The following is a 127,999-nucleotide window of genomic DNA, read 5'->3' on the forward strand; positions in this document are numbered from 1 at the left end:
GGCAGCCGGCCTTAAATATGTAAGACCAAATAAGAGCAAAAAGTTTATAATTGGAAGACAGTCTATAATACGGCCATTATTCAGTCGATATTTTGTGTTGTTACAGATTTTCACAATTCATTTTAAGATATTTTGTGGCTATAGCTTTTGCTGATGTGACGGCAGTGGGACGTGTTGTCTTTAGATCGAGACTGATGTAAGTGGGCACGATCGGAAAACTCCGTATTTGTTTTCACACTTCAAACCGGGTGTCAGCTCTCATTCTTTAATCACACCAGCTACAGATCCGGATTGGGACAATACTCTGAAGAACTTAACACCATCGACGCTGATGTTCAATTTGTATGAATTGGAATTCTCCATCTCTACATTGACTTCAGTTTGGGTCTATTTAAAATTAGCAGTGGGTCTACTCCACTAATTAGCCTGGTGCGTTTACCCTGATCAACATGGACGTTTTTCACCTTGGGCTCACCGTATGTCGTTGGAGGCCATTTTACTACTTTAGCGAATAATCGATCACCGCTTTTTACTCGATGAGGCCAATAATTTTTAAATGGTTTTCCGTTCAAGGCAAGAGAACAATAATCTAGCAAACTGCTTCTTCTGTGTGCGAACACCCTTGGCTCATTTCAGAGGAGAATATTAATTTTTTTAAGTTTTAATAACATTCTTCACAGGGATTATCTGCAATCAGAGCTTTTTTAATTTGCTGGCGAAGCTATTATTATGTATATCAAATGTAATATAATCTGAAAAACAGCTAAAGCTGTGTAAATAGTGAGCACTCATAAAGGTTATTTGAGAAGGCTATGTAATTTTTTCTACTTTCTACTTATGTTTTACAAAAAAATCAGATATCTCCAATGTCAAATGATATTACTTCAGAGTTTAGATGTCTTCATTGTATGATAATGTCCAAGAGAACACTACCATTTAATTCTTTCTTTAATTCTTCATGACTTATTTTTGTTGAACTACCTCGAATTACAAGAAACAGTGTAGAACAAAAGATACAATAGTGCGTAATTCATAATCAGCCATTAGCATTTATATTTCTGGGGAACATTCTCATTTTAATTTAATCTGATTTCACCTACAAAGTAATAATCCCATTTGTTTGCAAAATTGCCACAATGATTATCTGTACTGGAGTGTGGACCTATAACATAACTCATGTTTAGACAAGTGCTGTATACATCAGGCATTGTACAGCAAGCATTCTCACGAACAAAGCTTGTCATTAAAATCCCATCACAGCGCCATTTGCGTGGTCCACTGAATCTATCTATGCTACCTCCATAGAATTCGTTCCTACCAATGGTGATTGACATTGAAGAATGTTCAGGTTAGAGTGATGGGGTGCAAGAGTTCGGAGAACTGGACGGTGGGGTGAGGTGGGTGTGGACAGTTGTTTGACCAATTAGCCTGAAGCTACTTCTCTCGCTATTTACGTTAGTCTTACAAAACATGTTTGGTGAAATATCACCCCGCAAAAACATGGAGAACTCATTAAAGTAAATATCATATTGCGTTATAAAAAAAATCCTGAAACAAGTTTGTAATCAAAGATTGATTGTCGGCATTAAAGTAATGGCTCGTGGCTGTTTTATGCGGAAAAACTGGAAGGGTATGTTTTCCTCATCGTCGAAGTCATTTAAGTTATTCAGCCTGTCGGTTTGTAGCACCTGGAGATGAAGCTTATGCCAGTACTGGATGAGATCAAACCACATATAATAATTGTCAAAGACGCTAAGAAAACTGAATGTAAACAGCTAATATAAGAAACTACAGTAACAGGTCCGTGAATGTAACATGGATAAGTACGATGGCTGTTCCAGATGTAAAATATAGGTAATAGTGACAGTATATACTAACCCTAAATTTCGTAAGGATGTAAATAGCCGCTCACCCACATTACAGGCCAGGCATCTATTTCTAGCACTACTGAGATGTTGATTATAGTCTGAAGAAATGAAACACTTGTTTGGACTGACCCTTCAGGTGAAGGAAAATATTTGATAAGCTCTGAGAAATTTTCACTTTGCCGTGGGGATGAGGGTGTCAGTTTTCTTTGTGGCTTGAAATAATCTCGCCGTGATGTACCGAAACTTACTATTATTTGTAGGTATTTACATTTTGGAATGGTTTGATCCGTTGTCCGAGCTCAAAGCTTATGAAAAGCATGGCTCGTTGTGATAAAATACTCGGTTTGTGTAAGTCATAATTTTCGGAAACTAATCTCTACAGAACAACATCCTGTGACGTCATTTCCGACATCAGCAAGTCAAAGACGCTGAACCAGAATGAATATAGAGCATCACATATCTTAGCCGGAGTTAGTCTGGTTACATCTTTTGAAACTCTTCCAGACATGATTACATTTGTATCTTGGCATAGATGTTTGGGGTTTAACGTCTGACGTAAGAATTCATATGACGACAAGGAGTCATTAGGTATGTGTACACGTAATATGCCTTCTTGTAGCAGGGCGAGTCCATGCCGCCAAATGCTGTCACGGCTGAAGACACCAGAGATGACACCCCACCCAGCCACATTATACCGACACCGGACCAACCAGTCATGTTTCCTTGCCCTAACCTCTCAGGGCAAGGCATACACATACTTTGCGCGTGAAAAAGTTCTACACTAAATATTGTTCAGCATGGAATTTGAATAAATCTGGAATCTATGTGTGTTCACACAAATAAACATGGAGAAAAATCGGCTATACTCCCGACATGATATCTGTGATCGTCTCTAAAAGCTCCAGTGGTGTATCTATGGAAACTTTTTTTACACCATTATGTTAAACCATCGCTTCCTAAACAGCATACAGATGACGCCGATAGCTGTGCACATAATAACAATAATTGCGTGTCCATGGCAACAGTGTTATAAATGAAAATAAAAGACAAACCGTTGCCCCGCTAAAGTACTAAGTGATTATTTTTTCATGCGACCCAGTTTTCTCGCGATCAGCCCAGCCTGTAAAATCCTTCCTGGCGTTAAAAGATACTTTTAAATCCGTTTTGTCTTCATTCTTCATGTCTTCAGAAATGAATGATAAAGGACAGTAACTGAAACTGTTTGGTGTGCGTTGATTATTACATTAAAGAATAAAATGGTCTGTAGCAGAAAGGAACTGTATCGTAGTCTGTGATGGAAAATTTGTAGAGCCAAAATAACACATAGGTAGAAATGCAACGACATACGCAACAACATGGATGTCTGTTACATACGTGAAGTCAGAAGAATGCAGTCGACCAAATATTGATGTTATTGGAGAATGAGAAAACAAGGTTGTAAGAGAAGTTGTTTCTGATTTATTACAGAGGATAGGATGCAAAGATAAAGCACCGTTTAGATGAAATGTGGTAAATCACATTTAGACACAAAAAGGCTACCTTACATGAAATGTTACGAAGAGCAAATAATCTGTCATCTACCTGTTGTAACGTTATTGTTGATTATATCTTCACGAGTTGAAGTACATCACATCAGGGCATTGTCATAAGGCAAGTACTCTTATTGGCCCTGTCTGCCTGGATACCTTCATTCTTCATCTCAGTATACACAGATGGACAATTAACACAGAATTAACCTTGTATGAACACTGTTAGAACCACCCATTTCAACAAACTGCACTATACACCTGAAGCAAATCTGCCAGGTATTGTTCTGGTTCAAGAACTTTATTCCCTTATTTCTAATTGTAAATTATTATAAATTACGATAAGCAGCCACCAATTTTAAATCTAAAAGACTGTATTCATACCATTACAGGCCTGTAAGCTTATATGTCGACTTTAAAAATTACAGGTCACAAAGCAATCATCCAAGAATTAGGAGTTAAGACAACTTAATGCAATGCATACAAATACAAATCTTGAAAATTCGTCTTTGTCAGTACATCAGTGCAGTAACGCAGATAACAAAAAGCACTTTTGACTTTTCTTCTGATAATTATTTAATGTTATCTGTCTCCCTCATAGTATGCTAATCCCACATGTGATTCACCCAATTACCATAAAGATAACAGATGTAAAATATTTTAAACAAAAAAAAAACTTAGAAATAAACGAAATCTGCCGTTTTACATTTCTGATCTTATCAGGCAAAACTGTGGTGATCGATAACATGTATAATTCATTTCCATTCAACTCTTGGAGAAATATGAGCTCAACAAGGCTATTGCTTATGGATGATGCATTTGTAGTTGTATCATTAAAATGTTATTGTATCAAAAGTGTGTGAAAATTAATAGTAATGAGATTGGCTGATCTTGATAATTTCCAACGCTAGGACCGATTCCCCTGCTATGTTGTGTTCGCGGATATCAATTTATCTACTGAAGACATCTTACACCTACGCACAGTGATTATTAGAGAATATGTCTCATAAATAGCAGAGCCGGGATAAGATGCTTAAAAATTAAAACCTTTGTCGGTACCTGAGCAGGTGTTAACTAATTGTTTGTTGCTGAGGATTTCCCGCCAATAGAACATACATATTGATCTCGATCTGTAGGAGACTATTTGTACGCTTTATGTGGGATAGTACGTCCGGCAGATACTCACCCAGGACGGTGCTTTACAACAAGTTCTTTAGTGTCCTGCAACGCTGCCTCTGTAAAATAAATAAACGAATGAAGACTTAAAATTGTCATAGGCATATCCGTGTTTGCCGACAGGCTTAAGAGTAAGGTCTTTAAAATGAAACCGATTCCGCAATCGGTGGTTTTGACCTAGGTGACATTTTTATAATCCAGTACATAGTTTTCCGCGAAAACCCCGTTTAAAGGGCTCTATTTGTGGCAATCGACTCTTGACTAACGTTACATCACATAATTTGAAAATTTCGACACGTCATCGGTTCGCGATAACGCGGCCTGGTGAAGAATCTTTCGCGTATTTTCGTTCAACTACAGTATACTCAAGAAGTTAAGAAACATCGCAGTGTGTGCAGGTGACTGCATGTGGGAAGAATTAGCATCGTGTTCAAATTGTCATAGGTTTGTTTTGACAACGGTTATTGTGTGTTCCCACTTTTAACTGCTCAAGGAAGCAAACATAAACATTTATGGTGAGTTTCAACTTTGACTGAAGTCATAATTGGATTTGCGGTAATCCTGTTTAGGTCCGTCCTGGAATAGATTTGTCTTGGCATAACACTCAGTTTTAGCTCCAAAGGGACCCAAAATAAGCACTTATGATGTCTTTCATATTTTGATTGAAGTCAAGATAGCCTTTGTGATGATCGCCTTGAAATCTGATTCCTTATACTGAAAATACTACAGAAAATGCAGCATCATGTGTTGCTTCCCACTTAGATTTGTTGTCCAGTAGATAAATAGAGGAAGGGTCACACACCTCTGGCCAATGTCCTTTTTACATCCAAGTTATTAAAGTGAACTAAGACGTTTACAAGTCAGAAACCTTTGGCATATGAGACGCAGGCTGAATATGACAGCTGGTTTGTTCCAGCAACGATGAATTCTCACTTAACCCCGTTCCCATTTGACGGACTCCCAGACAGAGCTAAGCTCAAAGCCTTAATCACTTGCTGAATTTAGGAGAACCTTAGCATTTTAGAGAAGGGAATCAACGCTGTAACAGATCACTGGCTTTCTGTTGACCACAGCCCGCGGAAATCCTCATATCGCTGGTCGCTGTTGAGATGACAGAAGAACCTGAACTCTGGGGGGCAGCACTGAGTTTCGGATTAATGAGCAATCTGTCCCATACAGGAGAACGGCTGTGGGACTGTGCTGATATGAATCACAAATAAGATCCAATAAATCCGCCGTTCATCTGTCGAACCACCTGAAGTTTATGTTGATTATACCAAGAAAACCCTCGCTTCAGTGTAATAGGAATTGTTACTGAATGAAAGTAGCCGTCAACAGAATACTTAGATCTTCTGTTCTGTATGAGGATCTGCACTATTTTGTTTAGGTCTTTTTTATTGTTTCCTGGTTTCGTCATATTATCGCTGCGGTATGGCTGCCATATTGCCGAAGAGGCGTGAACCCATATCATTAATTCCTTCAATCATACATTTAGCTAAATCTCTTTCCGAACAAATCTGCAAGTCATTAAATGTAGAAAGATGTTTTTCTGTCCCATGTCACTAAAGACACATCGGCCTACAAGGATTTTTTCAATAAATAAGTTTTGTATATCAGTTTCCCTTTACGACTTTCAAGTTTTATCGAGTTCACAAATATTTGATATGCTCCCATTTAGTAATTATCTGTACTCTATGTTCTCCTCGCTCCATTGCCAACTACTTACACTAAGACCTTTTCAACAAAAGGTGTTGTGTCTTTTCTCCTTTGCCAACTGCTCGCATAAGGGCCTTATGAACAAATGTGTCTCGTCTGTTTTCTTCTTTCTCAACAGCTCAGACAAGGACGTTATCAACAGATATATCCTGTTTCTTTTCTCCTTTTCTAAATGCTCGCACAAGGACCTTGTCAATAAATATACATGTCTGATGTATTTCTTCCGCGTTAGCAACTGCCCATACAGTTGTAGGAAAAGTTATGTCTACACATACCCGGTGTTAAAAGGAAAGAGATGCTGTTGTGAAGCCAAATGGTGGGATCCGGAAAGAGTTGAAAGAGTGCTTGAGATAAAAGCCTGCTGGTTTCAATGCGCTTTACAGGGCTTAATCCGATTATCCGCTCTACTTGGAGTAATTCTGGAGACGAAACGACCACCTCCTTCAAATGAAGATTTGGGGAAATGATGGCGAGGGTTGTCCAAATTTAAATAGAGCTAATTTAGCTCGTTGTTTCACTAGATACGTGTGTGTCAATATTTGTTGTCAGGTTGTGATTCTCAGTGCTGACCCCGTGTTTACGCGAGGTGTGCATCAGTCAACCTTTGTTCCCCTGCATACTAGAACTGACGATCGATAATTAGTTTACTCTGGTTTCTAATCCACGAGGCAGATCTGTCGACACACAGAAGATTGGATAGAATTGATCTTACATTAAACCTCATTCGTTTGCCACACTGGTCCACTTATACATGTGTGCCAGGACCAGCAATGACTCCGGCGCTTGCTGACAAGAATTTGTACCTTTTTCTTGTGTTTTATGTTATTATTGTGCTGCAGAAGAAGATATTTTATTTCAAATTTTAGTATTTTTTGTCAGTATTTAATCATGTGTGTATGGAACTTTGCTTTATACTATCAGCGTTATTTCATACTGTTAGTATATCTCAGTCTGGTGAAAATCTGTGTGTCACATATGGGAAAGCTCGTCTGTTACTAGCCAGAGGCCAGTGGTTTGCTCCAGGCTGATCGGTTTCCTCCAGCACTCCAAGAAACTGACCCTTGTATAAGTGAAATATTTTTCAGTAAGCTATTAATGCTAGTGCATCAAATTATTCGCCAGTTTAACCAGTCTTTAGCAAAGCGATCTCACTTGGCCGTTCATGTCACAATGAGCAAAGTTGACAACTCAGTCCATCTGTAGAATTGCTGCCCTAGTCTGCTACTCAGACAGCCATAATCAAAGAGATCCCACTGGTTAGTTTAGCCCTTCCTTCAAACGAAGGTGCTATGCACCTAAGACCGATATCTCATTTCAATTCAAGTCATGTATTCATATAAAATGATGTTTAAAAATAATGTTTGTTATTACACACACGTAATTGTGTCAGATTTTCACAATGCATTTTGTGGTATTTTATGGTTATAGCTATTACTGATGTGACGGGAGTAGGATGTGCTGTCTTCAGAGCGGTACTGATGTAAGTGCGGACAATAGGGAAAATGCCGATTTCTTTTTACACTTCAATCTGAGTGTCAGCTCTCATTCTTTAATTACAGCAGCTAGAAGTTCGAATTGTGAAAAAACCTCTAAACTTCAACAGTATGATGCGATGTTCAATTTGTATGTCGTGAGCGCCCGGACTGGAATTTTCTGCCTCTTCATTGACTTCAATTTGGGGCTACTTAAAATTACCATTGGGCCTACTCCACTAATTATCCTGGTGCGTTTACCCCTGTCAACGAAGAGTTTTTTTCCTCTGCGATTCACCGTACACCGTTACTGGCAATTTTAGGATCTTTTCGGTTAATCGATCACCGCCTTTTTTACTCCATGCGGTCAATAATTTCTAAATTGTTTCCCCGTCAAGACGAGAGAACATCAATCTCTTCCCATCCACCAAGCTACTTCTGTTGTGGACGGACACCTTAGGCTCATCTCGGAGGAGAACATCAAATTCAAAATTTAAACAAAAAAACTCCTGACTTGAATTATCTGCAATTGGAGCTTTTTTGATTTGCAGCCGAAGCCATTAGTGTGTATATTAAATATAATATACTCAGAAAAACAGCTAACATGGTTGAATTAGTTGGTAGGAATATACGTTATTTGAGGAGGCTATGTCATTTTGTCTACTTTTCTGTCATTTAATTCATGCTTCTGATTGGTTGTGTCGAACTACAACGAGGTACAAGACGCAATGTTAAACGAAAAGCACAATAGTTTATAATTCACAATCACTCATTTGCATTGACATTTCCGGACAACATTCTCATTTTAACATTATTTTATTTGACCTCATCTACAAATTCATAATCTCATTTGTTTGCAAAATTGTCACAATAATTATCTGCACTGAAGTGTGAACGTATAATATCCACTCTTAAACAAGTGTTGTATACATCAGGCATTGTACAGCAAGCACTCTCACGAACAAAGCTTGTCATTAAAACCATTGGGTGCACGAGTCGGGACAATGGGAGGGTGGGGTGTCATTGTTGGGTAGCTGTGGAGGGTTGCCAATTAGCCTGAAGCTACCTCTCTCGCTATTCACGTTAGTCTGAAAAACATGCATGTTGAAGAAATATCGCCTCGAAAAAAAAAAACAAAACAAAAAACAAAAAACACACACACACGCACACAGAAGCAACTGAGTAATATAAATACCTTTATAAAAAGAAAACATTTCTCAAACTTGTTTATTATCAGAGACAGACTGTGCGCAATAAACCTACAGCTCGTGAAAGTTTTATGCTGAAAAACTCTGGAAGGCTATGTTTTCCTTGTCGCCCAAGCATAGTGATTCAGTCTGTCTCACTAACGTCATGTAGTTTTTCTCTGCCAGTCACACATTCAATTTGTAGCTGGGGAGATGACGATTATGCTGGAACTGGATGGGAGGAAACCAGATAGTGTAACTGTCAATGATGCTGTTTTTTAACTGCGATATACATGTATACAGTTCTCTCAACGCAGGAAAATATGAAATTTTCCATATTTAACACATATCAGATTATTTAAACGGTGTCTGGTGTTACAAATTGATGATAAATTCCGCTCCAAAATAAATGTTTGATGAGCTGAAAACTGAATACAAAACTAACGTAAGTTAATACAGTAACATGTCCATGAATGTAACGTAAAATAGTAGAGTGTGTTGTGGCGTACCGAGGGTTTTCGAGATATAAAATATACCAACAAACTATACCATTTAGGTCTTATTCAAAATACAGAACAACATTACATCAAATGTATGTATGTTTCTATAAAGTTTATATAAAATTATTATTACAGATCATATTAATACAAGGTTAAAGCGTACCTTTTGTTTTTGTTGCATAATCACGACACTGCACTACACTTTAACGCGCTGTTAATCACTGTGTGATCGTATTAGGCGAATGACAGATGTATGAAACATCTTGTTCTGACAAAATACGTATTGGAGCGTTGTATTAGAAATAGCTTTGGAAGCAGTGGCAAGAAAAGGTTACCACACTCTACACGCAGTAGATACAGCCTATACGTTTAAGAATGTATATTAGTAATATACAAATGTGGAAGTGGTAATATATATATATATATATATATATATATATATATATATATATATATATATATATATATATATATATATATTTAAACCGGCAATTTAAACCGGTTTTGTTGGTGTTTAATGGCTTTCATTAGGTTCAGGGTGACTATACCCCCAAAATTGCTAGGTGCTTGATTTAAATTTGGCTCCGTCTCCGTATACGGCTGTGAAGTCTCGTTTGTGTACGTTGCTTTATATTAGGCGTATTATTAAATGATGAAGTATTATGCGCAGATCCTCATGAAGTTTTCATTAACAAAGATAACGTAGTTATATGCTAAAGTTATCATATACGTAGGACTATTGTATATTGATTTAGGGAGGGGGGGAGTGACCACATGGTAATAATTCGGGGAGATAACTGGTACACTACGCAGTAAAATGTGTACTTTATCTAAGAGTGACGCCCCTTCGTTCAACAAGTCAGGTCCATCAGCTACTCAGACCAACGTATAGAAGAGGTGACGGCGTTTTATCAAAAATTCTGCGGATGGGAATGATTGAATAAATGGTTATGGTTTACATCACATCGGCAATATTTCAACCATGTCGTGGCGAATGTGGAATCGAAGGTTGTAGTTCAGTTGTAGTAAAGCCCTCAAAAGTTTGCAAAATGCGAAATTTCCAGGTCAAAGCGCTTTCAGCACACATTCAACAAGTTTATCAAGTTTATGGAGATATATAAATTTTATATTTATTTGAGGACTTTCTTGAACACTCGATTTGAAAATAGTGATTGGTCAGTAACACACAAACAAGTTCTGTAAGAATGCTTCCGTGGTTTTAGCTCGTCGACTACAGCTGTGAAATAATTAATCAAAATCAAAAAGGATTCATAAAGTAAGGGTATTTATCGGGAAAAGAACACGATATGGTAAAATGTGTATTGTAAATTACAGTTAATTTTGTTTGAACATGAATTAGTGAAAGTTGAATATGTGCACTATTACGTTGTCTATTATGTTTGCCAGTTACTAGTTACTCCAGATGTGAATGTTTCCTGTATAGACGATTTTCATCAGTTATGAGATATTGTTCAATAATATAATGCATAGGCCTATTACAAGTGAAAGCGTCTAGAACATCATACATTAATGGGACTATTGTTATCCAGTCTGGGTGTTGTTACTACTGGGTGTTGTTAATTTTATGCAGAAATGTATATCTAAATATGTAAGCAAGTATTGTATTTTTTCTTCATTCGTAGATCAGTAAATCTAATGAACTGGAAAAAAGTACCAATCTTCATTAATACCAATTAATACCATGAATGAAACATGCATGCACCTTTCAAAAAAGGCAATAAAACTAGAAAAAAATTTTTGGTTAGATTGCTAGCACAGAACACTGACTCAAAAGTCAGCTGACGTCTTCTCCGATCGTATATGGGAAGGTCAGCCAGCAGTCTGTCCATGGTCTTGAGTTTCCATGGGCTTTATACGCTGTGTCCTCCCACCGTAATCATGGCCACCGTCGTATAAGTGAAATATTCTTGAGTACAGCGTAAAACAGCAGTCAGGTAAATAAATTACAATATGACGGTGAAGAGAAAGGACGACGGATTAAAAACCTTTGAAGTGAACATGAAGTCAGCCACAAAAGAAGTTTTCCAGCGGTGTTCTAAAATATGTTTTAAAAAAATCAGCAACGTTAGTTCATGAACAGAGTAAATAGTAAATGATAGGCACCCCCTTGCCCCTTTAACACTACCTTGCCACTTGTTTGGTGACACGATGTTGCCATGTTAGCCATCTAAGGTGACGTCACATTGGTAATAAGTAACAAGCGACCACCTCGGTGGCCTAATTGTTAGAGCGTCCGTCTCAAAGTCGGGAGACCCGATATCAAACCCAGGACGGGCTTTCCATAGATCTTACCATTAAAATGGTACTTGTTGCTGTTTGCTTGACGTTCAGAACTCAAAAGAAGACACACACAACTACTGACTCCTTGTCGTTATATGACTGAAAAATTGTTAAGTACGACGTAAAAACCCCAATTCTATTATACTTTGGATTTCCTACTACATGCAACGTTGAACGTCAACAGATCTAAAATCAGTTGTCAGGAGCGAACTTCGTGACGCACGCTTCGGAACACACCCGCGTCACGACTCGCGTCACAAAACTCCACCATGGAGGAAAACTTTACAAAGTAGGGCGTTATCACAGGTGTCCAGGTCACAAATCGATTAACGCAAACGTCAACAAACCTATGCTAATTGCTTCACCACTCTAACTTGTGTGTGTAGTGTCCTTTCCATGACGATCTCAAGCAGATGTTGACAGCGAATGAGACACGGAAGAGGTAGGTGCCATGAACCGTGCGTTTTTTAGTCATTTTCGTGTCAAATAAATATGTAAAAGTTTAAAGTAGGTATAATAGAATAGAAATAATGACTCTATCGAGTTATTGTTGATTTTAGACCGGTAAATCTAGAAGAGTTGATATTTTTATTTCTTAAGTAGACATACATAATTACATAATCTCAAAATTAAGTGTTTGTGATCGAGCAGAAAAATTGAAATAGAAAAAAAAGAGACCAAAAGGATAGAAACAGCAGCAGTCTCTAACAGTTTTGCAGTTGTCAGGAGCGAACTTCGTGAGTCATCTTTTGGCCTTCCTTTTCAGTCTTGCTTGGCTGATAGCTGGCTATAGACTTCAGAGAATGCCCGGAACAGAGCAGGGCTTTTTGGACATTTGGAACACATTTCCCTACCGTTGTTGGGAAAACATTTCCTAGTCATACCGAGTAAGGAAACGTTAAACAACGAAATTTTCTTATTCCGAGGCCATGGCTGTCCCAAGGCGGTTTGTTGCCCATTCGCCCTGACAAATTACTGCAACCTGCTGTCCAACACGTAAGCAATGTGACACATATACCTGTACGCATAAATGAATAACTGTCCAGTTGGGCCAAAATGCTTCAATTTCACACTGAAATAACCCCAAAATAGTAATTATTGTTCCCAAAAGAAACCCAAGAAACAGTCAACACCCGGTAAGAGATGAGACACCTCAGTCAAAATATCACAACATTTCAAGGCTAGTGATTGGTCTAATCCTAATCGGATTCTACAAAATTTCTACTCGGATTAAATTGTCAGCTTATGCCATATGTGTCCAATGCTGAATTCCATCTCCTCGGATTAAACGTGACTGGATTTTAAAAACATATTTCTGTGATACCTTTGGCTGACTTCCTTTTTTATGTATATATATTGGCAGACTTTATGTTCAAGTTAATTCGCCAATAATTACTGTGTTACGTTACCTATGTTACCACACAGTACGATTTTTCGACTCAGTTTGTCACATGGAAATAGGACAACTTCGCAGCCTATGGACGCAACTTATGGAATATAGCTTGTGCTATTTTCTTTCGAGCAGTTGAATTAGAAAAAAAGTACCCTTTATTGTGGGTGTAGCATGGTCTTCACGATCAACGCTTACCGTGGAACAAAGGTTAGACCCATAATTCAGTGTGTGCTCTGGAACTCTCAGGCCGTTTCATGTCATATCCGGAGTTAACTACCATCCGGAACAAAGCTATTCGCTTATTCTGATTGGCCAAAAATCATCAAGTCACGCAATCATTCCAGCTGGCTAGACTGTACGAATATCTGTGGACGTGTGAAAAAATATAACAATATAAATTTCTGGCCATTATGCACTCCCGAAATCTTTATCTCTGTGAAACCGGGCATGCTGTTCCAACTTTCCCAGGCCTTTTCCTTTGTCGCTGTGGGTTGTTTTCATCAAGATATAGGTATATCCCAAAAGGGTTCCAATGATGTCAATTACGTCACCTTTAGTAGCCTTTAATAGAGCTGAACTATGTCACAAGCCATAAACTCATTTTTAAGATTTAACTGATGATTGTACGTGTTAGTGCCTATATGGAAAAATAAATAAGGAGCTGGGATACGTACGAAATTACCTTGGCATGGTTGTATTTTTAAATACTTTTTCCCAGTGTCAAATGCCCGTCATAAACTCAATGAGAAAAGTAATATGCAAGTGTTGGGAAGAAACTATGAAGCACCAAACCGTTTAATTCTTGTGATGATCAAGATATACATTCTGTTCCAGAAATTTATTAAACGGCTAGACGTTGCAAAATAAAGTTGCGTACAGATATCTTTGTACACCTTGACACAAGCACCAGTTCATTATATTTTGTAGGTCATTTGAATCCAAGAAGTTTTTAAATGATCCTTTACCATTGCGAGATACAACACAAATTCTGAGTATTCTCACTTTGTCTACATTAAAGGGATGCATGTAAGTGGTGCTGGCGAAGTTTTGCGCTCTCAGAGTGCTGGTGGACAAAGCTTTCCCGATATCATGTTTTAATGTGATTAAATGCAATGACAATGCAGCATTGTGAGTAATTTTAGACCAGTGACCTCTAATAAATAGCAGTTACCATCACTACATTTTTTGTACTTAATTCTGCTTAAGCCATGCCATCAGGGGGTCTGTCATTTGATACTATTTATGTAATTAAATAAACACTCAGAATAAAAGTAAATTGACAAGAGGCCGTATTTCACCGGTTCCGTGTGACCATTGTCTACCTGTCACGCCGTCACGCCGTCATCGCGGCTTTGGTTTTACTCTGTGTGCTGTGCGTCGGTGAATTCCATTCCTTCATTAATTTAGACGATTGCATATAACACGCTACGGGGTGTCGGCCAGTATAATCCACAACCGCTGGTGATATTTATGCTAATAGCCTATTAGGATTGTTGATAATGTCATTATCTGTATATATTGCCTCCCCTGTCACAAACAGGTAATTTGGTTGTCAGAAGCAGGTGTGGAAATAGGAAATGATTATTATAATTATGACAAATACATTTGCATGAACATCGTAACCATTATAGATTCGCTCGAGTGTTTTTTCAATTTTCTTTTTCATTATTATTGAAGTCAACTATTTATTTTATCATCTACCGAGTAGTTATATCCAGGAACAATTGTACCGTTTTCCGTTTAAGCCGTAGATGGACTGGAAACAACTGGCTTTTTTGTCGACTAAGAGCGTCCGATCGGCTGCTGGTTTTAGTCGATCTTTGCGTGCTTGCAACCTCGGGGTTGAATATGTTCTACCTTTCTGTGACTCGAAGCACCCATGTGTATTGATTCCGTCGATCTACACGTGCTTGTGACCAGTTGGTGGTTGTTGGTCACGACTGCAATGTTGAGGGACACTTTTCGACATTTGTAAGATGATCTTTGTACAACTCAGAATGAGAAGTCTACTCCATAGTTTTACTTTTATTGTAACATTGGAAAGATATATGGAATTTAAATTTTTTATAATTTAGATTTAATTTGATTAATTGATGTTTGAGGGCGTGTTCCAGCATATTTGACATCTGCGATTGCGGTCGTTTTATGCGCACTAAATCATGTATTTATTTCTCGTCCCTAAATAAAATCATACAGGACTGACCCATATATAAACATGTTTCATTCATAAATCATTTTTATATTACGTTATTCTGTTATGCTCAAATGCCATATGCTCTGCACTTGTTGTGAAAGTGAGCCGTTATCAGCTATCCACAAGTGCAGGTTAAGTTTTTAATTAGCTCATTGACCATATGAAAATCTCAAGCAGATGTAATACACATTCGGGTTACTTTCATGAGTACTAACTGTAATGGAACAAGGTAAAATTTTAACACAGTTTACAAAATAGAAAGGTTCAAGTACCAGTCAAATGTGGTTTCAAATGACATTGCTGAATGACACTGTTTCTCTTTTTCAGATCCATTTATTCAGTATTAATATGAACAGGTGAATGGGATGAACAGAACCAAAATTTAAAAAAATAAGATGGTGCTTAAATGTTATTCTTCACCTAAAATACTTGGATGTAAAAGGATTTATGTCGGGAAAACCCTCGGGTAAAACTAAATAATAACTAAAACTGATTGTAGTTTCACATATTCCAATCAGTCTGCGCCAAGGGTTTTCAAACTTCTGTTTTTGTACAATATAATTAAGACGTACAAAAAAAAGAAGTTCACAACCTGACAATGTTTGTATCAGTTGTTCATCAACACCGCGATGCCTACATGTTATGATATACAGTCCGCTTTGGGGAATTATACACAGTCATCTGTAGATGGTACAAGGGCGTGTAATTGTTCAGCTCCCTTCTAAGTTTAGTTAAATAAATGGGCTAAAATTTCTATTTTTATAAAGTCATTTACATATTTCTAGTGTGAAAACTATTAATCCAAAATTTTTTATCTCTGATAGTTTTTGATTCACAGATCATGGAATTATTTTTCACTATATCCCAAAGATTTACACATACAACAACACAAAAACATAATCGTATTCTCAAAGCTATATCAAAATTTAAAACTTCTTATGATGTCACGTATTTGATCAAAGGCGAGCTTCTAAAATTATTAACGGTTTTTGATGCCCTTTTCAAAGCTTTTTGCTTTATCTAACTACAGTATTGATACACAGGTATATCAAAACTCAAGAAGATCCTCCATTTTACCCTTGGGAAGATGGTGTAAGGTTTTAACTCGAAATTCAATATCCACTGATATCCCGGAAAATGGGTGCATGGAAGAACCAGATTTTCATGCAGATACATCGAATAAAATTTACACCCAGCACTTGAAGCAACATAGATTAGAACTGCAAACTTATCCTCTGGACAATCATATGATGGAACAAGTAAGCCTTAAGCCCGTTCTTGATTTGTTTTATGTATTTATTTGAATGGTGTTTTGCCCCGTAATCAAGAATACCCCACTTATGCGACGGTGGCCAGGATTATGATGGGAGGAAACTGGGCAGAGTTTCAGGTGAAACCCACGACCTCCCACGGATTACCTTCCCACGTACGATCCCTTTCCTGAACCCTTATACAGACTTACGTTATCCACTCTAAAATCATGGAGAACACCAATCAGAGTAAAACTTCTAACGAACTTTCTGACTGAAAAGCATTGCGTGGAGCTCTCTCTGACTTACTGAAAACCTTACACATTTGAATATCATCCGGTGAACAAATTACGCCTTTCGCCGGCCTCCATAGCTCAACCGCTTCGGGCGGCGGTAGATCTAGAATCAATTCTGGGACGCAAGAAAGTAATAACCGTGGTTGTGACTGGATAACTCAACTCGGGAACTCTGTCGAGTCTATTATGTAAGTAATAACCACATAGATTTGAAACTAAACAGCCCAACTTTTGCCACACGCCTAAAGAAAAATCACCTGAAATGATACCCAAGCATGACGAAAATAACAATCAGAATGAGATTAAAAGACGCAGAATTTCTATTTATTTATTTATTTACTTGATTGGTGTTTTACGCCGTACTCAAGAATATTTCACTTATACGACGGCGGCCAGCATTATGGTGGGAGGCAACCGGGCACAGCCCTGGGGAAACCAACAGGGTGCTGACAGACCTTCCCACTTACGGCCGGAGAGGAAGCCAACATGAGCTGGATTTGAACTCACAGCGACCGCATTGCAGGATTTCCGGGATAGTGTCAAAACATGGATACCTTAAATTACGGAACAATGCACTCATCCTTGAAATTGCTTTTCATTTTCATCTGAATTTACATTGGTATGGCACTTGGATCCGTGTGACATTCGTACAGTGTATGGTAGACGTCGTTACTGCATATTTAGTAAGTTGATAAGTCACTGACAAACTTTTACACCTGTGACGAACAGATATACACACTATTTTGGCAGGAGACAGGTGGTCTTAGCCAATGTTAGACTGTACAAGCAGCCACACGGACATTGTTCACCCCTTAATGCTGCCAGCGAACATGTACCAGGAATCGCGAGAGCAGAGAAGTACATGTCCAGGGCGGGTATTAAACCCTCACATCGTGTTCCCTAGGGACTGGAGGGCAAGCATACACCTGAACTACTTGGTCATTGAGCGCCTCCGCATGATGCTATCACATGTTATAACATCAGGATAGGAAGTTTGTTAAAATCAATTGTAATTTGGTTATTTACTTCCTGCCCTATGCAGACGTTAAAATTCCCGGTTCCTTTCTCACATCCTACCCGGTATTCCAGCCGTAGTCTACCACAGCAGAGTATCGGCTGCAGCTGATTACGACAGTTAACAACGCGGTGTTGACGATTCCTCGCCAGTTGTTCTTCTCCGCAGTGTACGTCAATTATTCCTGTATTTGACAATCCAGCTGCGACCTCTCACGCCGGATGTAATTTCCTGGCCTTAGGTTCTATCGCATGTGCGATCGATGACTGGCGCAGAAACCTCATAATCCTATCGATGGCGTGATTGTTTTGGGACGTGGTTTTCTTTCTGGCTGTGGACAGCTTTAGACAGGTTGCCTAATTGGCTGATGTTGATTGTTTATTTTTTTTAAATATTATTTGTCTGGTGTTTTACCATCTGGGTATTTGGATTTAGCCTTCGTGATAAAATGAGATTAGCTCAGAGTGAATACGCGATATTGCGTACAATTGAATGTAATATTCCATTTATAATTCAGTAGCTTCCTGTCTGTCCATTCAACAGGCATTCCACCTTAGTTAATGAGACACATCCTATTTGACTTGCATTTTGCGTAAATATGGTTTAGTGTGCATATATATAGATATGTATTATTGATAGTAAACCATTGTATGAGTCCTATAAAACCAGTTTTTATGTATTTAAGCGTTCTGTCGGCAGTCTGCAACAAGGTTAATAAAAAAATACTACGAGGAGTATTATGATCCTTATCGTAGACTGGGGAATACATCTGATACACACAGATCAAATCCTTCAAGACGAAATAAAGATAAATGTATCTAATTATTACATACTGCAGCCATTGTCATAGAACGGTTACATAGTTTAGTCTGCAGTATATTAAGAAAGGTTCAGCCAAGCTTTTCGGCTTGCCTTACATTTTTACCACGATGATACAAACTTCATTCTTCATACAGTTTAGGCTTGAGTTGAGTGGAACTAAATAGAAACTCCATCAAAATCAAAGCATTTAACAGAGTGGATGTAAGCGCGAAAATGTGACAAAAACCGTGTTATATTGTTAGGGTGAAGCATTTAAGTGAGTGCAAGGGCAAATCAGGTAAAGTGACTCAGTTACCCTCACTTATGTAAGATTTTCAAAGTGATAAAGGTTAAAAGGTTTTTTAATAGAGTTAAAAAGCAGTAAAAGAAACAGCGCTGACTTGTGAGTGATTAGGGTACATCCCATAGACATCTTTCATGAATAACAACGATTATAGGTTCTCATCACGCCTAGGTCAAAGGTGAAATTTTAAAAATATTTATCGATATCGATAAATCATTGATTGATGTCGGTAAATGATTTATTGATAAAAAATTTTTTTGACCCATTGTTAATTAGGCACCTCATACAGGTATAAAGCACGTTAAGACAGACATTACTGAAACCACATCACTGTACCTGTTTCAAATTGACGTTTGAATGTCTACGCGCCATAATGATTCCTGTGTATGCCATTTGTGGTGAAACCAATCTCTTTATCCGCTTGGCTTTTATAAGACTTTTGAAGTTCTGCTTAAGCTATGGCGCTATGGGGCCTTGAAAATGTTTTTCAAAAACAGTTAGTAAATACGTAACTGGGGTAATTTGAAAAGAGGCTGTATTCCAACGGCTAAGTGTGACTTTTTGCCATCTATCACATGCTGTATGGTTTTAACAAAACCAGGGCCGGGTGCACTGTTAGAATTTCCGATTAACGTGCAGTGCTTACTGTATATGTTTTACACATATTGTGTCAGTGTTTACCTTTTACAGTACCATTCAACATCTATGTGATGAACTATGGTATTTTTTTGCTTTCAAACAGTGATCTTCTACATTGCGATAGTAACAGTCAGGAAACATGTACATGTTCAGGTACGGGTATATCCCACCCACCACCCAAATACCTAAACGTTTACATTAGGCCATATAAGACGCTTGTGTTTTTTAAATTACATGTATCAAATCACTATTTTCCTAAAGTATATAGGCTTATAGGCCTAATGCAGCATGCATGAATGAGGACTACAAATTTAGGCTGCATCAAGTGACATTGATAGTACGCAGATGATCTTCAACGCACATGATCTTACGCCCGAAGCCATAGCAACGGTACTAGGGGGCGACTACTTATTGACACCACGGACCCAAGAGCGGGTCAATGGAAGATGTTCATAATTTATTTCACTTCATTGTTATCTTTCATCTTCAACTATATTACAGTTTACTACTATAAAAACGCATGCTGTACAAGCTGCTACAGTCGACCACGAATAATTCCCCGTGAAATAACGTTTGTGTGTTTTTTTTGTTATTTACTCACACACTGACCAATCTCTCTCCCTCGCCGCAACTATCGACCCCACCCACTCTTCCAAACGATATGGTTGAAATATTGCCGAAGTGGTGTTAAATCATAAGCTGTCTTTCATTCATTTTATCATGTCTCACTGCGAACAAATAGACTGATCATCGAAGCAAGGGTAAAACAGTTTTTGACAGGTGTTGTTTATCATGTTTTGTCACGCATGCGTGATGAAAGCTATAATAATGAAGCCCATCTTGATTATCTTATCCTTTGACTTGGATCTGTCTGTCGAGATATATGCGAAGAGTACTTAGATGATTTATAGTTTTGTAAAAAGATTTGTAAAGTTTACAAATAAACTGTGTCGGTCAGCCCCACTAGTAAGATCATTGCACTCCTAGAATTTGATAATTAAAGAGTATTTTCTCTAAACCATGAATAAAATAGTTTAGCCTATTCATTAAAAGAATGAATTGTTATAGAGTTTTTTCAGCGATCTTTCTCCAATGAAATCACCAATTGGGAAAGGTAATTAATTTTGAGTACTTTTTAATTAGTGAATGCCATTTGTTGTATTGCAGAAAATGTCAGGGAAAATATGGATGATACTGTGAGATCGTCACGTTTCAAGGTATAGCATTATTCCATAATTTGCTATCATGTTATTTTGTATCCATCCTAAGCTGACCATCTCTCTTGTGTTATTCTCGGAAGGTGATTACGAAGGCGGGTGAGGTGGGAGTGGGGATAGAACGGGGAGGGGCTTGAGGAAGGGAAGGGATTTGTGGTACAATCGATCTGCTGGACCACTGATTATTACCACGATAACAGTTACTGTTATTTGATCAGCCGTTATACTGTTAACCCCACAGCCATAGTTTTCTGGATGTTTCTAGGGTATCTTATAACGGTCACCTGCTTGGATTAACTTAGTTTCTCTGTTATGGGAATGCATTACACCTGACTGCCATTTAAACGAGCTCTTAAAATTCCTGCGGTTGATCGCGAATAGAGCTTTTCTTTTCTCAATGTTTTCTGTCTAAAAATATCCTAATTTTATGATCACAACATCTTGTACCAAGCAACAGAACTCTTCATGTCTGTAACATCCGCTTCTACTCTTTGCTGTAGCTGTGATTATCACGGGAATATTCTGGAAGGAGGGCTCGGTCATCAAACAGAGGGCATTTTTGTCTTCTGGGCAAGGCCTTCGAAACTTCATTTCCTCTGTGGATAATTTCATTGGATTTCCCGAGGAAAGCTTGTCGATAATAGGAAAAGGTGCTGTAGAAAGATAGGCCCCTCTGTACCTGCGCCAGGTCTAGAGTGATAGCAGCTCTTCGTGGCGTTGTCTCCTCGATGGTATGCTACCGCCCTACGGCAGGGGGACCCCACAGCGTGCACAAAGCCCCAGACTACCGTTATCCAGAGAATCTGTGAAGAGAAGCAGCGTGCGTCAAAAGCAGTTCATTTCTACCAAGGGAATGACTTTGTTCAGTTAATCTCCGATAAAAAGCCGCCGACTTCTCGCCTGGCCATTGCTAAAGCAACACGTTCCTAAGAGTCGAAATGCCGCACATGCCGTTGTATCTGACTCGGTTTTCCCTTTATTTTTAAGGAAATGGACCCGTAAATCAAAACCTGTTGCGGGTGAGACGATGTTGATGGGACTGTGAATACCATGGGTTATTGAAGGATGTGCTTTACGTGGAAGGTTTACCTGCTCATTTGGACCGGCGAAGAATGGTAATCAATAAGAGCAAGTTATGTCATTTTCGAGCCGTGCTTGGCCAGTGACAGCCGGCGACTTGTAGAAGGCTGTCTGCTGAGAGCGGACCAGGTTGACGGCCGAGGCACTCTCCTCACGCGACACTTTTGTCGGTGGCAGGCTCGCTATGAGCACGCCTCTATTCAGTATAGTTGCCTCTCGCCACCACCGCCTACAAGAATACTGGATCGCACAGAATGGCGTGGCGACCAGTTTGGACAATTCAAATACCATGAACAAAGGACTTGGGGTAAGTTATAATGAAAAGAATTTTTTATATTCCTCTACTCCTGGATGATAACTGCTATTGGGATACGAATGGGAATAGTTCATTTCCTTCACTCAAACGTTCATTTCCCTCACCCGTGTCTAACTTTGCTATGTGTTCAAATGAGAGTGATAAATAATTTGTCATACGTAGATACATGTAGCAATGATATAAACGGCTAATGTAAACGTAGCTCTGGTGAGAACGCATGTATCATTTTTACACACCGTGGATATTGGTATTTTGTTGTAGTTCCCCGATTCTTGTGTATACGTAAGGATGTTAAGCAAACATAACCAAAAAATCTCTTGATTTATTAATTAGGAGTGTAGGAAGGGTGAGAGTGTTAACTTGGTTTTAAGTTAGTGGTACCTTTTTGCTGCATAATAATGTTTGAAGAACAATCGCTAAACGTATGCGTCATGGCTCTACACTGTATGCGTTGTCATGACAGTTACGTTTGATGTAAGTTACACCCTTATTGTTATACATTATACTGATTTGTTAATCAGTAGGATGGGAGTACTTCTAAGTATGTTCCATCAGGTTTGGTGTACTTTGTGTCCTTTATACATCTATTATACATCTATTTATGCATCTACGACACATCGTGGAGTGTAACAACAGAGTCCAAAAAAACAAAACCAGGCTCAACTTCAGTCTGCCAAGAAAGCAAACTGGTTTCTCAACAACCAGTTTGGAGATTCGTGTATGAATGAACGGAATCAAAGAATCATGCTAGTGTTATATACATTTCCTTGATTGATCTGTCTGAAATGACAACTAAGCAAATTTCCCAGTAAAATCTCAAACGATGGCTTCCACAAACACAAAGGTGACAGTCCCGTCATTTTGGCAGCACATCTTACTTTCCGCTCACCCAAAAGCTCTTAAAACGCAAATTTTACACTCATTCCAAGATACGCCTGTAAAATGCTGGCGCTTGGAAACTGCATATGTTCTTTATCGTCCATTGGGGGCATATAGTGCAGATAATCACGAGTCCCAAGGTCACACATCAACGCTCTCATCAGTTACGATCACAGATCCGCTACATTTCGGGTTTCATTTTTCATACGGCCTGCTCCCAAAGGTGCATTTTTAGATGCACCGGCAAAGTCGCTGTGCCTGTCTGTTTGCCGATTGGTTGGTTTGTTGGTAAAATTTTAACACCTTTTAACATGAATAATGCACTTAACGAGGAGCGTTAGTGGAAGATATTTCGTTTCTGATGAAAGTTACAACGATTGAACATTTTGTTTTATCTCGCTTCCTGTAAGACACAGTGTAATAAAACTTATTATTGTTAAGGGCTCAGTGTCAGATTTTGGGGTGACTGCTTTCGGGACATAAACAATATTTCCCCTTACATCAATGAAGTGTACACCTGACTATCTTCCACCCTCTTATTAATGTATTACACAACATACATATCTCACAATAAAACATCATCAGCATATCCTCAGGTTTCATATTCACAATTTATTAACATCCTATTGGTCGTGATAGAAGTAATATACACCATAATTTCACCGTTCATTATTTTGCTGATTGCCACAGCTGATCACAGCAACATGCTTTTGATACGAAAGTTTATTTAAGTATCTGCTTTCTTTTGCTTATGGATGAATTTGGTTATTTATTTACCTGATTAATGCTACACACTCCACTGAAGAAAATTGCCATGGCGGTGTGTTGAAGTTAATTGAACAGTGGACAGAACTGCTTGACGTAAAACTTGAACCTATCCATCTTTGACTTGAAAATCGCCTGGAACGTTTAATCAGGCGTTAAAGACCTGGTAAATGGTCGGACAAATGTCAAATAAAAGCAATATGCTGGTGTGTATATCTGCATCAGTGCGTCGTTGATTCACTGCATATTGATTTTTTTTGCAATCTCTGGAAGTCTTAAAAGCACTAATAGGCACACCCGTCCAGGCATAACTGAACAGCCACAGGAGTAATATATAACGTATGTGCTCTCTACCGTATGTTTCTTCTCTGAGGAAATCGTGTATCCACCGTAAGCCTTTAACAAGAGTTCATACTGGGCTATTGTCTGTCACTTCCATGCTCATGAACACAGCGATACCATTTAAGATCGATGAAACATTATACTCCTGTATATATTTTCAATAAATCAAAGCAGTCTCTGCGTGTTCTGTTTTTACAGCGTATCTTCTTTCAAAGATCTGTGTTGGTGTATTGTTTGGTCGCCTAATTGGCTGGTTGCTTTCTTGCTGTCTCGCAGATTCGAAAGCCCATAGTAGATATTTGGTCTGGTAGTAAAATCCTCCTGCATACTGGAGGATACACATACAAAGCGCTAACAACGTCCACAACATAATTCTCATTACGGTCTGAGTCGCTGTAGTTAGTTACAAGATGTTCACAGCCAGATTGTCTTGTCAGCACTGCAGGCTTTTGATTAGACTGGAATGAGACCTTTGGCGGTCTTTGATCTCTTGTAACCTTGATCAGATAAATACATCAGTATTACAGAGTCCCTTACGTTACGTATACTGAAATGCCAATGTAAAATATAAATGTTTTCACTTGAAAGTCTGGAAGCATGCTAAAAGAAGAACTTACTTCAATGTTTAAAGCAGTGAGACAACCCAGGTTGCTCCCTTACTCTGCTCTTTACACAGCAAACTATAACCACAGAATCGGATCCAATTACATGTACATGAAAAAAAAAAACGGCAAGCTCAGCCGGATGCCGCTTTCTAACATGGGAGAAGCGATTCAACGTAATTAAAAGAGCATTTGTCGTTCAAGTGCCACCTGTCGGAGAGATACCTTTACCCCGCAATTTAAAGCACAAGGGGAATGTAGAGATTTGGCTTGAAGTATGGGATCTCCCTGTTCAGGTTGGCTCATGTTATCTAATATATTGCTGTCAGACTCACCCTTGCTTTATATTTTCTAGATTAAATCTTGGTTTTTAACGCTTCTGTATTAAGCTTAATTCTCCTTGTAGCGAGATTTACGTGAGCAGTAGGTAAGGTGGTAAAGGCTCCTGACATTGTAGCTACGTAATGGGTATCACGTTACAGTCACAATGGAACTGTCTAATTACTTGCGATGCATGGCGCCCTTCCCCATGTATGTCCACTGATAATTACTACTCTGGATGTCAAGACTCCAAATTTGAAACAGCACCTTGTTCCAGGTTATGATAAGGCGTATTTCGTCACATATCTGTGAAAATGATTAAAACCAAAGACAGGTTTCCTAATAATCTCAGCTCGATGATTCGTTCATCATTCGCCCAGAACTGACCACAGAATTCCTCCCTTTGATGATTAATTTTGCATGGAACATCAAGCGCCCCAGGCAGACATTTAATGGTTTTGCCGTGACGTAGGTGTTGATCATTTAGAAGGTGCACCTTAGGCATCTCTAACGTCAACATTGACAACCTGTTTGTAGAATGACCATTGTGTTATTGAACATTTATGGAAAGTGTTGTACGATTGCAAAATAAGGTGCCTGGATGTAAACCCCACTGGAATGTCATCTGCCTAAGTCGACGTGCCCATGGTTCTATTTGTCGAATTCTGCTATTTTGTATGACTTTGGTCCCGTTTTTGTTTTGTTTTTTTTTTTGGCTTCCTTTCTGACAGACTTTACGACAGGAGGGATAGTTTAACTTTTGATCATGTAATTTGTCCTTGCTTGGGCAACAATACACCAAAGGGTCCTGCATAGGGTGTGTACATATCTCGCCTTGTAGCATTTGTTACATCCTACGTATTGCCTGAGAATTTTAATCATCGTCACAAGTTATTGCTGCAAAAATTAGTGTGTCACGGTTATTGCAGTTTATTAGACTTGGCACATCTTTGATACTTCAACATGCACCGCATAATCCAAGCACTGGTCGACCCGGTGTCAGTATACCATGCAGTGTGGGGCAATATGTTTGCTGCCTTCAGCTCGAGTTGCCACAGTGCACATTTTCAAATATGTCGGCATTGAACCCTGTGGTGATATGACCCATGTACTGTGTTAACAATGATAACAATATTATTGTACAGTATGCTTAGGCCCTATATTACAACAGTTTTTCGGGGTTCTATTTAAGCTACTGAAAAAATGCGGCTTAATATATCAATAGAAATTCCAGGTAGTGCTGGCTGTGGCTTTAAGTCAGGATGCTTTTCGGTTACCTGGTGGATTCCTTCAGACTGTGTGATGTACAGTGTGGAAAACCACTTCATCACATGTGTATGTATGTATGTATGCCTGGGGTTTTACCTCATACTAAAGAATTTTTCAGACATATAATGATGGAGTCCTTTATTTATGTGTGTACACACAGGTCTACTGTTTTTCCTTGTGGCCGTGCGAGTCAGTGCCGACAAAGTGCTGCCGACACTGAAGTATCATGCCGAAGACACCAGGCATGACACCTCATCCATTCACATTATACTGACATTTGGCCAACCAGTGTTGAACACCAAGCGAGGCAGCAGCAAATACCATTTTTAGTTCCAATTCAACAGAAAAATAATTAAATAAATAATCATATACTATTTCTAAGTACATCATGTAACATGACGATTTTTGCCGGGTATTTCAGTTGATTAATGACATCAATAAGATGGCTATGTACACGACAAATGTGTTTGCCAAGCAGGGTACGAGTGAGCAACGATGCGTGGTAATCGGACTGTGGGCGTCTTCAATGGCATTAGCACATCTTTCCCGGATTAACACGCGAGTGGAAGCCTCTCGGGCGTAAGTCCGCGTTTCCCGCTGGAATCTTTGTGCGCATGGCATGAAGTCAGTTGTCGGCTCTCTGACTCATTAGATACTTAGTTACTTTTCCCTGAAGTAGGCCTAGATCATCTAGAATCGAACTTGACAGTTTTGTTTACATCAACTCTCTTGGCGCCCGATGAAAATGGAGTGAATGAATGTTCAAGCGTATATCATGAACCAAGTTTAAGCACGTGACACAGACTAACATGTCTTCAGGAAGACCCTCACCTGACATGCCTATCCTATATATTCTTTGATGGATACAGCATCCATTTGTTTCCTATATGTAAGAAAATTCAGTTGGAAACAAGTTAGTTGTAAAGAAGCGAGGTTTTTAATTGTGAAGGCCAAGGAATGTCCTTGCTAGGCGGAGAACATCTGTTTACAAATGCACGTTATTTGACATAGAGCATTCTGAGCTGGTGCCTGAGGTTGTAGGTAGCCGGAGGATGCTGACGTATGATAAACGCCCAGATAACAAGCAGGTAATACAACGTATTGTACTGCTACGTCAGGTTCCCGGCGACATGTCCTACTTCTAATATAATTATTTATTTATTTGATTGATGTTTTACGCCGTAGTCAAGAATATTTCACTTATACGACGGCGGCCAGCATTATGATGGGAGGAAACCGGGCAGAGCCCGGGGGAAACCCACGACCATCCGCAGGCTGCTGGAGACCTTCCCACTTACGGTCGGAGAGGAAGCCTACATGAGATGGACTTGAACTCACAGCGACCGCATTGGTGAGAGACTCCTGGGTCATTATGATGTGCTAGCGCGCTAACCAACTGAGCTCTAATAGAATTAACCATAGCTCATGATACAATACAGTGTACTGCTAATGAAGCTTAAATTGCCCGAGGATCTTTACATAGAATAGAAGCCGAAAAATGTCTGGTTTGCTGGGGAATGTGTATATCTGACTAAGACCCAGACGATATGGCCGGGATACGACTCCTTGTACTGTTACCTGAGATTAGGTTACTCTAAAAAGTTTATGCCTGACAGAAACCCAGGTGATATGCTGGTGATGCGGCTCATTGTACTGCTACGTGAGATCAGGTTACTAAAGAATGTTTATGTCTGATAGAAACCTAGATAATGTGCTCGTGACACGACTCATTGTACTGCTACGTGATATCAGGTTACTGGAGAAAGCTGACAGGAACCCAGATGATATGTTCGTGACACGACTCATTGTACTTCTACGTGATATCAGGTTACTGGAGAATGTTTATGTCTGACAGAAACCCAGAGATACGACTCATTTTACTGCTGCGTGACATTAGATTACTACAGAGTGTTTATATCTGACAGAAACCCAGAAAATATGCTCGTGATACGACTCATTGTACTGGTGAGTGAGATTAGATTAATGCAAAATGTCTACATTTAATAGAAATTTAGGTGATATGCCCGTGATACAACTCAATGTACTGCCACGTCAGCTTAGGTTATTGGAGAATATTTATGTCTGAAAGAAACCCAGACGTCATGCTCGTGATACAACTCAATGTTGCGCTACGTGAGATTAGGTTAATGAAGAATGTTTATGTCTGACAGAAAGCAGCTAACATAGGATATTGTAAATTGTACTGCTACATGAGATCAGATTTCTGGACAATGTTTATTTCTGGTAGAAACTCAAATGGTATACTCATGATACGTTTAATAGTGGCCTGTCACAGGCCTGGCAGCATGCCTATTGAGCCGTTGTGTTGTCGCCAAATGTTCTATTCCCATCTCATCATTAGGGTGTTACATTAACGACAGATCGACGTTATATTAGAAACTAATACTTTGTTGACTTTGCGCTACGGTTAAATTTTGTAGTCACAATGGCTCTGCCTCACACTAGCGCCAAATCTTCCCATTATAGTGCTACATGAGATTTCTGGAGGTTGTTTACAGTATATCTGATACAAGTTCAGGTGACATACACATAACACGACACATACTGATGTCGGAGCTCAGATTGCAAGATAATATTTGCGTGTGACACAAGCTCTGGTGACATACACATAACACGACACGTATTGATGTCGGAACTCACATTGCAGGACATTGTTTACGTGTGACACAAGCTCAGGTAACATACACTTAATACCACACCCTCCGATGTCGGAACTCACACTGCAGGACGTACATCATGTGACACACGTAATACCACACATACTGATGTCAGAACTCACATTGCAGGACATTGTTTACGTGTGACTCAAGCTCATGTGGCATACACACATGATGTACTGATATCGGATCTCACATTGCGGGATAATGTGTTCTACATACACTGATGTCGGCGCTCACATTGCGGGATAATGTTTACGTCTGACACAAGCTCATGTGACATATACATAATACGGCACATACTGACACTGGAGTTTACTTTGCCGAAGGATATTTACGCCTGATAGAGGCCCAGATGATATACATACATATATATTACCACACAGTGCTTCTTCTGGAACTCTTGTTACTGGACGTTATGCCTGGCAAAAGCTCTGGTGACACAGCAATGATAAGGCGCATTGTGCTGCTAACGGAATTCAGGTTGCCTGAAGGATGTTTACGTCTGATAGCAGCCCAGATGACATACATACAATAAGTCAAGGCAATCAGGTATATAGACGAAGGAAATCTCTTCACCCACAAAAGTACCTCAGCAGCCAGTTTAGTGTAGGCTTAAGATTTTATGGTAAATGACGTCGCCTTGTTAAACCGTTCGTACCAGAATGGTTATTGTCTTTCAAAAGACAGTTGTACTCTTCAATGAATTGAAACAGGTAATGTGTTCTTTAAGCTCCATTAGGGCTACTTTATGTCAAGCTTAGAATCTGCTTAGGTAAATCCGGACAAACATGTTCTAATATATACAAATCATTCCCAGAGTTAAGTGTTGTTCTTCCGATTATATGTAGATTCAAACTATAACTCCCAAAACCTAACTTCAATCAGTCCAGAAAGCAGAATGGAAACCAAACAATTTGTGATGTAATCTAAATAAGTGGAACCGTTGGAAAATAACCTCATTTGTTACATATTTCCAGCCCGTTCAGTTGTACTGTTTCTGACATATTTAAAAAGCAAAAAATAAGGCAATACTACAAAAGCCGAACAAATTGTTTTGTTTGTTCCTTATAAAAGATATATTAGTTGATGCACATGTACTTTGTGGGAAAGTCATGTGCCTGTGCTAGGAAGGGGTAAATGGGCACAGTACTTGATTCTGAGAATGACAAATGAAAATCGAGATGAACACATCATTATATACAAAGTTTGTATCTCATGCAGCCTTTGGTTTTCTCCATAACTGTTCTTCCCATTGACTTCATGCTTGCCGGGTGAACCCGGGGAAGTGCGAAACCGAGTATCGATAAATTCCGTATGCAAATTAGGCAATCATGATGACACCACTCTTGTCATCGGACTCTGTCTTGGACATGCTACAAACCCCACATCCATCAGATTTCCAAAAAAGCGCCAATCAGATCGGCAAACGAGCTGAGTGATACATGCAGACATCTGTGGTGGTATGCAGTGGACTGCATGGTTGTATAATCTCCTACGCTGGATGTTCAGCCTGCAGGTCTACATAAATGTGCATATGAGTACATGAACTTTTAGTCACAAAAGTTCCTTTTTTTCGGATCGACAATTATTAGTGACCCAAACAGTTATAGTCAAATGTGGTGTGATCAGCTTTTTTCATTGATCACATAATTTTGACCAAGTTTTTCTTGGTTAGTCAGTGGGTGACCAACATGTATTCGGTCGCGGTGACCTACTTCAACAGCGTAGTCAAAGAGAAATACATTGAAGGGAGAAATCTTTTCAACGGGCACTGTGGTAGTTATGCTAGTTCTGTGTCACTTATTTCCTGCTTGCTCTCTGCCATGACAACAGGTCACTTCTTCATGTTTCTCTCAACATGGTTTCATTTTGTGGTTTCAGTTGCCCCGAAGGTGGTGGCGGGGGTGACAGCCGGCCTAATCTGTGTGACCGCCACCTTGGTCGTCATTCTGGTCGTGTGCTGGCGCTACCCATTCTGCAGGACCCGTACATTTTGGGATCACGGAGTGAAGAAAATCATCAGGAAGATTTACTGTAAGTTCAACTTAACTGTATAGCTTAGCTCAATTTCCTGTACAGGCGGTAATTCAGTTTCTGCTCGTGGACTCACCGAGTCCTAGTGCCTTTGCATTGGTTTTATGTAAATGTTCATAAAATGTGATGACAAGAGACAGTTATGAGTAATTCTAGACCGGTGACATGTGACATATTACCAATTACTTCATTTTTTTACCCAGATATGCTCAAGCTTTTCCGCTAGAGGGCCTCTAATCTGCTACTATTTAGGCATTTGCATGAATATTTAGACTAAAACCCTAACTGAGGTAAAATGAAAAGAGGTTGGATTTCATCAGTTACGCATGACCATTAGCCAACCTCTGTCGTCGTTGCTCTACTTGGCCCTCTTTTATATTGTATTCCTCATAGGTTTGGGAATGTTATGCAATATTCATTGACGCATGGTGTGGAAGAAGTGACATATGGAATCTCGTCAATCTAATGCGCTGTCGTTGTTATCGTTATTTGGATTTTGTCAAATGTTTCAGCTTGTATTTTATAATGACATGTATTGATCTGAAAAGACATCCGTTAACTGATTCTGATATGCAATACACTGTATGGTCTTACTTAACCACATCTCTACTTCACCAGAAGACAAGGTATCAGCATCCGATATCAAGATGTAAGCATCCGATATCAATATGTAACTTTACAAAAATTCAATACATTGAACTCATATGAATTTGACATTCGCAGAAATGTCATTGGGTAATGGGAGCTGAATGTTTTCAATTACCCCTTATCCAGGTACACTTACCTTAATCGGTTTACTATAAGCATATGCATTGGAAGGATGCTATATGTCTGCTTGTAATATAAACCTGTTTTGGATTTTCCACCTCAGTAATGGTCAAACTTTTGAGTACATGTATACAAAATTTAAAAGAGCGACGGGGCTAGACACAGTAAGTCTCGAGTTCAAATCTCATTCGAGCCAGTATTTTCAGGGTGGACCCCAGTGTGCTGTTTCAATGTCGGAAACTATATCTGTGTTGAAATACAGAGTTTTAGCTCAGATCATGTCTCTTTACGAGATCTAAGCTTGTTCAAATGAAAAATTCACCTGGTGAGATTTCTCGACCTGTATTCATAGTATTTTTCCGACATGGTGTACCATCTTTTGACGACTACACAACATGACTAAAACCATGAACAAGCTTGAAACCGGTTGCCGGAGTTTGTTTCCCCAGACACTGCTTGGGTGATTCCAAACAGATCTATTGACTCTGGGGCGTGTTTACCTGAACTAATTCTAATCTGGTTTCTCACGCAGCCATTTCATTGATCTGTTGATCGATACAGGTTCTTGCTGTGACAATGGGCACAATTGTCTGAGCTGAAACGCTCTGCCTGCCAGTGGTGTTTAGTACTTTCCTTCGTAATCATGCCAGTCATATCGAAGGTCGGCTTGTTGACAGTTTCACGTGCCCCACAAGTCATTCATAGGGCGCAGGTGCTCTGATACAACACTAATAGGTCATAAAACCATTCATGAGCCCTCTAATCACACATATGAATGTAATCCAGTTCATCAAGTAGCTGCCAATAGGTGCGTTATCTGGCTAACAAGCGTAATGACCAGTACATATACTGCAATGTTCATTCACCTGCCTGAATTCATCATCATGCGCCCAAAGACCTGGATAGCTTGTCTCACCTTATCAGGGAAGACTGTACTTTTCTTTTAAAGCAAAAAACCAATACAAAAACGGTCACTCCACGTCCCTAGTCGTCATAATTAACCAACTCAGCTATGGATTTATAAAAAAAACTAATGTAATTTCACAGTATAGAACGTCCCTATCACGAAGTTTTAAACTTCTAATAAGTTATCTGCGCAATTCTTTGTTTAAAAGATTACTATGTGGAAAAAAATTAGTTTCCAGAAAATATTGCACGTTTTTTGCTTGTGCTATACGTGTGGAAAGTTGTCGCCGATGTGCACAATTTCCCCACAACGGAACGAGGTCAGGGTTGTTTTCCTCAGCTCATGTTCTGCTCACGCCACCTCGAACCATCCGGTACCCGAGCATTAAGGCTGAGCTCTCTGTTGCCAACACTAACTCTTCGAGGAAGTCATCATTTATTTATGCTTAACGGAGATGGGAAAAATCCTACTTATGACAGGTGTATTATTTTGTCTTGACAGTTTGCCGTTAATGTCTTTCTGCTTCTGGGTCGCTGTCACCTTATGGAAACACATACACCTGTTGGTCACATTTACTGCCGCATTGTGGCAATGAATATGGAAGCGCGGAGTAAATAAGAACGGCAAAAGTCTCCTCAATACATTGGATATCCGCGCAACTTGTGTCCAAAGTATAGCATGTAACCAGAGATTTCAAGAAAAAGCTCGATTTTCATCTGCCTGTAGCTGTTGACGATCAAAGATCTGATTGAAGTCGTAATCTGCCCTGTAAACATGCATCACTGTGTGATATGAATAGAACGAGGACGAGTTGATTCTAGCAGGATTATGAATCGATGCTGTGGCTCTGTCTTTGTGTGAATGTTGCACAATCCTGACATAGCTGTAAGCTGAGACTGCCCATAGATCCACGTGGCAGTAACAACAGTCTCCCGAGAGCGACCGATGGAACTACCGGAAATATCCACTTCATATCGATCGATGGATGGAGATTGGGAATTAGAACCCCGAAAAGTGAAATAGAGATGTTGGCATACTTAACACAACCCTCTTAGTTTAAACTCGGCCATTGAGCAACTCGTCAAATGAGCGGATTAACCAGCAATTGGTTCGTCTTAGATCACTTAGTGAAAACTGCGGCTAATTCAGTACCAAAACTAACTCGCTCTCAGCCAACCTTTAACCTAAAAAAAATCTTTTTTCTCACTGGTGAATGACCTTATTAGCTTTGAGCTTTGTGAAGCCGTTGCGGTCATTTTCGCTCTGAAGACTCCCTGGAGACAGATAAAACCGAACAACTTATCGATGCTGGAGCTCTGTCAACGTTGTCCCCTGACACCATTAACACAATGACTCACCTTTGTCTTACAATTCTAACTGCAGATGCCGCAAACTTTGTAAACAAAAGTACACACGCAGGTATCAGCAAAATTTTATAACCCACAAAGGCGGGCTTTGTGTCAAGCCATGATCATTCAATCTAACCCTTAGCTGTCGTTTGCTGAAAACCTTGAACGCCATATGCCTTTCAAAATCTCCACTCTTGGTATCCTCCTTTTTCTCGTTTAAGGTATTACTTATTTTATAGTGGGATCTTTAAAACATCATCGTTTGACATATAAATGCATGAAGTAATTTTTATTAGATGTAAGACAAGTTACGACAATGTCACTTTGCATTGTTTTAAGGTTAATGTGGTGACAACACACTATTTTGAGTAATTCTAGGTAGGTGATACCCACTAAAATGCTATTAACATTTTGTTTTACCTCATTCTGCTTAATCCAAGGAGTTATAGGACTGTGTAATTTGCTACTATGTAAGAATTTATATAAACAGAAAATATAACTGGGATAAAGCGACAAGGGGCCGTATTTCACCTGTTACGTGTGACCGCTGGCCAATTATCACTCTGTCGTCGCTGTTGTTGTTTTACTCTCTGAGCTGTAAGTCTTTTATTCATTCTATTCCACCAGCTGAGCTGACCTGACCTGACCTGACCTGACTCCTACCCTTCAGCTTTGGTCAGGTCAATTACTGGAGGTACCAAGTGGGATGGGAATCATTTCACGCTAATGGCTCAACTGGAACTATTTTAAATTAATCATTTTCAAGGTCGGATGAAAGGTCATGGCTGGTGTTCTCAATAGCTTTATCGCAGAAATAATCGCCAAATCACGTGCCGACAGATCAACGGAGCTAGAGACTGACAACCATCTGGTTTAAAAGTGCAAGGCAAGCAGCAGCCACGCATTATCGTTTGTCACGTGACGATTTCTTTTCTTTATTCCAAACAAAACATGTATTGCAGTATGATGTTGCTAAACCTGCTTTGCATAGGACTTATGATTAAAATCTCAGAGATCTTGTTTGAGGTAAAATGTTTTTCCTGGGAAGACCACGACTTTGTGAGCGCGTTTCACAATTAGTTGGATCACACGAATGTGTCATCCGAGCGTCTCATTTACGGTCGAGATCAAGATGTGGCTATTAATCTTCTCAGCCTCTACAACAAAGTACATTGAGTTAAAGTGTTTTCACTGTCTGGGAAACGACTTCAGTTCTCTTGAAAAATAGCCATTTCTTTATAGCCCATGATCAATATCTAGTAATGTGACTGGCACATGATTGCACATGTTTTCCGTACATAAATAGCAAGGCTGTTTTTGATTAGAGAATAGGAGAATGGTTGTAATGGTAGTCTTCAAACATGGCTGCCATTTTGTGTTCATTCAGGAAGCATGTGCTGAAAAATGTTTTATCATGACGTTTACTGTTCAGAATGATTTACGCAATATCTCATTGTTTCAGCCATTTTGTGGCAAGTACATATGCGTAAAGGAAAGACGCCATCTATAGTGTAGCAAAAGTCGGTTGATTTTATATTCAAATATTGAGTACTAAATAATAATACTGTTGGCACACTTTGATCTTAATATAATGTATGCTGTATCGGTATGTAAAATATCCAGTAAATCTCTCCCCTCTGATCTGGCACATCCGACGTGATGGCGGCCTCAACGGTAACAACATGCCTTGCGGTGTGACAGGGCTTGGCGGACTGTCAGCGACCTTAATGCATGTGCGTGGCTGAGCTGTCCCCACCCCTGTCACTTCTTAACCGGACTAAGGTAATTTACGAAGGCCTCCTGAAGGGAGATTAGAAAAACTTTGCTTCAGCTTGTCCTTTAAGTCAGTGTGAACTATCCACCAGCGCACAAGCCCTAAATTTCAAACCTGTACTTTTTAACACAAAAGCTATCCTGCAAGTAAAGATCATAATGTCTAAATGTAACGTCAACTGGAAATGAGTAATGTATTCTGTTAATTTTTATTGCCGTCGGTGGTGCCAGGGACTGTTCATCATGGCCCTGTTTAACACAGCACTCATGTAATTTTCACTTATACAACAGCGCCACTTTTATGGATGAAGAAATCCAGAGTCTCCTGAGCAAAGAAAAGGCTTTCGGCAAGTAAATAACAAATTTTCCCCAAGTGTGACACGTCGATTATTACTATCCTCCGGGCTTAAAGTTTATTCATATTGGTGGAAGGCAAAGTTCAGTATAACACCACGTCAAATGCAGGTACCTATATATCCAACATTTTTTATGACATGACTGTTCTGAATGTTCAGTTCGTGCTATTGTTTGTGTTTTCAACACGATTTTCAGATCTTTACCAGTCTTCATATGGATGTGTTATTGCACAGTTTCTTGAAACCTTTAAGCATTTTACGTATCACACCTTAACAAGTTCTTGGAGGATATCCAAGCTCATCAGAAATTCAATCCTATAACCATTTCTTCTAAGAATCGGTCCAAATGATCTCACCATCCAGGTCTTTTATGTCTTTTGCAAAAAAAAATAGCCATGCCCATCTGATTTGTGTGCAGATTTGGTCACCGGTATTCTCGACCCGTTTCATTGTCAGTTGACATTCGTCTGTTGACGGCGAACACAGTCTTCATATTTTCCAGAGACAGTCCTTGAAATCTTCTTCAACTTTACACGACATCTGATGTTTAAGCTGAATATACCTTAACAAAGAAAGTTACGATACATTAATTTGATTTAAATATGTATATACGCAAAGAATGTCACCAAGAATTCATGGCAACCTATGCAGTAAAATGTGGATGCCATCTAGACAAAGATGGTCTGTTATAATCTGACGATTAACAAAATACAACATCTCTACTTTCAGTTAGAGTCCTAGACGATTTGTTAATAAGTGGTCGAATGTTCCTTCGGCAAAGACAAGAACTCTCCTTTTTATTAAGCTCCCTTCATAAATTAGTATACTCCGTTGTTTTCTAAACATACACGTTTTGTTGTGCGAGTCAAAATCTCTTAAAAAGATAATTTTAATTATCACACAACGTGACCCTGGCACTAAACTGTAGCTAAATAAAAAAGCGTTAAGATATTAAATATTAAAATTCTCCAAAATTACCCACATTATGCGTGCTTTAAAAACAATACATTAAACACTATACCTAAAAATGTTAAACAAAGATATTAAACATGTAAACAAAATGTCGACGCTTTCACCATCGGTTACAACACCTTGGGCGGAACAACGTCGTCCTGCTAGACAAGACTTGTCTGGCTTTCCATCCAAAGAATTGCAGATATTTCTTCTCTCCCTCGTGTTTCCGCTTTGTGTAAGAATCAAATGACAAAAAGCATTAAAATCTCTACTATTAACAAGGAGTTACGACGGGAAACATTCATAGTGAGTGTCTGCAGCCATGACCGTGACTCATAAAAGTGTAAATAACAACAATGGAACGAGGGCGTAAAAGCGAAGACTTTAAAGCGCTTGGAAGGGTTCAAAAAGTGTAATTATCGATTTTAAACTAATCGAAAAGTGATCTTGTCGGCATCTGAAAATTATATTAGCAAATTGGATAAGTGGGTGGTGTAGTATGCCTTTGCACTTGACTGGCGACTGCCGTGAAGATTTGTTTAAGTATATAACGTGGTAAGATATCTTCCCTTCTCCAAGACCATTTCTAAACCTGAGAACAACTGCATCCTGAAACATCCAGAAAGACGCATATGCCGATGTCAACGTAAAGCATTGACATCTCCCTAAGCATGACAATGCACTGACCTGGGGAACTAAGGTGAGATGTGACAGTATAGAAACAGTATATCTCTTGGCGTACCTCCGACAACATCTGATTGCGTATCTCCAACAAACAGGACTCATTCACATACCAATTGCCACAACTTCTCTAAAATGCAGAATTTACCATACAGTTGGTGAAATCAAAACACGTGCTTGCGTTTATAGTGCAAAGCTATAGTCAGTGATTTTGACTAGTTTCTTTCTACTCAAAAGATGGGATTAAACGATGTTAATTGATGGTGCGATGTCGCAATTTCGCAGATATGTCCTACGAAATAGAAGGCACTTGAAATTTCCCCCTCTTCACAGCCCGTCACCAGTTTTTAATTGATTGAATTTTCTTATAAGTTTCCCTCAGTGATTTCTAAAACAAGTAAGATGTAGACGAATTTTATGTCACACAACCTTCTTTAGTCTGATGAGCGAAAAAAAATAAAAGTTGATCGATGATGTATTAAGTCGTTTGAATTTGACGTCAATAACATGTAAGTCCCTGTCCTCTTTTTCTAGCACACGTACGCCTATCCTCATCTGAATATTTTTACATAGAGAAAGCGAAAAAAAAAGCGATCATTAAACCCCAATTTTATCACACATTCGTCATTGGAGAGTGTAAGGATGATTTATTTGCCTTAAACCGTCGTGTGTTCCGGCATCTGTCTCATGAACAAAACGTTTAGATCCCGCTTTTAGATTACCTGCTCAATCTTTGTCACATTTCGTTAAATTTAGAAACTGTCATTGTCGTGAATACCGGTGTTTTGTTGCATCGCTTTATGTATAACTTTCCTTAATCAGGAAACACACGCTATATACATTTTCAAAGCGCAAATGTTAAACTGTTAAGAGTTTAAGAGTTGATATGTGCTGTAAAATTTAAGTACCTACATCTTTAAAGGTTACGCCGCAACAAAGTGTAGGTTAGATTGGAAGAACTTTGTAATATTTATGATGTAAACGTTGAACGCGACAATTAAAACTTAGTTAACTTTGCAGTACGATATTGTTAGATTACAACATCATCTTTGCCTTTTGAAAAGTGCTAAATGACTCAGAAAATATTAATTTTAGATTAGAAATGTTGGATTTAAAGTTATTAAAGTTATATACATTAACATGACACTTAAACGAACAATTGTGATTTGTGCGATAATAAAACACTAACATCTGGCAGCTTTTTTCGTCTTTTGGAAGTAAACTTTTGCCTGGATTCGTTGCAAATTATATACACGATGTATCACTGACACAATGAAGAATGACTGAAACTTCCTCCTTATTACTAACCATATCTAGCAAATAAGAAATACACAGCAGCTAATAAGCTGATGTGGTTATTAAATACCGATTCTAAAGGTCCTTTTTAGTTAACAGGCAGTATACAATTGTAAAACAGGAATCCTCACTTTTTCAGTCATTTACTCATTCTCTTTTCCGTCTGCATGATAAGTAGACCTAGTTTAACTAGGACTAGTTGCAATATCCCGTCTGATTTACCTCCAAGCCGAACGGTTATTGCAGGCTTACTACTTGCGCAGAGCTTGAGGTTGACGCTAAATAGCATTGTACCGCAGACAAATGGTGTTACTGCCTCTCCTGCATTCACGACGGGCTAACCTTATTAAAGCTCTATAGCGGTCCACCTATTCGTGTTTGAGAACCGATCTCGACACTGCAAAGCCAATTTGGTCCCAGTAACTATAGAGCCTGCGATCATCTGTCCGTTCATGGGTTAATACACAAAACCTCAACATGCTCGGGACCTAGCGAGCTTAATGCACTCCTTGGCAATCTGAGGTGAGCAATGTAAGACGTGGGGTCTATTAGATTCAGCCGCTATTTATAGACCCAGCGACATTTCGAGCCATCCGTATGCATGTCTCGGCTGACTGACCCGCTAACTGGACACAGGCTTTTACTTTGACAAATAGGCTTCTCCCAAAGGAATTCAGACACAATCAGTGAATACGCTTTATTAGGTGTAATGTGGAATATATCGTTTATAATCGGGAGATAAATGAGGGTGATGATGATAAGTGATAATGTCGCTCTTACCTTTAGCACAAAGTATATGTTTACATGTGTTTGGCAAGTAATACGACAGACAGACATTTAGACTTTACCACACGGTACTTGTTTATATGTTTGACAATACCTTGGTACGGTAAATAGCCATTCTGGCTTTGTACTGTTACATTTAGCAACACAGCAGTACGGCAGACAGACATTAAGCATTTGGCCAAAGTGTTTTGCATGTTTGGCAACACATTGGTGCGGTGCATAGCCATATAAGCTTTACCACACAGTACTTATTTACATGTTTGCCAACACAGTAGTACGGTAGACAGGCATTTTAGCTTCACAACAGAGTATCTGTTTTTCAAATTTGGTAACACAGCGGTAAGCTAGTGCGCTTCAAGCCTTACCACAGAGGAACTATTTACATGTATGGCAACACATTAGTACGGTAAGCAGCCATTTAAAGTGTACCTCACTGAACAGAATAGAAAATGCAACTGCTGATAAAGGAATGCTTTTCACAAAACCACAAAACTTAACCGTTTGCGAGAGTATCGCTTCGTAAATCACGTTGTTTTATCGTACTTTAACCTATAGGTAAAGTCATGTGTGAAAACGTACAAGGCATCTGAGTGACGAAGTTTTGTAAATTTGTCACAGGACAAGAGGTGTGGCAATAGTATCTAAGTGTTTTAACAGCCGAAAAAAAAACAAAGTTATGAAACATTCCTTGCACAGCAGTTAGTCTGAAATTGCGGTTAAACTATTACGTCTTTGCGTTGATTACGGATTCGCAAGTTGTGCCATGGCGTAAACCATTTAAATGTTTCCTTAATCATGACCAGTGCAAAAAAAAATGTAGATAAGATCAATATGGGTAAGACTATTTTTGGTGAAAGTCTTGATATTCTCATAAATATCGATCAAGTGCTTCCAGTGAATTACCAGTATTCTGTCCATAAACGTATCGTTCTGCTTTGATCTAGCTTTGACTGTAACCAATCAAATCCAGTATAACTTCCAAGGCTATCGGCCCAGATTAGCTTATACCTGCTCAACCTCAAACAGACGCCTCGCTGTGAACGTTATCGAACTCTGCCCATGGTGCTCTGTGAAGCTGGTGATGCCTTCTCTGTGATGATCAATTGGCTTTTTGGTGGTACTGACAAACCTGGCGTGAAGACTATGTCTCTTGTCTGCTTTATGTGAAGTATAATGTTGTATAGTGGATGGATAATTTCCTGGACCGTGTCATCTGTTACTAGGCTAATTACGACGTGGTGGTCATAGGTCGGAGAGAGAGAGCAAACAATGTGTGAGGGAAAGATAAGAAACATGAATTTTCCACCAGGCTGTATTTATCATGTTTGTACAGTCGTGACATTACAGAGGCATTTTCATATGAAAATGTGTTTCATGGCTCTCGCCAATGAAAGTGTGCTCCCTGCTTCTCGCCCATGAAATTATGTCTCATGCATCTCGACGATGAAAATTTGTGACATGCCTCTCGCCAATGGAGTTTGCAGGTTAATCCACCCATATTTGCATTTAGTTTCACTGGGTGATGTCACTGACGGTTTTATCAGCCTGCGTGTAGTTATATAGCACTGCTCTGGTCCCCTTAACCGGTCAGATCTCGATTTAACTAGACAGGAATGACAAAACACCAGGAACGTAAAGCTTGAATAGAATATTGATTTGCTTTGTTGTGTGCATCGTGTTGATGAAGTCTGGTCACCACACAGTGTGACTGACCAAGATGAAGCGTTAGGAATAGATAAACATGATTGCAGTATACATTCTAAGAACATGTTGCAGTCGAGCTCAAACAAAACAGACCTGATCCAGTTTGCAAGCTCATATTACCTGGTAAATTCTCAAGTAATATCGATTATGGTAAATAACAAATGTATGTCACCAATCCTTGTCCGTGTATTTAGCCACGAGGTCATGCAATATGAAAGGTTGCTTAAGGACTATCAGAAATCAAGCAAGAGTATTTGTTTAAATTAAGCACGTGTCTGGATTAGTATAAGCCCAGCTTGCTTCATTGGAGGTCACAGTTTCTGTAGCACATACGTTTAGGTTGTTCCTCGTTGAGTAAAAGTCGGATACGCTCGACTTTTAGAGCAGTCGCCCTAACACGTATGTTTTGCTTTATGTCCCTGATATTGTACCAGGTTCCATTAGCTAACTAGCTGCACCGTGGTCTGCGACGCTGGATTACTACTCTATAATGACACCAGGTTATTAATGAGAAAAGTGACAGAAAGGTCACAGTGAGATGTCGTGATTCGCTCTTTAGGATTACAATAAAGCTTGGATGGCAGGGCTCCGCCATGTCTAGTGAGGTACCGATGTCTTTTGTGTAAACTGTTTACTCAGACATCTCTTGAGTGTTTGACGAGTTGTCTGACAACATGAGAAAACATCTGACAACACTAATACTTTCGCATATTAAATAAATCAACAATTATTTATACGTTATATAAACCGTTTCCCTAGTTGTTCTCTTTACAAAGCCTCAAAAACGTAAGAAACATAGAATTCCAAAAAAGATTTTCCCCTTGTTTTATTAATGAGGACATTGGGTCAAGTAAGTTTAAATATATTGGCCGTTACGCTCAAAATGACTAAAAATGTCTCAAGATAAGAAAAAGAGACAATAATTGCTTGACAGTTTGTGACCATGTGGCATTTTTCTATCACTCGTAGTTCTCTTCCCTGAGAAATGTCATGTCATCAAGGGGCAGCCTGAATTGTAACCTTATCGTATACTTTAATAACATTGTGCCGGTGTTAAATTCAGTTATCTTCACCTTTGTTTGCATGTTATGTTCCATCCCTGGTCATAAAATTTACAGAGAAATTAAGTTATTTGTTAGTGTATGCTGACATCCTCTGACCACAGGGTGTACTCGGCATACCACTCATGCGGCAATAACCTACCTCCTCTAGCCCAATTCTATCTCAAGACGCATTAAGCTGGACTGAGGAAACGAGCTAACTGCGTCATCAAGCCAAGTAATGTAATTGGTTGGCCGCCGTTAGCCAGAGGTAAGGGTTTTGGAATCTGAGCTGGCGCGAACAAGATTCATTGAAGGCTCACTTTTATGACAAATTCGTATGTTTTATTGCTGTCAGTTCAAATCGGCGCTTAAATTTCATTGAAAATCGAGCCCTTTTTTTCAGAGTTAGTAGTTTTGTCACTCGAATGTCTTATCCAAAGTCATCATCCAGTATGAGAACATGGAGGTCGATAAAAACTTACTCGATCCGGATTTCTGACGAAGTACAATGTCATCAGAACTAAGTGTAGAGTTAATGGAAGATGCATTGTAAGTTTTTTTTACAGTGTTAAATGCGTACTTTTGTGTTGATCAATCAAATAGTTCACAGAAGTGCATTTCACCTCATATCAACGAATTATCATTTAACTGGTCTTTAAGAAAATAAGCCTAATATTTCATAATTTCAATATGAACGTTTCGTGTTATTTATTACTATCGCTGTGAAACTTTGGAACAGAAGTAGATTCCCAAAAGCTAAAATTGTTCCCATAAATCAAGGATTACACAATACGCCATCAGTAGTAGAAGTAAACAGTATTTCCGGCTAATCAGTCATGATAACGACACCACCTCGGGTAACCGGAAGACCTAAGGTGAAGGTCAAGCCACTGGACTGTCACCTACCGGGGTGTCCCACAATGGCCAGGTTATCCATCTAAATCATTGCACACCGTCTGTTAAAAAGGACACATTGCGTTTGGAAGCTAGAGTGGCGTTCGAAAAGGTAATAACTACCGGAAACATTGTCTTCCGCCACTGCTTCTTCCATCAGTCAAATCATTTGATTCGTCTTTTTATAAAGATCACTGAAGATTCATGATATCAGATTGTTTTCCCTAATTTCAAACCGTGCAAGAAAAAGTTTTCTTTTGCGACAAGCTGCGTTCAACCGTGAGCCTGTATATGTGCCTGGTATTCACAAGTAAACCAATTGTGCTCATGGCGAATCTTCTCGTCATTCCTGGAAAAGTTTTTTAGCCAGTCCATACGTATGAAGTTGGACCTGATTGGGTATGATAGGCTGTTGGTAGAATGATTGGTCGGTGTAAGGGAACATCTGACCGGATATCCCGTGTACTTTTCCTACAGCACTCACTCCTGGGGAAACACTTCCGCAGACTTGTTGTGTCGGGCGCTGTGAAGTGTGTAATATGACGCGCTATCCTGGCCAGATCTACGCTGTTCATCGCATAAATAATGACGAGGGGGAAATTAAACTTTGAGAGAACATCCGCGGATAGACCGAAATAATCAGGCAGTAGTGTCGGCAGGGACGTAATGGGGGGTTTAACTGATGGAGGCCGACAAATCGGCAAAGCCCTTCAGGAAAACTGTCTGGCGAGCATTTACACACCACAGGCATTGTCCTCACCAACGGTCCACATTCCGAACGCATCAGCGGTCAACACAACTCAACAGATAGGCCTATAATACGTCAACAGATTGCAATCTCCTACAAGCATATTTCAGCAGTTCATCATGCTTCTAGACAATAACTAACACGGCGGATGACAGCGTCCGTCCCTCAGTGTCTTCGTAGTTCACCCGGGAGAAAGCTGGAGTAGAAAAAAGAAAACTAAGGTCAGCCATATCGTGACATTTGCACGATTAATGTTATACTCCGTTGAAAATAGGTCGCCACCAATAGAAAACCCAGCATTGCAGGAAATAAAATAACGCTGACAATTATTCTTTGTACATCTAGGTATTGTTATATTTTATACAGACATTGTGGCACCGAGAAACGTGAACGTTGCCACAAATTAACTCTAAACGGTCAGAATATCAATACAAGGTAAAGTTATGTTTCCTTTTAAAGCTCGGCTTCCTAATGCACCACCCCACCTCCACTCCCAGCCCGTTGTGACGGCTGGAACTGTCACAACAACTGATAACATTTGCATTAATGATATAAGAGAGACCAAGTAAAGTATCATTACGTCCATTTACAGATGTCAGACTTAGGGCCAGTTATGTTCAATCAGTTTTCTTATTAACCACAATGCAAGCAGGCAATTGCCCGTTCTCTGTGGACTGAAGTGATTTGATTATCCTCATTGATAAAATATCTGTCCCGTTATTTTCTACATTTAGTTGTAATGTGACATCTGTCTAGACTGCCCTACCTTTGGGTTTTATTGCGGATATTCAGTTCATTCCATACAATAGTTTGTAGTATACAAACAGTTATTGCTATACTAAACATTTCTTTAAAGACGTATTAGGACGATGGCGGTCGTGAGAAATTTCTGTTTTGCAAAAAGACCTAAAATGAGTTATAAAATCAGTGATGTATACACAGACCCCTCTATTTTGAAAAACGCCCTTCTTTCGTGAATGGTAAGCTCATGATACCTACTACTATATTTTATCTTACTAATCTAGCAATAGACCGGTACGTTTACATGGACTTTCCCTTAGACCTTCAGTTGTTGTGAAACCGAACAGAAGTGACCGAGATCCCATTTGTTGGGGAAATGTCTCTTATGATGATCGAATAGACACGATTTTTACGGTATACTAGTGCTATTCGAATGCCCGACCTGACGCTTAAATTACCTATGATTGGACACTGTATGTAGGAACAGTATAGATTTGGAGAGTTACAGTCTGGTTTGGCTGTAAAGATTCCTTCCGCACAACTCATGTTTTCAACGACCAACATAGCCTCAACTATTTCAACTTAGCGTACACTTTGCACAGTGAAAATGGCGAATGCATGGAAGAGTGGTGCCCTACCAGTCAGTTGTGATCAAAGTTTTTCCGACCAATAGACTGAATGGAAGGCCCAACATGCGCCTCATTGGTCCCAACTGTCTCGTGTGTTAATTTGCCCATAGGAACATCTCACTTCTACCAGATAATTAGGTCTGTGTACGGTAACATTATGAACGGCTTTTATAGTGGGTTTCATTAAGTTCCTATTATTCGTTTACCTTTGCTTAGTGATATAGAACTTGGGAAGGGAAGAGAATATCCGTATTTGAGCACAGTTTAAAACTGCGTCTATAGGTTTCTCTTTGATGGCGAACAAATAAATGCTGGAGTGAAACTTTTAAATTACCTACATGATGTGGTCCTTCTTCAGTCATTAAAAACATCCACAGCCGTAGTAATGATAAACTGGATGATGTATCGGCTGACCTAGTTTGTAGTTTTCAAATGTATGGTGTACTTGTTCTGGCAGTCACTACAATTATGTTTTCCATACATGGATGCAGGCAGCCAAAGACTGTACATTGCAACAAACCTCAAATTAATGCTTTAAGAAAGCCGTAAATGAGTATATCGAATGCGGGTGTACTCATTGCGTTGAGCAAGATTGTCAAGTAGAATATATGAACAGTTGCAATCAAAGCGCAACTGAAATATTTATTTAAATCAACAATAACTTATGAATTAGCATGACACACGATTTGGATACTAATTATTATTCCTTGGCCTAGAACATTCTATACATCTATCCGCCATCTCTGGATACTATCCACTGCTTCTTTTTGTATGAATTTCTTCTTACTTTATATGCTTTATTACTTCTTGTTGTTTGTGCTGAAAGTTGTTTTAGAAATTGTTCTTGCCATGGTTTCCGGCTGGTATATTAATGTCTACTTCGCCGCCTGGGTTTAGCGATGCAAGAAAAAGATATTTGCCAATTTTGATACTGTTTAAAAAAGATTTATTTCTGTGGTTAATAATGAACACTCTCTACTAAATCAGTGCTGGATTGTGGATACACGCCTAAGATGCTTGACTCCCAGTCGTTCGGGCAAACGAGGGTTTGTACAATGCTAGCCTGATCAAGGGAATCTTTAAGACCCCCAATAACGCCACTGCTCTCGAATCCTTGGTGACAATAAGTCGGTCTTAGACTTGTCTGCTAAGTTCCCCAGTTGCAACCCACAGGCGGATTGTTTCCTTCACCCATCAATTGACCACTGGCGTGCAAATGGAATATTCTTTAGGATGGCCTGGCGTTAAACACCATTCGAATCAAATCACTGCCATATTTGCGGTAGCCAAACAATTATCCTGCTAGACAATGGTCGCCTTGCATTAACAGAAAGTCCAATTTAAGACATTTGTAAATGAGTGTCATGTCTGTTGTCCTCGACATGCGTTACATGGAGACTTTTGAACCAGCATTCTAATGTGAGATTCACTGCTGTGGTATGACCTGCACAATTCCAAAAGAGACTTAAAAGAAAACGATCCAAGTTTAATCAAGCATTATCGGTCGATTTTGTGTTTACGATACGTATATCACACAAGCACTAAATCAGACAATCGCAGTATCCCTTTGAAATACGTGTTCGTGTGTCTCTTAAATTTTCTTGGCGCATCTTGTTTGTCTACCGTCCCATGTAAAATTGTTTGTTAAATGAGTATGTGCGCAAGTATATTATTACGTTATAACTAGCGTCCGATCAATCTTTACCGGCTTACCACTGGCTTTCCAAGACTTTCATTATTAGCAGGTTCTTGTTATACTTTCGTGACGCTAAACTGCGCACCTGAAAAGGTCATTACTTTCCAGTCGGTTAGCCTGTGTGCTGAGAAGGCAAGTTGGAGTCCAAGAGACGGGCGGAGAGAGACTCACTGTGGACGACCGGCAAATTAGCGGATGCATGACCAAGTCACAAATTTCTCCCCTTGGCTGGACAGAAGGCACTCGATCTGTAAGCTGTTCAGGGACAGCCAACATATAACCTTATACCGCAGAATCTAATGTGATAACAGCGTTTACCTAGCGAAGTCTATCTGTATAATTTGATCCCAGAGGGCACGGAATCGCAGCACATGCCTCTTTATACTTCATTAAAAGTCTTGTTAGCATCGCTTGGAATATCTTCTGGCGGTGGCAAATACAGGCCATACCACCCGGTCATCTTCACCTCAGCCCTCTCTGTCCACCCCCGACATTCAGCTCCACTAACTGAGAAACCTTATCTGGATAATATCAGGAGTCGTCCACTGGACAACTGATAACACGCCTTTGTAACAAGACACGACAGTTGTCGAACTTTCAATTTGTTTAAGCCTTGATGTTTCATTATTCACACGGAGGATCCATGTACTTGGCTGAAAATTGAGAATGACCATACCGATGCTGGGAGCGCCACGGACAGGTTATACCAAACACAGATAGCATGCCCCTGTAGCTTACTGATCTGGACCGTCAACCTTTCGGCTTTGCACTTTGGACTCATGTCCAATCAAAGCTGTCGCTGTGAATTCAAGTCCAGCTGATGGGAGCTTCCTCCCCTACCTTATGTGGCAAGGTCTGTCAGCAGCCTGCGGTAGTGGACTTTCCTTGGGTTCTGCCTGGTTTCCTCCCACCATAATGCTGGCCGCCCTCGTATAAGTGAATTATTCTTGAGAACGGCGTAAAACACCAATCAGATGAATAAAATATGTATGTAAATGTTATCATTGATTTGATCACTGGGTTTCACTTTGACAGAAGCACAGACTGGGTCGCTTTTATAAGATAATATCTTGTTTGACACATATTTGAAAAATTAGTGTATTTCATAAATATTTATTCATTTATTTGATTGGTGTTTTACACCGTACTCAAGAATATTTCACTTATACTAAGGCAGCCAGCATTATGGTGGGAGGAAACCGGACAGAGCCCGGCGGAAACCCACGACGATCCACAGGTTTCTGGCAGACCTTCTCACGTACGGCCGGAGAGGAAGCCAGCATGAGCTGGACTTGAATTCACAGCGACCGCATTGATGAGAGGCTCTTGGGTCATTGCGCTTCGCTAGCGCGCTAACCAGCTGAGCCACTATTTCATAAATAAATTTGAAATTTAAGGTTGACCCTTATCGACTGTAATTTCTGGACAGTTCTAGAACGAATTCTACACAATTTTATCAAACTAATGTTTGTATTTGCCATTACCGTTTCTAATAGGCAAAGTGTTTTAATAACTTTATAGTTCTGTATTTTTATCATTACAGCTTACTTTTCCGGAATTCGCCAGCAGAAGCAGGAGGAGAAGTTACGACTGGTGGCTGGGGTGTTTACAAGAAAGGCCTCGCGTCAGGAGACCAGATTTGTCGTGCCTCAGATATTTATCCATCGACACAGTTTATGTTATGGTAGTCAACAAGTTGTTCCATATACATTTGAGCTGGAGGATTATAGACGTGGTTCCACCAGCAGTGTCAGCAGCCGAAAGAGCAGTCTGAGCAGCAGAAAGAGCTCTATGTCTGGCAGAGATTCCATAATTTCGTTTGATGGTCGGTTATTCTGGCCTGACAGCCGCAGGGGATCGTCCAGCTCTCGCAAAAGCTCGGACGGAAACCTTTCACTACTTCCGGATGATCGACGCGGTTCCGGAAGCAGCCGAAGTAGCCGGAAGAGCTCTGACGGGGGCTTGAGCCTTATCAACGACTATGACCGAAGAGGTTCCAACAGCAGTCGGAAAAGTTCCGACGGTGGTCTTATACCGTTTTTCTCTGACTACGACCGACGAGGGTCTAACAGCAGCAGAAGTAGTCGAAAAAGCTCTGATGCCGGCCATTCCAACTTGTCTTTTGAAGGTATGTGGTTGGACCGTAGGCTTGTCTCCAGGTGGGACACTGAATCAATCAATCAATCAATCAATCAATCAATCAATTCAATCAGCCAAAGACCAATTGTCACCAAACTATGCATTTGTTTACTGCATGCCTATGGTTTACCAATAAAATACAAATATGTTTAAATATGTTTTACCAAGATACAAACATGCGTGAGTAACAACAAACTCTCCACTTTGTTTGAAATAAACTTGCATGCTAGTGATTCACACGAAATCAAGTCCATGCCAATCCCCTTCTCTATTCTACAACTTGTACATTTTGTAGGCCTTTGACAGAAAGCATTCGTTTCTGGATACAGAGTAATACATTTGATAAAACAGTGTGATACACTTTACCGCATTGTTGTTTAGTGACGTTGAAAAAAATCAATATTTTCTTTGTACATATACGGCTGGTAACGACAACAGCATACCACACACCATGTCTACATAGGGAGACAAAAGTGAAAAGCAAGAGAAGCTTCATCATGCTAATGACGGCTATTATTTTGAAAGCCAAGCCAATCAAGCTGTATAATGGATTTTTCCAATGTCCACATGGTTAAGCTTTGACCGAGGAGACCAAGTGTTCGAATCATTCTGCAGCTTGTTCGTCTGCGGTTGACAAAGTGTGGCGGTTCTTCCCGTAATCAGTTCGGTACGGTTTTCTCTGTAGTTACCATCTGACCACTGTTGATTACAGCTTAAAACATAAAAAATAATGCCAAAAAATAAAGTAATGCTACTCGTGTCTCCGATGCATTGTACCCACTATGTAGCTGAGCTCGTAAACCACAACGTTATAGTCTATTTTTTTTTTGGAGAGTCGCCTATATTCAGCGAAATCAGTCATACTCCCTGCCAAAATTGCTTTTAGTTAGTGGGACGTAATAACACAAGTTCTACACATGGGTATGTCGGATGTTCATATTCTTGCAAAAAAAATGAAATTAGAACAAAAATGTTGAAGTCCTCCCAATATCCAGCAAGCCACTGGTTTTTAAATAATTATGGCGTCACTCGAGGCAATGGGTTCTTCCCGTCAGGGGGCTTGTGGACTTTAACATTGTGAATTATTAAAAGTGTTCTAACCACATTTTCCACGCAATGATGTGAAGTAATGTGAACAAACATATCAATGTGTAGAGCTTATGTTGTTACGTGTCGCAATTTTGGTAGCGAGTCTGACTGATTTTTCAAGCAGTCACACTGAGAAAATAAGCGACTCTCTGAAAGAAATAGACAATAATACACAAGAACTTCAATACTAAAAGGTAAAACAATTTGTTTATGCCCTCTAGTAAAAGCGATAACTTTGGGTGACAAAAAGGATACAAGGACAGCTACATTTCAAATCCTGAAGTGTATATTTATTTGTTTTGGTGTTTTTTGGTGATTTTAAAGTAATGTTAAAGGCCTCGAAACCTACAACAGCTGGCACGACATTTGTAGTATTATAGAATTTTATCGCGGAAACAGAAGATAATATGAGATCAGATGTAGTGTTTCTGAGATATTAAAATTATCGGAAATTATGAATTTTAAAAGCATGGTGTAAAAACGAGATCCTGTAGACAGATAGCTAGGCTAGCTGTACTGCGCATGTCTTGCCAACAATGGACAACATTACTAGTCAATTTAATGTGAGATGAATGTTTATCATACTTAACATTATGTCATACTGTCATACCAATTGAATAGGCGTTTCACAGATCTTTCTAACATAAAATATCATTAATTCAGTAATTTGACTTCTTCCTTGCTGTAGTAATTCCACCAGACTTTCAAATGTTATGCCTAAACATTTCAAAGACGTGACGACACCAGCCGTTTTTAGTATTTCATTGCTACCAATTCTACATGAAATATAATGCACAGCGATACATGTAGATGCTATGAGACTCATACAAGCAGACATGTTCTCTTTCACGTCAGGGAAGCAGCAGGATAGTACCGGCCTTCATTAGACGCACATGTACATGTACGTATGTATATTTGTTTCTAAATATCTCTCTTACCCCATCAAGAATGGTAGTTTTGGTTTTATATCTCCTTCCATTTAATGAATACATTTCCTTGGCATTGAATTTAGTAGTATATATTGTAATAATTCGAGCAAACGTTTCCTTGTGAAATACGTAAGACTGCCTTACGCATCTTCTCACTGAGCTGCCTCAGTTTGACGTTTGCACTTGTTATTTTGTCACTGCCTTATGTCACAGGCAAATATCACTAATATCCTAAAACTGAAAGTTTTAAAGAAAATAAAGACAATCGTAATGAATTATACAGAGTCGACAAGTAATAGTTATTTTCGCCCTAAAGTGCAGGATGAGTTACAGGAAGGACCATTTTCGTCCTCATCGCCCTCAAGTTTTTTTGTTTGTTTTTGGTATGAGCTGCGGCCAGAGAATAGCCATTGGCAGCGTTCCTACAGGACAACTTTTTTCATAGTTAGAAAGCACCGGCAATCATGCTGCTTTCGTTTGAGTTTCTATTTAACGTTAACCGCAATAGCAAGTCATTTTCAATTTCACATCAAAGAGAGCGTTGTATTGGTGGCGCCCATGAATCGAGCAGCACTCCAAGACAACCTTTAAATACCGTGCCGTGTTACACACATTTCACAGGCTGGCCTCAATTCACGGTGTAATTGAACTGACGGTTTACCTCAGCCTTTCCATTCCGTAGCACAAGGTTTTGTTCCCACGCAATCTGCTCTGCCACAGTCAGTTGGAAGTTCCGGTGCTATTTTGGTCACAATGTGAATGTTTTCACAGCGAACACCTTTCCCCTTCATCTCCCACTTAACTGTTGCGAACAATTTTACCGATAAGTGGAAACGCCTGTTGCTATTTTAGTCAATATGTTCACACGTCCACGTTAAATGGAATAAATTATATCTTTAAAAGCTGAGCCAAAAGTTAAATTATCTTTGGGACTAACTGTTAGTAATAGGCATATTTTCTTCTATGATTAAATTTTCATAATGATGAGAAAGTGTTCTTAAGAAAAGATAATTTTTTAGTTTATTGTTGCCTTGAAAATCGATCCAGTAACCTTTTCCGAGTCGCCGGTTTTCATTTTGACATCAGACAAAGGTATTTGTGTTTCTTTTTTTTTTTTTGTCGTCACTGGACTGAATTTCAGATCTCATTTGTATGACGCACTGAAGAAAATCAGCCAATAATTTAGGCTGTATCACTTTCACATTTTTGAAATGTATTGAGATGAGTTATGGAAGTTGTTTAAGGGTTTAACACCGTTTGTTGTGTAACCCGATAAGGCTGAACTTAGTTTCGTATCGAATAAAATGTCGAGAATGCGCAGCATTCGAGGGATCTGACGAGGTACGAAGCAAATTGCAGCAATATCAGGTTACACAACAAATACCAAGACGAAGGTGTTCAGGTGTATTGTACCCCTAAAAACGAAGAAAATTTGGCAAAACCTGTATATTTCATGCTGTTACTGCTTTTCTCCCTCCGCAGAGGTCATGCATTTTAGATCAATCAACGGCAATCTTAGGCCAAAACAAATACGTCAAAGCTGCGTATGTATGACGTCGTGTCTTCTTGTTGCGCGCCGTAGAAACGTAAAAAAGTTACTGAACATGTATTATGACGTCATACCGCTGAGCTCAAATTGGAACGTCTTGAAACAAGACGTTTCTTTTTCAACGGCATAACCTTTGGGTGTAAAACATACCAAATGTGAAAACAAAAGCGATATCTATAAACTGTGCGAAACAACACTTTTATCACTGAAGGAAGTTCTGATAGTTCACCGTTACATAAATCATAAAAGTAATCTTCCAAGTAAACAAATTCAAACTCTTTTATATGTCGAAATAAACAGCACGAAATGATATTATTTTGAGCAGGTAAACGTGTTGCGTAACACACTCGATGTTGTTTGAAAGGTCATCTCTATTTAATATGTACATTTGCAGACGGCCCGCAACTAACAACAGGGTAGAATTGACGATTTCAAACGATTCTTCCAGATGCGCAATGAAACAAGAACTAATTCATTGATTGTTACTAAATTTCTTTGCCTCGTCCTTATGTTACAGTGCACCAAATGCAAAATTTGTTAAATGTTTCCATCGGTTAGTCACTTTCATGGATGTGCATTATCAAATACCTGTGTAATAATACAATAGGAGTAAATACAATCATTAAAAATAATAACAGTACACATTCAGCACATACTCTCTTGACTGTTCAGTTCCTTTTCTGGTTTCTTCTGTAGATGTAAAGTACCAAGCGTCTAGGTTATAAATTCTGCGAATAGAGCATATTCATCACGCCTCCTGATAGCACATTCCTACTTCTCTCTGCCGGAAACATTATACCTGGTACCCCCCCCCCCCCCCCAGCAAACAGCTGATTGAGTTAGTTGAACGATCACGTGCATATATCGACCATTACCTCTGTGCGGTGCATTTTAGTGGAAGCATGAATATAGTCCAGAGAGAGAGAATAATATCATTTGCACTACATAATTATACCAATGATCCGCCCAGTTGAACCTTGAGCGTACCTGAACCTTGATATCTGTACAAACCAGGGGCTAAAATGTCACTGTAACCCGTGCTTTGTATTTCCATGGTAACGCAATCCCAGCACAAATGTGGATATAAAACAATGATATGTGTCTTCCATTGAAGGAGATAAGGATTATACAATGACACGGGAAGAACCATTTCTGTTTGTCCACTGAAGCAATTGGCTAATCTCAATGTGCAATTTATTGGGGGAACCGTGTGTAAGAATGACCACTTTGTGTTGGATGTTCGATCTGGCATCTCTTGTGTATCATTATGCACTTGGGCAGCAGAAACAGACAAAGCGAAGCGTGAATGCAATCGTAATAGGGGAAATCCATCAAACAGCAGTCCATTATTTGAGGTCTTCAAATACCTTCTCGTCCACTTAACTGACAGACACGTGACTATCTTTTCACATGATAATATCTCATGAGTAGCTAGCGGAAAGGTTTAAAAGTTTCAAATGCAGCCACATTACTTATCGGCTCAAAAAAAAAGAAACAAACAAATTCTGGAATCCAAGAGAAACCTGGCTGACTGATTGGTATTCGAACGTCTGCTGATAACAATGGGCAGCTACAAAACATGTGCGTGCAAGTAATGCTGCAGACAGCCAATTAGCATTCACTGACGTCGGGCGTATTTATGTTTGTATTCGGAACTTTTTGAACGGCTTTGCTTCCAGAATTTCCGCTGGAGGGTAGATAACACGAAGTCGAGGTTTTACGAGGTTATAGAATCGTGTCTACTTCAGTTGAACTTTTACAAAGGTGAATGCAGCAAAGCCTAGCGACCCATGGAAATAGATTGATGTGTCACATACATGTACAAATGTCACCTCATTCAAAGTGTAGGCTCAACACAATGACTTGTGCAATACGTGCAAAACGCCTAATTCTTTAACTCATTTCATCAGGCAAACTGCAAGTGATCTTGGCAAACATTGCCTTTGATATTGCAGTGAAATTAGATATAAAACCAAAACACGGATGACATTCCACGCTGGTCATTCACCTATGAACTTAAACAGCTTAAGACCTTGGCGATTGACTATTGTTTTTTAGTCAATATTTTTCATCGATAACAGTATGGAGGATTACTGCGACATGCCCTAGATGTGACTAGTCTTTTCCTGTCTGAAGGAAGTCAGCTAAAAGGCACGTAGTCCACTGACCATTCCCTAGCAGTTTGCACTTCCGGTGCCTTGTGTGAGTCTAGCGGTTAGTTAATTTCCACATGAATTGAGGACCCATCCGGAAAGACTGTGCGCAGTATAAAGCTTTGATGAGAGTAGCCCGTAAACAGGAAAGAATGTTGCATTCTCCATCTTTCTGTATGTTTACATCGTGTATAACCAATACATCGAATTCACGTTGAAAACGACATTACCAGTCTACACACACTTTTTTCTTATTGTAGACACAAGGTTTGTGTCAGTCACAAGAACATCAACAACAGCAAGGTTTACTACAAGATTATTTGTTATAAAATTGGCCTGTGCACAGGTTCTAAATGTAAACATTAATGAAAGAGTAACGACACTATTCACAACCATGTCCAACACATTGCTGCAGCCATTCATTGTTCACACGGATGCAAGCTACATATTAAACTCAGCGACGCCATGTGGGACCTTCATAAAACCAAAAGTACACCGGAGATGTCTTCCACGGACAACATCTGAGCGCGGATGTTCGTGACCTGCGGCAGTTATAGAGATGTTTTCATCGCATGTTTCTATTGGGCTTCCTGGTAACATTCTGGTGGAGATGACGTACCTGTTATGTGGACGTGTTAAAAGAGGCTTGATCTACAGCACACTTCCTCTATCTGCCTTATTATCTGAATTACACTCATTAAAATAACGAACAGTGTTCTGCGCACGCCACATTTTAATTTCCCCAAACAGAAGCCAACAAAACATAATCAGTAGAACAGGTTCTAACTATCAATAAGACTAACTGGAGCTGGCTTTGACGGCTGGCTCTCCATTTCCTTGGTTTGAGACATTCTGTTCTCATGCGAATCTTCGATCACACTATTTTTTCCTGTAAACATTTGTAAACCTCTCAAATATGTGTGATTTTGAGTAATTCTAGACCAGTGAAGTACATGATCATGCATGATTATATATGATCAGTTAGAATAAACCCCTAACGAGGTAAACTGACGAGAAGCAAAATTTCACCGATGGCTTGTTGCCCAGATGGACACTGCAACACTGCGGTAGTTTGCATTTACTCTTTGTGGTGTTATCTTTTGTACTACGATATGCTGTTGGAAAATAACTTATTTAAAAGGGAATACACTTTTTCATAAATCCGAAATGTTATATCTGATTTGTAAATGTTTATATTGTGTAAATATTTTGTATATGAAAACACGTTCCACCTCCATCAAATCCCCTGTCTCAAACGCCATTGTCAGAAACGGACCAGAATCCATCTTTCTTCGTCCAGATATATTTCTGGTTTCACATACGCTTTACCATCCCAACTGAAGTTTGACGAAGGCCTGCATGATTGATTCATTGATTTGTTTATCTTCTGAACGGACTTCTGGTTAGTCGATTGGCTGGAACATTAGCTGACTGACAAGTTTATGAACAGTTTGTGTTACATGAGTGATTGTTCTCTTCCATATTCTTTAGTACAATTCTCTTTAACAACAGCAGTATTCATATGTCAATCCCCATTTTCATGCCCTGTCTTTTTATATTGTCACAACATTGGTGACGTGGAGTTACGCCATGGTCATTTTTTAATGAGGATTGCTAATCTCTTTTATATTACGGAAACCCCATGCGTTTTGCCCTGTGGCCATTTGAAAGGCTTCGCTGATTTGGTCGAACAAGTGTTGTTTTAGCTGCAGCTGGTCAGCCCTGACAAATGGGGTCGCCGGTTCGAATCCAACTCGGGCTTGTTCGGCTGTGGTCTTAGGTCAGAAAATGTGTCAGCTGCATGACAAACGGCAGTGATTTTCTACAGTCACTCTTATTTCCTCCTCTAATGAACTTGAACGCCGCCGTATAAGTGAAATATTCTTCATTACGGAGTTAAACACCATTCAAGGAGATAAATAAATCATTGCACGCAAGGCGTAGTATTTATCAGCTTAACAGCTGAGCAGAGCGACTGATGAGAGATGGAGAGACAAGAATTGACATCACCTAATTTGTTTATTACTTTCCACCCTGATAGCACTGTACAGTTAATCAACTAAAGCACCTCTGTGTTTTATCCTTAGGCCAGTTCAGTTAAGCTGGGAACTAAACTACTACTTTCCTTTACAACGCTTCTTGTTTGATTTATAGATATCTATAGGCTCATTTACCAGGTCAAAACTGAGGGACAACAAATTAACAGGGTGGCTTGATAACGTCCGGTAGGCGTGTATACCGAACAGTAGATGCTCTGCTTTCTCCTGCTATAATTGTATCAAGTTGCTGATATTAGTTTCTCTTTCACCACAGGAGAATCCGACTACTCGACAGAGGCTTATGACTTTGATGACGGCTTCCGGTTCTACGGCCGGCGGGTTCGTTTCCGGCGCGACAGTCCCGTGGATTTCATGGCGGGAGCCGTCTCGGCCGCCATGATGGCTGGCTTTCAAATCCGCCGCAGTAACTCACTGGCCGAAATGAGGAGGTTGAACCTGGTGGCCGCCACGCCACAAGACAGTAATATCCTTTCACTTCTTGTTGTTCGTATATAGCTAATTTTAGACATACTGGTGCTAGACTATTGATCAACTCAAATAATCTGTAATTATATTTCGTTCCATCGTAAAACGCCAGTAGAGCATTGCTTTAACCCTTAATACAGTACCTATACCTCTATATTTTCATGGTGTGTTGTGGATGTGGTCATGTTTGTGAGCTTTAACAATACAGCTTATATCATAACCCGAGGCTGTCAACCTTACCCGAGCAAACATGTTAGTAACGATTCCTGCAATGCCGATTGATAACGTGTTACAACATCAGCATCATTAATTTTGTCCAAACCAACATCTATAGAAGTCGTGGTCAATCATGCCAACCCCTGTCCATAACTGCCTCCATTTTCCCAATCTCACAAGAGCAAATATAATCTCACCGCGCAGGTGCTTTCATCTAAGTAATTTATTATTTCTTGGTGATTTAATTTCATTTATTACTTCACTGTTCCAAGTGTTTTTTCCTCTGTTTGTTTTCGTCTGTTTTCCTCTGTTTAAGCCTTTACATTAGGTGTGGTCTGACTTTTGCCAGGATCTAGCGAAGTTTCGCTCTGTTCTTTATACAAAGAAGTCCAGCAGTTGTGGGATGCCTTTTTATAAGAGCGATTTACGCATATACCTGTTTGGTGAAAGATGAGCTGCAGCATAAACCAAACGGCCAGCTCCAAAACTCGCAGTTGGTTATTGCGTTGAAACATTGGGTCATTCATGCATGTATTGCTTAACGAGCGCTCACACGGTGTGATTTGTCGTATGTGACTTTTCCAATCAAAGCAGAACAAACTTCATTTTCATACGCTTTGTACATTTCAACAAAAATCGAGTGAAAATTCACATGTTCACCATGCCATCATGTGCACCGGTATGGTATAAGTTGAGCCGTTTGTTCTGTTTGTACGGTAAAAAAAAATGTTTGTCCAACTCTTTATGTTAGTACTTCAGTGTTTATTCCACCTTTTGTGTATCAGTATTTAAGCAGTTTATTCACCTGTGGCCAAGGAGATTAGCACGTAGAGTGTACGTAATGAGCGTGTACACCTGGCATTGAACAATGATTTCACGTGAACTGTTCGTCTCGCGAAATATCCGAAGTACCAGGACTCTCCATGCCAGATAATTTGGTAGCCAAGGCTCTTTGAGCTGGGGGCTGCGCGTGGAAACTTTAAGACACTAATTATAAGTCCATCTATTTGACAAGAAGATTCCTGTGCCCTGGAGATAATCTTCGTCTGAAAGAGACTGGGGAAAGCCAAATTTCTGAGCGTGCTTTGATCAGTCATAAATTAGAACAAGACACCATGGTGTAGTGCTCACAGCTGACAGTAGTAATTTCAACCCTTACATCGTTGACGATTAACATGCAGCTAAAGAAAACGAGCTCCTGTCCATGTGACAGATTTCATAGCAGAATTGTCTATTGTCCACAACAGCCATTAACGGGGCCGTATATAAAGCCATCGGGATCCAGGATCATGTCCACACACGTCTAAACGGACCTGGCCAATAACTTGAGCTGGCTTATTATTGATCCAGTGGGGACGGAAGACAAGATTGGACTACGTTCTCGTGCTTGCCAGCCGCGCAAAACATCCTTCCGCCTCCCGGCTAGATATTCTTACCACCACTTTCGTTGACAGAGAGAGAGAGAGAGAGAGAAAGAGAGAGTGGGGGTGGGAGGGGGGATGGTGCACCGAGTACAACACTCCAGTGTCTTGAACCTGGTACCATTGGAGAGTAAAACGTTCAGTCGAACACCAAATTGTAACAGTTCGTCATCTCTCACGAGGTATTAATAACAAAAACCATGTCCTGAGGCATTTACGCTTCATCTGTTCACGACACAGCCCCATTAGATCAGAACTGACAAGCACCAAACAAGACAAATGCACATTTGTATTTGTGAACTAAGCATGTTTTTACATTGTATTTATTTATCACCGCTTTGTTCTCCAATCCCATTCAGTGGGGGCGTCTTCTCTGTCGTTTGAGATCATGTTACACTTCCAGAAATCAATTATAAACAATAATTTTTGGTATCGCTAAAATACAGCTATTCCAGGTTAGTGTCTTTGTAGTTAAAACTATAAAACAAAGTATCACATAAAGAATCAGACATCTACTTCCGAAAAAACATCTCAGAAGAAAAGCAACAGGTCTAATTTATGATTAAAATGCCATATTATACGACATCTGTTGATACCTTATTGAATAAGTTAAATTACGATAGATATGCTTAACAATCTTGTAAAAATCAAAAATATTTAGAAATCATATATTGCTTGTCACCATATTATTTCGAGGACGATGGTGTCGATCAGCGTATGTCCACTGGGCAGATATCAGGATCTCGTTTCCTAGCTCCTACCGGTACTTTCGCGTATGACTAGTTCGGCAGCCAAGCCAACATGTTTCTCCAGCATGCGTGTAATATCAGTAATGTCTGCGTCCAGTGTCCTGTACAATGGACAGGGGCTTGAACTCGTTATATTTACCTTGTAATGATCATACGTATTTCTTATTAATAATGCTCCCTTGTCCTGGTGAAATATAATGAGAATCTCACGTATTTCTTTACAGACGAAGTTTCGTTTTACAAAGCCACTTTGTGCTTTGTTCATATAAACTACAACAGCGACATAGATTCTTGTGTTTGTGTGGCTAAGATAACCTGGTGCAGACCTTGGTTTTTGGAACAGGATTCACTTTTCTTTGGCGTTCTTTGCAAACAGATCTGTTACTGTAGGGTAAATGTAGATTTAAATAAAGTGATGGTTTTCATCTCTGTGCAGCTGTCATAGAAAGAAAGACAGGAGTCACATAAAAGGTGAAACTTAATAGTACAATTCAGTTGCTGTCGCTCGAATCGTTGACCAAGAGATGATAACGTTGCAATCCCACAACGCGGTCGCAAGGATTTCCTTTCAAAGTTTCTACTTGCCGGAGTAAAGACACTTGTCAAGAAACACGAACAATTGGGCAAACCCCAGGAGATAGAGCTGGGAAATTCTCGATTCTGATCAATATCAAGAGCTCCCAACATCTTACCGCATTGTGCTTTGGTCTGAAAAAAGCGCTTACAAATTCAATCCCTAATCCCGCTGCCGACAAAATGTCGCGACAACAATTAATAGAACGACGCCATAATTTCTCACCAACATACCTCAAGTTTCAGGAGTGTAACTTTGAGTATGTCGAAAAAAATGAAGAGATTCTTGTTTATAGACATCAACGTGCACTCGGCATTGTTGCGAAATGTCGTCGTAAGTGACAGACATTCAAAGCAATCAATGATTAAAACTATGCTACCATTCCATCCTCGGGCAAGTGGAATACCTGATGCTATTTACGTCATGGATGTTGTGGAATTGTGCATTGGCAGTTTTGTGTAACGTCAGAGGACAAGGATCTCCATTTGTTCCCGTGTCAGGTGTTCATGCAACTCCTTGCTGGTAATTGTTAAGAGCCCGATAAAAATACAAGGTAGATCAATGTTGTACTGAGTCCATTTGAATGTTTTTTTTAAATTGGACTGATTATCTTGGGTCATAAACTAAAGCCAGCAGGAGTTCATAATCTTGGCCCACTAGCCTATTTCACAAAGCATGTGGCTCACTCTGCTTGTGGACAAGATTATCAGTCCAAGATGTCCAAATCAAGGGATTACAAATTCTAAAAGGGTAATGGAAATGAAGGGTAATGGAAAAGGTCTGCTTCACATCCGTTGTCGGAGGAAAAAGTCTTCAAGAGAAGACTTCACCATTCTTTGACTGATTAGTCTCCTTGTCCATGTTTACCCATCACCAACTTCCAGTGGCGTCTTGCCGAGTTTGATAAACAAAAAAGCCAGTCCCTAGTCTTCTGAAAGAATTATTACGTGACATTCACTCCGGGGCAAAATTTTGTTAACGAAGATAAATGCCCCCTTGTGGGGAAGACTGTCACTGCAGAGCCGTTTTTGCGACGAAAATCCGGTCAAAGGTTTCTTGTTTTGCATGGGATTTGAAGTACGAGAGATGTTTTATTTAGGTTGATGTTTACACTAAATCAAAGAAGGTAAACACGAACCGATTATCGGTCGATTATACACGATTTCCTGGGAGGAACCCCAGTCACACCTTTTTACACACGTTTTCAGAAACACCACTAACACCCATTTTAGGAACAGCACTAACACCCATTTTAGGAACACCACTCACACCCATTTCAGGTACACTACTCACACTCATTTCAGGAACACCACACACCCATTTCAGGCACACCACTCTCTCCCATTTCAGGAACACAACTAAGACCCATTTTAGGAACATCACTCACATTCGTTATAGGAATACCACCCCCACTCATTTCAGGAACGCCACTAACACCTATTTTGGGCACACCACTCACACCCATTTCAGGAACACTACTCTCTCCCATTTTAGGAACACCACTCACACCAATTTCAGGTACACCACTCCCACTCATTTTAGGAACGCCACTCACACTCATTTCAGGAACACCACTCACACCCATTTCAGGTACACTGTTTACGCCTTTTTGAGGTACACCACTCACACCCATTCCAGTAACACCGTTCACACTCATTTCAGGAACACCACTCACACTCATTACTACGAGAACCGTATGTAAGCGACCGTGCCTCGGCTGATGTCTTATTTTTGGCAATCACATTGCACATAGACGGTTGTTTCCTGGTTTGAGAATGTGGGCCCGATATTTGAATTACATATATATATATGTTGAATATTGTGTTCGTTTCCTTTAAACCTGTACACATGTAGCGCAAAACCGTTGATGATCAATTATTGATTGTCCTCTCTTTAAGATTCTCATGGATGATTATTAACCATGTCCATTAACAGGTGCGAAAGCCTTAATAATTGAGCAGTCAGTATCACAGTATCAAGATAGCTCCACAGTATCGACCAGTACCAGTACACACCTACACAGGTGACCAATCAAATAGGAAGCCTTCACCCTGGGTAATACTGGGTCAAGTGGCAGGATATATACAACATACATACATTCATGGACATTCTCGAGATGTCAGAAGCATTTATCTTTTAGACAGGACGTTTTTAGTTTATGTTCTTATAGATGAACTCAGATATGATCTGGGATGAGATTCGAAAGAACATGATAAATTGGCTATGGATTATGACATTTGAAAAGAATGGGGATTTCAAGCAGAAACCTTGCAAGTAGAACAAATTGCAATGATGTATGCGTGGGCTAAAAGAAATCAAGATCTATACCTTGAAATCCTGTCCCACAACTTTCTTTTGAAAGCCAATCTGGCCATGGTTTGTAATATAACATTTTGCCAATGTGAACACCACAGCAGTTTTCAGGTAATGTGATAGGCGGAGGTGTACATGTATATCTTCCACTTACAAGTACACAACATATGCCCATGTTAAGAATCGTAACCAGTGGAGGCCATATCTATAATTTCCCTCGCCTGTATGTGTACAATCTCTTTTTTTATATTCCATATATACATGTATTTTACTATGTACAATGCGTACACAATGCATACAGAAATAATCTAAAGTCATTTTACAGTTTAATTATATAGATTTTGCCTCCTCTATCCATCACTATGTACTGTAAATGTATGTCTGCACATTTTATAGATGTATCACACTGGTGAATATATCGTACAGTCGTATCAATTTTAAAACATCCCACCTGAGCCCAGAACCTTGAACAAGCCTCCAATAAAATACAATAAAAAGTGTATGACAGGCCATAAACAGTAATCACAAGATAGTTTTATAAAGATAATTTACCAATAACACAACAATGTATTTGTTAGTTTGCCATTAAAAGATCTCTGCTTGACTCTGCTTAACTTCTCAATGGCCGTTTTATTCTTACTATGTAATGTCGATGTATGTGTATTATGAAAATACTTTGATCTTTATCACTGTACCGTGAATACCTTTGTTTGATAATGTTTAAGGAGGTTTGCTGTCCCCTTCAGTATGTTGTTTGGCTTTCCTGTAAATTTGGTTTACCCACTTCCACGGGCTGATTCCATCCAGTTACACTGACAGACAAATCGTAAACTGAACCGGTACTTCATGCCTAATTTATTTTGAAAAGCCAGTTGAAATTCACAATAGTCAACGTAACAACACTACTGGTGCGCCGCGTTCATTTAATATCGTGGTATCTTGTTCCGTTGTTGTTGGTTTACTGGTGCCATAGAGGTACGTGTAGACTGATAGTGAGGTGTCCTTATTAAGTAGTTACAGCGACTCATTTCCTTTTATCAACAAAATAAAGCGAACAACTCTGTAAGATTCATCCATGTTTCCCGAGCTATAGCATTAGTTAACTGAACTGTTCCCTTTTTTATGAATTGTGTCATTGCCTTAAATGTTTGTGTATAAAACAGTTTTAATGTATTATTGAACACATCATAGTACCTGATGTAACAATTACCTTTTGATAGGCTTGTGCTGTCGTGGGATCCATCATAAACGTTATTAGGCTAGTTAGTAGGCTAGACCAGTAAATAAGTTTTATGATCTATGCAAATTTGTTTGAAACTGTCAGAACATTGTCATTTTTCTGACCGTTTTGTTGAATTTTCACAGCGAGTGCAGGCAAACCAAGACCCCGGATGGACCGAAGAGCTACACTTTCTTCTCTGGTCGTAAGCAGTTTACAGGCCCTGGATCAAACAGTCAATCCGGTGGCACCTTCTAGCTACTTGAAAAAGAAAGTGAAAGTGGCGGTGGGTAACTCTTTTTGGCGTTTATCGGAACTGACATTGTCAATGCGTAACACACAGAACACTGTGTATCGTAAAATTAAATAATAAATGGGGCCTCCGAGCCGAGGAGGTTAGCACTCCAGCACAGCGCAACGACCCAGGAGCTTCGCACCGATGCGGTCGCAGTGAGTTCAAGTCCAGCTTATGCTGGCTTCCTGTCGGAACGTACGTGGGAAGGTCTTTGAGCAACCTGCGGATGGTCGTAAGTTTCCTCGGGGCTCTGCTTAGTTTCCTCCACCCTAATGCTTACTTCCGTCGAAGAAATGGAATACTCTTGAGTACGGCGTAAAACATCAATCAAACAAATAAATAAATAGTGTACGCTAATGCTAATGTCAAAATATTTCCAGTAAGTATAACACAGATGCTGAATAATGCAGTAAACAGGTTTTTAGATTTTTCACACGTTACGCGCCATTTTATTGTCTAAATAGCCTCACAAAGGACCATAATCTTTCTAATTGTGTTCCAAGGTATCACTGGTCAAATAATAGTAGTGGCATTATGGAATATTACCTGACTGACAGAATCTCGTCGGTCGAAGGTGCACTTTATTACTGAAGTATGATTCTCGTAATTTTTTTTTAGAGTTTTGCCATTCGCACATACAGCATCGATGTCCTAATGGAATTTATCTGTCAGACTACAGCTATAACTGATTTAAGTCTGTTAGCCATTTTGTGGATTAATAGCCCCTAACGCTAATCACCATCGGGATAACTTGTAATTTTAGTTTGAAAAGTGAAGTACGATTTTATGAAATGATGGCATCAATGTCACGTTGCATTATTCAGACACTGCATCTTAATTTGCACAGTCCAAGCTTGACGTGTTCCACGTTAAAAGAAACTAAATAATATTAAACTTCTATTACACGGAAAAAACCGGACGACAAAATCATGAAATCATAAAAATGGAGTGCCTGGTTAAATTACCTTTATTTAGATTCAGGACATTCTGGTGGCAAGCTCTTCTGTTTGAACACGGTAGTAGACACCTGCAATGAAAGTGTGTCAAACACCTGGGGAAAATATCAACCATGTCCAGACAGCACCCAATATTTTAAGTCAACTTACACTTATATGGAGGCTTTTCTTGTTCAAGCACATATAAATGGTTACACGTTTAAGCCTCTGACTTTAATCAATGAACCAATTTTCGCTCAAAAAAAGATTTCAAGACGAATTTCAATTTTGTTAAACCGCCATGTGATGTAATCAGAAAAAACACACAAGGCTTGCACTGATGGAATGTGTTAAGGAAAGCAAGCCACGTGCTGTTAACCGTTTTCTCCAGGGACATGACAAGGTGGAGAAAGAGCTTATACCATCCTTATTACAGTTCCCCCACGGCGCCTCTTACAGCTCAGAACGGCGGGCTGAGGAATCATTAATCAGACAACAATTTTTCCCAACCGCGGTTAAGAATCACTCCATTTGGCATTTTCTGATAAAAGAAACAGGTCGGTTAGACGGAAATGAGGTAACGGATTAACTGCATGACCATGACTTGTTGACAATTGTCTGGAAAGGTTATTGCCTTAGGGTGCTGAAGCATATTGTTTGGCTATAATAAGCACACAGTAACACTGTTAATGCTCATTAACAAACCATGATGTATTGTAATGGAACAAAATGCTACACATGACCAGGTAGTGATATTTGTTTTAGATCATAAACTGTATTGCTACTGGGCTGTGATTTTCTTTTGCTGTACGAAGAGAGATTCTCAGATTATGTTACAACGATCGTGAGCACCCAACACGCCTTTCTGAAAACCACCCCCTTGATGACTGTTGCGAAGGCTCTTTGCGTTATAATTGCAGCTGTATGAATTTACTCCTGGTACTTTGCTATAATCAACATGTTATATGTGCTTTGGAAAAACTGAAACAAATGTCCCTGTGAACGTTCAAGTAAGTTGTATTATAACGGTTAACGGTATGTCTCGGGATACTGTCGCTTTTTGTCCACGGCGCTATCCATGATTCCAATAACACTCGTTTTGAGGTTAAGCTCACATTGAGTAAATCTCACTTTTCCCCGCTACCCAAAAGTTCAGCGGTAAGCGTCGACAAATCGAAATGACAAATGAATTAAACGCAATTCCATCTGGACAATAAGCTGGGGGATTTCAAATGTCTAGACAATTTCATTTATTCTGTGCGTAAATCCGCAGAATTGGTTCACAGGCAATGAGGTTAGGTGACAAAGTATTATTACCCCGATTTTCGAGTGTTCAACAATTGTAGTGTTAAGGCCTTTCGTGTCGGGAAAGGCTTTATTTCCAGCAGAATAGCTCCATTCAAACAACACACCTAGGCTTGACTTATCGCCAAAGGCTTTATTGGTCTTCTTCTATTCTTGCAGAGGCGCGGAAGCATAGGCCTCCCGTTTGACACTCCGCTCCTCATGCATGATTTAAACCTGGAAGAGATGAGGATGCCGAGAACAATGTCCCCTGTCCAGCCAGTCGGCACATTAGAGATCCATCTACAGTTCAACGAAGCGAAAACTTCAATCAGCGTCACAGTTATCAAGGTAAAGTACCCAGTGTAGCATTCCATTCGGCTCCACCAAAATTGAGATATGTCACCAAAGGCGGTGCTGCACTTAAAAAAGAAGGTTCCATTTTCAAGCACATTACGGTAGTAAACATTTCTTCACATACAAGATACTGCGTTCTTTTATGTTATGAAAATGAAAGTCGTCCACTTAAATTCGACATAAATATAAAAATAAATCTGCAAAGCTTTTCTCTTTCAGATTAGTATGTACAGCAAGGGAAGCAAAAATACAATGATCGCTGTTTGACACTCGTAAACAAACACAGACTGCATGTCCGCATGCCGAAAAAGGATTAACATATTGCCCATTGCGATCAGATTTTATTTCGTGAATGAATTCTAAAATTTCAATGACATTTTTTCAGATTGTATGACGTCGTAGTAGGCAATGGCATAAAACTGATTGAAAATTTACCACCTATAGCATGAATCAATTTGTCAGTGCTAAAAGGTAATGTACCTTCATTTAAATACATCTTGTACCTGACTATTCAAAAGTCCAATTATCTAATTAAACTATATCTCCTTGAAAAAAGAATTACTCTCTGTATCTATGCCAGGACAGGTTTCTTTGATTTCGTCACAAGTATTCAATCAAATACCGCCATATCATGTCTCCCTGGAGCAACCGAAGTCTTGATGAGCAAAGAGATACCTTCGTCCTTTGTGCACTATTTCTGCTTTATTGTACACGCTTCTCTCGTAAATTACACATTACGTACCGGTGGATGTATAAATCTGTGGTCAGAGAATTCCATTTTGTAATCCTCTATCGTCATTAAATGATGCGGAGTCAGTTACCAGAAGATTGCCGATACTAATAACTGAGGGTTCAAAGAATTATCAAAGGCAAATGATAATCAAATCCACCTTTACGGTTGTTGTTAAAGAAAGCTCTTCTCATTCCCATGAGTCAGCAAATCGTAAGTTGGAGATAGCTGCATAACACGCATAGGATGTATTTCCCCCATTGTATCCGCATCACGGTTTCCTGGATACGAACCAGCCTGTTATGTCTAGTGGATTATTCACTTTAACATTTAGTGCGGCAGAAGTAAATGTATTTGCCATAATAGTCTAGTAATGGAAAGCCAAAGGAAATCAACGGTCTTAATGACTCCAGACAATAGAGTCTTGAATTACCCATAGCCTCGACACGGTTTTCGAGTATTGCTACATGTGTACAAACTAGGTCCCATGCAAAAACAGTGGTACATAACAGGTTAGATTGTGTTGCTTACTTTTGGGTTTAATGAAGCTTTCAAAATATTTTTTGCTAATGTATGGGATTGTGTTGAAAACGGATTTATTTTTGTCGCTAGTTTGGCCTAATACACATATCCTTATCCGAGTGTTCATGAATTGATCCTAGAAAAATAAAACGACGTGTCATATTATTTGTAAATGTCGGCAATTAACTATTATAAAAATGTTTGGTTAATTCATTTTCAGACGAACAACTGTTAATGACAGATGCAAGTTTGCTATAGCTTTTCTGAGAAATTTGGTTAATGTATAGTTTTAAATTTATGCTAATTGGTAGAGTTATACTAAATGTATGAAAGAATCACTGAATGAAAGACGTTCGCCATCATTCCCTTTTCATTCTCGCCTTTCGTTTTGTGCTATTCAGAGATTCCAGAGAGTGTCTCAGATATCTTTTTGCTAATATCTTGCCCTGATGGCATGTGTTAATAAACCCGTACGTTCTACTGCAGTGTTACATATGTATACATGTTTGACATGTTTAGAGTTTTACTGACAGAGTTAGCTGAAGAAATGTCACAGGTGATGCCCAAAACCACAGAGGTTACATGCTGATATCAAGTTGATGCTCTACATATCGGGTTTTCTCTGTCAATAAAACACACCAGCAAATACAAACACAAAATATATGCGGCATTAAACATCAATAACATTAATCAAATATTCCACCGAATACATTGCTTCTATTTGGGAATGATAGGTATTCAATATATGCAACAGAACATGCAAACACTTGTCATGCGTCGTCTATGCATGCATTAAAGCGTTAAGAAGATAATCATAACTTGTACATCATTTGTAATAGCATGAGGGTTACAGAACAGCTAATGAATCTCTCACACCAGAATAGGGAGGTAATCATTCATGTGAAATAAGCCCTTTTCACCTATTGGCGATAGGATCTTGGCTAATATGACAGTTTGTTGGATTTAATGTTACACTGTAATTGTTATCACTGTCTGTTTTGGGACCAGAAGGAATCACCCTTCGCTACTTGCGCAATGAATAATTCATCAAGTCTCGACAGTATGCTCTCGTAGATGAGTACTATTCCCTGACTACTTTCATTCAGCCGTGTTCGTAATAGTGAGGTGTCGTGGGGTGTAGCTCATACCTTCCACCAATGTCCTCAGGCGTACAATGTTTACACCTTGCGGTTCCAAGGTTTTTTATACATGAAACAAATATTTATATTATTGTTCCTCAAGACCCGTAGGTTTTACTAGCTGAGGGAGCGCATGTAGATTTTCTGTGTACCCATAGCTTTAAAGTCGACCAATGTTTTGACTGTTTGCTTAACATCGATTTTTAACATTATTACACTCGCATAAAGATGTTGTATCCTTTTAGTAGAATGGTCGTAATGGCGTAATATATTGTGCTGCCTCACTAGTGACCACATTTGACTCCTTGTCAGCACCTTTTCATGGCTATCCCTAATGATAAAGACCTGGAGTCCATCTTCAGCTCTTAGTGCCTGTAAGGCTACCTTGGCCCACCGCTCAAGCCACGATCTTGTCCTTATGTAACAGTATTGTGTAGATTTCGGAAAAATATTCAACAAATAAATTGATCAAAACGTTTGGCCAATACATGCTCATTTTATTAAGTAGATATCAGTTGTCTGTAACCTACATGTATATAGTGTAACCAACATTTCTCACAGGCAAATAACTTGTCGGCAGTTGGCGCCCCACCCGAGGAGTTGTTCAATCCTTACGTCAAGGTGTTTCTCATTCCTGGGCGCTCCAGTAAATTCAAGACAAAAATTGTCAATAAAACACAGGTAAGTAACAATAAATTTGTGCCGTGTTCGTATCACTTTTATTGTCAGTTAAACTATCAAAGGACAGATGATGATTTTATAGTTTATTTATTAATCTGATTTGTGTTTATGTAGTCAAGGAGAGGCCTTACGCCTAACTAAGCCTGATATTCCGTCGTTGTCTATGAAAGAGAATCCATGTTATACACATATGCTAACTGCCAAAATTGTGGAAGGTCTTTTGCAGGTGCAATCAGCAACACTGAGGTATTAAATATCTCCACGGGATAACATAGTAAATATTTATGTTGCGTGTATTTTTATGTTAAAATTTTTATGTTATAATTTCCTGACTCAGGCAATTCTATAATAATACATGTACTGCCAGGGAAACAGGGAGAAAAGAAGTGGTTATGTATAACCTGGTTTTGTCTTATTTTCCAATAGAATCCAGTTTTTGAGGAAAATTTTAGAATTACCGATCTTCCTTCGGGTGATTTCAATGACGAATCTGGCCTGGAATTTCAAGTGTACTCTCATGACAGCGTTACTCGGAAGCCGCTGCTTGGGGTGTGCTCCATGCGACTTGCGGAAATCGACCACCTAGAGGACGGATACGCCGAGTTAACATTGTTACCACAAACCTATCACAAGGTAAAACTCACATCTCGCCTGGACTAATTGATGGATGAGCTTGCCGAATTAACTTTGAGTAATGACCCAGCGTCGTCTGCTGACTGGGGGTTTGTCCCTTTATCCTCGGTAAATTGTTGATTGATTGATTGATTGATTGATTGATTGATTGATTGATTGATTGATTGATTGATTGATTGATTGATTGATTGATTGATTGATTGATTGATTGATTGATTGATTGATTGATTAATTAATTGATTGATTGATTTATCGACTTCCTGATGAAGCTCGTGTCATATGAGAATTAAAGAACGTTGACAATTAGAAATATTTTAGAGAAGTGAAATGTTTTAGTGAAGCTCTGTCTATCCCCAAGTCCTCCAAATGATCGATTGTAATGTCACATGACATAGTTAGACGTGACCTCTTGTTTGGGTACGAGGAAATGGACTACGTTATTTACGAGTATTTTGTTAAACTCGATTCAATTTTGCGCTCTCCTGTGAGTAATGAGAATGAAGAACCATCCTTTTGCAGAAACGTTACACTCCCTCTTGGCGCCTGTTTGCTGTCAGCGCTTTTGTAGGTGACGTTGAAGAAGCTCACCCTATGATTAAGTTGTCACTTGAAAAGACATGTCTGTTAAGGATGCGAACCTTGCACACTTACAAAGAGCCATATCGGTGTGTGTCCTACGTCAGGCTCGTTCCCGGCTCACAGCTCTCTCCTAGCCCCAACCTTTCCCCCTCCCACCATCAAAAAATGGACAGGGCAAAGTAGAAAGACTAATCTAGGTTCGTTTGGGCCCAACGAAGTTTTTTTTGCGAGAACAAAGTTATTTTAAATGATTTCCCCAATCCTAATCAATCACGTTATTTTTTCAGTAAATGTCTAGAGAGAACTGATACTCACCATATACTTGCCCTTGTGAGTACATGGTGCGCGCCTCTTAGCTGTGATATATTCAGTGAGAAAATGTTCTAAGCATGTACAAGTAAAGAACTATGTAAAATATTTGAATCTACAGATTTCTTTGACCAGCATGACCACTTGCGTATTTATTTATATTTATTGCTATATTTCTTTCTTTCTTTATATGATTAGTGCTGTTTAATGTCGTGCTCAAAAAGTTTTCATTTTTATGAGAACTGCCAGGTTTATGTGTATAAGAATCTGGAGTGCAGGAGTATTACTTTCATTTTTATTGTACACATTTCGCCAAACACCTGACAAACCACCTAATTTAAAGGCTCAGTTGGAGGAGCAAATACTAGATTAGAACACGCAACCTTATTAACTGGCTAAGTCGCAGCGAGCAAGTACACTTACTGACCTGCCTGGCTCCCTGAAAGCGCCTAACTTTGCGTTATCTTTGTTCTTATCCTTCAGACACATATATTTTATAGAAGGGACAATCATGAGGGAGCACAGATTTTGAACAGGCGCGACTACCCTATATGTAATATCTGCTGACATTGATTCCATTGGTATGATGAATATGATCTCGATATCCACCACGGGACTGTGAAGGTCAAATATGCCTCGTGTTATATGTGTGGAGTATGGCCTGGTTGTGAGGACAAGGCATGAGGCCGCTACAAGATATGAACTTAAAATTTATTTATTTATTTGATTGATGTTTTTCGCCGTACTCAAGAATATTTCATTTATTCGACGGCGGCCAGCATTATGGTGGAAGGAAACCGGGGGAAACCCACGACCATCCGCAGGTTGCTGGCAGACCTTCCCACTTACGGCCGGGGAGGAAGCCACTATGAGTTGGACTTGAACTCACAGCGACCGCATTGGTGAGAGGCTTCTGGGTCATTACGCTGCGCTAGCGCGCTAACCAACTGAGACATGAACTTAAAATGACAGATTGAATAATTCACAGCTGGAAATCCTCCAACATCAGACTATGTGAATGTTCGCTCGTATAATCACACCGCATATAAAATATAGCCGTCTTTCGAATGTATTCATCAATGCTGAAAATATATATAGAAATAGATGCAGCTGTTGGCAACCGAGGTTGTGTACTTCAATGTGCCTTTCATACCTTTACCTATGCTATACATTTAGGAAGCCGATATAAATTTTTTTTTTGTTGGTGTTTTACACCGTACTGAAGAATATTTCACTTAGACGACGGCGGCCAGTTATTGTGGGTGGAAACCGGGCAGAGCACGGGGGAAACCCACGACCATCCGCAGGTTGCTGGCAGACCTTCCCACGTACGACGTGAGAGGAAGCCAGCATGAGCTGAACTTGAACTCCCAGCGACTGCATTGTTGGGAACCGATATAAAGGATACCGGCTTGACAGACCGAGCTCAGACCAATATTTCTTGAAAATATAACTACTAAATTTCACATGAAACGATCGATGCAAGTGGGAACATTATTATGTTCCGACTTGCATCGATCGTTTCATGTGAAATTTAGTAGTTATATTTTCAAGAAATTTTCCTTTCTGTTTCATAGTACGTGTACAATAACTGTAAAGGTCCAAGCACAGAATGTTCCATGAAGGGTACATAAAGCATAAATGGGCACTCTGACATGTGTGACATTATCTCTTTCAGTGGACACACTGGAGGACTTCACCTTTATGAAATACACGACACAAAATGTCTAAAAATCGATGCAGTATTTCTTTTAAGTTATAATAAATAACTCACCAACAGTCCCAAAGATACATTGCTTGTGTTATCCTTCAGAACTCTTCTACAAGGGAACCAATCTATATCCGTTATTTTTAGCGGTGAAAAACAATGAAACCAGTTTTGATCAAAAGCTCAAGGGCTTTCAACGAACAGAATCATCCCTTCTCATTCACCCCTAAGGAACGCTATAACCACATCAGACTCAATTCCAACATAGGCCTTTTGAGTAGAAAAAGCAGACAAAATGACAGAGTTAATGTTCAAAGAGCTGTGTAAAGAAAGCTTTTTCACCTGTTAATCAATTGCGATAGAGGTTTATTATTGCCTTAAATTCCGAAGCATGGAGTTTTCCGAATTCGCTCAAGCCTGTTGGCAGGCAACTGTCGGCACTTCGCTATGCGTTCTCTGATGACATCTCAGCTATCTGTCTCATTGTTTTAGCTTGGGAAGAAAAATCTCAATATCAATTTAGCTTGAAAAGTGAATATACATGGGTTTGTTGGACAGACATTGCTATTAACGCTATATGCATGCCAGTATGATATGTTTCTGTCACTACTTAATGTGGCTGAATCCCGCCTTCCTAATGTCCCTACCCGATGAGCGAGTCAGCTTGTCCATGTAACGCTGTGTAATAAGCCAAGATCCATCACTTCTACTCTTACCAAATGTGCCCTATCCATCATCTCTCCTTTGAAAATGCATATATAATACTGAAAAACACACAGACAAAACAGCCCAGCAGTTTTATTTTTACCAAAATCCTTTCATAAACCATAGCCGTGCGGAATCAGCAGTCGTTTTTTGTGCTATTAAGCTGTCAAAATAGGCGATTTTCTTAAGGGTGGCTCAGGATAAAAGAAGGTGGTCTAAAACAACAAGATCATAAAGATGCCAAGGCCCGGTTGTGGTAGAGTGCAAGTCACGTCAGCCTTGTAACGAAAGCGCGACTCTTTTCTCCAAAAAATCTGATCAGTACATCACAGGTTTGCTCAGTTTCAAGAATTGCTGTACTTGAGGACATGTGATGTTTTCCGGTGGGATGGGTTAGTTTGTCTTACATGTACGTCAAGACGAATACGTTCTCCCATGAACTTCACTGATTTGTTATAAAAAAGGAGCGCCCTTCATACATTAAACAAACTCATTAGTGTAGACACGTTTAGCGTTCCTATAGAACCATTTATCTGATTCATTTACGCTACTTTTTAGAACGGGTCAAATATGATTTTAAAACCAGTGTTTGTACATTCAGTATGTAAACGTTAACAAGTAAGTTGAAAGATTGCTGGAGAAGGAAAAGTAGGTCACAGTTAATAGACGGTAGGTATATTAAGAATATTGTCATCTCTAATCCACACGTGCATTTGTACAAATCAATGTTGTTTTAATTTCGATCGATCAGGACTCCCCTGAGATCGTTCTATTCATTCTCTTTGGATTGTCTGGGAAAAAGCAAGCGTCAAGAAAGTAAAAATAGCCTGACTTGATGACGTATATTGACTATATATGGTGACGTTGTGTATCGGGCGAGCATCCGTCTCTTGAAAGCCTTTCTTAATAGCTCTCAATCTTTATTCTTCGTCCATTGAATAACTTTTTGGGGTTTTTTCATGATGTCAGTGATGTCTGAATTGATCATAGTGATACAGTTTCCGAATTGGTCATCGTAAAGAACAGTTTCCCAATTGGTTGTAGTGAATTAGTTTCTGAATTTGTCATTGTGAACTGCAGTTTCCGAATTGGTCATAGTGAACTACAGTTTTTGTGTCTTCTATTCACCCCGTCTACACCTATGTATGTGTTATGTGTTTCCTTTTATTGAGTCACTAGGAAGTTTTCTTACACATACGCAGTTTGTTAACTTGCTTTCAATTACATTTTCAGTGCCATCAAGGGGATTTGAGAATTTCTGGATGTTACCAACCCGTTGCTGGCAAAATGGTCTTCAACATTTTAGAAGCTAAAAACCTTCCGAAAGTGTCCCTAATGGGGACAATAAGTGAGTATGCTTACGCTTTATAAGCAGTCCTAGTTATACTTACCACGTGCTGTTTGTCGCCCATACATGAAACGGTGACACTGCTTCATACACAAGGCTGTCTTTGAGGTCAGGTTTTTCGGACATGGTTGGATGAAAAGCAGTTGTTATGTTCCTTCTATAATGTATTATAATCGATGTAGCCCGGCAGAGGATGATAGACATGTACGAATGAGAACCTTTCATTAAAGCGAAGATAATTCAGGTAGACACCGGTAGAGGTACATGTAGATAAGAAATAGATCAGACTTTAATCGGGCTATGTTGAATGTGAAGAATTCCAAGATCTCTCTCCTAAAGTGAACCCGAAGATTATTAATGGAAGTGTTTGAAATTCGAATTCATTGTCATTCCTAGAATACTGACTGTCTTCCTGACATGACTGAAATCAGATTACTGCTTTCCTTTAACATGTTACCAGCTTTATGAACTATTTACACATTATTTCTTGCATATTCCTTCGGGAACAAAAGCCAGTTTCACAACGCCATCTTGGCCTTAAGTCCCAAATATTAACCTTCTTGACAAAAATGAAATATTTGAAGCCAAAGCTCAAATTTTCTAAATCCTAATACCACAGCTTTGTGAAACTGTCTGCTTGTGTTTATGTTGTTTTTGGAAACGGGCGATAATCGACTTCGTTCGCTTCTTCATGGTCTGTGACTGGTACACGAATACCTGACGATTTCATGGCGTACACCAAGAAATTTTTTCAACAGAGATCCAACATGACCGCAAGTGGAAGTCACCTATAGTCAATGCTCTCGGTATTCACAAATCTTCAGAGGTGACATGTAATATTCAATTTTCTTGCATAACTGGGAGATGACCAAACTATGTTTAAAGACCCAAAGAGACCATCGAATACGGAGCGGTTAAAAGCATATAAGAAAAAAAATTTTCATGTCCGAAAAAAATAATAAACTCAGGATTTACCTCGCACGCACATGCAAAAAAAATTTTTCGCCTTTCAAAAAAAAATCGGGATTTATGTCGCACTGTTTAAAAAAAACTCCCGTTCACTAGAGAAAATTATGTCGGGTTCCGACGTAATTGGCCAGTAAATGCTGGGCTTACATAACTTAGCTTAGAGCAACAACAGTGACCTGCAGGAACATGAAGGGGTTAACAAACTCATGTTGGTCACCTGATACCTTCTTCCTATCAGGACGCCTTACGCCCGCCTGATAAAATGGAGCTATTGATTGGTTGATTATGTCGGAGTCCGTGATAATTATGTCGGGGTCCGAGATAGTTCCACCAATGGAAAGCTTACATACATCTTATTGCTCCCCTTGACAAGAAGCAAGTACCTTTTCCATTGGCTGACAGTAGGTTGGACCGCGTGATAGCAAGGAAAGCTCAAAGAATGCGAAAAAAAAATTTGCATGTATGTGCGAGTATTTTTTTTTTGGTGGGGGGGGGGAGGTAGGAAAATTTTTTTCACATGTTCCTTTTACGGCCCTGTACTCGAACCTGTCGACCCTCATATGTCAAGAAGTTGTCAGCTGACTTTCGAAATCCAACTCTTCTCTCGTTGCCATTAGAGTTATGTCAGTTGTGGACCTCTCCGAGACAAGTCCGTTATGTCCTGTTTACATACTCTGCTGCTGGAATTGGCTTCATTTGTTTCTGCATACAGAATTCCTACATACTGTCTGAAATATGTGAGATAAGGTTAACTAGGTTTGTCTTGTTACCGTTGATAGGTGGCAATAGCTGGGGTATCGGCCTATTGACCCCTTCTCCGTGGCAAGTCCCATCACACGACTAACAGGACTTTACCGGGAGCTACATCCATGCACCATCCTTCTAAAATTCAAGTTATATAACGGAATAAACTAATGCCCTGGGGTGAATTTTCTATCTCATTTAACCAAACCTCTTTACGGGTAAAGGAAGTTCATTTCGCTATCAAAGAGTTGATTTAATAAGAATGGCGTCGATGTTCACGATTATCTGCTCTTACACACCGCAGAACACATGGAGGACCTGTTCTCAGACAATGTACTGTGCGCCTGTTCTTGATAGACACACGCCTCGTCGCGGCATTTAAACAAATCACGGTATCCTATGACGTAAGGAGGGATACTTTGCATGATGCCATAACCTCTTTACTTACACAAACGTCTCAGACGAGCCAACTAAACACATTATACAAAAACAGTCATATGTACTTAACCATTCACCTAGTTAATCTTTTCGCTGTGTATTACAACACAATTCCGTTTCCACAGGCGTTGCTACGGTGGTGTATAATGACTATGTGCATATAGTCAGAGCTTACGAACAATAAAAGAAAGTTTGTATAGCCCAATATAGTTTATATGTCACCGGAAAGATCTGTCTGTACTATTTTAGACTTGTATTCCGGCCATCAGATATCTGAGAAAATATACCCTTAATGATGATGGGACACTAGTGATGTATATATTTTATTAGAGGCAGTCGTATCTGGAGATTTTCTGACGTTGTTGCGCAGTGTAGTACACTCCAGAGACGATATTTATCATTCGCTTTCAGTCAAAAATTCAAACCTTCAGTTAAAATGTTTTGCTTTAGGACATTTTATATGTGCACATTGGCTCTTTACTGCAGAACAATGTATCAACCACAATTTGAGTTCTTTCATGTTCAGAGTTTGGCTTTTAAGCACTTGCAATTTATGAATTAAATCTTAAGTTGTCTGGTAAATATGGGCACAGTAATGTATGTGTAGCCCAATTTATGTCAGTGAAGCTAATTTTATTGGCTGCTTCCATATTTGGCCTGACTATTGCTTTATATGAATACCAGCATGGTCACTAGCTAGAGCCTGGTGGACACTTTCCTATCATTAAGAACATAAAAATGTATCTTGATTGTCATAGAAAGAAAATGGTAAAACTATTTAAAGACATATCTAGAAAAACCATCAACGTCAGATATTTCTGGTCATAGATAATATATATCAGGGTGTACATTTCCCTTAAAAACTAATGTTGAGCACATTTGGCAATTATTTGGTATAGCAACGACAGATAAAGTTATACAATATGTTAACTTTCTAGAAAGGGCACTGGAGGTGCGGACTCAATCCGGACATTACACAGGAACTGTACATTTCCCTCGCTGTGATTGACGTGACAGTATTGGTGAGAACAAGAGGTCGGAATCGCCTGAGCTGTTTGAGCAGTATTACAAGGACGTTAGTTGGAAACCACATCTCTCGCCATGAGTATTGCCTTACATGTAGTGGGAAAGTTCGGTAATAATTTTCGGACTTTATTAGCCGGGACAATCCGGTTTCCTTTAACCATAAACCTGACCGTCATCATATAGATAAAACATTTAACACGCACCATTTATCCGTGTTAACTTTACATGTTAATTTACCTGAAACCGGAAAATTTCACCAACTGGAGTTTCATGCTAACAAGAATAAAACACCCTAAATACTAGTAGTAAACAAATCCCAGAAGGATTCATAGTTCTGGAATTGACTCTCTTTCATTCAGCATTTAAAAATGTCATTTCGTTTTTAATGTGTATTTCAAACATGGTCGAAATAGATTCCAAATTCGGATTGCATTAGGTAATAAAAGGAAACAGCTCCAACCAGATCCAAGCTTGTTTGCTCACTGCCAAGATCTCTTGCTAACGGCTGGGACAAACTATTGACGTTTATTCACTGAATAAGTGTTATACCTGTTCGATTATTGCTTAACGCACAATGCAACAATTTTGCGATGGCGGTCAGTTTTATGGGTTGAGGAAAGCAGTTACGTGCATGAGCATCATAGGCTGCTTGCTGTCACTAAAATCCCACAACTCAGAGATCGAGGGATCAGCAAATCATCTGTCCATAGCTAGGTCTGAACTCACGTCTTGGTATTCCAAGCGAATGAATGACGTCTTCGAGTTCGTGTTAAATGTGCTTTGTAAAACCCGCTCTAATGAGTGATATGTGCCTTGCGGTCGTAAATTTCATCATTAACGTTCGTTGGCTGTCATATAAGTGAGCGATACAGGATTTAACAGTTGGTTATCCACCTGAACGTAGTGAGTAAACATGTAAGAACCGGAGAGGCAGTCCGTTAGAAGCCAGTCTGACCTCAGTGCTATCTCCCTGGGAGCCCTGACACTATCTGGATGAGCGTTTGAGACCGTCACATCGCCCTGTTGTCTTGACAACCGCGTGATAAATCAAGGGATTAGGTTTAGGAAAATATGAGCATTATCAAATCGATATTAGCGCAGAAGCCTATTGTAATTACCTGTGGGTTTTGGATTACACGAATCTGACACAATCTTTATCGCCTTTCCCCCTTTTAAACACGTCGCCTATGAACCAAATGGCGATGTTAGACTGTGACATTGTTTAATGAGGTTACCTGCCAATGTCCACAGACGGTTCCAGGTTAGAATCAAAGTCACGTCAGGTTTTTGTTTCTGTGCCTTACAAAGGTTATGGCTCATTACTGGAGTGCGTTTTGTCTTTTACTCGCTGCACCTATTAGGGGATATTAGGGAACCACACTGATTAAAATTACGTCCTGGCAGAAAGACTGCTTTTCGTTGTTGTGAAAGATTATAGAGTTTTCTTGTAAACAACATTAGCTCTATAGACCATATGTCTTCACGGTAAATTAACCACTGTTATCATCAAGGAATTAAGCCTAGAGAAAATATTTCTGACCTTCTTAGCTAAGAAATTATCCATGATAAATTATTAGCTAGTTGAAATTTCATATTGCGGTTAAAGAACCAGAACGCAATTTATCAACACCTTGGAAAGGTATTATTAATGGAAATTAATTTTGAAGCACAATCCAATATACAAAATTCTGTCCATGTTTATCTACGGTTCCAGTCGCTCTTTGTTATAAGCCACCGGGTCAGGTATCAATTTCAAACCTCGAATTGTTACTACAAACAACATTGCTTCATGGAAAACGTATCACATAGGCTAAAATTAGCAAAAGAACATGTGTAATACGTTGATAATGTACCCACTGGGCTAATAATACGCTAATATATGTAATTAAACCAAGTGCCTTTCACAGACGAGAAAAGTAGTCAGCAACGCAAAATAAGTGTATTCTGAGAACTACCACAGGTTAAAATCTAAGTTCGTCATGAAAACGGTGCCGGGGAAAACACAAAACTCAGCGACGTCTTGTATATGTTAGAGTCTTTGATAACGATAGGTAACCCAATGCCATTTTCATTAATGTTGTGGTGTCGGTTTTCTGTGTAGATACATGGATCACTGGTAGTTAATTTCAGGGTACAGGTTTCAGAGTCCAAGGCTAGCCTAGAAGCCATATACGCGTTTCAGCCTATGGATTCGACACCTGGCATTTACAAGGTATCTCTGTCTCTTGGAGAGACCGTTGCCAGTCAGATAATTAACTCGATAATCTATCGTTGGTGAATTTAAAGCTAAACTGCTTGAATAGCTTTCGTCTGGGTTGTCTTGTAAATATATTTGTCAGCACTACGATCGGCATGTGATGTCGATTTCAAAACAAATTAGATCTCCTGCGCTTCAGCCAACCGGTGCCTGCCTTTCCAACTGTAATAGCAATGTGTGGCATTTAGACGATTCAAGTCACCGACCCTGTTTACGGTTATTTGACTTCAACGCTTACACGTAAAACAGGCGCGAACATTAGACTACATGGCCTTCATCTTAATATGAATGTAAGTAGCATGTAGACAGCTTATAGTTGTGGTGGGACTACCTGTTGAATGCTGATCATCACCATTTAACCATGCGTCTCACTAATATAGATCTGCGTCACTGGATTTCATAATATCTAACCCTAATGTTATATGCCTTATGATGTGACTTATGATGTACATGTACATGGCCCAATACAGCTACATTGTCAGCTTTGATATTCCCGTGATTCCGACATCTAATCTGCAATCGCGCGATAGAGTTGTGTCTTCCATCGAGAAGGATTATGACATGGGTGTAAGCCCACCCACACATATTAAACATTCCAATGAGAACATATATACAATGAAGCACATGCTAGGAGCTCCTTTTGATGCAGGTACTTCAATGAGTGTCATTTGTGTCTTTTATTAAGCAAAGCTGAAGAAATGAACAAAGCTTTCCATTTCCATCAGATCTGACCGTGTGACTAAGGGTTCGCAAATGGGTGGTGTCACTATACATTCGATTATGCATCAATTCCTGTACACGGGACACTTTGACTACATTGACTGTTTTCATGAACTTTATACCATTTTCCTTTTTGTTTTAGCATAATCCAATAATATATACTATTTCCCACAATGCTGTGTCCTAGACGTGGCCACGATCTCATATATTGTATTTGCTGGTGTGGTGAAATTTCGATGTTACAGCCAAATAGTGCCCATATTTTTTTTATTTTAAATCATATATTTTACCTGAATTGTTACCGATCATTACCTATGCATATACCATTTGTTAGTATTTCATTGTTTCCTTGCTTGACATTTTCTTCACACAGAACCCAGTAATGCTCGCTAATAAAGCACAGCCTTCAAACACAGCACAACAGAAGCCAACGATGTGCCGTGTGCAAGAAGCTGGATTTAATGTTACACTATAATTAGATGACCAGGATAGAGGACTGTTAAAGGTCATTGGGTTTAGGAGAAGATGGCCATCTACCAGAAGGGCAAAAACCTCATTGCTATCATCACGGGAATATCAAACCATTGAACAGATATGCTATCACTGATTTCACTGATAATTTATAATGGTGCTGAATTTTACAACTTCTACGACACGCAGTCTTTGAACGTAATATCTGTGGAACCAGTAGCTTATTGGTCATTGTGTTGCATTATGTTCCTCACACAGAATACCACTAACTCTGCGTCATGTAGTATTTCATTGCCAATTATAAGCCCTTGATTTTCAAATCGAGATTAGAAGGAAAAGCAAGAATACTTGCTGGAATCAGATGAGTATGCTATACCTCATTTCGTGCCACAAAGGCAAAAATAATAGACCCATATAATATTCATTTCAGGATACCTTATCAAGTTGTTCAGGTTTCTTTGTTAGGAGGTGCAATTTTGGATGACATATATCCCTATCAGATATATATCCCTAGAACATTATTAGTATTTCATAACTCCACTTAACTTTACAGGATGTACATATCCAAAGTTTTTCTTCTTGTCGGTCAGCTATATTTATCATTCTTCCTCAACTGTAGTTTATATCTGGAATGTGACGTCAACACCAAGCATTTTAGAGTTGCATAATAGGTACCGTGCAGTGACGTATGCTATATGTGTGTTAACACCGGATATTATCGAACTGGTTTCATCAAAAAGCTGAGTTTCTGTCATAATTATTTTTAGTTGTCCTATCTCTATGAAACAACCATTGAACAGATATGCTATCACGTACATCTAATGCTAATGTTAGTTAAGTCCAACAGCACGGAGTGGCTAGGACGTGGTGTCTAGGTCTCACCAGATTGACACGGCGTTTCTTTGATATATGAAATTAAATATAGTGATATGAAATTCGTGCTGCTTCCAGTGGACAGCATCGTGACTGAAATATTAAAATATTGAAATCGGCGTAAAACTTGAATCAAAGACAACAAAAGGAAGCAAGTCTAAAATGACTTTCTTTCTTCAGATATAATGGTTAACTAGTCTCATTATTCTGTTTTTGCATTTATACATTTTACAGCTAGAATTGTTTCAACTGTGTGCACAAGTTTTCGCTGTGATTGAATATAAAAGAAAAAGTGTTGCCTAACATTATCGATCTTATGGGAATCAATATGGTCCTTCAAGTCTACAATAATCAACTGTATATTTTAGTGTGAAAAGAAAGTCAAAGTGATAAAACGAATTTTTCACATATAGATTCAATGGTTATTCGGATTATGACCTATCTCATTGCTATCAGTCAAGTTAAATATACTTCTGACGATCAATATGTTAACATAAAGAATGGTTTTTGTGTACTTCACGCTGATATTTCTGCCAAAACAATTCTATGATAGGCAATTGTTCTTGTCTCTCTGTTTGCAGATCCATATGTCAAAGTTGAGATGTATTTGAATGGTATTCGTGAAGCTAAGCAGAAGACAAAAACTAAACAAAATGTCCAGGATCCATTGTGGCATCACCAGTGTCTGTTTGAAGTAAACCGAGAGAATCCTAAGTTATTGGGCCATACGTTCTTGTTCAGTGTCATGCACAGAGACCGGATGAGAGGCACACAGCTGATTGGCCAGGTAAGATAACTTTTTTTAATATTCAAGAACCTGTAATCTATGCGTCGAAACAGATATTTGCACACCAGCCGTCAAGTTATCGTTCTTTCTTTTTTATTAGTAGTCCGGGGAGTTAAGAATTCAAAGTAATCTGTTACTGCCTGGTGACACTAGGCAACGTTGGGGAAATGAAGCTGGATGCAAGCTGTCATTAGTATAAGCTATTATTATCATCAAAACAACAGATTACATTACCAGTTATGATATAGAATACCTAGGCCGAGCAGGCATTCTATAGATTAGTGTTTGTTTACTGAAAACACTCGCCCGTCTGATAATTTATAGCCCGAATCATCTGTGAGTTCCACAACATCACACCATTATACTGAAAAAGTCTGTATCGGCTGCTCGACTAGAAGAAAAAATACATCTGTGATCAAAACTTAAATGAATTCTTCACTTAGTTGAGCGAATGTTACTACTCAAACGTGGAAGTTTAAATTGTAAGTTTAATCGGACGGCACAGTTTAAGGTAATGAATAGCATAAGTAATAGATTAAGTGTCTGGCAGATATTATCAAGAACTAATATTGTGTGGTAAAGTATCAGGGCTTCAGTACAACAATCTTCGCTCATGGCAGCCATTTCCTCGGTTTTAATTTAAAATGGCGGTTCACAATGAAGTAACTCCCACACAAAATCGTTTCTTGTCAGTTTGATGTTCTTCTTCCGGTGACAATTGTGGTGGAAGTGGAGGGGGGGGGGGGGAGATGTGCGGCAGAGAAACGCGTCGGAGGTTCTAATCCGTTTATTGGTTTCTTCTTTTGACAGTGATTGAATTTACATGATCAGTCTTCAAAGTAGCAAACGGCTTGTTATTCTAAAACATTGTCTCGGACAAAGCAATTTATTAACACGGTTTCATCATCCCCCCTTAGGGCGCATACTAAAATAAGCCTTTCAATCAGCTAGTGTAAACAACTGTCACCCCACAATCAGTTGATATCATTAGGAGAATGATCTTGGAATGTACAGAGTGGCCAGTTTTTACTATTGGGTAAGGCTGCAAGAAATTATCTTCAGATAAACTTATCCTTTTGCGAAGTACAAGGAAGAACTAACAATGTGTTCAAGAAGGGAACAACGGAATTGTCACAATGATTGTATAGAACAATGCATCAAGATAATTTTTGGGAATGCTTAGATTATCACAAATGAACATATATACATTTCCTTTACAACGGATAATGCAGAAATGTGTTTCGAATGATGACCTTTTGAATATTCTCAGAAATGCCCGCTACCACTTCTGGCAAGCTTTCAAACTAATGTGAGAAACACGCCATGCTCTCCCCAACCCATTGTATGCCCTCTCATTTGAGAAGAATTTTTTGTGCTAATAGGAAAATGGAAGCTGTTATGGCTGACGTTGCTGAGGAGTATTTCTGGAGCTCTTGAACATAGGAACCCAGACATGGCGAGTGGCTCGGAAATCAATTAGCTGGTTCTGTCGCCGAGGCCATCGCCAACTGTCCTCTTGTAAGCCTGGAGAGCTGATGGACATCGTGTCGTCTAAGCAGCAATCTCTCCAGCCGATTTCATTGAATTACTTGACGTGGGACATTCTCCCCGTGCGTGTTCCCCCTATGGTTCTTTATTGCTTTGGCAAAACACGGTTCTCTGGAAATACACTGACAAGATACTGACAAAACAGAGCTATGTCTATGTTGTTATTTGCTCTTTTAGTTATTGCCGCCAATTAATCTTGATTCCTTGACCTGAGTTGTCATTTTAATTAAATTTGGCCCGCAATTTTATTCAGCGATTCAAGCTGACTTGAGGTGAGATCGTTAAAAGCATTCTGCTGAAAACGAAATTCTGATTACTACCTTTAAAACAGCATTAAACATAGACAGAGCGTTGTTCACATTGTCGACAACAACAGGCCATTTCTCTTTGTTGATGAAGCGTATAGACAAACCAAAAACGTTTGTTTCTTTAATCGTTAGTGTAAATTATTACGGTTTTAAAATGCCCACATATTCCATTGATATGTGCGTCTGATTCCGTCGAAGTTAATGCCTTTTGCTTGTCAAGTGATCGTCTCACAGTACACTTGCCTGTATGATTTGTGTTGATATTTTCCAAACACACATTATGAAGTGCTATAGTGTTATAACATTAATATAAATCGTTGATTTAAGCATATAGAATCAGAAGAATCGGTCGACAAATTTAGTTGTTTTCTGTAGCTGTAACAGCAAACCGGTTCCTTATTAATGAATTGGAAAAGGTTGTGGCCAGAATTTATCTTTCGTTTATTTGCCGTTAGCGTTATTTGCGTGATATAACGACAGAAATAGAGGTTTAAATCCAATCGCAGGGAACTACCAAAGTCACTAGCCATGTGGGTGAGTCGTATGTCATACGTACCATTTTATGTATGCATCTACATACTTACAGTGCTTCACAGCAAGCGATTGTCTTCCTTGTCTATAGCGACTTGACCTAACTTTATCTGTTTTTTGTTTAGGTGGAGCTGGGGTGGTACAGTCACGGTGAACAGTTGGATCACTGGTGCGAGATCATGGAGCATCCCCACCGACCCACGGATAACTGGCATCCCGTAATTAAAACGTGCAAAAGCCCATCGTGAATTGGGTGAAAAAAACATGAGTTGAGTGTTGGAATAGTAATGTTCAAGAACTGTGCTTCGTCATTGTAGGCAATGCAAGGAGAATGGCTAATCTGGATTGCCAAAAATTACCAGTGGTTGTAACAACATTAACACGAGAGACCAAAAGGCTCTTTTGAAATAATTAAGATGAGTTCAAACGACAGCTAACTGTGAGTTCGAAAGTAGTGTTGGAGTGGGAGAATAACGAGTAAATTTACTTTACTCAAAAATTATATTTTGGATGCGTGCATGCAAGTTCAATTCCAGGTCACGTGACGTCTCCATGACAAATAGTACCGAGTGCAGTTGTTTGAATCAATGTGAAATATCATCGCTGTGGGAGTGGAAAGCCGGTTGAATTTCCTGGTGTTGTCGTGTTATTCGCGGAAACTATTATGTTTAGGTTAGTTGTATTCAGTGTTAGCTCTTAAGAATTTTGTAACATGTGCAATAATTTTGTAACATATTCATAAAAATTTGGTCGTTGTTTATTATGTTCGCCGCACGTTTCTATTCACTTAGAAATGTAATAATACTTTGCAGTCATACTGTGTGTTTGGCCGTGAAGTGGTGGTGATTAAGACGAGCTGTTACAAAAGGCTAGGGTCTGTGATAATACTCGATTTGCCGAAGATCAAGAGTTGTGCTGCAAGAAAATAAGCTGTCTCTTTATGGTAGTGTACAGTGAAAAATTACAAAACTGATTTGCATTGTGTAGATATTTTAGCTTGACTGTGTTAAATTTTACCCGCTTAAAATATCCACATATAGGGCGTACAGAGTCGTCACATTATGCCTTCGTACATTTCTTTGTCCATAGGCTAATGTAAATATAGTTTTATCCGTTGCTAAACGCATTAAATTCCGTCGGTAAAATCAAATTACCATCAACTAGGATCAGGACTCTTTTACGTTCAAGCATTGCCAAACAGATACAAAGTCGTACGTTGTATAATATATCTTCCATATCTGGACGAAACCTGACCAAGATTTTTTTCAAGTGTAGCCATCAGCATATTCAAAAGCACATGTACATTATTTGCTAGTTCGTTAATAAATTTGGTGAAGGATATGGACATCAAAGAAAAACTGAAAAATTGTTCACACCAAATTGTGTGAACAATTGGTCACTTTTAAACTGTTAAATGCGTTTACAAATGTTTCATGTTCTTGTCCTCGCTTATTTATTGCATTCAGTGAAGTAAGCGTCCCCATATCATGAAAGAGACACATTACTACTGTTGACATTGGTAGTTCTACTAGCCTACATTAACCAAACAGATGAACACACAAATTTCTAACCTTCGTGGATCACAACCAGGTCTTGCATACAGATTTCCTTCTGGCCAATCAACAAGCTCTCTACACACCTCATTTTACTACATACAGACCACTTAAAACCCAACGGTATTCTAGTGTTACACTACGCTAACCAAATTTCTATCCACCTCTCCGGCACCTGCTTCCTTGCTGTGTACGCTGGGATCTTTTAGCTTTCTTGGTTGTTATACCTTAAGTGTAAATATACACAAGCATGCCTTTCTGGTTCTTTTATCCATTCGTTTTTCAGTCTCCATTGAAATGGAAAATTATGAAAAGTTTACCAGCATCTCTTGCCAGAATTTGTAGTCTTTTCCTATATGTACCATAAAACCACAAAATAGCTAATCGACTTCTACAGCAATAAAACCACCGACTACATGTAGCTATCCGAATTATCCGACTGTCATAAACACACAAACTAGCTATCCCGCTCACTGTATTTCACTGTTTGTACTATATAAGTACTATAAACCATGGAAGGCATCCTGCTTCTACCATACACTTACCAACCAGCTGTCCACCTCGTTTCGATAGAAGCCCACCAATAAGCTCTCCAGCTTTTCTTAGTAACACTGACATAGGCACAAGCTATTCAGCTTTTTAAAACACCAGAAATCTGCCACCAACCCTTCTGTTTATCTTCTTGCTGCCCGACTTTCCCTATCATCATGAACCTACCAACAAGCTATCTGACTTCCCATATTACCATGAACCCACCAACACGCTTTCCACCTTCTCGTATTACCATGAACCCACCAACAAGCTTTCCGCCTTCTCGTATTACCATGAACTCACCAACAAGCTTTCCACCTTCTCGTATTACCATGAACCCACCAACAAGCTTTCCACCTTCTCGTATTACCATGAACCCACCAACAAGCTTTCCGCCTTCTTGGATTACCATGAATCCACCAACAAGCTTTCCGCCTTCTCATATTACCATGAACCCACCAACAAGCTTTCCACCTTCCCATATTACCATGAACCCACCAACAAGCTTTCCGCCTTCTCGGATTACCATGAACCCACCAGCAAGCTTTCCGCCTTCTCGTATTACCATGAACTCACCGACAAGCTTTCCGCCTTCTCGTATTACCATGAACCCATCAACAAGCTTTCCACCTCCTTGTATTACCATGAACCCACCAACAAGCTTTCCACCTTCTCATATTACCATGAACCCATCAACAAGCTTTCCGCCTTCTCGTATTACCATGAACCCACCAACAAGCTTTCCACCTTCTCGCATTACCATGAACCCACCAACAAGCTTACTGTCTTCTCGTATTACCAAAGCCCACTGTGAAGCTATGAAGCTTTTACGTTGCTCATGACGGCAGCCATCAACATATCTTACTTCTTGTACAGTTATAATTCTCGAACCCACTACCCAACAGGTCTAATTTCTTTAGCCCACCAATAAATTATCCAAACTCACGTCAGAACTAAGTGAGTCACCAGTGAGCTTCACAATAGTTTACTTCCAGTATCACCCATCAACAAACTGAGCAACTTCATTTACATCCGTGACCATTAGCAGACTTATCCAACAAACACTACAGCGTAACCTTCAGGGTTAATGGTGTCTACTGACAACCATGTATACCGTCTTTTATATGGTTTCCGCAGTAATGGGGCTGAAGAAGCTTTTAAAAATTGTTACCATGGATAACAAAATGAAAAGTCAGCCTCTCCCCTGGAGCTCCCCTCTTCAAATCGTCCGCCCACTAAATAAATGGTCATCTCCCTCCATTGCTGTCAGGGGTTGTACCCAAGCCACAGAGTTCAATCATCATCTACATGCTCAACAGAACCAACCAATGGCTGCCATAATATCGGAATGCTTCACTCCACGAGTTACAATTACATATGTAAGGGCAAAAAAAAATCTAAGAATTTAATTAAGAACCGTAAGCATATGTATGAAGGACTCGTGACGTTGAGTAGTGTAACAGTATAGCTGTATGAGTTTGGTGCATCGTGTATCCGTTCGTTTACCCATCCCGATGTCTTTTTACCAACGTGATGTCATTACCCATGAAACATTCCTGTATTCAGGTCGATGTAAAGGATATCCCTTTGTGATAAATATGAACATATTCCATTATTTTGTATCCCCGAAATAAATATTTCATGTACATGTCAAATAAAACTGCTGCATTTTTAATGTATGTATTAAATAATATTTTAGTACATAGACAATTTTAAAGATATTTTTTCTATCCTATCCAACTTTCTCTGTATTTTGTGAAGTTGCAAAAACTCCGAATCTATTTTACAGCTAACTGATTATACTGTTATATCTTGAAGCCCACCGTGATGTAATCTGTGGTTGTCTTTGAATGTATACATGTCAATATTCTCTTGCCTCTGATATATCAAATATAAGCAAATGTCATCGGACTTTCGTCTGTCTCTGTTGCCGCAATTATTCCGTTGATGCCTGTTTTATTTCCATATCGCCTTTCTCTTTCTGAGATGAGTTCATTTGACGACCATATGTTTCCTTCCCATTTGCAATTATCTGAAAGACACTGCTGACGGGTCACAGGCTGACCTGCTAAAGTACACAGGGCCTAATGCTTTCACAGCCCAGAACCTAATGCGTTCACAGACTGAGGTTTACATTACTCAAAAACAAAAAACCGGTAGACGCATGGAATAATATTTCAGGTGCAATATTTTAGTGTCTGTGTCTTCAGGACGTTTATAGGACGTAAACGGTTGATTTCTTCATGAAGGAAAAAAAATAGATAAAAATGTAGATAAACCTAAAGGGCAGTGTCATTTACTAACGACAGATATTTTATTCATATCACATTTCTTCGATGTCATATGTGATAACAGGTATCTTCAGCTATCTTGTCGATAGATTTTTATTGGATGACGTGCAGAGATAGGTTTCCTTGAATGAGCCTTTTCGCTTCTTGCTCTTTGTCTATTTTTATAATAAGAAGATTACCTTATATCTTACAGATACTAAATTATACTGACGCCAGTGCAAGTAACTTTCGGTTTGACTATAAAGAGATTTATTGATACACAGGCTAGACCTCGACTCGTGTCAGATTCAATAAATATAACAGATAAAGGGTATCAGGAAAGGCGCATTTGCGTCATGCATCCGGAATCCTAGGACTTCTCTACCTTACGGTCGCCTGAGATCGCTTTTTACCTCGACTCTTGGAGCATCAAAGACATCGTTTCTGTGGAGGGAAAAGGCTGTGAATCGCCCAGAGATCAAAGTATGGTTCAAATTATCCTTTATGTTAGATCAGAGGTGGCCATTTTGATGCATAATCAGGTTTTATTCAAGCTCTCAGAGGCATTACTTAGTAGCATTATGTCCAGACAGGTCTTTTTAAAAGCCGCAAAATAGTAGTCTATATCAATGCAATACTTCCTGCTGATCCGAACAATTGGGATTTCTGTCATCAAACGCAAACGCACACTCTCAGCGCAAAAAAAACTACTGATTTCGTCGTCATACCAGGTGCCATTCTGAATGCATTAAACGTTTGTGTCAGTTTGCCAGGTGTGACGGTGTAATTTCTAATCTCTAAATGGCGTGTTGTAAGCTCATAAATGTACGTGAGTATGAACAACCTGGTTGTTTCAAGCTGACACAATTGTGATATGACTAAAATGTAACGTTACACCTCAAACGTGTTCTGTCCATAAGATCGGCTGATATATCACTGGACATTACATTTCAGGTAAATCACTCGACATGCAATTTCAGGTAAATCACTGGACATGCCATTTCAGGTAAATCACTTGACATGACATTTCAGGTATATCACTGGACATGCCATTTCAGGTAAATCACTGGACACGCCATTAAACTTTGCAATCCGTCATTCTGTTATTGAGAATCCGTACACAGTATGCAGAAAGCATCGGTTAAACATATTTCTGTAGTTTTCAATATGCTATTTTCGGTGTGACCAAACCATTGTAGTTTTCCACGTACATACCAAATACGTACATTGTTCATGAGACTTGAATGTTAACTGAAAAGGCTAACTTGCCCTAAAGAAGTGAACACACCTGCAAAGTATATGAAGATGAATTGCTGAGCAACAGTATTTGAAGAACAAATGGCTAGTCTGGATTCCACTTTACTGATTGCATTGGTCTATCGTGAAATCAATAATAATCCGGGTTATATTGATTATATCATATTTGTGTAAAGCGGTCTCAATTTTGACCAACTTCCGAAATACTCGCTTTCACATCTGCTTGAATTCAAGCCAGTTGAATAACCATTTTGCATAAATATCTCGTGAAAAAGCATTACTGGAAGAATGTCTTTGAACTACATCATTGGCGTAAATGACGTCATTTGTTTCATTTATTAACGCCATTCACACATGCTCATTAGTGGTCACTATGGGAGTTACATGGCGAGGTGGTCGTGCAAGCTAGTCCAACCTGGCAGTGTCCAACCTGGCAGACCAAGGATTCAGTTTGGCAGCACTTTTCACCCATAGGGGCAGTGATGTACGATCCCCTGGCCAAAAGACACGGTCGATATGACTGGAGCAATGACCATATCTTATGATGAACTAGAGTACAGGAAACATCCAAATCATACATCCTGGTGAGCATTTTTACCCTGAAAGCCATAGTTCACAACCGTCATCAATGTTTTCTTGAAAATGTTATCTAACGCTGGTAAGAGTTGGTATTGTGCATCTTTTTCCACTGTGAAGCGTTATCTTGGAATGACAAATAACTGAATCTGATTACAGATTTTCCCCGTCGGCTTACGGACGGTAAAAAGCATCTACAGTTCCTAGTCCCTAAATTCCTTTTAATTTTAATTCACAGCTTATTAAGAAATCTTCTCACTATACAAATACAACTTTGCGCGCACACATTGACATACTGAAAGCGATACAGTTTGAGAAATGCATGTTTTTTTATGTGTTTACTTTGCACGAGTTAGATTCGAGTCTTTTGAAGGATGGTGAGTTGTAAGGCCCTTTCATAATCGGCTTATATCTAAACAATTATAACCAAAATAGAAGAATATCAATATTTAACATTTCTTTTGAAATATTGTCTGTGAGAGCCGACTACATTATTACGTCTCCTGCGTGCCTTGGAGGCATGCCTTTGTCATTACAACATATCTCTATCCACTGGCCGGGAAAAGATCTCAGCGGAGAGAAAAGCCTCTTAAACACTGCCACGTCACGTTGTGCAGCTGGAGCTAGTCCATGCGGTAAGCCGTGATGAATTCCATTTCAAATCCACCAACGTGTCGTGGAAACAAAATTGTTAAGAAACCGTATTATATTAAGGAGTTTGCGGAAATTGGAGGTGGTCACTTTTAAAAGGGGTGATAAATGCCAACAAAGAGCCCGAAGCTAGTCAACATTTCCCGTCTTCTTACCGGGTTCTTCGGAGAAAAACTGCTGACCTTTTGGACTGCTGACATCCGGCATTGTGTCATCTCGCGCAGTTTTCGCGCCTAGGTCTCAGATGCTTCAATGCACAGTCCGTGTTGTCGGCCATACTCCTCCGGTGACAGATTTTAGAAACACTCGCCCCATGCAAGAAAACCTGCGTGGGCTAGCCCATCTCTCATTGACAGCCAGTTTGGAAGAATCTGTGCGTACCACAGTGCATTTATTTTCATTTATTTATTTACGTGATAGGTATTTTACGCAGTACCCAAGAATATTCATTTAATTTTATGTTTAGACCGTTATGCCTAATAAAGAATGCGGGACGTAGCTCAGTGAGGAAGGTGAGAACGGTTGTAGCTCAGTGAGGAGGGTAAGAGAGGGATGTAGCTAAGTGAGAAAGATAAGAGCGGGATGTAGGTCAGTGAGGGCGATAAGAGTGGGATGTGCATGTAGCTCAGTAAGTAAGGTAAGAGCGGGATGTAGATCAGTGAGTAGGGTAAGAGAGGGATGTAGCTAAGTGAGGAAGATAAGAGCGAGATGTAGCTAAGTGAGGAAGATAAGTGCGGGATGTAACTCAATGAGGGCGATGAGAGTGAGATGTAGCTCAATGAGGGAAAAAAAGGCGGGCTGCAGCTCCGTGAGGAAAGTGATCGCGGCATGTTGCTAAGTGAGGAAGATAAGGACGTGATGCAGCTCAGTGAGAAGGTAAGAGCGACAATTTTTAACACAGGCTTACATTAAACTCTTAAACTCTTTGTCCATAAATTGTCACCAGGAGTCAATTTTCATGCGCGTACAAGATATAAATTCTCACAAAAGCTGATAAAAAACAGCATGTCCCGTAAAACCTTCAAAACGGATCCTCCACCAATTAATACAAATCACTTGGACGTTGACGAGCGTTCCTAAAGTATGTTGTCCCGATTTCTCACATACCGTATTATTAACGCTTTACAAGCAAATCCACATCTAGTGTAAAAGTTAGACAAGTTATAACTCTTGTTCTGAAAATCTCCCAAATCTTGGAAAAAAATACAGGGAACTACTCTTCTTGTCGTCAACGATCAAGTGTTGGCGGGTAGGTCTAACAGTGCCCATCCATGTGTATATGACATTGCGAACGGATCACTGATTCGGCAGAAGACTGTCTGTTGCGGACCGATCCACACGCGCTCTACAAATGTCCACGCTGTCCACAAGACCTCTTATCACCTGTTGGTTTGTACATAGGATGCTCCAGAGGAGCACTTCAGAGCAACTTGTCCCCCTGTTCATCAGCATGCTAAGAGATGGTTTGTGTTATTTTGTAGCATTTAAACCGTAGAAGATTAATTAACAGTACCTGGTTTACAGACTCGGAAATTCCCCAGATGACCCTAAAGTATCACACCAGTAAAAATCTTGCTCCAAAAGATAATGCTGGTTTGGTCTCAGATACTGTGGTCACAATTTGTAACGTGCAGATATACCGCGAATTAGCCTACTGCAAAAACAATTTCTGTTTTCTGGGTCATGGTGAAACCATACTGACATAAAATTGTGCAACACCATCGACAGTTGCTCTGTATTTTCGATACTAGTGTTTGGTAAGGTGAATCTACAAGAGAGATGGAAGACAAGTAAAGATTTATCACTAATCCGGTTGAGGAACGTTGATCTTTCGGAGCATTACCGTTGCGCTTTGTTCCCGAAAAGTGCACTTCTTAGAGCATTATATGGAGAATGTCAAGTTTGGTGCTTATTTTTTTTTACAACACTTCTTTGAGAAAATGAGTTGTTGTTTTCGCTTTGGGCTAAAGTTGAATGAGAACGGCAAAGAGAACATCCTAGACTGCTGTTTGAAATTGAACGCCTCCTGGCATTGTACAAATGACCGATGTATTTAGAATGTATCTCCAACCTGAATGTGTTACCGGTAAATCCTTAACACACTGGCATGGTTTTAATTATCGCTTCATATTTAATTGCTAACAGCGTGGGCGGTCTTCCAGAGGCAAGATTTCTCACACAAGTATTCTCTGGTAATTTTCACAGGATTCCATCCATCATGACACTAGCCCTGTGGTCACAGAAGTATATTCGACCTGACATAATTTTCCAAGCGCTAAAATTGTTCGAGGCTATAAAATAATTTGAAAGTGCATAGTTTATGGGCCTGCCTCCCACACTAAACCCTTTTTACCATTAACCACGAAAAGCATATTACGCCTGTAGGAAACCTTGACGTGGAAGGCGTATATATATATATATATATATATAATATATAAATATATATATATATATATATATATATATATATATATATATATATATATATATATATGGTGTTTTCTCCGCGCTCAAAATAGTTCATTTGGTGTTGTAATTTTGATGACACATAGAATCCATGTGAATGTATGACATAACTTCAGTGAAGCTTTTTTTTTCTTATATATATATATATATTGGTTTAAACTATTTTACTGGTATCTACTGACGTCTTGCGAAGTTAAACATATCCATAAACATCAAAATTATACTGAATTAACTAAAAGTGCAAAGCCCTCACAGCTTTTGACAGTTGGTTGGTAAAATACCAACCTTTGGCAAGATACGTAAGAACTTGTGGGGCATATGTGACATCTAGGCCTTTGCATCATAGTGGTGGAAGACAAGTGTGTCGTCCAGGATTCTTGGTGGAATCATACACATCTTGAGCCAGAATAATTGTTCTTAAGCACCACAGAATCGACGCTGCTTGCCTCACAATGAAGATAGCGTTTCTTAACTTAAATTTTGCGGCATTGGTCACAGTTGAATGACTATACCATACCTAAAATTGTTTATCTCTCACACCAGCCAATCAGAATCGATTCTGTATCTTTTAAGGGTGCGTGACGTTATTCATTGTGGAGTAATATGGTTTTTTACTGGGGTAGATTGGGAGTTTTATTTGACAAATTGTATATTTTATTTAGGAAAATGTTGACATCAGAGCAATCTGTGGATACAGTCATTCTTGTTGTTTTACGCAGTGATGAAGATATCTCACCCGTCAGGCCTGAAACTAGAGAACACGTAGGAAAAGAAGATCCTTCAAGCCATTGGGCGATTTCTGAAAAAAAAAGTGAAATAATAGAAACAGAATATGTTAGCGGTTGTTATGTGTGGATCCAGCACGTCGCCTGAGGAGTACGCTGGTATTTCGTTGTAACAGGCAGACACCGTCTGTGGAAAACACAGCCTTTTCTAAGTCCTTATCTCTTCACATACATATCCCCTGGCAGTTTCTGTAAAGGGAAGGGCGGTCTATTAACTGGGTGCCCTTATGTTTCCACCATGGCACCGGGATGTCCGAAGGAAGAAATCTGCTGATATAGTTGGAGGAGACATCACTCGATTTTATACTTAAGGCCTACTGTTCTATGATGTACTAAATGAGAGAGAGAGAGAGAGAGGAGAGAGAGAGAGAGAAGAGAGAGAGGGAGAGAGAGAGAGAGAGAGAGAGAGAGAGAGAGAGAGAGAGAGAGAGAGAGAGAGAGAGAGAGAGAGAGAGAGAGAGAGAGAAAGCATTTGTGCATACATGTCCTTGTAGATGTCGATTTCAAAAACTCCCGGTTAATATGTTTCCCACAGAAGAGAGTTTTAACGTATAAAAAGTCTGAGACATGGAGATCGTTATCAAGCAGAAAATGACAAAATTCAATTCTTTGGGAGGCCATGTTTCTATGACAACCTCATGAGCAATAGTGCCCCGTGAAAGATACGCGTTTTTATAGACGGCAGTCCTTCAAGCCGCGTTGTTATTCAAGATATTGTATTTCTGGAGGGGATGTCTTTTTCTCGTCGACTATTAGAGAATCTATTCGATGCAGGTTTATTTCCCTGATTGCTCGCCATTATCTCCAGCACGCTCGGAATTCTGAAAGCCTGCGGGTAAGTTTATTATAGACAAGAATTTACCGCGTGTGAATTGTAGATTTGTGCGACATTTATTAACCGCTCCAAACTCAATCTTGAATTTATTAAACTGCACTGGGGACTTCCTTTTTATTCACAGTCTTATAATATGTAATTAGAACCTTAAACCTAGTGCACAACATCTTACATGAACTGAAACTGACAACAGAGTATAAAATTTTACAGAAATATTGAAGCCCATTTGATTAATAAATGCTTATTAAATAATTCTGCGAGAAGACATTAGTGTAAGGCCAAGCCTGCGTGCATCGCGCAGGCTCCAAAGGTCAAGTTTGTCTAGGGTAGCACTGATGTTAAGCGAGCGTAGAGATTAAAACGTGCTCTGTAAAGCAGACATACATGTAATAACTGAAACATAGACTGATGTATACTGGTTTTGTTTGTGTTTATCTACATTACAGTACATTGCGGTATGAGATCTTCACACCTAGAAAATTAGAACTCTGAGACGAATAGGCTGCATGTCTATCTTCAACACTGTATATACGCAGTATCCACAAAAAAACAAATCGTGAACATAACACGACTCGCACCTTGCATGAAGAAAGCACCTTAACACAGACAGGTAAATAGCTAAAGTACTCAATATTTAATGACACACTATGGATTCAGTATAGCCATTATAAATCTTAATCATTTACATCAAATGTTAAAGGTAATCAAAATGAATAATTCAAACATACTCTGAAAAAGAAAACAAAAACAGGCTAAACCTTCATCAGAGCATACCGTGCTTGAACTATAGTTCCTCAACTTACCACACTCAGAGTGTACAAACCTACATGCGCTAAAAACAGCTTATATATAGCGTAAACGGTTTCCACATAAGCGTTTCCTACAGACGTTAATATCTTCCTAGTGATCAGCAGTAAGAGGGTTTAGTGTTGGTGGAAGACCCAGAAATTAAGCATATTCAGCTTATCTTACAACCTCAAAAAATGTCTATACTGTGTTAAGAATATGTAGAACGAATAAACTTTTGTTACTACAGACTAAGCGCCATTTTAACATTTTAGGAAAATTTTATAGCGTATGTCTATGTGTCAAACGTTTCCTCTGTAATATCGCCTACACTGTTAACAAAATATTTAACCAGTAATTACCAATTGCTGATTAAAAACCTTGCTCGTGTGTTAAGAATTTACCGGTAATATATTTCAGAGTGGAGATTTTCTAAACATAGACGTCATTTGTAATACTGTGCCAGAAGGTGTTTTATTTCCTGTTGCCGCCATAGGCGCGCTCTTTCGTTTTGTTCGTTCGGCTTAAGCCCTAGGTGAAAACAAAAACTCATTTTCACCAAGAACTGCTGTAAAAATAACACCCAACATGACATTATCCCTGCAATGCTCTAAACATTGTCCTTTTCGACATCAAAATCCAAGCAGTAGTTCTGTTTGGTCCATAAATCCGGTTGTGTCGTTCGACTTTTACGTCTCTCAACACCATTATTGGTAAACTGATCGTTGTAATGACACATTAATACGCTGATTAACGTAGCAAACATATTTCATTCAGCGTTTTTCTTTTCAATCCGGGCGTGTAATCCACCCACGGCGCAAGTAATTAGCGAATTTTCCGATCCCTGATATGGTGAAAAATTTAAAGCCGTTGCCAAATTATAAGAGAGAGCATACATATCAAATGAACACTTCAGAGGGAACTTAAGGATATTTGATCAGCGCTTACAGGAAAAATGCTGGCATCACATGTCAAATTAACGAGGTCCTCCACATAGACTGCCAACGTTTCACGTCACATTCTAATCCTGGGTGGGATTCTGTCTTTGTGAAAGCAGGAAGTGCATATAAGATAAACCATAGCAAGACAAACAACAAATAAACAGTCCCCTAACATTTACAGCAATATATGTATCAAAGGTCAGGAGCCATATGGAGAAAAAGAATATATGAGGAATTTACAGATATTCAGCATCCATTCTAGTTAAAAATAGAACGTCAAACTGTTAACGCTGTTATTGTGATGTTTAATATAGTCAACCACTAATTATTGCTGCAAAGAGAATATTCTGCCATTTATTTGTTTTCGCTCGGGCCAGGGAATGGTTGTTGCCTAAGTATGTTCAGGAAATGCATTTTTGTATGAAATAATTAATGTGCTAATACCATATCACGCTAGGAAGACGAAAAGCTGTTTAAGGTATATGACAAGCCCATATTCTATGAAAACTTCAGTCCCGCCGGAACTCTGCATCTCAAATTATGTGTCTTCAACACAAAATGGCCGCTAATGCCAGACATGCACTTTCGGCATGTTTTTGGTGGTTGATAGATCTTCCATTCATCTACATTTGGCAGGCGGTAAAGTCTTTTCTATAATAAACTTGTCCGCAGGCTTTCAGATTCCGAGTGTGCTAGAGATAACGCCAGGTAATCGTGTGAAATAACCTGTATCGAACAGATTCTCTAAGAATCGCCGTGAAAAGAAATCATCTCCAGAAATACAATGCCTTGAATAACAACGCTCGTTAAGAGAGTGTCTATAAAAACGCGTACCTTGCCCAGGGCTCTAATGCTCATGAGGTTGTCATAGATACTGATTAACGAGCTCCGAAAAAATAGAATCTTGTCATCTGCCAGTAGCAAGCTAATCTGTAATGCCCTAGAACTTTTTAGGTTAAAGCTCTGTTCTTTTAGAAACATATTGACTGAAAATCTTATACGACGAAACCAAAGAACAAAACTGATACAAAGATTGCGTATAATCCTGACTTATTTTGTTTCCTTAAATGTTAAGGAGTCTTAATGTTAAATACATATTTATTTATCGTGTATATACCAGACGTGTCCGCACACACAAGCACAAACTGTGAAAGAGGAATTTGTACTACATACTTCAGTTTGCGAAAACAGCAGAAGCGTCATATTAAATTATCTTTGTCTTTAATTATTTCAAAACGATTTGGATTACAATGCACGAGATTGAATTGTGTTTTACCAGTATCTAACGGCATTGGGAGCGTACTGGTATATCGTATTACTGACACATAATGGCCAACACTGAAATTCGTACATTAGAGAATGAATTGCCCTGCATTGCACAAGCGCTAAAGCCTGGCACACAGGATGGGAACTTGCTGAGATATCGATCACGAGAGGTGGTCAGCGCAGCAACTTACTCTCCACTTGCTTCCCCGCACACGGGCGCATTCGTCTCAGCATATTTTTGCTCTAATATACCACGTGACCTTCAACTATCCCAGGTGAGAGCTCAAAATGGCGGACGACGAAACGCAGGAAGAAGAGTTGCTTTTACTTCTGCTGTTATCACGTCGCCGTCTGTACCGTTGAAATGCATTTTTCAAACAAACTGGACTAGATCTCTGTTTTTAAATTCTGCCGTGTTCACGGCATACAAACAAGGGTAGTCCTGCCACAGCTCAACGAATTTATCATTCAAAGGGGCTTCATTCATGAAGTCTTCGATGGCGGCCATGCTGCTAACAGTTACGTGCTACAATAAGCTATTTTGATTGGCCGGCTGAGTTTTCCAGCTCACCCGTCGGCTCAGAGTGGTCGCTCACGGTGAGAATTTGACCTCCCAAGGCACAAAATATCAAACACGATAGATACTTTCCTTACTGCCTCTCGTGCCGAAAATCTCACTAAAACCTTCGCCGAACGCGAGGGTAAGTGAGTGAGTGCTTGGGGTTTAACGTCGCACTCAACAATTTTTCAGTCATATGACGACGAAGGAATCTTTAGGGTGCATGTACGTGTAACGTGCCTCCTTGTAGCAGGACGGATTTCCACCGCTCTTTTATTTAGTGCTGCTTCACTGAGACGACTTACCGAAGGCAAGTAAGCCGCCCCGCCCGAGCCATTATACTGATACGGGTCAACCAGTAGTTGCACTATCCCCTTCATGCTGAACGCCAAGCTAGGAAGTTACAACTTCCTCTTTTAAAGTCTTAATTGTGACTCGATCAAGGATTGATCCTGGATCTACCGGTCCCGAAGCGGACGCTCTACCAACTGTGCTATCCGGGCCGGTTCACCAGGGTAAGAGCTCAGCTGCCTGCCTCTCGTGGTCGATAGCTCAGCAAGTTTCTCTCGTGTGCGCCAGGCTTAAACGAGCTTCGTTTTTCTAAGTCTTCGCTAATTTCAAATTGTTCGTCCTGATAGTGGATGAGATATTCTCATCACCGCCGCACATGCTCAAAACAACGAGAGTGGCTGTGTCCTAAGAATGGTGGAGATATCAACAGTATATGGCTAACTGGATAATCAGCATGAGAATGGTGACAATTAGAGCCAATAACAGCATTCATAATCCGAACAGCGATTCTACAGAGCAGTAAATATTAAATCGCAAAGTTCGTGGAGTTTCTAAAGAAAGATATACACTCAATTAAATGTGCTCATCAAAGACAGCAGCCGTTTTTATGTTTGTATTTAAGACAAGTAGTAAAATTCTATAAAAATTAGAAAAATTATAAGTGTAGCTGTTTTCAGACGTTTTCTCTGTAACACCACCTACGTTGTTTTCGAAATATTTTGCTATTAACTATGAAGCACTACCTGTAATTAAACCCACGCTCGTGTGTTATGGATTAACAGAACCACCTTTCCTGCAGCGTTAAGATAGATTCTAAACAAAGTGGTCATTTGTAATACCTTGTCAGAAGGCCTTTAATTTCCGATTACCGTCTCTCAGTCGATATCGTTCAACTTTAGCCCCAAGGGAAAACAGCAGCTCATTGTTTTTGAGAACTGCTGTAAAAAGTAAGAGCCCTACTTGGCATTTTCCGTGTAATGCTCTAAAAATTGCACCTTTTGAGCACAAAAACCCAACGGTGGTGTTTGGTTCATGAAGCCGGCCGTTTGGCTGGATTCTCGTTCTTATCAAAACGATTACTGAGAAATCCGCATGACTTTCATCTTGCCCGTGGTTTCCACCACACAAAACACAAAGATCGAGACTACAGAGAAGCAGCGCCAGTGGTGTTTCATTAAGGATTTACAGCAGGACTGACGATTAGGGTGTGGGCATTTCTATATCGGAATACATCGTCACGACCCCGAAAACTCTTAGGCGAGTAGGCTGTCATATCTATATTCAACATTATATACGCAGTATCCAAGAAAAAAACGTGAACATAATACGACTCTGACCTCAAATCAAAATACAGCACTCTAACGCAGCGGACCGGTACATAGCCAAAGTACTCAATATTTAATGACACACTATGCGTTCAATATAGCCATTATAAATCTTAATTATTTGCTTCAAATGTTAAAAGTAATCAATATGAATAATTCATATTCCTTAAAAGAAAACAAAAACAGGCTGAACTTTCATCAGAGCATACTGTGCTTAAACTATGGTTCCTCAAGTTACCACACTCAGAATGTACAATGCTACATGCGCTAAAAACAGCTTATGTATAGCGTAAACTGTTTCCACATAAACGTTTCCTGTTTACGTGAACATGTCTTCCGCATGGTCAACAGTAAAAAGGTGAGTGTTAGTGGAAGACCCAGAAATTAACCACGTTCAGATTATCTTATAGTCTCAAACAATATCTATAGTGTTTCAAGAATGATGTCTACAACGAAATTGTAGTACGCTTGTTACTACAGACTAAGCGCCATGTTAACATCTCAAGAAAATTGCCTGAGTATGCTTGTGTGTCAAACGTTTCCTCTGTAATATCGCCTACACTGTTATCAGAATATTTAACCGTTAATTACCAATCTTGTTGGTGTCTTAAGAATTTACTGGTAACACACAGTGGAGATATTCTAAACATAGACGTGATTTGTAATACCCTGTCAGAAGGCGTTTAATTTCCCTTGCCGTCATAGACGCGCTCTTTCGTTTTGTTCGTTCGGCTTAAGCCCTAGGGGAAAACAAAAACTCATTTTCACCAAGAACTGCTGTAAAAATAACACCCAACATGACATTATCCCTGCAATGCTCTAAAAATTGCCCCTTTCGACAACAAATCCAAACAGTAGTTTGATCCATAAATCCGGTTGTGTCGTTCGACTTTTACGTCTCTCAACACCATTACTGGTAAACTGACCACTGTAATGACACATTAATACGCTGATTAATTTATCATATATATTCACTTTTGGCATGCTTTTGTCTTTTTTTTCAGTGTATAAACCACCCATAGGTCAAAGTAATTAGCGAATTTTCCCATCTCTGCTATGTGACAAATTCAGAGCCGTTTCCAAATTATAAGAGAGAGCATACATATCAAATGAATACTTCAGAGGGAACTTGTGGATATTTGATCAGTGCTTACAGGAAAAATGCTGGCATCAAATGTCAAATTAACGAAGTCCTCCAACAGTGCATAGTTATTCCAATGGGTACCAATTATGCGCCTTTTTGGTAGACCTATACTTGTTTTCATATGAATACGACTATATGCAGAAAGTACTTAAAAGTAATATCTTTAAAGCTCGACCCTTTTAATTTACCAAGCGGTGTATTGATGATCTACAGGCGTTAAATAACCCCCATATTTCTATAGCGGTGAAGGAAATCTATCGGCCTTCATTGGATTTAAAGGAGACAACAGATAGTCCTGATGGTACATCTTCTATATTTGTACAAAGACGAACAAGGTCTCCTTTCACGCCGCCTCTACGACAAAAGGGATAATTTCAACTTTGATATTGTAAATTATCCTTATTTGGATAGCAACATACCAAATGATCCTGCATACGGCGTATGCATATATCGCCATGTAGCATTTGTCAGATCTTGCGTAAATGGTGATGACTTAATCTGCGTCACAAGTTGTTAGTTCAAAAACTAGTTTGTCAAGGATACTCCATCAGGCGCCTTCATTCTAAGTTTCGCAAATTTTACAATGAGTATAACACTCTCGTTGGCAGGTATGGACAGAGCGTTCAGAATCTCTGGCGACCTGCATTGTGATCTACCACATAGACGGCGCTGATATCCCTATGTGCATATCTATCGCGCACATGGTATTTAACAACATAGATGACGCTGGTTGCCGAGTGTAACCGTTTGTCTTGTAGAGAGCTTTTATACAGACCAGCATGTCATGTGTAACATCATAGATGGCGCCTCTCGTAGCATGAGATCCTTAAATATTAACGGGAAAGACGTAATCGTCCGTTACTTTTGAATCACAATCTGTTCGATTAAGGTCTGTAAGGCTCGTCCTTCTCGAGCTGTATCTAATACCGCTTAACCTCGGGCTAAGGGCCGTAAAGTCAGCCATGCTCATTACATCTTCATGATGCCTTTATGAACAGTTGCAATCAAAGCGCGACTGAGATACCTTCTTTAATTGTTATTTGACCTGGAACACATTCATGGATTACGAGTTTGAATTTGGAATTCATGCCTGGAATATCCACTGTCTGCCCGGCATCATTGAAAACTGATGACCGCTTCTCTCTTGTGTGTTTCCGGCTTTATTTTCTATTTGCATAATTTCTTACATACCTTTTTCTTTTGGAGCTAGTGTTAAACGCTGTTTTGGAAATGAATCTTGCGTTTGTCGACTTGGGAAGCCCTTTACTGACTACGAATGGTATACGAATGTCGGACATGACGCTTATATGCAGTTATTACCGCAGGGTTGTGTGTGACTTTGTGTTGATAGCCGCACCCTTGCATCGCCTAAGAGAGCAAACGAAGAGCTTTGTCTGAGATGACCTGACCGATCAAGCTTTTATGACACAAACAGAGAAATTAACATCGGCCCTGATATTACCTGTGCCAGACTATTTCAAGCCGTTCATTCTTGACACTGATGCCAGCAAGATTGGAATAGAGGCTGTTAATTCTCTCTCAAAAGACAAAAGATGGAGAAAAGTAATAGCGTACGCCAGCATAGTCCTAACAAAGACAGAGCGTTCACACTGTGTCACCAGAAGAGAGCTATTGGCAGCCGTGTTCTTCGTCAAGTACTTTCGTCATGTTTTGTAGACCACGGGTCGCTTCGCTGGGTCGTGGGATTTAAAAAACCAGAAGGCCATCTCGCCCGGTGGATACAAGCCTTATCAGTTTATGATTTTACCATCGAACATCGACCTGGCAAGAAAAATGGAAATGCGAAAATGCTCTTAACAGGAGACCGTGTCGGCAGTGTGGAAAACTAGACGAAGGCGTTGGAATTTCCAGCCCCAAAGCTGCTGGTGTACAGCCCGGTGATAAGCAGTTTTCTGAAGCGCAGGCCAATGACCTTGACAAGCTTCTGGAATTACAGAATTGCATACTTGTGTGACGTTGGGTGAATGCTGCGGGTAAAACAATTCATAAATTGTGAATAGTGACCCGATGTTAGAGGCGCGGAATACTGTGACAGTTTCATGATGAGGTTAAGCGGTGGTCACCTGGGTTTGTCGAAAACTTTGTCTAAAATCCGGCAAGTTTACACATGGTCGGGATTACAAACAGATGTTTGCCATTGGTGTCGCAGTTGAATTATCTGTAACCGGTGTAAAGCGGCAGGCAAGAGGCCTAAAGGGAAATATCGAGGAACAATCACGGGATGCGCTGGGGAACGTGCTGCTGTGGACCTGATGGGTCCATTTCCAACAACCAGTTCTGGAAATGTCTACATACTTGTAATTGGAGACTATTTTACCCGGTGGGTAGAGGCAATGAGGAAGCTCGGACTGCAGCCCAGACAATAGTTCGAAAGTGCCCTGTCGCATCCTTTGGATACGGGAAACGAGGACTAGCGCTTACCACCCCCCTCCATCCCTCCCCCAGTCCAACAGGATGATCGAGAGGCTCAGGTGGACGCTCGCTCAGATGTTGCACGTCAGTGTTAATAACCACCCGGATGACACGTGTAGGACACACACATTCCCTTGTTGTTGATGGCGTATAGGGCAACATCACATGAAACTACGGGTTTGTTGCCAGATACGATGATGCTTGGACGAGAAATCAATTTTCCTACTCATCTTGTGTTCGGCCTCTCACCTAATGAGGTGATGGGGCCTATTTTGTGGGTGGAGCAACTGCTACCCAGAAAAGTCTGCTAAAGCAGCCGAAACTTTGTGATGCTGGTCAAATCATAGAACTTACAGTGAAGCTAGCTTGGTGTACCTCATACGACGATGAAGAAGAAGCCTGAATCCACCGTTGTGGAGTGAAAAACATCACCCCTGAGGTATCTCATCGAATCCAGGAGGACACCGGGAGGTGCATCATGATAGTCTCAAGGCCTGTCATCCTCGGAAGATGTCAATTGACGTGGGAACTTTGAATGTTTATGGCGATGAGTCTGATGGTACAACAGAAGAAGAAAATCTACAATCGATATTCCCATAACCTCTTGACTATTCGAAAGAAGTAGTTAAGACGCGACGAGGTAGAGAGGTCATGAGACCCTCTATGTTCCGTGACTAAGTTGGCAGGCGTTTGGCCGGGGAAACAACCAATGATTGTTCAGGCGAACTAACTTTTGATGATTTACACAATTCCAGCATTGCTGTGAGAAGATTGTGAACATTGAATATGTTGGAATATTGCTTTGCAAGTGGCTTACCAGTGACTGGAGCGGACGCCGTCTTTCGCTAGGAAGACGAAAACCTATTTAAGGTATATGACAAGCCCATATTCTATGAAAACTTTCGTTCCCAATATGTCTTCAACACAAAATGGCCGCCAATGCCAGACATGCATTTTCGGCATATTTTGGGTGGTTGATAGATCTTCCACTCATCTACAAATGTCAGACGGTAAAATCTTGCCTATAATAATTTTGCCCGTGGGCTTTCAGATTCCGAGTGTGCTGGAGATATAGCCAGGTAATCGTGTGAAATAGCCTGTATCGAACAGATTCTCTAATAATCGACGTGAAAAAGAAATCCCCTCCAGAAATACAATATTTTGAATAACAACGCTCGTTAAGAGAGTGTCTATAAAAATGCGTACCTTGCCCAAGGCTGTAATGCTCATGACGTTGTCACAGATACTGATTAACGAGCTCCGAAAAAATAGAATCTTGTCATCTGCCAGTAGCAATCCACTATCTAATGTCTTAGAGCTTTTACATTAAAGCTCTGCTGCTTTAGAAACATACTGACTGAGAATCTTGTACGACGAAACAAAGGAACAAAATTGATGCAAAGATTGCGTAATATTCTGACTAATTTTGTTTCTTTAAATCTTAAGGTGTCTGGGATTATAATACACAAGACTGAATTGAATTTCTTCAGTATCTAACGGCACTGGGGGAACGAGAGTGGACGATTCTACAGAGCAGTTGGAGTTCCTAAGTAAAGATAAACACTCGATGAAATGTGCACTAGTTTACTGTGTTTGTATTTAAGGCAAGCAATAAAATCCTGTGAAAATCAGTTGTTTTTAGACGATTCCTCTGTAACATCACCTACGCTGTTGCCGAAATATGTTGCCATTAACTATGAAGCTACATGTAATTAATTAACCATGTTCATGTGCTAAAGATTTACTGAACCACCTTTCAGGGAAGAGACACTTTCTAAACACAGCGATCATAAAAGTATCCACATACAGTTGACGCCTGATTTTTCCCCAACTGCACGGCAGTACTTATTCCCAAGGCACCACACTTCTTGTGGCATCATTTCTGGTTTTAGTATGTCGGTGTGACGCGAATGCACGGATATACTCCTCTGTCTGAGAAAGGACTGGTGATGTTTAAATAGTTCCTCCAGGGTATAGGTCGTTATGGAATATGTTGATGTTGCTGCAGTTGCTGTGGTGATATTAAGCCCCTCCACAAGAACATGATAGTAATGATTCTTGCAGACAAATATAGCATTATTAGAAGCTTTGTCCGTAGGAAAAAGAACGTATATTCTCTGAAGGTTATCAAGTTACCTTCACACGGTAGGATCCTTCAGTACTGACATGGTGGATTGCATAAAAACCTTTCTTTTAACTAACTCAAGACAAGTGTCAAGGGCCGACGGTTCTACGTTCTCCCGCATAGACCATTATTTAAAAAGTTTTCAAGCGATGAAAGGGCTATTTTCTGGTTAGCTCTCATCTTGATCTTTCTTGGCTCTCAATACTTCGGACCTCTCACAAGCAGACTTCTTACACCATCAAAATCACATTTTTCCACGTTAAACCTGTATACTGTATTCTTCAGTTGGAGAAATATATTGACTTTTGAAATGGCATACGCAGAAATGAAAAGACATCTGCAAGGAAGTGGATGCAAAAATTGGATACATACATTATATATATATTGGATTTGTGGGTTTCCTCAAATGTTAGGTAGGCAATGCACCTATATTATCGCATATAGCTGGACAATCCAACGTAGCCCTATACAGACAAACTGTGAGGAGATACTGACATAGGAAAGGATGTGTTGTCAACAGCCGGTACCTGCCTCTCACAATGAAATGCCAGCGTACAACTCGGGCGAAGTGCTGGATCGGCACATAACAACCGCCAACCTGTCCAGTCACTTTATTTCACATTTTCTAACATTATGGAAGCCGCCAATGGCTACAGGATCTTGCTTTTATCCGTGTTCGCTAATTTCCAACCGACCGCCCTGATGGTGGATGAGATATCCTCATCATCGTCTCGCCTGCTTAAAATACAGAGAAAGGCTGTGTCCCTCAGAATGGTGGAGATATCAACATTTTACGGCTATCTGGATTAGTAGCATAAGTGTAACCAGTGAGAGCATTTATAATCTCGAATCCGATTGTACATGGGCACTGAACCGATAAACGGCAATGTTCTTCGAGTCCATAGCTTCTAATAAACGAAGAATAGTCAATCAAACATGCTCATCAAAAAAGCAACTGTATTACTAGCTCACTTACTTTCTACTCACTGCTCCACACTCACATCAACCAAATTTAAAGTTTCCAAGATTTCTGTTTTTGTAAAACCCTAAGACGGAAAGACACATACTCAAACGGGACACATGCACATGTTTTCATTTATGAAAATGTCTTCGATTCTTAAAAGAAGACTTGTGTAAAAATCAAATTACTGCATTCTAAATAACAACAGGAGCCCTTTACAAGCCAGTAGTATTTCAAATTATGAATAATAACACCATAAAGCAATTTGGAGGGGGGTGGGGTGGACATTCCTTAGGTCACGTGTACAGTTTTATCTTCGTTAAAGGTCACGCGCTTGGCTTTCGCCGGTATAATGAAATAGTGTCTCTGTCATCCATTAAAGCTGGCCATCGTAGGATAAGTGAAATAAAACTTTTTTCCACACCAGTCTAATAAATTAGTAAATAAATGTAGGGTTTAATAACCTTATCCCTATTGCGCTTCAGGCACATCCTACCCGTAATTTCTTGCCGTGAGACAGAGATGGAAATTGGTTCTTATTAAATAATTTAATTCCAAACAGACGTGAAATACTGGACTTACAACTGGGTAAACGAGGGACTATTTCTTCAAATTTAATGCGCCAGAATGTATATAGTTAGCGCAATGACCCATGAGATTCTCACCAATGCGGTCACTGTGAGTTCAAGTCCAGCTAGCTTCCTCTAAGACCGTACGTGGGAAGGTCCGTCAGCAACCTGCGGATGGCTCTGCCAGGGTTCCTCCCACCATAATAATGACCGCTGTCGTATAAATGAACAATTCTTGAGTACGGCGTAAAACACCAATCAAATAAATAAATAAATCAATAATGCTCGATGACTGACAACATTTACTCTTACAATGGCTAATTCTTCAAATGTCTAAAGTATTCAGAAAAAATTATTTAAATGTATGCTTTAAAAGAAATACTCACTGAATCAAAACAAACGATGCTAAAACTGTGGCTCACTAAAATGACTACACTCTTAATATACAATATTACATACAGGCAATTGTCGAGGAGTCATTAGGTGTGTTTATATATACTGGGCCTTCTTACGGCAAGTCGAGTCCACTAAAGTATCATGCCAAAGAAAACAGATATGACACTCCACCAAGTGAAATTACACTCACACCGGCCAATCAGTCGTGTTTCCTTGTTGCAACCTTTCAGTGCTAACCCAGGTGTCTCTCACCAATGCAATTGCTGTGAATTCATTTCCAGTTCATGCTGTCGAAAGGTTTATCATAAGGCTGCGGAGGATCGTGGATTACCCCCCGGGCCCTGCCCGTTTTCCTCCAACCATAATACTAGCCGCCGTCGTATAAGTGAAACATTCTTCAGTACCGCGTAAAGTATATGTCAAATGAAAGACCATTACACACTGTCCATAAAAATACCTCGATTTATTTTTTAGAATTTCTAAACTTAGAGCACTTTACAAATTACAAGAGACACCATACATATCAAATGAATACTTTACGGGAAACTTGAGAATAATTGATCAGCGCTTGCAGAAAACCCCTGACCTCGAGTGTCATATTAAACAGGTTTTCAACATATCCTGTTGAATAACATAGCGGGCTATATTGATAAACATATACAGTCCTGGAAAAAAGTTTGGAATATTGGTGAATTTCACACCATCTCCACGAAGAGCGTGGTTCGTTGCGTTCAGGTCAATAATCTGTCGATTGGTTTCACTTGGACTAGTCTCTATGATGCATTATCAATAGTTTCCTCAAACCAAAACATTTCTAAATGTTATAGGAGACGAGTTTTTCACGATATTCTGAAAGCGCCCCAAACAAGTGCAGAAATTCAGTGAAACCCATGTATTTTATTACGAGCTGTAACTTTTATTTGATTGGAGATATGTCTACAATACTTGGTAAGTTAAATATGCAAAACACTAACAATACAGAAAATTGATTTAGTACTTGGTGTGCCCACCCCTCGCATTGTACAATGCGCGCACACGTCTTGGCATACTGGCAACTAAGGAAGTCAAAGTTTCTTCTGGTATATCTCTCCAGCAAGTGAGCACAGCACGAGTTAGTTCAGCCACGTTCGTTGGGGCTTCATCCAGGTTATTCAACCCACGGGAAACTTCCGCCCACAAGTTCTCAATTGGGTTCATATCCGGTGAAATGGCTGGCCACTGCATGTGCTCAACACCCTCCTGTTCCAGAAAATTCCATATCAGTTCGGTCCGGTGCGGCGTGGCGTTGTCGTCCTAATACACAAAGTTTGCCCTGAATTGTTGCCGAGCAAATGGGAGCATTATCGTTTCCAGAATCCGTTTATATTGGTGCTGGTTCATGTGTCCATCCAAGACGTGCAGGTCGCATTTACCAGTGCTATGAAAAGCACCCCAGACGGTGACCCCACCGCCCCCGCCTTGGACTCTGGGCATGATGCAATCTTCGTTCAGAGCCTCGTGAGCCTGACGACGCACCATCACACGGCCATCTTCCCGGTAGACGACAAAACGAGACTCATCACTGAATATCACGTGTCGCCAGTGTCCCACCTGCCAGTTCAGGTGTTCCCGCGCCCAGGATAAGCGTGCCTGGCGGTGTCGACGCTGTAGCAAAGCCTTCCTCTTAGGCCTCCTTACCAAATACCCAGCAGTCAACAGTCTGGATCGCACTAAGCGGCTTGACACAGGAGTATTGGTAAATCTCATCCAGTCAGCGCGTATCTGGTTGGAACTCTTCGTACGGCCATTGCGGCAAAGTCTCACCAGATACCGGTCCTCTCTCTCGGTGGTCTTTCGTGGCCGACCAGACCTCGGTCTAGGCGTCGGGACACCCGTCTATCGGTGTCGCTTAAAGATTTTGGAGACGGCTCCCTGAGTGACACCAAGAGCTGCTGCAATGTCCTTCTGTTTTGCTCCAGCCAGGCTCATACCAAAGATACGGTTGCAGACTGCAGCACTCAGTTGACGTCTCATGATCACAGCAGTATTGTTGGAAACACTCTGGAGCACTGGCATGCCTTAACCGAGCTTTTATAAGAGTTACAAGGTTAAATTATAATCATGTCTGCGTACATGACTTTTTCACTGAGAAATGGATGGTCATGCTTTGTCCCAACTGTAATTTTGCTCAGGTGACACAAGCAATAATGGTGTGTATGAGCTGAAAGGGGACATAATCCACTACATTTTCCACCCAAACAAGAATGTGTGCGTTCAATGTAAGGCGCACAAAAGTATGTTTCTGGTAAATGCTATCATCAGTGAAAACAATATTACAGACGTTGTTGTAATGCTTAATAGTCAGTTAATACATGGCGCCAAAATGAGGGCACGTTCTCGCCCAAGCCTGGTAATGGTTGTTGTCGAAGATTATTCATCCAACACATGTACAGATTTTCCGCAAAACTATCGACTGTGTTAATTCATGCTGTGACACTGGGATGACGAAAACTCACATAATATGTTCTGTGTCCTGCTATTGCTCGTCTCTACAGAAATATGCATATAGAAGATTTACAGATGATTTACAAGATGATTGTCTGTATGTTTCTGGCCACCTTTTTTGTGAATGACACTCTCTTCTGGGTATAAGGTATGGTAAATGTATGTAATGCCATGTCAAATTATGAATTAAAAAGAATTTCCAAATATGCTTATACACTTGCACTTCTTGACTTCTTGGCAAGCAATCATGGAAAATAACCTGTATCCCATAAATTCATTAAAAATGACGTGAAAAACAAATCACGACCAGAAACACATTTTTTAATAACAAAACGCCTTAAGAGAGTGTTTATAAGAACCCGTACCTTTGCCGAAGACACAAATGCCCATGACGTTGTCATAGATACTGATTAATGACCCCCGAAAACATGGAATCTTGTCATTTGTCAATAACATTCATGTCTCAGATTTCTTACATTAAGAGAACGGCGTAAAAAAAAATCAAATACACCAATCAAATATGTGAATACAGCGAAGCAAAACAACAAAATTTATGCAATATTTATAAATATACAAGTGTAATTAAAGCGATTGTGTGTTTTCCTCAATGTTAAAGAGGCTATAACAAACCAATATGTTTCAGATGTATATAGGCAAATATGCACAAAACACATAGTCTATGGACAGCATAGCTGTGTAGCACTATTACGTTATATAACGGCATATGTTGCTAACGCATACATGTAATGGTTAACATTACAATTCGATCATTAGCGAACGCTTGGTCTATAGCATATAGTCCAGTGATGTCATCTACAACTATCCCAGCAGATTCCTGGTGCCATGGTGGAAAAAATAAAAACAGCCAGTTAATAGAGCCTTCCCTTCATTTACGGAAACTGCCAGCGGATATGTGTGTGAGGAGACAGGGGCGTAGGACAGGGTGTGTTATCAAAAGGCGGTGTCTGCACATCACACCAAAATGCCAGCGTACACCTCAGGCCACGTGCTGGATCCGCACATAACAACCGCCAGCATGTCGTGTCTCTTTATTTCACATTTTCTAACATTACAAAAGCCACCACTGGATTAAAGGATTTTGTTTTTACCTGTATTCATTAATTTCCAACCGTCTATCCGGATGGCGGATAAGATATCCTCATCATCTTGCTGAAAATAACGAGCATGGCTGTGACCTCAGAATGGTTAGATATCAACACTATATGGTTAGCTGGATTAGTAGCATGAGGATGATGACAACTGGAGCCAGTTGCTCATTCAGCATCTGAACGCCTATGCGACAGGGTGTGGAGTCAACAGCTTCTGCACGATAAAATGTGCTTATCAAAGCTAGTAGCTTTGTTATTACCTCTCTTATTTCTACTCACTGATGAGCAGTGTTTCTTCTGTTTGCATTTCGAATCAAGGGCAATAAAATCAAATTAATACTACTTGAGCATAGTCTTAAATATGTCCTCCGTAACATCGTCTCTACGCATTATTTTGCTGGTGGGGTAAGGATTTACCGATGCCACATTTCAGAGTGGAGACACATTCTAAACAGTCATCTGTAATACCTTGCCAGGAGATGTGTGATTGTCGACTACCGTGGTAGATGATATCTTTGTCGTTTTCGGTGCAGTTTAGCCCTAAGCCAAAACAACACCTCATTTTCTTAAAGAACTGCTGTAAAAAAATAACCACCCAACTTTACATTCTCCGTGCAAGATCCATCATTGAGTTCGTTACTTTTTATGATTAACGCGTCATTGCACATAGAAAATGACTGGTGGCCTAATGCCATCAAATTCGGGAGATCCGTGATTATACTCGGGTTGGGTAATACCAAAAGATTTAAAAACGGTATTCGCTACCTCGTTTGGCACTCAGCACTGAGAAGTTAGAGCAAGAAAACATGACTGGTTCACCCAGTGTCATGAATAATGTGACTGGGTGGCGTGTCATCTCTGGTGTCTTCGGCATGAAACTTCAGTGATGGCAGTACTCTGGCGCGGTGCCACAAGAAGGCACATTATATGTACACTATGACTTCTCGTCGTTAAGTACCACGTTAAACCCCAAGTATACATACATGCATATACATATACACATACAAAATATCCACATGTAACGTGTTTTTTTTTTCCGCGAATACATAGCTCACCAGTAGGAAGGTCTGCAAGCAACCGTCGTATTAGTGAAATATTCTTGAGTACGGAGTATGCAGTCAAACAAATAAATAAACATATAAATACAGTTCACCCAGTGAGCCTGACAATTGAAGAAACTTTCGGTTCGATTTCTGGTGAAAATCTTTGAGCACTTTACAAATTACAAGAGACAGGAGATACATCAAACGAATTCTTCAGGGGAAACTTAAGTATATTTCACCACCGCAAGTAGAAAAATCAGTCGTCACATTAACGCGGTTCTCCGCGTAATTAGAACTGGTTAGATTTACGTGTAAGATGAGTCGTAATAAAACAAGTACGCCAAAAATCAGATCATTAAGATATATAGTAATTACGCGTAAGAGACTGGATATAATGTTTAATGGTCAGTCTCTAATTAGTGCCTAAAGGAATCGGTTATGCCATGTGCTCTATAAAAAAATGGTACCAGCAACCTGCCGATGGGCGTGGGTTTCCCCGGGGCTCCGGCCGGTTCCTCCCACCATTATGCTGGCCGCCGTTGTATAAGTGAAATATTATTGAGGACGGCGTAAATCGCCATTTAAATAAATAAATTTTATAATATAAATGGAGGTATCACTTGAATGCAAGTCGCAATGTGTAAATTCTTGTCTAAAATAAACTTGCCCGCGGGCTTTTAACATTAAGAGCATTCTGGAAATAATGGCATGCAATTATGGGATACAACCTGAATCCAACAGATTCTTTAATAATCTACGTGAGAAAGAAATCACCTTTATAAGCACTAATAACACGTGTTGAAGAAATGACTAAAAACGAGAATCTTGCCCAGAGCAACAATGCTAATGACGTTGTCATAGAAATTTATGAATAGCCCCCGAAACTGAATCGTGTAAGAGAGCTATCTGTATGTTTCAGAAGTTTTTTTCGTTCAAACTGTGTCCTGTACTCTTTGGTAAATATATTGGCTTGAGAAAGAAAAAGACAGCTACAACGAAATGGATGCAAAAATGGCCTAGGTATAATTTTGGTCTTCGTGTGTTTCCTTACATACTCAGTAGGTTAGAGATTCATATTATCACATATCAGCAAACAAATAGCAGCATATTTTTAGTTTTCAAGGACAGCAGAAACCTTGTCATATTAACTCATTTGTTTTTTGGATCATTTCGAAACAACCGGGACTACAATGATTAAAACTGTTTTTCTTCCAGTATTACAGCATTATCGCCGTTGGGGAAGGGTGTCAATTTAATATCACGTGGTGATCACCCCCAAATACGCATATCAGAGAGCAGTAGGTCTGAAGTATATAATTTAGTGATAGTACAGCTATACCAGGAGATTCCCTCTTCAGCCCGTGGACATCCCGGTAACATGTTGGAAACATAAGGACACCCGGTTAATTGAACCGTTCCTACCTTTACGGAAACTGCCAGCGGATATGTGTTTGAGATAGGGACGTATCTCGAAAGGCTGTGTTATCAACAGCCGGTGTCTGCCTGTCACAACGAAATGCCAGCATACACCTCAGGCGACGTAGTGGATCCGTACATAACAACCGCTAACCTGTCCTGTCTCTTTATTTCACATTTTCTTACATTACAGAAGCCGCCATTGGCTTAAAGCATCTTGTTTTTCTCCATGCTTGTTAATCCTAATATCCGTCACCGTCTAGCACGCGTTAATAACAAGAGTACTTGTGTCCTAACAGCATGATGGAGTGAGTGATTTAGTGCTTGGGGTTTAACGTCGTACTCAGCATGATGGAGATATCGGCACTATATGGCGGGCTGTATGCGAGTATCCTATATAAAGGGCGACAAATGGAACCAGTGGGAGTTTCAACAACTGAACGCTGATTTTACGGGACAACGAGTTTTATCACTGGCTCACTTATTCCTACAGGGCAATAATCTGCACCCACCATCTCTTTGAAGGCAAAGAGAATTACCACTGGTTGATCACACATTTTCTTTAAAGTCGGACTTTAATGAAGTTCGGGGTATCTTTTCTCACGTAATGGCATCCTGTGTCTTGTGAGTAATACCAATTGTGTACGCTGGCCCCGATATCATAGTTGGTAGAGCGTCCGCTTCGGGAGCGATAGATCCAGGGTCACAGTTACACCTAAGACCAAGCAAGAAGTTGTATCTTCTTCACTTGGCGTTCAGCATGAAGGGGATAGTGCAACGACTGGTTGACCCGTATCAGTATAATGGGTCTGGCGGGCCGCTTACTTGCCTTCGGTAAGGTGTCTCAGTGTCTAGCAGCACTAGATGAAAGGGCGGTGGAAATTCGCCCTGCAACAAGGAGGCACATCACATGCACTCAAAGGATTGCTTCGTCATCACATGACTGAATAATTGTTAAGTACGACGTTAAACTCCAAGCACTCACTCCCTCACTCACCAATTATCTATAGAGTAAGTGAGTGCTTAGGTTTTAACCTCATTCATAACAATTTTTCAGTCGTAAGACGAAGGAGTCCTTAGAGTGCAAGTGATCTTCTTTTCACCTTTCATCTAGTGCTGCTTCACTGAAGGGCTTACTTGCCAAAGGCAAGTAAGCCGACCCACTCGAGCCATTATACTGATACTGGTCAAGCAGCCGTTGTACTATCCCCTTAATGCTGAACGCCAAGCGAGGAAATTAGAACTTTCACTTTTAAGGTCCAAGGTGTGACCCGACCCAGTATTGGCCCTGAACCTACCTTCCCCGAAGCGGACGCTCTACCAACTGAGCCATCGGGGCCGGTAATTGTCTGTAGATATATAATCGAAAAAAAGCCATACGTGAACCACGGACTTCATGGCTTAGACCAGAATTCAGGCGGGAGAGGTTCTCCAATGATCATCTGCACAGTCAAGCTCATTTAGCTACACGTATAACTTCACATAGCAAAATTAGTGGTTGCACAACCATTGAGTTTGCTGTATTTACTCGATATATGACATCAGCTATGATATATGTCATTATACCATTTTTTTCAATTTAAAACTGCCACTCGCAGACCAGGGTAGAGTCATGTTTAGTTTGGTATATTCTCCAGTCTGCTAGAACTTGGAACCCTATTGAGCGTCATTAAAGATATGACGTTTCATGCCAAATTTGATATTTCTTTTGTTTGGAGTTACATCACACCACAGCATTTTCAATACCTTGTTGTGCAAGATAAGACATGGCGCCCCCCTCTGCCGACGGGTCAGTACCAATTTGACCAAGTTAGTGGCGAACTGCCACGTGTGATATAACCCATTCTAATTGGTGCAAGGCAAGTTTTCATCGAACTTCATGCAAGACCACACCATCGTGGACCGTTTCCTGTCACCCTGTCACCAAGAACAATGAAGGATGCAACATCTTGAAATTTCTCTGCCCGAGAATGAGATCGTATTTCTTTAGTTTGGATTTTCCGCTATACTCCCTTATGATCTTAATTCCAACTGTAAACATATGATGTATTACGGTAACCATATGATGTATTACAGTAAAACTGAAATGCATTACGTCAGTATTTCAATTGGTCAAGAGAATGTTGAAGATGAGAAAAATGGAAACAGGTTGCTATAGCAGCCCGACGAATCCTAAGATATGATCAACTCTATATACTCACTTCGATGAGATTGCAAAGCAAACAATTTACGCCATGTTGATTTCCCATGAGTTCCCGTGAAGAGTCAAGTCGCATGCTCCACAATCTCAAATTTAATTTGCACAATTATGCAGTTCATTGGTCACGAACAGTTCATACAGTGAAAGTACCTTTTGTTTGACTACAATAATCGATTCCTCTCGTAATTATACACTAATCGTAAGCATAACTCTCTAAAAAAAAGTACGCTCGGACAATCGACTCGGTTAAAAAAGCCTCCAAAGCTGCGTAAGTCACCCGAACCTCGACCTGTAATGCACCAAAAACTTGACGCGTGTCACAAATTCACGTAGCGGAAGCAAACATCTCAATGACGTGCATTCATTTTATCCAATCATGCATGCCGATTAATAATTGCACATGTATGTTATATGTGCATGATCATTGCACATGTATGTTGTATATGCATGCCGATTGTACATGTATGTTGTCTGTGCGTGCCGATTATTAACTGTACATGTATTTTGTATGTGCATGCCGATCACACATGCATGTTGTATGTACATGCCGATTGTACATGTATCTTGTATGGGCATGCTGATTGTACATGTATGTTGTATGTGCATGTCGATTGCAGGTTGTACGTACATGTCGATTTTAGGTTGCAGGTGGATGCCGATTGTAGATTGTATATGCAAGCCGATTGCAGGTTATATGTGCATGCCGATTGTACGTGTACGTTGTATATACATGTTGATTGTACATGTATGTTGTAAGTGCATGTCGATTGTAGGTTGTACGTACATGCCGATTTTAGGTTGTACGTCAGTTGTAGGTTCTGAGTGCATGCCGATTATAAGTTGTATGTGCATGCCGATTGTACGTGTACGTTGTATATACATGTTGATTGTACATGTATGTTGTAAGTGCATGTCGATTGTAGGTTGTACGTACATGCCGATTTTAGGTTGTACGTCAGTTGTAGGTTCTGAGTGCATGCCGATTATAAGTTGTATGTGCAAGCCGATTGCAGGTTGTATGTGCATGCCAATTGCAGGTTGTATGTGTATGCCAATTGCAGGTTGCAGGTTGTATGTGCATGCCAATTGCAGGTTGTATGTGCAGGCCGATTTCTACATTGAGACATTGAAGATTAAGCCTAGCCAGTCTTGTAATAACAGGGAGATAACTCCAAGGAACCAAGAACTTGCTGCAAGAATCTGATTTTTCCCCTTGATTTTCTTTCCATGACAGTCTGTGAGTTTTCCGCCCCCGAGATGTCCTCACCCGGCTAATTTACTAATGGACGGGGGATGCTTACGATACGTTTATATAAATAAGATCCCGTGTAAGAAACGTTGCCTACAACATTTACTGATTGTTTTTGCCAGGCAGAAAAGCGGGCATAGACAGGAAAATACACGTCTCCATCTCATACTGTAAATGACAGACCTCCTTAGCCCGCCAAAAAAATACGTGTTAGCACATGTTATACAATAGTATTAGAGTAATGCAACACCCACTGTGTAATGCAAAACCCACTATGTAATGCAACAAGGCATTCAAACAAGACCGGCAGTTCGCGTGATTGAGTAGTCCGGAAAACTGCATAATGTTCAACTGAGTGATACGTTCAAATACTCAGCTCTAAAGCAAAATAAAGTAGAGTTACACTGTCATACACAGATGTAATTCTCTAATTAAATAGTGCTAAGATCTCGCCATTAAACCAACAAGAAAGACCAAAACTATTATACTGTCACAAATATCACTATTTATCATATGTATACAGGTCACAGAGCAGTGACTGTATGCAGTAAATAGTTGCGATCCTAAAAAAACGTTGTTGAGGACAGTGGTCTATGATATGCAAACCGCGAACTGCATTTGGCAACCCGTGTACAGTGGGTGCAGAGCAACTGCAAACCCGTGAATGGCTGAGCAATTGTTCAGCTATGGTGGTAAAACAAATTCTTTGTGGGCATATCGAGCACCAACTCGCTGGAGTGGCCTTTTTTCTGCAAATCGTTACTCATGATTGGCAATCTGCGCACTGTGAGTGGCGGCCACAATCTCGTGCCTATGCTGGTGGTTTAACCATTCAGTTGAGGTTCAGGGAGGCACACGCGTCGGACAGGGTCATCATGGTCAGAGGCTCCCAGTACTAATAGTAATATAGATGTGGAAACGAAGCCTAAACAATAGATACTCCATAAATAGCTATAGAGACAATAAGCTCCTCTAGATAGGTGTTTGCATAAGAAACTGAATAGCTACATAGGGGGCTTATAGAAATGTTGTGACAGCAACCTGCGCATGGTCGTGGGTTCACTGCCTGGTTTCCTCCCACCATAATGCTGGCCGCCCTGGTGAGATATTCTTGAGTATGGCGTAATACACCAATCAAATAAACAAATAGCCCTCTAAACCCCAAAAATGCTGACGAATCTGGCAAAGTTGGAACATGATTATCAATACCATTCTCTACATCTAGAAAAAGTAAATTTGGCTAAGTCCATAAATCTCGAACAAGAAATTGTAGCCAGCATTGAGGGCTGCCTGGAGAAGATGTGTTTACTCGAGAAAACAAAGTAAAGTTTATGTAACTGGTCAACTTTTTACTTTCAAAGTCTACCAATCAAAATGACAAAAAAACCATTCACAATGCCAATAAAACTATTTAAAAACCAATGAAAAAAGTTCCATTTTCCATCATTAGGTCCTATGCAGATGTAAACACCTTCCATGATCTCTTAAATATGAGAGAGAAAAAATATATTAAAAAAAACATAACATTCTATCACTGTATTCAGAAGCTAAAAAGAAGCCTTACCTTCCATCCGAGTATTTACACACAATACCCTATACTAAGGAACTAAAAAAAGGCTTAAACTTCAAGCCACATATGACAGCCCATTGTACTGGAGTTAAAATAAAAAGCTTAACCTTCAATTCATTCAGGAGAGCCCATTATACAGGAGCAGAAAAAAAAAGCTTAACAGGAAACCAAAACCAACACTGACCTTGACGAAGCTTTAAGTAATTATCAGTTTTCAAAAGGATAGTGTAATAAAAAAAATATATGAATTACGTGTCATGTAACAACATGCATTATCGCAGGTATATAAGCCTTATTCTAAGCCATAACATGGCTGATATAATTCATTACAGAACTCGGTGACAAATTTTATTAAATCACCTAGTAATTTTTATTTTTACGTTTACGTGGTCATGTTTTAATACATAACAGACAATTTTATTACGTGATGTGGTGGGTATTACATTACTGTGTTCTCATGACACAGTATAACCAGGCGTATACAAGATTGTCAGCATCATGCCGTTAACCATACGGCATCCAAATGTTTGTCACACATACGTTTAACTGTGCTGTCCTGGTTTTGACAGTTAAATCTCAGGGAAAAAGAAACGCTAAGAATGGCAGTTAAAAGTAAACCAGATTAAAATTGATTTATTTGTCTAATTGGTGTTTGACACCGTACTCTTGCAATAATACATGTACTTCACTTTAATGAACGACGGCGGTCAACATCATGGTGGGAGGAAACGGGACAGGGGCTGGAGAAGATTAAAACTGAACTCCTTGACACGTCATGGTTGCATTTATAGGGCCTACCAATCTACACAGCAACGTGTGGTCAAGTATGATTATGATATAGGCACACGCCAGAGGCGTCGTATTTGATGCAAGTATACATCACAAATGAGTCGGGCTTTGCTTGAAAATATTACAAGAGGCATTAATTAGCACTGTGGTAATTTTATTCGCATTGCAGCGGCGGCGGCCATTTGTAATTATTAAACACATGGCACATTGCCCCCATTTAATGAGGCGACAGTACATAGTACATCAATAATTTCTTCTATAACCTTTTATCAGCAACATATAAAATTCTTCATAATATGCCTGTCAGTTTCAGCTACCAGGCAGGATAATTCACTTCGCCAGAGTGAAGATACATTTGTATTCTAGTATCATGTCCTCAGATTTAACTGTGGTACCCAGACTGTACTACACACACAATTGCTAAGGCATTTAACACGTATTTAAACTATAAGTAGCATGAAACTGGGGAAGGCGGGAGTTTAATGCCATAAATAGCTGCGCAAATTTGTACACTTCTGTGAGCCTCTCTAACAAAATGTTCTGACAGTCGTAAATCTCTGCCCTCAGGATTTATTATGGCCACAAAGATATATTTATTATGACACAGAAGCTGACCTACTATGCCTCTGCTAAGATCATTCTTTACACTGCTATTCACTGGGAGACTAAGACCACCCCAAATATAACTTTCATCACAATTGTTTAAAGAGTTCATCATCTTCAAATGAGGATTAAATAAATAGCTGACATCATCAATCCCAAATTTAAAGACAGATCTTTATAAACCCATATTTGACTAAATGTACATGTAACTCAGCCTAAACCCATCCCCTGAAAGCACTCAATGGCATTATGTTTTTAAACAGTTGAGCTCTCTATCACTCTATTCAGAATTTAGAGAAGCAGATTTACATATCTGAAAGACTTAATAACTTTCAAATAGTTTATGCATATAAAAAAACATGTGATCAATAGAGGTCTTTAAAATAACACTGAACTACGAGAAGCTTTAATTTGGTATGCACTAGGAGTACACTTTACCTTCTCGTTCAAAACCTGTAGTTTTACTTTGATGGTGCCCAAGAAAACCAGGCCTACATAAAGCATCAGGAAAAACATAATATTTGAGGGATAAAAACAGTCTGCATAGCATAGGGACTTCTTTCTCAAAATGAAATAAAACACAAACAAATCTATCACAGCTCCTGGTATGTTGAAGCTTATTAAAACTACATGTATAAACTTGGAGAAAGGTACAGATACGTTGTACACATACATTCAACAAAATACTGATGTAAGCCGTGTAATGTTTAAGATTCTTGAACATGTGACAGGATAAAATCATGTAAAATCTCAAACTTGTGAAGAAAAATAAAAACAAACGTGAACAAAACTGAGGACACAGAAAACATATAATCATAAATGGCAAGACAGGAGAAATGTTCTTAAGTTTAGACTATGCTTCAGTAGTACATCACATGGATAATACAGGTCATATTGACCTATAGCTACTGTCAAGACTATAAACATGTTGGCCGACACTGTTTGAAAGTCATTGCACTTGTGCCACAGTAATACAGTCAATGGTGAAGGAAACTGGTGTGAAAAATAATGGAAATGGTCAGTGGTCAGTGAAAGTCAGGTCTGTCCAGGACTAGAGCTGAATTTTCATAATACTGGTGTGCTTTGTAAGTAGAAGGGATGTGCTTATACACAGGCTGATTGGACGTGTCTGGCATACTAACTTCACCATAATATCATGTCAGTACAGAATAGATAATGATATGCCGAGTAAATGTGAAAGCCAGTCAGCATGTACAAGTACAATATAGGTAATCCTATAAATTATAATATCAATTAGACTTGAGGCTTACATTGTCAATATGGATCTGCCTTATATGTTAAGTCATATAATATTATACCCAACTTGTGATGAAAATGGGGTTAATTTATTTTTTTTTTTTGGTAAAATTCAGCACACAGTTTCTAAAATGGCACAAAATAACAGGACTGATAAAAACTGTTAAAAACCCTCACTGATGCTAAAAAATGGTTTAATCTGCCTGATGATTTTATTTAAAGCTGGTGTTATCATGACACACATCACTGTTGGGAGTTTGGCATACCCAACTCTTAATAACCTTTTTCTATTATTCAATGGCGCGACCTTAGTTACTTTCACTGTATTCTTGGAAAGGTACAACTAATGATTGGAGTTACATTGTATTAGATGTAGGCCTATTTGTGGATTTCCGTCACAGTCAATGATTAGCTGAACACTCACACATTTCTGTCAGGTAAAACAGTCACAATTCTGTGAGGTGTTAGCTGAAAAGTGACCCAATTCAGCAAGGAATTAGCTGAACACTGACCCAATTCTATCAGGTATTAGCTGAAAAATGTCACAAAAATGAACCACTTCGGTCACCTGGGTGAATGATTATGACATCAGCTGTCAGGAGAAAACTGTATTAAATACTACGTAAGTAAAAGATAAGTACACCTCTATCTTCAATAACATGTTAGGTTAATTTAAATGAATAATACAAGAAGTAAAAAGGTAAACAGTTAATACAGGTAAGAATGAAAATGGAAAAAAATGTTGAGACATGTGAGACCTGAAGAGGTTCACCAATGCATGGAACTTATACAAGGGATTATGCAGGGTTCAAAAGTGATCAAAAAACCTGATACAAAGTGAGAGTTAATTGTTGGCCATAGATGGAGATGATACCACTAACTGAGAAGCAACCTCAGAACTGGTCTAGAATTATGTATAGACAGCACTATACATCCTACTGAGACTCACGAGTAGAAAAAGCAAGAGCAGTTCATATTATATAATAATTCTCACATTATCAAGAATATTGAAGCTGTATAAATGCAAATTCAGTTTTAACTAAAAAAAATTCATTTATACCAGAGAACCATCTTCTCACAATATACGTTTGCTCCATATTTGTGTTCTATATGTTCTGTATATGCATTTGCTCTGTATTTCTAATCCTCTGTATGCATTTGCTCTGTATTTCCAATGTTCTATATGCATTTGCACTGCATTTCTAATCTTCTAAATGCATTTGCTCTGTATTTCCAATGTTCTATATGCATCTGCACTGCATTTCTAATCTTCTAAATGCATTTGCTCCGTATTTCCAATGTTCTATATGCATTTGCTCTGTATTACTAATGCGTGGGATCCCATGTACATGTAATATGCTGTTTACATTACAATGAAGAAGTATCATGAAATTGATGTACTCACACTGTCTCAAGAGATACAATGTAGTAGCAATAATATCAATTATGAATACCCTAAGCCACCTGGAAACTACAGATGTACATGTATTTTGCAGTTTAATGCAATCACAATATTATCAAGATTGTGTTCAGACTAAAAATATCATACACAGAGCCTTTCTCATCAACGCTGTAAGTCTACAAGTACAAAAACAAGGAATCGGTACAAAACACTTTAGCGTCATAATAATCACAGCCAGTCCCAGAATCTAGGGACACGAGCTTCTACTGCATAGGTCAAAGCTGAGTTTGCAAGGCCCCAAAACAATGAGATGTCCTTCAGCTAGTATCTATCACATTCTCACCAATACATGCGCATTAAGACAGAGCAAAGGACAACATTCAAACATGACCATACCTCATACACCACACACAGTTGAATACAAATTTCACTAATATTCCTTCGCTGCAAAATAGTTCTTCTTAATACAGCTCTGATCAATGGTTCGCGTTTCATAAATACTCCAAAATCAATTCAAGATGCGCCTTGTAACTAGCGTTGAAGATTGCCGTAAATTCCATGGAATTCCTTTTTCTTAAAATTGTGTTGATGTGGACAGAATTGCTACAGTAATCTTTACGACAATGTGTATTGTACAAAAGTACACAAAACATATTAATGCTGTGAATTTATTTTGAAAACGGTGGGCACAAATGTCACAATTTCACAAAAAAAAAACAAAAGCCCAAAAAAAAATTATGGCAAAAACAACTGCAAAAGAATACCAATGTTAAAAGACTCACTTATATATACTATTTTCATGGATGTCTAAATACTCGTTTTTCCTGAGAAAAAAAAAAAGCAGTCTTTGGCGGGAAATTAAAGGTCACCCTGATTAGGCCAACCTGTAAGGTATTGTTTCCAATTAAGGGTAGAAGGGGCACAAAATGCTGAGTGGTACAAAAGAGAACATGATCAACATGTCTGTGCTGGACAGGTTTTCTTCGATTAACTGGCCTGGGTTCTTAACATCCTCTGATGCAATGAAACAGGGTAACATAAAATGAATGGAAAAAAACATAAAATGAAGTTATTATCTAGACAGAAAAAATGATCCATTAAACTGAAGTCATGGTCTAATTGCCATGTAACATATATTAAAATGAAGTTACAGATTACAGGCCAATAAAATATTTAAATGAAGATATTGGTTGAAGACACGATGACATAATAAATTCAAATGTTGTCATGGTCTTATAATGTTTTAAGCTGTTAAAACATGCTATTCTACAAACATTATTGTTATCATTCATCTATTTAAATCATAAAATTTGTTTTTCACTGCAGACAAAACAAATTTCATACATGCATATATAGATTAGGCCAGCAGGTTGTTTTACACAAGTGACTTGGAGCCTTATATGCACATATTAAACACTGCTTCACCTAATTCGTAAGTTTTCTTGCAGTATGTATGTCTAGAGAACCAAATGGGAGTTCTCCGATTTACAAGGTTTCAATCCGGCTGTTAGGTTGTTGCCAGCAGTGGATGAAGGATTGCAGGCTTTGTCAAACGCATCCATACATTAATCATAAACAGGGCTTAGTTTTTAGTTAGCTGTATAAACATTGTAGCTATAATCAGCAATTTGAACTGCTTGAACTTGCAACATGTATAGGGTCCAAAGCACATCATACATATTAAATTTATTGGGGATAACACCATGCTCATACATACAGTACACTACTGACTAGAATACACCTGTCCACCCAGATCTTTTCTTACCTACTTTATATACATGCTATTACACATAAAATGAAGTCAGCAACTTTAATTCAACTCAACCATATATACACATATCTTAAATATTTTGAAAGATCCATTAAATGTACATCTAAGAAGTTTTCCAGGTTATTGAACAGATATCCATACAGGAATTTAATAGAAAAATAAATCTGCTTTTTTAATGTGAAAATGTGAAACAAAAAAAACGATGACGATATACACAAAATATTCAGGGACAATCAACACGATAAAATGAAACAAGGTGATTTGATTAAAACTTGTGTAATGTATGAACACACCAAATACACTGTCGTCATCATAAAACTTCAAAGTATAATAAACTGAGTTTTGTCAGGAAGTGAGATCTTATTCTTGCCAAATCTAGTTGGGACTACATGTATAAAATAAGCAGAAGCTCTGTAAAGTAAACCATTCTCCAATTCATATTTTCAGAAGACATTTTACATTGTATAACATTCGAATACATGTCTGTCATATTCGCTGATGAATTTTGGCCCTTGTACATGTGCATTCGTTAAGCACCCAAAAGTAAACTTTATGAACTTTAAGCATAACATAGGTGTAAATGGTAATCTGATGTATAAAAAACTAATAACTGGACAGTGGAAAAATGCATCACACTAAATCCTCAACAAATTCAACATAGTATATCAGATGAAAATTAAAGGCATATTTCATGACATTCTGATGATTAAAATCCTTTGGTCAAGTTGAGGTTCTATGAGTCTTCACAGAAATCATAAAATACCATGTCCACTAACTGAACAGTCCTTTAATATGCACTATGCAGTTGGTCACATAATTTGTTGAGAATTTAGGGTAGCTCTACAAGCACATGTATTCAATACAGCTCACCAGGTGTCCTCCCCCCTGCACCCCGTGATCTGACAGCATGTAGCACTAGACTGTAGGGCCTTTATAGCCTTGTGTCACCTCTTCATCGAACGCAAAATCATGGATGGTAAATCACTAGAGCTGTTCTGGCAAGATTGTATCCATTTTGACAGACTGCATACTCTGGATTACAGTTGAATTATTGAACACTTGTAAGTCTATTAATATACAAAATGTCTCCAATAGAATGCATGTAGATATGCATACAATGTACTATCTACACAGGGAACCTGTG

The 127,999-nt window shown here is 39.5% G+C and overlaps 1 protein-coding gene across 1 annotated transcript; it reads left to right on the forward strand.

The window, feature by feature from the left end:
• Positions 1-26,871: 26,871 nt before the first annotated feature.
• On the forward strand, positions 26,872-86,572 carry LOC135466911 (rabphilin-1-like). Its single transcript, XM_064744663.1, has 12 exons — positions 26,872-26,914; positions 30,992-31,144; positions 49,013-49,262; positions 49,374-49,597; positions 57,642-57,848; positions 64,492-64,631; positions 67,040-67,210; positions 70,169-70,288; positions 70,715-70,921; positions 75,456-75,570; positions 83,650-83,855; positions 86,368-86,572. The coding sequence occupies exons 1-12, from the start codon at positions 26,872-26,874 to the stop codon at positions 86,488-86,490; spliced, it is 1,959 nt and encodes a 652-aa protein (XP_064600733.1). The 3' UTR covers positions 86,491-86,572.
• Positions 86,573-127,999: the final 41,427 nt, after the last annotated feature.

The sequence above is a fragment of the Liolophura sinensis genome, chromosome 6, assembly GCF_032854445.1.
Source record: "Liolophura sinensis isolate JHLJ2023 chromosome 6, CUHK_Ljap_v2, whole genome shotgun sequence".
Lineage (NCBI taxonomy): Eukaryota > Metazoa > Mollusca > Polyplacophora > Chitonida > Chitonidae > Liolophura > Liolophura sinensis.

What these genes read in the sequence shown, in the direction of transcription:
- LOC135466911 (XM_064744663.1), top strand. Translation starts at nt 26,872, where the DNA reads ATGGCTATGTACACGACAAATGTGTTTGCCAAGCAGGGTACGA. An exon ending in AATCATCAGGAAGATTTACT is followed by an intron (nt 31,145 to 49,012) that starts GTAAGTTCAACT and finishes TTATCATTACAG; the next exon opens with CTTACTTTTCCGGAATTCGC. An exon ending in TTCCAACTTGTCTTTTGAAG is followed by an intron (nt 49,598 to 57,641) that starts GTATGTGGTTGG and finishes CTTTCACCACAG; the next exon opens with GAGAATCCGACTACTCGACA.